Here is a 141,378-nt window from a genome sequence, read left to right on the forward strand (position 1 = left end):
TCATATGTGAATCTCCAGTAACAAAGTATTTGTTGCTTCCCATATGTGTCGTTCTGTTTCACTGCTCTGTGGCTTTGCTCCTGCACTTTCCATCCCTTATGCCCTCCCTTTCTGGCTGACTCTACTCCCTGGGTAGGGCTCAGCTTGGACATCTTCTTCCAGAGGAGGATTTTTCTGACTTCTTCTCCCTCCCTCTTTATTTCAGGATGGGTTAAGTGCCTTGTGCTTCCTCATATGAGTGTCCTAAGAATATCTCCATCATAGCATTTGTTTCATATTATTAAAACCATCAGCTTACACTTGACATTTCTTTCCCAAACTTGAAGCTTTCCCATCTTGAATATTTTATTCATATATGTATAAACACACAATGTATCATCAATTACATAACTAAACTACATCTGATATATCTGTAGTGCTGAATTAATGTTTATTAAATTGAACTTAGCCATTTTTATTATGGATAGCCTTATATTATATATATTTGTATTGGAGACTTATCTTTCTTGCTGAATCTTATCTTGCTTAAACATAGATGTTAAAAAATGTTGAAGCGTAGAAGCGCCTTAGAAATTATCTTATTAATATATTTCTCTTGTAATTATACACAAGAGGAAAATGAGGTTAGGAGAGGAGAGAAGCCTATGTGGTTAAGCTTAATTTCTGGAATCATACTGTCAGGGTTCAAATCCTGGTTCACCACTTCCTAGCTATGGGAACTTAACTGTAAATTCTGAGCTTCACTTTTTTTGATGCGAGGATGAGGCCAATAATATTAAGTCCTTAAGAGGGATAATATGTTGTTTCAATGAGAAAACCCCTTTTTTTACGCTTGGTAAAATTCTTATCATGTTTCAAGCACTAACTACATGTTACTTGTTGTAGTTTGCCCCTAAAATACATAGTAGTTAGTGAAAGAACCAGAAGAAGAACCCAAGTTTTCTGACTTTCATTCCAGTTACGTTAACAGTTTAATTAATCCTCTACTATGGCAGACTACATGTTTACCAGTTTTGGCACTGGCCTTGCCCCCCAAACACCTAATACTTAGCAAGAGGGCTAAGCAATGAGGGCTTTTTGCTGGAGCCTTTAAAAGTGCGTGCAAGGTAAAGGGAAAGCATTCTTAAGCAAAAACAAAACAAAATGAGAACAATGACAGAAATTTGGACTAGATGAATAGACAAATTCTTTTTCTCACATGTAATACATTCTGCAAAACATTTAGATAAGCCACTGAATACATTTCAAGTCAAGTTTGCTTCGGTGGTTTAAAAATAATCATCCAAGGTGAGTTGGAGGGAAACATGTCTGGCTGTGTCCTCTCAATGACAACGTGCTTGTAAAATGGCGAGCATTTGGGAGTCCTTGATAAAATCATGACAATCATTTGAGCCATAATCATAGTGAATAGTGTCAATAAATTATTCTTTTAAACATTGTCTGTAGCATTACATAATGTTCAAGTTCTTGTTTTTAAATCAATTCTACAGGATTCTCACTAATCTAAAGAAACCAAAAATATTTTACCATTGCAGTGGGACAACCAATTGCTCATCAGTTCAGCTTTGTATAGAATGTTCTATTCAATGTAATGTCTGGCATCCATTTTCTTGCCTTGCCTACAATATCCTCTATCAAGGCTTCAAGACATTATTTAATGTTAGCCATGCTCACTGGAAACTGATTAGTTTGATCATATATATAATCAAATAATCAGCTTTTAACAGATGGTTTTAATGGATATGTTTTTAATATATATTATTGTAAAATTAATCTGTTTTAATATATAGCATCAAAAGGTTTTTGATAATCCCAATATTGAAGTTGACAGAAATCATTGTGTTTTTATTGAAAACAATAATGCTTAACTATAGATTTAGATCAGTATATCGTAGGAACCTAAATCCTTTAAAAAAAGGGATATATGTTACCTGTGCAGAGTTGAGGCTGGCATGGTACGTTGGTTCTTTATGACAATGTGATCTACCAAACCAATGCTGAGACTGCCCACCTCCAATTCTTTTGTTAATGAGTAAGAACTGTGTCATATTCCTACCACAGGACAAAGGGGAGTGACTTAGGCCAATGATAATTTAGTCCACAGGGCTGGACACATTGCAACCAACAAATCAGAAGGAAGGGGATAATGAGCAATGGGGCAGTAACCAAAGGTGTGTGCTGCATCACCTCTAGAAATCAATTCGAAGAATAGATCCTAGTGCTAGGATGATGAGTGTTTCCTCACACCACGATGGCATTCCTAATGATCAGGCATTCATGTTCGTGAACAGCTTGGAGGATAAAGGTGTGCAGAAGTAATAACTAGCATGAATTTAGCTGTGGTAATAAGATACATACCATTTAAAAACTGCTCTAGTATCTATGCAAATACGATACGTATTTAGGGAAACTTTTATTATTTCAGGCCACCAACTGGTGCTAGTTAATAAGAGGTTTTAGTTAATAAATAGGATTAGTGTTACACCAAGAGTCTCAGGAAATAACAGTTGTTCCCAAACCTGGCTATGAAGCTGAATCACATGGACTTGAGAAATTCCAAGGACTTGTGGGATAGATGAAGAGGTGTTAGTATGAAAGGTGGAATGGTCCAACGTATTTTTAATTTGAGCAATAAAAAAGCTTTGAGATATTTTGTGACCTATAGAGTTTAGAGTAACACCGTATGAAATAAACACGCCTGCCCTGAGCACACTGGTATTCTTAAAAGGTGAATAAAACGTACTCAGGTGTGAATAGAAACCCTCATTTAAAAAAATGGAACAAACTCGCTTGTGTTTGCCTCTATCCAGTGGTTCTTAACTTTCTTGGTTCAAGGGCCTCATTGAGAATCTGATCAAGGTTATGGAACACTTCCCAGAGAGATGCACATTTACATATTCACACAGTGCTTTGAATATTAATACTCCCTTCTCTAATGTTCTTGGTCTTATTAGAAAAACCGAAACAGCATAACTAATAACTAACAACAGATACGATTGATCAAGTCCTTACCAGTTTTCCAAGTTCTACCTAGATCTACTGAATTAGAAGCTTCAGGGCCTCAAAAATACGTAATTTCATAAAGTCCTTTTGTTGTTTCTGATGAAATTAATTGGATCCCTCTTGATTAGTCAGAGAAACAAGGGCTTTAGAGTCAGACAAACTTGAGTTAAAAAAATCAAAACTTTACATTCAATGAGCAAGGAAGTCACTTAAACACTGTGTCTTAGTCCCTCTCACCTATAGAATGTGAAAGGCAGCTGTCTTCACAAGAGTGTGATAAAAATAATATGATATAATGTATGACAGGCTCAGAGCACGCCCCTAGCATATAGTAAGCACTATATGCATCTTTTCTTTATCGTAGATACTCATAAGGGGCCTGATTTGTTTGCAGTGAGGATATTGTCCTAATATTAAATAATTCCTTGAGATAAAAAATTCAGAAAGCAGAAATCGTGATACTAAAACCAAGATAAAATAGGAAAGGCAAGAGCTGCAGATGGCTTTTATTTGAGTCACATAATGTATAAACATATTATCACGGCAGAGCTTCAGAAAACAAAGCTCATTGCTCCCCAGATGCACAGGTCTCATCTTTAACCTTAATTTTGCAAGGCTTCTGGAAGGTTTCCAATTCTTAAAGCTTTTAAATTTTCATGTCAATATAGTGAATTCTTGGTTGTGTGAAAGGAGACACAAGTGTTCAGAATGGTTCTGAATTGGGAAAAGGATAATATAAATCATGTTTTATGTCTAGCAACAAACCTTTGAGCATGATGCAATAAACACTGTGGAGAAGAGTTAAGATTTAGAGATGTACCCCGATTGTTTGGTCAACCAAAAAAGAATATTCTTATTGGAAACGTTAGCTTTAAAAAGGATAAAAATGGGGGGTCTGGGTTAGACAAAAAAAAAAAGAACAGTAGCGGCATTGGGTGAAATAACTGAGAAAATGGAAAAGGAGGAAACAGCCAAAAACAGGGAAGCAGTGATGACTGCTGGCATTTTGGGAGAGATTTTAAAGTAATTTTGCATAGCTCAGTAACTTACTTGGGAGGTTTTCTCTCGCTTCTTAGGTTAATGTATCTTTGATACATCCAAGAATCTAAGAGATGGGTCAGGAGAGTTAAGGTCAATGATGGAGTGTCCCGAAATAGAATCAGAGCTTAGTGACATTTAGTGACCCATGAGGCCACTATTGTCTCACAGAGAATCAACATATGAGATAAATATTTGCCCTGAGCTGGTGAGTGTCCTCTCAAAATGTTGAGTGCGGAACCATGGCTGTGAATCAGTACTTTCACAGAGAACAGAACCAACACGTGTTTGTTTTTTTTCCGTGGTCTTTACGTTTTCCACCCATGGACTTCACTGAAAATCTGACAAAAGATTTTATATACCCTTCCTAGAGAAATTGTTTACATTTACATATAAGCATAGTTTTTTGTTGTTTGATCGCCACTTCTCTCATGTTCTTGGTCGTCTAGGGAAATATAAACAATGTAACAAGTAATAATACCTTCAATTATTAATTAAGCTAATAATAACTAATAGTTACCATTAATTAAGTCCTTACTGTGGTAAGGACATTGTGCTAAGCCCTTTATATGCATTACCTCATTATATCCTCACATTTACCCTATGAATTAAGTAATATTATGGACCCCATTTTATAGATGAGAAAACTGAGGCTTAGAGAACTTAAATAGCTTGCTTAAAGCTCTACGGCTAGCAAGTGGCAGAGCCTGGAATCAAACTGAGGTCCGTGTGGTGCCAGTGCATATAATCTTAAACACTCCTTCATAATACCTCTAATTTTTTTATAGAATTTTTTTATAGGCACTTAAGATTCCATATTCCAACCTGGGCTCTAAAAGATTAGTGAACCTTCTGAATTTATACATTGTGCAATGTTTGTTTTTCTGGAGATCGATAGCTTTAAGCGGATTCCCTTAGGATACCTCATCTAAAACAGTAAAGAGTCAGTCATCTAGCTCTGTCAGATTTTAGCTGTGGAGTAAGTTAGGCCATCATAGAGCCACATATTTGGGCCACATTGACCGTCTTCTCTCCACTTCTGTCATCTCACAGAATTGCTGTTATTGAGTTGTTTTTGGAATAATGCCCTAGTCTTGAATTGAAGAATACTGCCAGAAATAGATGTATAAAATCTACGACTGCATTTGCTTTAGGAATATTTTTGAGTATATTTTAAATATACTCAAATATTTTAAATATTTAAAATGTTTAAAAATACCTCCAGTGTCTTCTAAACGAAACCTCAACCAACAAATTACTTTTAGAAGAGAGAATATACCTTCCTTATGCATAATAAAGAAAGTACTGATGTATCCCTTTACGCAAAAGCCAAAATTTCAGACTCGAATCTGCAATCCAACTTTAGTACTTTTGGAGGGGTCTTTGGCTTGCATACTTGAATTTTATCTCACCCTCAGTTATAGTCATCTACTCTGATTTGTATTTTCCCTTGTTTTGTGTGTGTGTGTAAATAGATATATATATTTCATTCCATGAATTTTTGTTTTTGGCGGGAGAAGGATTTATTACTTGCAGCAAGTAGGGAGAACACAAGGGATCTTTCCTAAAGCAGTGTCTCCATTCCATGAATTCTTGTAAAGCGTCTGAAATTCTTTATGGAACACTGAGGAATATAAATTAAAAATTTAAGTTTTCCTCCTTCTTCCTTTTCTATCACTTCATGCCTAAAAAGAGGCAGAGCTTTAAGACCTTGCAAATGTTTGTTCTTTAATGCCTTAACCGACAAAGATCATTTTCAAGGAAATGCTCCCCAGTTAGGGCAAAATAGCAGATTAAAATAGTACAAATGCCTTCAATGACAAACACTTTTCTTACTGATTAACTTAGCAGAGGACCATATCTTGCTTCCCTCCTCCCCTACAAATATTTTCTCAGGCAAAAATGGATTTCTTTCATTCACGACTGGATTTTCTGAGAAGTAGCTGTATTGTAGCTATTTTGTGTTGTGAATCTAATAAAGCCACATGGTTTAAACCCAGATTTGAAGGGGCAAAGTTCTCTTCCGGTTGTGTATACTTAAGTACCTGAATGTGAAGTCTAGCCCAGTGAAAAGATCAACACACCAGCTCAGGCGTTAGCTAATATTGCTGGTATTTATGCATAGAGTTAACATTTGGCTCAAGAAAGAACTTTGAATTTTCTTAGTCAATTAAAACAAGTAATTGGTTAAGAGTCTAAACCTTGGTGCCATAGAGCATGATTCTTGAAAACATTTTAGGTCAGGTTGAACCAATTATGAACTCTGCTGGGAAACTGTAAAAAATCAGGAAAAACTTTAAGACAGCTACAGTGGGTGTCTGTTCTGAAAAAAGTGTATACAGAAAATCTTTTCCACTGCCTTGCATACCAAGAGAACTCTCAAATTTTTGCTTCTCACCAAGATCAGTCTTATAAACCCTACACTTACATATCTCACTACTGGTTCCTCAGCTCTAACGCATGTCTCATCATTTCGAACTCAGTATCTGAAGTGGAATTCATACACATCCAACCTGACTCTTTTTTTTAAGTATAGTTGATTTACAATGTTGTGTTAGTTTTAGATGTACAACAGAGTGATTCAGTTATGCATATATATATATATATATATATATATATATATATATATATATAAAATATACTTTTTCAGATTCTTTTCCCTTATAGGTTATTACAAAATATTGAGTATAGTCCCTGTGCTATACAGCAGGTTCTTGTTGGTTATCTATTTAATATATAGTAGTGTATATATGTAAATCCAACCTGACTCTTCTCAGTGTTCCCTCTCTGAGTGAATGGCCCACCCAGGGCAGGCATCAGAACGCTGAGGGATACCTTGAATCATTCCTCTCCTTTCCTGTCTCCCCCTCCTCTTTCAACAAACTGCTCTTTTTTCTATTTCCTTTGTCAAAATTTGTTCCTGCCAAGAGTCTTTTTTCAGCCAGATGACTGAGCAATCCTCCTGGCTAGTGACCTAGATTTCACTCTTGCCTAGGCACAGCCCATTCTCTGCATTAGAAGCTGGAGTGGTATTTTAACATTTCAATCTGATCATGCCATTCCCTTTATTGAAAACTTCCAGTGACTCCCCATTACTTTAAAAATTAGGATCCAAATCCTTAATGTTGCCTAAAAGGTGCCCATCTTCAGACTCATCTCTAGCATTCGGATTTCTCTAAAACCAAGTGCCTACTTGCCTTGAGTCTTTCATACACACACACACACACACACACACACACACACACACACACACGCAAGCACTCAACCCCTAACTAATTTCTATTCTACTTTCAAACTCTGCTCAACACACATCCTAACAGAAACTTTCCTTGCTACTTCTGGCAGATTCAACCCACTGTAATTTTTAGAGTACCCTATATTTGCCCTTTCTAATACTTATCACAATTTAATTAATTCTGTAACTAGTTTTTAATATCTTTTTCTTTTGTTTGACATAAATTTCAAAAAAGTAGATGACATTTTTTTTTTACACTATATACCCAGTGTCTGAAATTAGTGCCTTGCACAAAGCAGGTATTGGGTGAATTAAGTGACAATTGGTGAACCACCTTGTGAGTTAGGTACAAAATGCCACTCTAAATAGTTATATGATTTTTACCTTGTGGAAATTATTAAACATTAATGCTACTAACTATTCCTATTTCCTTTGGGAAGAAGTCAATTTTAAACACAATTTTTAGTAAAAACTAGGAAAGAAGAGGATGGACATATACATTGACTGAGTGCTTACAGTGTAGAACGGCTTTAGATCATCAAGCGATACTAATTCTAGTGTAATTCTCACAATTGCTCAGTGAGAATTCATGAGAAAAGAACAGAGACCCAAAGGATAACTTGACCATAGTTACACAGTTATCAAATGACAGAGATGGCAATAATTCAAAGGTTTCAACAAAATAAGTCCACTTTTGGGAAATAACAGGACCAAATGTATCTTCTGGTGTATTAACACTCGTTAACAAAGGAGATGCTGGGATCTAGGTGTATTTGACTCAAGTGTCAAGAAACCATTTCCATCACATAACTGTCACTCCATCTATGGAATGAACGAAGAAAAGGCTCTTAGCAGTAGTGCTTTGATATACACGCTGAAGATGTATTAATTGCCCATAAAACTTAAAACTAAAGTGAAACTTTGGGGCTTTGTAGGAGCCATCTAAATTAAATCAAGATACAGCATAGCAAGTTTTCCATCTGCTTCTATGCCATGTGCTATCAGATACTTTGACCTTTGAGATTTATGAAAGAGTACGACAAAATCCTGTTCTCCAGTTTGTTTATCCTAAGGACATCATGGCTTCAAGGTCTTCCAGGACCTTGAAGAAACAGATGACAACCTGTTGTCCACTTCTCTGCCTCTCTGGTATAGTCTGAGCTTGATCTCTTAATAGATAGCTGCAGCAGGGTAATGGGACAGGCCACCCTCTTCAGCGAAATGAAATTCATATTTGGTGCTTTTGATTGCAGACTTGACTGTCAGTGATCCACAAAGAGATACGTACGGTGCTGCAGTGAATTGGGTCCTTGCTACTCTGTGTGTGTGCACATGTGTGTGCACCTGAATGTGCACATGTGTGTGCACATGAATGTGTATCTCTTTTGGTGCTTTTGGTGCTTTGGATTCTGATATGGTTCTCCTGTGAAGTGGTAAGGTCACACCTATGTGGGTGGAAGGAGAGTAAGTGGTCTCACTTTAAAGAGTTGGATATTACTGGAGTCAATGATGTGGTGAAGAGGAGGATTCTCAGAAAAGAATGAACATTTAGAAGGTGGGCTTTAGAAAGGCAAGAGGGAATGTCTGTTGCTCTCTGGGGTCAGCCTCCCCCTAAATAAGATGGCCTCTGCCGAACAGGCCACAGGGAAATGAGTCTGGAGCTGAGGGGGGAAACGCCTCTCTAGGAGACCACAGGAAAGAACATGAACAAATAATACTTTATGAACTACGTTGCCTGGTTGTATGTTCCTATCTGGTTTGGTTTCCCTTGTTATTATATCTGAGCTTCAAGTGGAGTTTGTTTCACTCCTCCAGCCTTGCATCAACTCCAGGACTAGGAATTTAGAGAGCAGTTGTGTTCCACATCAAGCTGTAGTATTACACGTGAATTTTTCTTCTATTTATGTCCCCATGTCCCCACTCTCTGGGCCCACGTGGTGGTGGCAGAGTTGATTACTGAGTTGTTTATCCGTCAACCTCTTGCCTACATGACAATATTCTCTCCATTGAAACCTCAGAATGTATTAGACTTGAGTTATTGAGCAAGGTTCTGGACTCTTTAGAGGAATATCTTTAGATTCTTCTTTCTCGTAAGTTTCTCCATAGCCCTCAGATTTCCCACTAATAATTGCTGTTTTCTGAAAGTCATGTAAGAAAAAATTTTTCTTCAAAAAAAAAAAAAACACTTAAAGGCACAATATACAAATACACAGCTATATACTAGCCTGAAAGAATTTTGTTCATTCTGAAATATAATTTATCAACCAATAACCATACAATTTCAGAACGTTTCTTGTTTGAATGGGAGGAATGGGTGGGAGATTAGGAGCCCTTTGTGTAGGACAGAGGGGGCAAAAGAGGAATAAGAGAGGCTAGAAATAGCAAAGACCAGCTGGGCTTACTTTGCCTCTTTTCTTGGAGTGAGGCTAATTTACTTTCAACTGGTGGAGTCCTTTTGCCCAGAGTGGGAAGAGATAAGCTGTGAGCCAACTTGTTTTTCAGTGATGGACCAAGTATTGGATGACTTTTTCCCTCAACCACAGCAGTTTCTTAAGAATCTGGTTTCCAGAGAATTCATAAATAGAAGTATCAGTGTATTTTACATCTCTATACAATAGATAAGGAGAAGGGGCACACCAAGAAAATAATGTACCTCATCTTCCAAAATGTCATGGTTTGCTGTATGTTTGGTAATCCTAATGTAGGAGTCACCTTAAAGGAAATGAGTGGGTTGATAATGACTTATTATGAACCTCTAAGAGCAGGACACATGTGGGTCCTATCACAAGATAAGCACCCTACTTGGCAGCAGGTTAGTAAAAGCTACTGGGTCACATAGACAATCCAACAGGAAGTAATTGAGTTTGGATTATTTTTGAGATCTCCCAGCATCCTTCGCATCACTCTCAAGTTTACTCCTCTGGAGCTTTGGGCAGTAATGCTTTCTATCATTGTTCTTTTTGGTTTCTTGTCCTGTTAGGTTATAGAAAAATCCCTGACGTCTCAGTTTAGGAACAAGAGTCTCACTCTTAGGGGATAGAAAGTGAGTACTTCTGATAACTATTTTTGGGCTTTTGTCATTGGCAATCTTTTTTACTTTGTGCATTTTATGTTTTACAGCCAAAAGTAAATAAATAAATAAATAAATATTTTTAAAAACCTGATGCTCTGTTCCCAAGCCTTCCTTGAAGCTACAGTTAGGGTGAAGAAAGGCACAGCTAGTGTTCAGATGCAGCAGCAGGAGAGATCCTAGCGGAATCATCCACTGTCCGGCCTCAGAGTGTTGATGGCATCAGATGCACTGTCTGTGCCCATTGGGGGACAGGGCAGAGCACTTCAAAGGCCAGTCCCCCTGGGTGCTTATTATGTGCCAAGTTAATTTCAGTTGCCAATGTCAGAACTGCCAGTGTTAGAACTAGCAATACGTCTTAGGTAGCATTCTGTTACATGAACACATTTGTGCTATAAAAAGATCCTTCTGGCTGAAGAGTCCATGAGAATAGATTGGAGAGGAGTGAATCTCAAGGAAGGGGGACCAGTTAGGAGGCATGTTTGACATTTCAAGTAAAAGAAGATGATGACTTGCGGTAGGATGGTCGCAGTGAGATGGAAAGAAGTGAAAAAATTTGAGAGATTTTTAATAAAAGTTAGAATCCATAGAAACTGCTGATTAACTGGATGTAAAAGATGAAACAGAGGGAAGTGATAAGGGGGAAAGAAACAGGGTATTTGTCTGGGGTTAAAAATAACTGTCCTTTTTGAGTGATTTACTCAGGAAGAGATGCATTTGTACTGAGTCATCTAACTCTCTTACCTCCCTGTAACCTCACTCTGGTAGAGTATAATTACAGGCCCATTTTAAGGAAATGATCCAAGTGGTGGAGGCTTGCTTACTTGGAACTGAATCTCTGACCTGCCTTTTATAGATAGAGCCTGTATTGAATGCACCTAATCAGCTTAGCACACTGACATTAGCCAGTGGAAGAGAAAACAGACAAAGTTTGAGTTTGTTGAAAGACCATATTAATAGTATTAAAAGCATACAAAAATCAGTGAAGGGGGTGCAGTCATTTTGGAAGGTGGTGAAAACACCTAGTGTGAATACTTTACAAAGATATTAAGCTTTTAGCAGTGGCAGTCGAGCTAAGAAACTGTTTGATATCCCCCCATTATCCATGTCCACAGAGCGGGGTCATTATTTTTCTTTTTTATGAGACCTGAGCTGTCTCATGAGGTATAGACACTTTGAAGGTATATATTGTAGAATCTCAACAAAGTTCCTAAAACACATGACTATTTTCATGGGATGGAATTAACAACAGACAAGAGAAGAAGAAGAACCGAAGTGAAACTAAAATTTCCCAGTGTAAAACTTTCTGGGATTAAGAGATGAGATGAGTGAAGATGAGTGTGTCATGCACTTCTTTAGAGAGAATGTGAGTTTAGGGAAGGAAAAACGCAGTAAAATGAGAAAAGATTAGACCTTGACAGTATATAGCAAATTATCATAGTATGCCTCCTCACCATATGCTTGTTCCATGACAAGTTCATGTTCCAAGATGAAATGAGAAATTAAGATGCATGGCATTCATGATTCTGGAAAGGATAATAATAAAAGAAACCTGTACAATAAAAAAAATCCTAAACAACCACACCCAACCAATAGTCATTTTCAAAGTTCAGTTATTACACATTTACTTGCCTTATTCATTTGGAATGTTATTCTGCAAATGCATCAAATCTTTACAATTTATACCTGTTTCCCTGGTTATGTAAGATTTACTCACCCGAAGTCTGTTTTGCTGATGGGTTATGAACTCCTCAATTATTTGTTGTTTTTGTTTTCCGTTGATGATGAGAATCCAGGAGTCATGACGTAATGTTGCTATGGTAATGAATATGTACAAATAGATGATTAAGGGTGGGGGGAACCTTAAATCTTTAGAAACATATTTGCATGTAAATTTCTTTCCAGTGAAATTTTTTAAAATTTCACATGTAAATTTTTTTGTTATGTACAAAAGTATGAAAGATGTACTATATTATATCGTATCTTGAACAATGCATTTGTGCTGCTTGTATTAAGTAACAGGAGTCACTCACTATGCTCCAAGGAGTGTTTTCTTAATAATAGTTCATTTTTAAAGATATTGGATTAAAACTGGATTAATTTCCATAGGTGCGTTTATGTGTGTGTGTACAAATAAAGTATACTCTTTTAAGTAAAAATTGGGACACATTATAAGGGTGAAGCTCTTTTCTTCAAGCCTATCAGAAATATTTATAGTTGCCTAAGAATATACTTTGCCAGCCATTGGAACTCAATACATGCTGAGTGGTTAACTTGTTACTTCAAAGCTGCCATAGAACTGATGTTGGAAGAAGACATGAACTTAGGACAGAGGGAAATGGTATTTGGAGATGTAGTTTAATATAATCCTACAAGTTAAGTATTTAGATTTTGACTTATTAACCTTTTTTTGTTGTATCACAGAACTTTGCACCAAGATGTCAAGAGTTGCTGCTTCCTTCATTGGCTGGCCACATGTTGTCTGGCAAGGTACTTAACAACACTTGGCTTTTTTATACTGTGCTTAAGACAAAGGTAATGATCTTTTGCCATTTGAGGAGGATTCATTAGACCAGCATTGTCCAATAGAGATAGAATGCGAGCCACACATATAATTTAAAATTTTCTAATAGCTATACTAAAAAGTAAAAAGGAAGAGGTGAAATTAATTTTAGTAACATTTTATTTGACCCAATGTATCCAAAATATTATCATTTCAACATGTAAGCAATATAAAATTATTAATGATATATTTTACATTCTTATTTTGTAATAAGTCTTTGAAATCCAGCATGCATTTTTTTTTTTTTTTTTTTTTGCATTGCACGGGCCTCTCACTGTTGTGGCCTCTCCCGTTGCGGAGCACAGGCTCCGGACGCGCAGGCTCAGTGGCCATGGCTCACGGGCCCAGCCGCTCCGCGGCATGTGGGATCTTCCCAGACCGGGGTACGAACCCGTGTCCCCTGCATCAGCAGGTGGACTCTCAACCACTGCGCCACCAGGGAAGCCCCAGCATGCATTTTATACTTACAGCACATGTCAATTTGGACTAGACACAGTTCAAGTGCTCACTACTCACATGTGGCTGGTGGATAACATAGCAGACAATGCACCATTAGACTAAGAGGAAAGTGTTGAATTTATTTAGAATATTGAAGTTATTCAGTATCAGACTTCTTGGGATAATAACCTTGCTTTCTTAGAAGATGAGAGCTTTCCAACTTGCAGGGAAATTGCTTACTGTATTCAAGAGACAAAATAAATATGTGGAGGGTAAATACCTGACATTAGCATAATGCCTTGGTTTGACAGTATGTTCACTTTCACTACCCTTTTTAATCCTGTCGTGGTTCTGAGAAATAGGGAGGAACGAAGTTCCACTTACTTTTGAGGAAGCAGGCCCTGATCTTTAGGCTCCAAGTCTCATGATCGAATGGTAGATCACCATCTAGGGTATAGTTACCAAATAATGAGCAAGCCAAGTCAGCCAAAATATAATGTGTTCTAGCATTTTCTTTTCTTTTTTTAAAAAAAGCATCTGTTTTGTGGGTGTCTGGAAGGGCTCAGGCTTGTCCCAGATCTCCATTTTTTTTTTTTTTTGATTTATTTGTTTGCTTGGATCCAGAATGAAATGAGAACAAAGTCTTTTTATGCTTAGGAATGTTTTGATTCATACAAGGTGGTGGTGGTGGGGGTGAGATCCTCAAGACTGTCACTATCATGCATCAAAGTCCGACAAATATCCCACCCCCAATACTGTGACTCTTTGATTAAGTCAACTGCATACAGCATTTCACCATAGGTCTTCCATAGATGTGCTATTTAGAGCTAAAGTAGGTGAAGAAGCAAGTAATATCTCTTACTCGAAAGCAATTCATTTATATGACAATCACTTTTCAAAGAGGCCCCTAACAGCAGCAATAACACCAGCACTGGATTCTTGGCTTTTTGTGTTGTTCAGTTTAAAATAATCCCATTCAGACTGACATATACACACTACCATATATAAAATAGATAACTAATAAGGAGCTACTATATAGCACAGGAAACTCTACTGAATACTCTGTAATGGCTTATATGGGAAAAGAATCTAAAACAGAGTGGATATATGTATATGTATAACTGATTCACTTTGCTGTACACCTGAAACTAACACAACATTGTAAATCAACTATACTCCAATAAAACTTTTAAAAAATAATTCCACTCACTTTAATGTACAAGCTACATACCTGGATTAAATTTAGGCTACTTTCTATTAATTGGTAATGCTGCCCTTATATTTTCAAACGCAATCCACATGGGAAGCACACTCATTTGATAAGCCCCAGGGATTTAAACAATACTCAAAGTGTCTAGTGCAGTACTTTCAATCATTCTTCACCTCCCCTTAAAGCTTGTGTATGATTCCAACCCGCCCCTCAGTTTTTCAACTGCTGAAATTGTACTTGCTAAGTATTTTGCATAGGACGGGTCCTCTACTTCCTTCTAAACCTGGATTACACATTGCAGACGACCACATCACCTGGTGCAGGTAGTCCAGCTTCGGTCGCCATTCATGGGGGGGCGGGTCACTTGAAGGCATCAGATTAGAGATGAAGTTTGTTAAGCCAAAACTATAGGTAGCCTAGGAAGTGAGGCACCTGGTTATTTCCAGGGCTGGACAGAGAGGGCGCCCTTCCACAGACGCGCGCACAGCCAGGACGTGGCGGAGTGAGGAGCCAGGAGGAACACCCAGGATGTTTCAGGGCTCAGTCTAGTTAGAAAACCTTTAGGGCACTGGACAACAAATGAGTGTCGAGACCTGGACGCGTGGATCTTCTGTAGGAGACTATAGAGCGGAGCAACAGGAAGCAACTGCTGCAGGGTTTAAGTCTTCCTGAAGTCGCAGTAGGGCTTTCCCTCCTGTCCCGACGCCCTTCTCAGCGTATCCAGTCTTGGGGACTCCGCGCCACCCCACCTGCTTTCTTTGCCTCCCCCTGCGCCCCCCCCGCCCCCACCTTTCTGCGATCTCACTGCTTCTCCTGCGGGCCGCCCTTGCCCGCCAGCCGGGCTGCGGCAGGCCCCGTGCGGCTGCCGGAGAGCCCAGGGGGCGGAGGCGCGGCAGGGGCGGGCTCTGTCGCCCCCCCGCCCCCCGCCAGCCGGGCTGCCGGGGCCAGTGGCTGGAGCGCCGCGCACCGCCAGCCGCGGGGGCGGGGGATGGGGGAGGCAGGGGAGGGGGGCGCCCGCGCTGATTAGAGCCAACCGCACACTTCAAAAGGGTGTCGGGCAGTGCTTCCCTCCTGCGCCCCGGGAACTTCAAAGCGGCCCGCGCTGCCCCGGCCGTCGCGCTCGGCTCCGGGGCCTCGCAGCCCGGGCGCGGCGCCTGGTGGCCATGACCCGAGCGTTCCGCGCCGCGCTTCGCCAGGCTCTCCTGCTGCTCGTCGCGGCCGCCGCGCTCTCGGCAGGTACTACAAGCGACCCTTTCTCCGCGCCCGTGAGGGTGGGCGTCGGGGGCGGTCTGCGGGTGGGCAAGGGGTGGGGAAAGAAAGTGCTCCGAGCGAACTGACCTTCCTCGGGGCGGAGTGCAAAGCGCCAGTTAGATTGAAGGGGCGCGGGATAGGGCGCAGCGTGGGCACCTGAAGTCGGCCAGCAGGGTAGACAGGTGTGTTGGGGATGAAGCCACCAGGAGGGGGGAAGAGCTCCAGGGACGTTGGGGTATGGGATTAGGGGTGAGGTGGGTGACACATTTGGGGGCAGATTGTAGCGGAGGGAGTAGGAGAGTGTTTGTGGGTGTGTGCAGGGCTGGGAGTTGGGTGGCACCGTGAGTTCACTCTGCAGGGGCTTGGGGGACGCTCCGTGCTGAGCTCCGGAGAGCTAAGCAAGGATGACGACACGGTGGTGGTGGGAGAGTGGGGAGTGGTGGTGGCGATTCAGTCAGAGTTTTAGGAGATGAGGGATACCTCAAAAGCCGCTGGTGCCAAGCTCTGTAGGCGGGAGTGGGAGCTTAAATCTGCGTGGTTTGCAAGGCACAATGCTTTCGAGGTATGATCTTTACTAAGAGCTGCAGGGAAAAAAATTTCTGGCAAGAGTCCCAGCGTTTATGACAGGTCTGTGCTTTGATAGGCTAAATAGAGCCCTCGGCCCAAGCTAGAAATTAAACATTTCTTCATAATGTTTACTAGAAACTGGGGCAAATGCATATAGTGTGCTATGATGAAGAGCCCTTTAACTCTAAAATTCTTTTCATTATCACATTATTCTGGGTTATGGAGAGAGACCAGGAGCAGATTCCTTGCTAACTCATTCTTTAAACATGTCAATCAGACATTTAAGACATTTGCACATAAAAACCTGGTGTTTTTCCGTAGGGCTGTACTTTGTCTGAAGCTGATTTTGATGCATTTTTGTTTTCTCCGATGACAGTCTGTTTGACATTAATAGCTATACTCCAGGGTAGGTAGTTTTCCTCTTAGTGACATGTGCACGAGAATGTTTTGAATAGTATGATTGCTGTCACGTGCAGATTCAGTGTTTTAGATGGTCTGAGAGACTCACCAAATACAATATTCAAATGAAAATTTGATTGTTGGAAGTGATCAGTTGATACAATATTAGAATGAAAACATTTCAGTTATCTTTGAAAAGGCACAGCCTTTTAGGAAGCAGTTACCCAGAGACTTGTCAGGAAGATGATGGGATAAAGGGAAGTATTTGCATTCAGAGTTAGTAAATTCATCACTGGGAAGAAAAATGACTATGGGAAGGTCTTTATGAGAAATGGGCAGAAACTCCACTAACTTGGAATACTCAAAGTGCTCTTGATGACTTAGTAGAATTTACACACACAAAGTCTTCTGGAGATCACAGTTTTAACTGGACACCTGTGAAGTTGCCTCTGAAGGCTATCTGTACAAACCCTTTTTTATTTCAGGGAGCTAATAGCTTTGTTGCAGACATTTAAAAAAATAGACTCAATTATTTTTTATCTAGCTTGAAAGGTATATTTTGTTGTATGACAGAATCATTAGAAGATTTCAGAGACTCTGGGCATAGCAACATGGGAAACACATGCCCTGCCTGCTATGTTCTTAAAAAGGCATGGAAACTTTTGACATTGAAATGTGCAAAAAAAAAATTTGATTGTTTCCTTAAAATTTGAAGGCTAAGAAAAATGCCTGATATGGAAATAATGTGGCAATACAGTAGAGAAGGACTTATCAAAATTGAACTTTAACGATGAACTTTTCTATGTAGAATGCAATCATTCTGAAACCTGTTTAAGAAATTTTACTCCTCTTTGTGTCCCACAGGAAAAAAAAAGTATATTGCAATCTACATTTTTGATTCTTATTTTTTTATACAAATCTTTGATTATTTGATAGAGGGAGTCAAGGTTATTTATTTATTTAATCTTTTAAATTGTTTTCTCATGTGGCTACCTTCATTATCTTTGACCTGGTCACTTTTTTTTTTTTTTTTTTTTGCGTTACGTGGGCCTCTCACTGTTGTGGCCTCTCCCATTGCGGAGCACAGGCTCAGCGGCCATGGCTCACGGGCCCAGCCACTCCGTGGCATGTGGGACCTTCCTGGACTGGGGCACGAACCCGTGTCCCCTGCATCGGCAGGCGGACTCTCAACCACTGCGCCGCCAGGGAAGCCCTTGACCTGGTCACTTTTACAAATTGCATTGTTAATCATATTTACCATGTTTTGGAGATGTACATGCCATTGTTGACATGTTATATGAGAAGTTGCTATTGACAGTGACATAGCAAAACCACATGACAGAAAACACTACTTTCCAACTTGGCTCTGTTGAGCACCAAGCCTAGGATCTTAAATATCTGAAGATATTGATGAACGAATAAACCCTTTTTGCTTTGGCTGTTCTTCCCCAGCATCTCTAGCACCTTAGGTATGTCAAGCCTTGACAGCAGAGTAGAAATCATTGCTCCTTGGTGAAAATCTCAGAGGGTAACCGCTGGTCTGGTGGAAACTTAGAGAAACTATTTATTGGTCTGGACTGGCTAAAAAAATTAGGCTGCTCTGTGTTGCTCTAATTATCTAGTTTCTGGGTTCCTTGATGTTGATAAGAAAGACCTGACATGACCTCACAACATTTATCATGTGTATTAAACAAAGAATTGCCAGAAAATGCCCTGGAGTTCTCAAATTTGAAGCTGGACTTGGGCATTATACAGATTTACACATTGTATATTTTCTACTAATTTCATGAAACTCCTTTGTCTTCTGGCTAGAAAGGATTATTAAGAGTCCAGAAAGCTAGATGCTGTTACTCTAAAGGTGAAAAGATAACTGTTTCATTTAATAACCACAGTGGGGTAGGGGTTTCAGGTAGTGAGGGTTTTTTTTCCCCCACTTAACAGCAGTTAGCAGTTCCTACTATACATTTTAAACTGTGCTGGAAGTAAAAGTGAAAGCCTTGGACTGAGTTTATAATGCAAAAGATGGCACCTTTGCCCTTCTTTAAGCATGGTCATTTATTGGTTGATTGACACAAGTGTAGCAAGAGGCTCCCTGGTTCCAAAAAAGAGACTTCTTTGGACTAGGAGAAACTCTGTGCAGAAGTCCTTGGGAGCGTATTTCTTCATTGATTGTACTGCCTGAACCTGTTTTCTAGCCTCAAACTTACAGAAGTATAAAATAGAGAGTTCCTCCGATTTTCTACAATGACGCAAAAATACAGGATTTGAGGTGTGGGAGTAAGAGAGGAGCAAAGGATGACACAAAATTTTGACCCAAGCAATAGAAGAATAGACCATTAAGTAAGGTGAGGCTGACTGCAGGTGGAGCAGGCCTGGGGAGAGGTGGGGCATGGTGGAGGAGAGCTGGAGCTCAGTTTTGGGTATGTTGAGTGTTAAATGTCTCATAGGTACTGGGGTGGAGATGTCATGTGAGCAATTGGTTTTATGAGTCTGGAGTTCAGTCTGACCTGAAGATTAAAAATCTAAAGCCAATGGCATTTACAGATAATTTTATTTATTTATTTATCTTTAAATATAATTTATTTATTTGACTGCATTGGGTCTTCATTGCTGGGTGTGGGCTTTCTCTAGTTGTGGCGAGCGGGGGCTACTCTTCGTTGTGGTGCACGGGCTTCTCATTGTGGTGGCTTCTCTTGTTGCAGACACGGGCTCTGGGCGTGTGGGCTTCAGTAGTTGTGGTTCACGGGCTCAGTGGTTGTAGCTCACAGGCTCAGTAGTTGTGGCGCACAGGCTTAGTTGCTCTGCGGCATGTGGGATCTTCCTGGACCAGGGATCAAACCCATGTCCCCTGCATTGGCAGGTGGATTTTTAACCACTGCACCACTGGGGAACAAATAATTTTTTAGTATAAGTAGGTTACAAATATGACATGGGGCATATATATATTAAAAATTAATTGCTGTTTAATTCTAGTTTAACTGGGTATTCTGTACTTTTATCTGGCAGCCCAACATTAAATAAATATTGTGGTGAGATGAACTGCTTCAGATATATGTATTCCCGGCTCTTGCATTAGAGAATACACTTATTTTCTAGTTCTCATCTCTTAAAACTTCTGTTCTAGCTTTGCTGCCATCCCCATGTGTATCTCTGAATAGATCACTTCCAAGTCTTGGCACTGAATGTCCTTCTGAGTCAACAGAGGGGGATACCCAGCCTTTCCTAATCTTACATGAGTACCTTAACATAAAAGGATGTGTGAAAGAGAAACAATACTCTCTAGACTCTCTGCAAATATTTATTGTTACGTGAAAGCAGTTGGTTTTGCCCAAAGTTATGGTCTTTTGAATGTGATTGTTGCTTTCAAATGCATTTTTAGAGTACAGGGGGACTGGTTCCAGGACCCCCGGGATACTGAAATTTGAAACTTGAGGATGCTCACGTCCCTTATGTAAAACGGTGTAGTATTTACATATGATCTATGTACATCCTCCCATGTATTGTACTTTAAATCATCTAGATTACTTATAATACTCAATACCGTGTAAACACTATGTAAATAGTTGTAAATATAATGTAAAACCTATGTAAAGAGTTACCAGTGCATGGCAAATTCAACTTTTGCTTTTTTGGAACTCTCTGGAGTTGGTTGGTTATATCTGCAGATGCGGAACCTGTGGCTACAGAGGGCCAACTGTGTTTTCCTTTTGAATAAACATTCATGTGTTTCTCTTTAAAAAACTTCTAGGCAGCAGCTGAGATCCAGGTTGTTGTATTTTTCTTGGCAGAACTTGCATCTCTTATTGTAAATAAGGAAAGGTTCAAGAGAGGAGAACAACTAGGGTCACACAGGACCTGATAATCTGACAGTTTATGGTTCCAGAGCATCTTCCTAAAAGAATGATCTTGAGTCCTTCAGGAGAGGGACAGGGATACATAAATATCAGCCAGAGGATGTTTAGTTCCTGCTCTAGCTAAGTCTCGACCTGCTACCAAATAATTAGCATTGGCTTCATTTTGAGGTTTGCACGGGAAAAGTGTCCTATAAGTGAACTGTAGGCATGGATCATTAAAAACTCAAACAGATATGTTCACATGAATAGAAAGAGTTTGTTTTAATAAATAAACAATAGGATTAATTTTCAAATATAAATGGAAAACAGAACTAAACAGGAAAAAAAGGAAAAGTTCTAAGCACAGAGTGTGTATTTATCATTCCTTATCTTTTATATCTTTTTCTGGATTTTTTATCGATTGGGATTTCATGTTTAAAAATTTTCACAGCAAATACTAAAAATCTCAAGGTTTATCTTTACATTGTTTAAGAAATTGGGATAGGACTTCCCTGGTGGCACAGTGGTTAAGAATCCGCCTGCCAGTGCAGGGATCACGGATTCGAGCCCTGGTCTGGGAAGATCCCACATGCCACGGAGCAACTAAGCCCGGGCGCCATAACTACTGAGCCTGTGCTCTAGAGCCCGTGAGCCACAGCTACTGAGCCCACGTACCACAACTACTGAAGCCTGTGCGCCTAGAGCCTGTGCTCTGCAATGAGAAGCCCACACACCACAATGAAAATTAGCCCCTGCTCGCCGCAGCTAGAGAAAGCCCGCGTGCAGCAACAAAGACCCAACGCAGCCAAAAATAAATAAATAAATTTATTTTAAAAAATTGGGATAATATTGGGATATGTTCATAAATGATATAGAAATTCAAGATAGATGCACAACTATATGAATGTACTAAAGCCATCAAATTACATACTTTGACAAATTGTATGGTATATTATTTTATCTCAATAAAGCTGTTAAAAAGTAAATATAATAATAATAAAAAAAAGAAATTACTCTTTTGTTAAGGGACCTAGGAATACCTAAATACTGTCTTGGTTCAGCTGTGCCTCTCCTCCAGTCTAAGATGGCTTACTAAGGGGGGCATCTAGAAAAGGGAGGGAAAATAAGGCAAAGTAACTTTTTGTTGTTGTTGCCTGGTACTTTGGCCGCAAATTCCATGGCAGAACTCTAATATTCTCCCTTTTTCTAAACTTTGAACAACTAAATAGCCTAGGATAAAGAAAGGGAGGTTATGATAAGTCAGAATCCTGGATCCTGACACTACGCTACCAACAAAAGGTCTTGCAATGCATGGATGAAGCCAGAGTGACAAAGCAGGGGACCTCTATCTCCAGTAGCTCATGGTAGTTCAACCTTCATGGCAGCTCTGACAGGAGTTCTAGGCCATAATCTCAGGGGTGACTGCTAAGTGGGGAAAGATGGAGTGTCTGTGGAGTTAGGTGGCTGGTTCTCTTCTATGAGGAAGCAGGTCCTGCCCTTCCCACGCTTGCTATGAAAAGAAGTAGGAGACAGGGACATGACCATGAGCCCTGTGCCTTTCATGTTCTTTGAAAGCTGGATCCCTGAAGCGCGTGGGTCTCTCGGTTCCCTGGAACCTGAACAATACAGATCACTACTCCTCTCACTTAGGGATCCAGCAAAAAGTAAAAGAGAGGGAGGAGGTGAGTAGGAGTGTGAAAGAGACAAGGAAGACTTTATTTTCATAGAAGCCAATACTCCATTATTTTTCACTCTTTTGCCTTATCATGTGGCTCTTGAATTCATCTGCTCTGATTGGCCAACCAGGCTAACAAGGTTCTATTCTGTCCTGATGCTTCCCTTTTTCTCCTCTAGAATAATTTCCCTTTTCTGTTGTTCTCTTCTGGTTTTTTTAGAGTAGGTATGTGAAGATGCTGTTTCTTCGGAACTGTTTTAAATTAATCCCCTCAAGAATTCATGGGTGAATCATTCCGTATGACTCAAGAGCTTGGCTTATTAGTTTTTTTAAAACAATTTAAATTTGCCAGTGACTTAAGCATCCCAAATTAGATCAGTCTACTTTTTCATTAAACTTTTCACGTCAAGAAAATGATTAGGTTCTCTAATTTTGAAAGTGAAACACATATATTTTCTTCTAATCTGTTTTATCATTCTTGTCTCATGCTAAAGTAAAATGACAGAGATAGATGCTACATCTCTGTATGCTGATTAAGTTCCTTATACATTTTTCATTCAGTGCCATGATTGAATTAATACTTTGGTCAAAAACCAGATTAGAAAAAAATCTAATCCATCAGGATCTGGACAATTATCATTTTAACGCAAAATGTTTAGTTTCATAAGTGCATGCTTATCTTAGAGATGTTAACTCAGAGGGTGGTAATCCAGATTAACACAGCTTTCAGGAGCCAGATTGTTTTCAAACAGAGCCAAAATATATTAAAGAATATTAACTCATCACATCTCATAACTTTATCTGATGACATTTTCCTGGCCTGATCCCCTAGAAATGTGTTTTTTCCTTCTTTCCATTCCCATTATTTCTCTTCAAGAGTGAAGATCTACACTGTGAACCTTTGCCTCTCTAAAATCATAGTGAGACTGCATTCTCACTCAAATTCCACTTGGAATCAAGAGTGTGTATTTCCAGGAAATAGACAATACACTCTAAATTTGAAACACTGAAAAAAGAATAATTATATGATTAGCAGAAGATTCCTTACAGAATAATAAATGCATAGTTGAATGAACCTCTCTCCCTTTTATAGCTGTTCTCTAGATACAGCTGTTCTCTAGATATATTAGCTATATTATATTAAAAGGCATTGCTTTTTTGCACATAGAAGAAAGTTGACTTTGTTAAAACAGCTGGACCTCTTTAAAAGGATTGAGAGTTACTGTGACAAATCAAGATGAGATGCTCCTTTAGAGATAGTTTTCCTGAACTCTCCTTTGGATATTGTCTTTATCATAGTTTTTCATAATATTTCCTTATTACCTTTTTAATACCTATAGTATTTGTAGTGCTGTCCCTTCTTATATTCTTGACATTGAGAATTTGAATATTCTTTCTTTTTCCCTTGATCAGTCTAGCTGGAGGTTTATCGATTTTATTGATTTCTTTCAAATAAAAAACTTTTGGTTTTATTGATTTTCTTTGTTGTTTTTTTCCTTCAATTGTTTTCTGCTCTTATCAGCACTGTTTCTTTTCTCTACTTACTTTGAATTTATTCTTTTTTATTCTATCTTCTTAAGTTGGTACCTTAGATCAAGAGTTGACAAACTTTTTCTTATAGGGGCAGATAGTACATATTTTACTCTTATGGACCCTACAGTCTCTGCTGCAGCTACTTAATTCTACCATTGTAGTATAAAAGCAGGCATAGACAATACATAAATAGGTGTTGCTGTGTTTCAATAAAATTTTATTTACAAGTGGGACAGCCAGTGGGCCATAGTTTGCTGACTCTTTCTTAAGTCATTCACTTAAGACCTTCCTTCTTTTCTGCTATAAGCATTTAAAGCTCTAAATTTCCTTCTCAGCAGCTGCTTCAGCTCATCCATAAATTGTGCTGTACTGTGTTTTTGTTACCATTGAGTTCAAAATATTTTCTAGTTTTTGTGATTTTTCTGGGACCTGTGGGTTATTTAGATATCTGTTGGTTAATTTCCAAATATTTTGGGAATTTCCAGATCATATTATTATTGACTTCTAATTTAAATCCATTGGGGATGAAAATACATCAGCTGTATGATTTCAGTTTTTTAAATTTCATTTTTATTTGTTTCAGAACCTAGCATGTGTCTGACCTGGTGAATGTACCACATGCACTTGAAAATAATATGTATTCTGTTGTTGTAGGGTGGAGTGTTCTATAAATGTTATTCAGGTCAAGTTGCTTCACATGTTATTCAAGTCATCTATATCTTTACTGATATTCTGTCTTCTTATTTTATCAATCACTGAGAGAGGATTGTTGACATCTTCAACTTACATTTGAATTCAGCTATTCTTCTTTTTAGTTTTTCCAATTTTTGCTTTATGTATTTGAAAAGTTTGTTAATGGGTACATACACATTAAGATTATTATGTCCTCTTGATGTATATTCAGCATTAGGAAACCACTTGCTTTATCCCTGATAATATTTATTATCATGACATGTCTTTCTTTATCACTGGCAGTATTCTTTGCTTTAAAGTCTACTCTGTCAAAATTAATATAGACATCCCAGCTATGCTTAATATTTGTATATCTATCCTTTTTTTACTATTAATATAGCTATTCCAGCTATCTTGTGCTGAATGTCTGCATGTTATAGATTTCCCATCCTCATATTTTTAACTTTATGTGTACATACATACATTTATACATGTACATATACGTAATATATACATATGTATATATGTATGTGTGTGTTTATGTATGTGTATAGATGGTTACTTGAAGAGAGCAAATGGTTAGGTATTGTTTTTCATCCAGTCTTCCATACTTGTCTTTTAAATGCAGTGTTTAGACCATATACATTTAATGCATTTATCAATGTGGTTATGTTTAAATCTGTCATCTTATTATGTTTATATCTCTCCTTCTCTTTCTTCCTTTTTTTGCCTTCATTTAATTGACTAAATGTTAGTATTCTATATTATTTCTTTTTTAAAAATTAATTAATTAATTAATGGCTGTGTTGGGTCTTCGTTTCTGTGCGAGGGCTTTCTCTAGTTGTGGCAAGCGGGGGCCACTCTTCATCGCGGTGCGTGGGCCTCTCACTATCACAGCCTCTCTTGTTGCGGAGCACAGGCTCCAGGCGCGCAGGCACAGTAATTGTGTCTCACAGGCCCAGTTGCTCTGCGGCATGTGGGATCTTCCCAGACCAGGGCTCAAACCCGCGTCCCCTGCATTAGCAGGCAGACTCTCAACCACTGCACCACCAGGGAAGCCCTTATATTATTTCTAATACTAGTTTATAAGCTACATCTCTTTGTTTTTAGTGATTACTGCAAGATTTATAACATCCATCTTTAAATTATCAGAGTTTAATCTAAGAACATTATTATCATATTCTTCCATTTCTGTCTTCTTGTCCTTTGTGCTATTAATCTCATATATTTTACTTCTAAATATTTTATAAACCATGGGACAAGTTATTATTCTGGCTTTAAATATTTAATTTTATTTATTTTATTTGTTTTTAGTTTTATTAACTTTTCCATTGAAGTATAGTTGATGTAATTACCTTTAAGTGAATTAAAAAATGAATGTGGGGGCTTCCCTCGTGGTGCAGTGGTTAAGAATCTGCCTGCCAATGCAGGGGACACAGGTTCGATCCCTGGTCCAGGAAGATCCCACATGCCACGGGGCAACTAAGCCCGTGCATCAAAACTACTGAGCCTGAGCTCTAGAGCCTGTGAACCATAACTACTGAGCCCTCACGCCACAACTACTATAGCTCGGGTGCCTTAGAGCCCGCAGGCCGCAACTACTGAGCCCACGTGCTACAACTACTGAAGCCCGTGCACCTAGAGCCTGTGCTCCGCAACAAGAGAAGCAATGAGAAGCCTGCACACCACAATGAAGAGTAGCCCCTGCTTGCCACAACTAGAGAAAGCCCACACGCAGCAACAAAGACCCAACGCAGCCCAAAAAAAAAGAAGAAAAAAATGAATGTGGTATTTTGCGTTTACCCACCTATTTATCATTTCCATTTATTGCTCTTCATTATTTTGTGTGGATCTGAATTTACAACTGGTGTCACTTTCTTTCAGCCTGAAGAACTTCTTTTAACATTGCTTGTAGCTCAGTTCTGATGACAATACATTTATTTTATTTTATTTTATTGGAGTAGATAATAATGTGTTAGTTTCTGCTCTACAGCAAATTGAATCAGTTATACATGTGTATATATTCACCCTTTTTAGATTCTTTTCCCATATAGGTCATGGCAGAGTATTGAGTAGAGTTCCCTGTGCTATACAGTAGGTCCTTATTAGTTATCTATTTTATATATAGTAGTGTGTATATGGCAATCCCAATCTCTCAGTTTGTCCCTCCCTCCCCTTTCCCCTCTGGTAACTATATGTTAGTTTTCTACATCTTTGACTCAACTTCTGTTTTGTAAATAAGTTCATTTGTACCATTTTTTTTTAGATTACACATATAAGTGATATCATGTGATATTTGTCTTTCTCTGTCTGACTTACTTCACTTCGTATGGCAATCTCTAGATCCATGCATGTTGCTGCAAAATTATTTTGTTCCTTTTTATGGCTGAGTAATATTCCATTGTATATGTATACCACATCTTCTTTATCCATTTCTAATCTGTTTTTGTTTTCTGGAAATGCTTTTATTTTCATTTTTCTCAAAATTTTATTATTAAGCTTTTCATACACTGGAATTGAAAGAATTTTATAGTTACTACTGATACATTCACCAACTAGATTATATTTGCTTTGTCCATATACATCCATTTATCTCTCTATTCATTAATACATATTATTTTTGATGCATTTTTAAATAAATTACAAATAGCAGTACACTATTCTCTAAGTACCTCAGCATGCATGTCATTACACAAATTCAATATTTGCAAACACTTGCAAACACAACACTATCCTCTTTTGATGAAACATTTACATATAATGACATTCACAAGTCTTATGTGTGCATTCTTGGTGTTGAGAAATGCAGTCACTTAATCTTCTTCAAGATGTTAATGTTAAACGTCACCACAATGAGTTTACTCATGTCCTTACCCAGTCATTTCTCAATGCCATACTCCCAAAAGCATTTGCTGTTCTTATTTTTTTCACTGTAGATTAGTTTTGGCTGCTGAGTGTGTTGCTTTGTAAATGCCAATTAGGTAAAGTTTGTTGATAGTGTTGTTCACATCATCACATTTTTACTGAGAGGGGAGTGTTAAAAATCTCCTACTGTACTTGTGGATTTGTCTCTCTCTCCCTTTATTTCTGTCGGTTTTTATTTCATGTGTTTTGAAACTCTCTTATTAGACACATACACATTTAGAGTTGTCTGTCTACCTGATGCAATGACTATTTAATTACTATAAAGTCTCTCTCTTCATCTCAGTAATACTTCTTGTCTTGAGTCTATTCTCTCTGATATTATTATAACCATGCTTCATATTTGCATGTATATTTTCCCCATCCTTTTACTTACAACCCATCTGTATCTTTATATTTGAAGTGCACCCTTTGTATATAATGTTCAGTTGGTTCTTGATTTTTATCCTTTAACGATATGACAATATCTGCATTTAATTTGGTGCAGATATTGCATCAAATTAAATGGCTAGTCCATTAACATTTAATGTAATATTTGATATGGATTTAAGCCTACCATCTTGCTATTTGTCTCTCTTTCTATTGTTCCTCTGTTTCTTCTCTTTTGCCTTCTTTATGTTTGATCATTTTTGGGGCATATTCCATTCATTTCCTTTATGGATTTATTTACACTCTGTTTTAATTATTGTTATTTTTAGTGTATCTAGAGTAACCTAAAATTAATAATAATAAATTAGGTTACTCTAGACCTAACTGTATTCTTTCTTAACTTAATGTTTACTTTGAGTCAATATTGTACTATTTCATACTTCACTCTTTATACCTGACACTTCATTCTTTCTACTTTACTCCCCTCTTTATCCCATGACATCTCCTACTTTAATGTAAAGACCATATAATAATATGATTACATTTACCAATAGTATGATTATACTTGACACCAACCAAAAATTATTAGAAACACAAATAATCAAGGAAAAAACCTTACTGTCCGGAGACAGGGCACTCAATAGAACCTAGTTTAGATGTGATGCAGATATTGGAACTATCATACAGGGAATTAAAAATAACTGTGATTAAAAGCTGTGTGGAAAAGGTGAAAAATATGCATGAACATCATTTGCACTCTGAGTGCCATCCCAAGTGAAAGAAAATTGACAGAGTGAGGCACCTTTATTGATAAAGGCTTGTTTTTTCAAAGGATTAAAGCTTAAATGACAGAGCTTGGTTTATGAGTCCTAAATGGAAAAGGCTTCCCAAACAGGTGTTGAATTCCTCCCTATTCACAACTTGCTCAGCTTAATACATGCTTCTTGTGCTCCCTGAAGTGCCTGAAAGTTTTTATTTTTAATTTAGTCTTTTTGCTTTGAAACAGGTTTCATTTACTGTGTGCTTTTGGCATTATTTATTCTTTTCAATTTTATTTTCTAAAATACTGTTGTCCTAGATTCTACTCTACCCTGGAGCCCATTTTTATGTTTTAAAACTGATTAGGTGGTTTATTTCATTTGTTTGCTTCTGTTTCCTGATTTTATGTTTAGTAGAAATAAAGCACCATTTTACGGTATGCCTGATGAGAAAAAAATATGCATGAACAGACGTGGCATTTTAGCAGAAAGATAGAGTGTAAGAAAATGTCAAATGGAAATGCTAGATGTGAAACATGAGAGGAAGAATGTTCTTGATGTGCTTATCAGTAGACTTAACACAGCCGAAGAAAGAATCATGAACTTGAAGACGGAACAATAGAAATTACCTTATAATTATGTAATTTTACTATTATAAAGTCATTACACAAAAGTGGAAGGTGTCAGGAGGTAAAGACGGAAGAATGAAAAGAACAAAAACAGGGCATCCAAGAGGTGTAATACAATATCAAGTGGCATAACATATGTGTAAATGGAATCAGGTGGAAAAGAGAATGGGATAGAAGAAATATTTGAAGAGATTGATGAATAATTTTCCAAATATAATGAAAGATATCAAATCATCAATCACAGAGACTCAAAGAAGCCCAAGCAGGATAAATATCTCTCCTTCCAACCCCCACACTATTAGACATATCATATACAAATTGATCAGATTCAAAGATGGAGAGTAAATCTTGAAGGAAGCCCAAATAAAATAGACCTATAACATACAAAGGAACAAAGTTAAGAATTAAAGCAGATGTCTCATCAGAAGCTATGCAAATCAGAAAACAATAAAGTGACAACTTTAAAGTACAGTATAAAACTGTCAACTCAGTATTCCATAAAGTTATCCTTTAAAATGGAGGAGAAACAGACATTTTCAGGCAAATAAAAACTGAGAATTTATTACCACAAGACCTGCACTACAAGAAATGTTAAAGTAACTTTTTCAGACGGAATGAGTACAACATCAGAGACTTGTATCCACAGAATGAAGTAAAGATCTCTGGAAATGGCTAAAATGAAGATAAATATAAAATAAATTTTTCCTTAACTTTAATCACTCTAAAAGATGATTGACTCTCTGAAACAAAAATAAACTCTGTGAGTTTATAGCATATGTATGGATAAAATGTATGACAGCTTCAGCACAAAGGATGGGAAGGAGGAAATGGGAATATACAATTGTTAAGTTTCTCATATGTGAAGGGTTATATAGTATTATTTGAAGTTATACTATAATTAATTAAAGATGTATATTTTACAATCAAGGGCAATGCCTAAAATAGTAAAGTGTAAATTAAAATATTAAGGTATAAATAAGAAACAAGTACTGTACATAAAATAAAATGAAAAATTTTAAATCCCAAAACATGATGACAAAATGGCAAAGGCACCAAACATAGATGGAACAAATAGAAAGAAACTAGCAAGTTGGTAGATTTTAATTCAACCAAATCCATAATCACATTAAATGCAAGTGGTTTAAATACAGTAATTAAAAAGATGAGACTATCAAATTGAAAAAACAAACAAGAACTAACTATATGCTGGCTATAAAAAACTCACTTTCAATATGAGAAATGCACTTTAACTATAAAGACACAAATAGGTTAAATGTAAAAGAATGAGAAAAGTGGTACCATGCAAACAATAATCATAAGAAAACTGGAGTGACTATCTTAATTACAAAATTGACTTCAGAAAATGGAATGTTGAAAGGGATGTTCCATAATGATAAAGGAGATAACTAACCAAGAAGATATGATAATCTTAAATGCGTATGCACCTAAATACAGAGCTTCAACATTCGTGTAACAACAATTGATAGAACTGAAAGGAGAAAAGACAAATCCGTAATTAAATTTTGAGTCTTCAACACTCCCCTCTCATAATTGATAAAATAAGCAGACCAAAAATTAGTAAGAATATATAAGGTCTGAAAAATACTTTTAACCAACTTGACTTAATTGACATTTGTGTAACATTCCTATCAACAACAGAATATACATCATTTTAAAGTGCACATAGAATGTTAATCCACATAGATCGATTGTGGGTCATAGAACAAACCTAATAAATTTAAAAGAACTTAAAATATACAGGGTATTTTCTTTGAACATAATGGAAGTAAACTAGAAATCAACAACAGGAGCCTACCTGGAAAATCCCCAAATATTTGGAAATTAAGCAATAAACTTCTGAATACTCATGGATCAAAGTAAAAGTCAAAAGAAAAATTAGATATTTTTAATGGAAGGAAATGAAAACACAACATATCAAAAACTGTGGGCTATACCCAAAGCAGTGATTAGAGTGAAATTTATAGGAACAGCAAATAAAGCAAACAGAAGGAAGGAAATAAAGGTAAGAAGAGAAGCCAAGGAAGTTAGAAATAGAAAAAACATTAAAGAAAATCAAGGAAACCAAAAACTTTGTTTTTAAAGATCAATATAATTGGTTTACCTCTATCTAGATTTACCAAGGAAAAGGGCAATACACAAATTACCAATGTCAGAAGTGAAAGACGACATCACTATAGACCCTACATACATAAAAATAAGGGAATATTTCAAACATTTTTATGCTCACAATTAGTATATTTAGATAAATGAACACATTTCTCTTTTTTGATTTTTTTTATTGGAGTATAGTTGATTTATAATGTTGTGTTAGTTTCTGCTGTACAGCAAAGTGAATTAGTTATACATATGTATATATCCATTCTTTTTTAGAGTCTTTTCCCATATAGGTCATTACAGAGTATTGAGTAGAGCTCCCTGTGCTGTACACTAGGTTTTTATTAGTTATCTATTTTATATGTACTAGTCTGTATATGCCAGTTCCAATCTCCCAATTTATCCCTTCCCACTTTTCCCCCTTGGTAACCATAAGTTTGTTTTCTACATCCATGACTCAGTTCCTGCTTTGGAAATAGGTTCATTTGTACCATTTTTTGGTTCCACATATAAGTGATATCATATGATATTTGTCTTTCTCTGTCTGACTGACTTCACTTCACTGACAGACTCTAGGTCCATCAACCTCACTACAAATGGCATTATTTCATTCTTTTTTATGGCTGAGTAATATTCCATTGCATATATATGTACCACATCTTCTTTATCTATTCCTCCATCAATGGACATTTAGGTTGCTTCCATGTCCTGGCTATTGTAAATAGTGCTGCAATGAACACTGGGGTGCATGTATCCTTTTGAATTATGGTTTTCTCTGGTTATATGCCCAGGAGTGAGATTTCTGGATCGTATAGATTCAGCTGGATCATATGATAATATCTCTATTTTTATCAATAGTGTTTTTAAGGAATCTCCATACTGTTCTCCATAGTGGCTGTACCAACTTGCATTCCCACCAACAGTGTAGGAGGGTTATGAACACATTTCTTAAAAAGTACAAACTACCAAGTTTACTCAAGAAGTAACTGAATAGTCAGAGGGATTTATTTCATAGCTCAAAGCTTGAAAACTTTTATCAAAGAAGTATCCAGTCCCAGATGGCTTAACTGGCGAATTCTATAAAACATTTTAAGAAGAATAATGTCTATTTCCACAAATTCTTTCAGAATATGGAAGTAGAGTGAACACTTTTCAGTTCGTTTTATAAGACCAGCATTACACTGAGACCAAAACTAGGTAAAGACATCTCAATGAAAAAAACCTACAGACCAGTATCTCTCATAGAGATGCAAAAACTTCAACAAAATATCAAATTGAATCCAACAATATAATAACAGGGTAATACATCATGATCAAGTGGGGTTTTACCTGGGTATACAAGACTTTCGACATTCAGAAATCTGTTATTACAATTCACCATTTCAGTAGCCCAAAGAAAATAAAAATATGACAATATCAATAGATGCACAAAACCCAGATGACAGCACTCACATCTATAATAAAAACTCTCGGGCTTCCCTGGTGGCGCAGTGGTTGAGAGTCCGCCTGCCGATGCAGGGGACGCGGGTTCGTGCCCCGGTCCGGGAAGATCCCACATGCCGCAGAGCGTCTGGGCCCATGAGCCATGGCCGCTGACCCTACGCGTCCGGAGCCTGTGTTCCACAACGAGAGAGGCCACAGCAGTGAGAGGCCCGCGTACCGCAAAAAAAAAAAAAAAAAAAAAGTGTAATTAAAAACTCTCACCAAACTAATAGAAGGTGAACTTTCTTAACATGAGAAAGAGCTTTTTCAGAAAACTTACGGCTAACATTGTACTTAGCTGTGAAAGACTGAATGCGTCTCACTAAGTGTGGGAACAAGGCAAGGATGTCTGTTCTTACTACTTCTAATAAATACCAAATGTAAAGTCCTAGCCAATGCATTAAGGTAAGAAAACTGTATAAAAGTCATATGGATTAGACAGGAATAAACAAAAATTCTTTATTCACAGATGATTTGATTTTATATATTAAAATACTAAAGAATCTCCAAAAAATTATTAGAACCAATAAGTTCTTGTTTAAGTTCAAGGTTGCATGATACACAGTATAAAAAAATCAATTGTCTTTTTATGTAGTAGCAATGAAAAATTAGAAATTGGAAAAAAGGAACCATTTACAGTAGCATTTAAAAATCCATGTACTATTTAGGTATCAATCTAACAAAATATGTGGAGAATCTGTATTTTGGAAACTGTAAAACACAGTTGAAAGATTCAAAGACCTAAATAAATGGAATGATATACTATATTTACAGAATTGAAGGCTCAATGTTGTTAATAAGTCAGCTATCTACAAATAAGTCTATAGATTCAGTGTAATCACAGTCAACATCCCAATCAAAATTCCAGCAAGGAGTTTTGCAGAATTCACCAAACTTTAAAAAAAAATTACTATATATGGAAAGGCAAATGAGCTAAAAGAACCAATCAGTTTTGAAAAAGAAGAACAAAGTTGGAACCTCACAATGCCTGATTCAAGGCTTATAAATCTACAATAATTAAGACAGTGCATTACTGGCAAAAGGAGAGAGGAATATTGGTTAATGGAATAGAATAAAGAAATGAGAAATAGATCCACACATTATGATCAATTGATTTTTTACAAAAGTATAAAGGCAACTCAGTAGAGAAAGGACAATCTTTTCAACAAATGATGCTAGAAAAATAGGCAAAAAAAAAGAATAAAGAACCTCAAAACATGACTGACATGGTTATAATTGTTAAGTCAGAATGGGTAATACATGTAAAAATAACATCTAAAACTATAAAAACTTCTAATAGAAAACATAGAAGAAAATCTTGTGATCTTGGGTTAGGCAACATTTTTTAGATGAGAGCACCAAAACCATGATCCATAAAAGAAAATATTGATAAATTGGACTTTATCAAAATTTAAAACTTTTATTCCTTGAAAGGTGCTGCTAAGAGAATGAAAAGACAAGCTGAAAGCTGGGAGATAATATTTGCAAGACACATGTTTGATAAAGCACTTGAATCAGAATATATGAAGAATTCTCAGGACTCAATAACAGGGAAACAAAGAACCCAGTAAGAAGTGGGCAAAAGACCTGAACAGGTATAAGGAAGATATCTGAATGGAAATAAGCACACCAAAAAATGAGGAAACGCTTATTAAAACCACGACATGCTGCCACACACCTGTTCCAGTGGTGAAAAAACCAAAATAAAACAAAACAACAAACAAAAAACAAGATAAAAATACCAAGTGCTGTCAGGAAGGCTAAATACCTAGAACTCTCATACATTACCAGTGGGAATATAAATGGTACAGCCACTTTGAAAAACACTGGTAACTTTCTATAAAGTTAAACATACACTTTCTGTAAAATGTACTAATCCCACTCCTAGATATTTAGAGAAGAGAAATGAAACATTTCATATAAAAATCTGTATATTAATGTTTATTACAGACTTGTTCCAAATCAGCAAAAACTTGGGAAATACGTCCTTTAACTAGTGAATGGATCAACAAACTCTTGAGCATTCATTCAATGAACTTTAAACATTTTTAAAAAAATTTTTATTGGAGTATAGTTGATTTGCAATGTTGTGTTAGTTTCTGCTGTACAGCAAAGTGAATCAGTTATACATACAGTTTTAGATCCTTTTCCCACATAGGTCATTATAGAGTATTGAGTAGTGTTCCCTGTGTCCTTATTAGTTATCTATTTTATACATAATAGTGTGTATATGTCAATCCCAATCTCCTAATTTATCCCTCCCACCCTCTTTCCCCCCGGTAACCATAAGTTTCTTTTCTACATCTGTGACTCAATTTCTGTTTTGTAAATAACTTCATTTGTATCATATTTTTTTGATTCTGCCTATAAGTGATATCATATGATATTTGTCTTTCTCTCTCTGACTTACTTCACTTAGTATGATAATCTCTAGATCCATCCTCATTCAATGAACTTTGGTTGTATGCAACAACATGAATGAATCTCAAATGCCTTCAGGCAAATGGCAGAAGCCAGACTCAAAAGGCAACATTCATTTGACATTCTAGAGAAGGCAAATGTATAACAGAAAACAACATTGTTTGCTATGGGCTGGGGTAGCAGGAGGAGTTGTCTAACAAGCTGTATAGGGAATTTGGGGGGAAATTTGAACTGCAGTTGTCAAAACTCATAAAACTGTATACTAAAAAGGATGAATGTTACCATATGTAAATTACACCTCAATAAACTGGACCCTGCTTCCCAAATTGGAATGCATGTGTATGAACTAGGGAGTCTTAATATAAATCAGGAAGTCAGCAGATAGTTGTTCAAATTGGTTAATCAAGAACAGCACTCTATTTTTAGAGTTAATGCCCTAAGACAGTATCCTAAAAACAAGAACAAAAATAGTTAAAAATGGGTGCCTCTGGGAAGTGAGACTGGACAGATTCTTTTCATTTTAATTCTTCCTATACTACTTTTTTTTTTTATCATGTGCATTTGTAACATTGATTAAACAAACAAAAAATTAAAAATTACAAGTAATTGATTTACTTTTGTTATATAACTTCCATGTAAGTAAGGGATGTCTGTACATATTAAAATGTTTTTTTGTGTGTATCATCTTCAGTCTGTAAAATAGCATAAGGTAGACAGAAATGAAATCAAATTAGGGTACATAAGGCTGTGTTTCATTCATTAGCGGGGAGTAGTGATTTCTTCTCTTAGCAAAGGAAATTGCAACTGAGGGTTGTTATCCATACACAGATAAAGCCCGTTGTAAATGTGGCATTGCTCACCTGCTTTTTTAGGTGAAAGCATTTGGTTCAACTTGAAAGGTCATTTATCACCTACAAGAGAGCACTTATGGGCTGCTTTGGCTCTTTTTGTTGGTTTACTATAGCATTAAGCTTGCTTATGGAGAATTTTGCTTACATCTGCAGTCTATACACAGACCCATTAATGCATTAACAAACCTTATTTTGCTGAGTCAGGTTAGAGGTACCCCTTGTTTAATACAGTGTCATGCACATAGTGGGCAGTCAGCATTTTCTTGATTGTCTTCTACACAGTCAGAGAAAGTCACCTTGCTGGTTTTGACACTCTTCTAAGACAAATTAAAAGATGAGAGGAAATGTTGTAGAAAGATCATCAGGCTACACTAGTGTGTTGGTTTATGTCCTCGAGATCAGGTAAGATTCCAGTGTAGAGTGGGAGTCATTATGTGACATTCATATATCTGAATTTTCAGGGATAGCCCTGCTTTCAAATATGCTAGCCTATTTTCAGAGCACAAATTACAATTTTTGGACTTGAAAATAGAGTTGCTGTAAGCAATGGGGTAACATGGCAGCACACATGTGGGTGAATGCCAGACTCTGCCATCAGTGTTATTTTAAAGGCATAGGCAGAAGAGCTGGCTGAAGATATCCCTATGATATCCTCAGGCACTCCCTATGAACTAAATATTTTAACAGAGCAAAAAGTGATTTTAACAAAACTTTTTTGTTAGTTTCTGATCATAGCATTAATATGTGTTCATTATAGGAAATTAGGGAAAAGTGTTCAAAAATGTAAAAATCATCTTTAGTTTGATACCTCAGAGATAACCACTATTACTATTTTGTTTTCTTTCCTCCTAATCTTTATTTCTATGTAAATTAAGATCATATCCTAGATGTTTTATGACTCTACTTTTCATTTAATATCTATAGTGAGCTACTCTAATTAAATATTATTAAAAACAGAGTATTATGCTGTCATATGTATTATCAAAATTTATTTAAACATTTTGATTTGGGGATATTTAGGTTATTTCCATTTTTCACTTTTGTGAATAATAATTCCGCAATGGAAATTTTAAATAAAATTTTTTTTTGATTATTTCATATAGAGGAAGTGGAAATGCAACCGCAAAGATGATAAACATTTTTAGGACTCTTGAGACAGATATGTCAGATTGTACTCCCAAGTTTGTACCAAATGATACTCCATCAACTGTGTGTAAAGGTGAAATTAATTGATCCCCTCTTGTCATTTCTGGTTGTTATAATTTACAAAATAATTTTAAATAAAAATTATGTCTTTGTATTAATTTCCTGTTTTGATTATTAATGAGATTAAAGCTTTTCATGTTTATTGAAAGTTTTTCTCTGTTCATCTTCTTTGTTCATTTTTCTATTGACATATTTGTCATTTTCAAATTTATTTGTCAAACTCAAGAAATCATTGATTGATATGTGGGAAAAAAATAAGTGTAGCAACCAATATGAGAGTTAACATTCTAGATACTTCTACTCTTTGATCATGCTCAGATGTCAAAGCTTTGGGGTTTTCTTAAGACAAAAAAAGTCTATTTCGAGTTACAGCTGCTGATTTTATCACCTTAGTGGAGCAGTTTCACTACCAAAGAAAAAATTAATCAAAGCCAGAAAGAGTTGTCAGAAACACTCACAGTTATATTCAGGGAGTATGGTTTGGGCTTTGAATGTTGAGCTCTGAACAGCTTATAACTTATAACAGCAGGAACTTAATTTTTAGGTTTTTTGTTTTAACCTCTGTGTGTCAAATGTTTTATATAAAATATCTCTTTTAATCACAAAAACCTTGTGAGATTGGAATTATTATCCCTGCTTCCCCAGTGCATAGTCACATTTAGAGAGGTGAAGAAACTTCCCGGGCTGTGCAGCTGGTCTAGCAGTGGCTCAGGATTTCAGCTACAGATGTGGAGTCTTCTGAAGCACAGGATGCTTTCCCTACACCTTACTGAATTCCCACAATGTTAAACTTAAACGAACAGAGCTAGAAAGATAAGGGTTGTTTTTATTATTTTGCTACAGTTTTTGTTTTGTACTGTTTTATACTGGCTTATCACGACTGTAGCAGCAAAACTCAGGACTACCTGCCTTAGACTTTCCTTTTCTTTTGGCTTAATATGAATTCTTTGAGGTTTCTGAGGTCCTCTAATTTCTTATATTTCTTCACTTTTATGTCTTGAAATATATTTGCATAGCTGAAAAAGCAAGCAGTTATTTTGTTTAATAATGCTTTGATAAACAAAAGGAAGACATAATTCCAGGGAAAGCCATGTAACCTACCTTCTGTAGCAGCTATGATAATCCCTAGAGGTCTGAGAATTACATATGTTTTAAAAATTATGAATTTAAAAATGTCATCTCCCACTCATCCGCTTCCACTCCTACCCATCTTCTTTGAATAGAGGAAGGTAATGCTGCCCATTTCATGCTTGTACAATGTAAGTTCTTCACAGTATCCAAGCTAAACCTTTGAGTTTTGGGGTCAGTGTTGGAAAGAGGCCCAGTGGAATCAGCCTTAGAGAAAACTTTCCTTTTAAATCACTTGCCCTCCTCTTCCCCTTTCAACTCTTCACTTGCCACTCTATTTTTAGTTAGAGTAGGTTCTTACTTTGTATAGTTTCCTTTTATTTCTAGATTGAGAATTATCTATTCCTTACCATATCTGATCATAGAAATGAAGAACTGTGGATTGTGATAAAAATTTCTGACAAGTGAGCCCTTAAGAACGCTGAAGACTTTAATTTTTCAATTTTATTTGCCACTTTCATTCTAAACTTGCTACCATTTTGTCTCTTTTTCTATCTGTGTATTCTTTTAGTCCTGTTGTTTGACTATTAATTATTAGTTACATTTTTCTTTATTGATTATTTTACTTGCCTCCTTTAAATAAGTCAGAACCTCCTTAGCTTTTAAAAGTTTATCTTTGTATCAACTTTCTGTATTTTTTTTTTTTTTTTTTTTTTGCTGTACTTGGGCCTCTCACTGTTGTGGCGTCGCCCGTTGCGGAGCACAAGCTCCGGACGCGCAGGCTCAGCGGCCATGGCTCACGGGCCCAGCCGCTCCGCGGCATGTGGGATCTTCCCAGACCGGGGCACGAACCCATGTCCCCTACATCGACAGGTGGACGCTCAACCACTGCACCACCAGGGAAGCCCCAACTTTCTGTATTTTGTTCCATTTTTTATAAATAGATGAAATATTTCACACGTTCGTATTCTCCTTTCATCACCAAATTCTCTGTGTTCCTCTCCCACTTGGTTTCTATCTTCTCTACTTCATAGAGATTGAAAAGACAACACTAGCTTTCTATGACTCAGTGGACTTCCAAAGTATGAACTCTGATTATACACTTCAATCTTCAGCAGAACGATGCAATAGTCTCCTGAACAGGTTTCTTCGAGAACTAAGATTCTAGGACAATGACTTCTTTGTTCTCTGGGTATGCAATCACTCACATTGCTCTATCTCATACTGCATGGTGACCATCTATGCATTCACCTCTTGGAGTCATAGATCTTTAGAACTGGGAAGGACATTAGAGGTCATCTAATTGAATTCTTTCTTGGATGGATCAGTTGAGGTCGCAGAAGTCTCAAAGGCCATGTTACTAGAACTAGGATTAACACCCTGCCTCCAAAATACACTGAACTGAATCAGAATTCCTGGGCCGTTCTTTTCTTTACCTAGGTTCATTTCTCCATGCAACAGAGTAGCAACCTGTGCTCATCACTACAAGATATTGCTGGAAATCATATCCTTCAGGAGGTGGTTATAATTGGTAATAATTTCTCATGGAAACAATGTTAAAATTGTACAGTGTGTTCCTGATAAGAGCTCATCATCAAGTAAATCACAGATTTGAGAAGCAGTATATTGAACACAGGTCTGTAATAATTTTAAAAATACCTTCCTCCAAGTTCAATAAAATAGACCTAAAAGTACAGGTTGATTAAATACAGTGTTAATATCTGTGCCCCAATACTGGTGGAAGCATTTACAAAGTGAATCTTTGGCAGGTGAGAATTTGCCTAGACTGAGCTCATTGAGTTGAGTCCAGAAGGCCCAGCAGTCTGTTTTCTGAACAAAGAAGTCCCTTGTTAGTCAAACACTGTGCTGTCTCCCACTATTAGCTTTCTTTGTAGCTTGGCGTGCGTGGCTTTTATTATTCAGCTTTATTCAGTTTTTTGGAACGTTCCATATTGAATAAAAATAGCACTGTGGATGGTTGCCTCTTGCATTTAAGAGAACATTTCTATGTGGATTGTGGCCATTGATCATGAACAAAACAAAGTACAGGAACAGGTTGAACACTCAAGTTCCGCTTTCTGATGCACAGTTCATCCCCAGATGAACAATCTGTATCAGAAAAAGACAAAAGAAATGTAACATGATAAAATACAATTATGTTTTACAACATCTGAAAATTTTAAAAGATATCCTTGATCTTATTAAGGTCTGTCCTTAAACCTGGGATTTATGTCCTTCCTTACTTCATTGGTATTGTAATTCCCTTTCTTTTTTGAAATGATGCTAATAGAGTGTGCTTTTTTTTTCTTTTTTTAATGTTCTTCCTTGGGAAAGCAAAAATTTAGTTCAACCCTTGACTGAGTCTCAAAATTATTTTCGAAATTTTACGGGTGGGCGATATCCCCAAATCTGGTAACCATTACTATCAAGTGTGATTTTATGTGAACATCAACATAGCAGCTCTATGGGCAATGGGATCTAAATGAATATGCAAATAATAAGTATTAAAGACTTAATTATCTATTTTTCTTTTATTCATTTTATTTCCAATGTCAAATAATAGAAAACTAAGGGTGTCAGATTTTTATGTTTAGTTAAAAGAAATATGGGTTTTAAAAATGCTTGAGAGGGACTTGCCTGGTGGCACAGTGGTTGAGAATCCGCCTGCCAGTGCAGGGGACACGGGTTCAAGCCGTGGTCCAGGAAGATCCCACATGCCATGGAGCAACTAAGCCCATGCGCCACAACTACTGAGCCTGCACTCTAGAGACCGTATGCCACAACTACTGAAGCCCGCGCACCTAGAGCCTGTGCTCTGTAGCAAGAGAAGCCACCACAATGAGAAACCTGCGTACCGCAACAAAGAGTAGCCCCTGCTCGCCACAACTAGAGAAAGCCCGTGCGCAGCAACAAAGACCCAACGCAGCCAAAAATAAATAAATAAATTTATTAAAAAAAAAAAGGCTTGAGAAACGCTACTCGGGAGTGGAGGTTATTCTGTAAAAAGTAGCCCGCGTCCTCTCTATGCTGCCACTAGATGGTACCCAGGATCACTGGGAAGGCATCTCTGGAGTGAGACTCTCTCTGGGCAGGCAGGGGGTGAAGCCAGCCGGAGCTGACTGGGTCCGGAATTCACTCATGCCAAAGCCCGGCTGACATCCTGGGGATCTGGGCAACCCGAGGGAGGACCTGCAAACCGTTCAGGTGAAGAGGAGGTAGAAGTCCCCAGGCCCTGTACAGGGGGAGGGCTCTGAGCCCCAACCTGCAACTCCAGGGAAGGTGACTGAACCTTCCCAGTCAGTGCCAGAAGAGTCGAGGGGCCCTTGGGAGGGTGGTGCCCAGGACACTGAGATGCTTGGACTGAGAATGTAGTTCCATCTGGGGAATGGGTGTGACAAGAATATATTGGCAAAGTGGGGACAAGTTAGTGCCCATATATTTCAGCCCCATAACAGGAGCTATTTCCTCACTGTCCAGTGGGTGAGGACTGCCATGCTTTCCCCAGGCTGGTGGGGCTGGCTGGAGGGTCTTTGGGGACTGCTGAGAGTGTGGGGTGGGACTGGTACTCTGAATGGGGGAGGAGAGGAGACTGGGGATGGTGAAGAACAATTGTGCTTCTCAAGACTCACCTCAAAGGAACCTTCCCTATCCACCCCTGCCCCCTCCCCAGCTGAATTAAGCAGCACTCAGCCTCTGTGTCCTAACACACTGTGTACACATCTCTGGCTCCGTTTTCCACATTATAGTACTGTCCTTTAACACTGCAATTTCTTTAGGAAATGACCTTTTTGCTTTCCTCCCTACCTCCTTTCCTTAGCTCTTACCATGGTGTTTGACACATAATAAATACTTGTGATGGTTAATTTTATGAGTCAACTAGACAAGACCATGGTACCCAGTTTTTGATCACCAGTGTGGATTTTGTTGTGAAGTTATTCTTAAGATGAGATTAACATTTAAATCAATAGTCTTAGAGTAAAGCAGATTACCCTCCATAATTGGGTGGGCCTCATCATATCAGTTAAAGAGCTTTTGAGGAAAATTAAGGTCCCAGAAGAAGAAATTCTCCCTCCAAACCATTTTTAGACTTGATTTGCAACATCAACTCTTCCCTAGGTCTCCATTCTCCTGGCCTATTCTGCAGATTTGGAATTGTTAACCTCTACAATCCAGTGACCAATTCCTTAGAATAAATTTCTCTTTCTCTCTGTAGGTACAGATGTATAGATATATATATATACACACATACGCGCATGTGTGTGTACACATCCTACTGGTTCTGTATCTTTGGAAAACCCTAACTCGTACAATATCCTTTTTGTTAAAGTCTAGTTTATATTTATCACCATATACTATCACAAGATTTTAATTTTCAGATTCTACATATAAGTGAAATCATATGATGTTTGTCTTTCTCTGTCTGACTTATTTCACTTGTCATGATGCCCTCAAGGTCCAGACATATTGTCACAAATGGCAAGACTTCATCCCTTTTTATGGCTGAATAATATTCCAGTGTGTGTGTGTTTTGTGTGTGTGTGTGTGTGTGTGTGTGTGTGTATGTGTGTGTGTGTATACCATATTTTCTTTATCTATTCATCTGTTGATGGACACTTAGGTTCCATATCTTGGCAATTGTAAATAATGTTGCAGTGAACATTATTTACATATATAATGTTCATATACCTTTTCAAGTTTGTGTTTTTGTTTTCTGTGAATAAATATTCAGGAGTGGAATTGCTGATTATATGATAGTTCTATTTAAAATTTTTTTAGGGACCTCCTTTTCCAGAGTGGCTGCACCAATTTATATCCCCATGAACAGTGTACAAGGTTTCCCTTTTCTGCACATCCTCACCACCTCACTTGTTTGTTCTTTCCTTCTTTCTTTTTCTTTCTTTTTTTTTTTTTTTTGCGGTACGCGGGCCTCTCACTGTTGTGGCCTCTCCCGTTGTGGAGCACAGGCTCCGGACACGCAGGCTCAGCGGCCATGGCTCACGGGCCCAGCCGCTCCGCGGCACGTGGGATTTTCCCGGACTGGGGCACGAACCCGTGTCCCCTGCATCGGCAGGTGGACTCTCAACCGCTGGGCCACCTGGGAAGCCCCCTTTTTCTTTTTTTTTTTTTGATAATAGCCATTCTAACGGTATAAGATGATATCTTCTTGTGGTTTTGATTACACTTCCCTGATACAAATTCTTAAAAATTGCAATATTCTTTTAATAATGTTTTAAAAAACATTTTTAACATCTGGGAACTTGGCATAAAATAATTCACTTATCACCTTCCCTGGTGGCGCAGTGGTTAAGAATCTGCCTGCCAATGCAGGGGACATGGGTTCGAGCCCTGGTCCAGGAAGATCCCACATGCCGCGCTGCAACTAAGCCCATGCGCCACAACTACCAAGCCTGTGCTCTAGAGCCCGTGAGCCATGACTACTGAGCCCACGTGCCATAACTACTGAAGCCCACATGCTTAGAGCCCATGCTCCGCAACAAGAGAAGCCACTGCAATGAGAAGCCTGTGCACTGCAACGAAGAGTAGCTCCCGCTCTCCACAACTAGAGAAAGCCTGTATGCAGCAACGAAGACCCAACGCAGCCAAAAATGAATAAATAAATAAGTTTAAAAAATAAACAAAAAAGATTTATGTATTTTTTCATACCACAATCAAATTCCACATGAATTTAATGGTTAGTGTATAAAAAATCATTAGGTGGAATAAAATATTGAACATTTAGAAAACATCTGGATGGGAGATTTTTCAAGCTTGAAGGCAAAGGAGGAAAGTGCCAAGTAAAAGACTGGTAATCCAGAGGAAATATATATATTTTTCAAAACAATGAAGATGGTGCATTAGGAAAAAAGCAAATAAAATGAAAGTGGGAAAGGTTATATGTGACACATATGACAAAGGATTTCTATCTTTATAGACAGCTCTTTTAAACTGAGAAGTTTCAAGATTTATCCAAGAGATAAACGGCATGGACAAAAAATCACCTAAGAGAAAATCCAGAGGAAATATTAAAAAAAATTTCAACCCCATTAGGAGGGAAAAGCAGATTAAAATGAGATGCAACTTCCACCTGTCATATTATTAAGTTTTTAGTGAGAATATCTAATGCTGAAAAATGTATTGTGAAATAGGTACTTTCATAAGGGCCAATGGAAATCTTAATTAGTACAACTTTTCTGGAAAGCTGTTTGACAATTCTATCAAGAATGTCAGATGTTGTAATTCTGGGGGCTCTAGATTAGGAAATTAAATTTGGTTAAAAATTAATCCCCAAAGATGTTCAACAGTGTTATTTAATTGCAAAAATTAGAAACAACTGAAACGCCTAAAAGTAAGGAAATGCTATATGCCATCCATTTACATTAATAATAGGTCTATCAATACCATCGAATTACCATAAAGAAGATATTATAAAGCTCATGATATAATGCTGACAGACTTAAAAAGCAGCACTTAAAATTGTGTTTATAGGTAGAATTCAACTGTGAAAAACTCTTACGGAAAAAACTAGAAGAAAATATACCACAATGAGAATATTATAGGGTTTTGAGTTGTGTTATGAATTTAGCTATCTTATATTCTTCTGTACTTTGCAGTTTTCTACAATTTTTAATTTAATACTTGTTAATTGGGTTTTTATCATATGCCATACCGTCTTCTAGTTGTTGGAGAATATGATGGTAGATAAGGCAGGAAAAGATCCCTGTCTTCATGAAGTTTTCATTCTAGTGAGGCTGATATAATAAATAAGCTAATTACAGATTGCAGTTAAGTACCAGAAAGGATGGAGAGCAGATGGTCTGGCAAGAGGAGTCTGTGAAGATTTCTCTGAGGTGGTGATGTTTGAGCTGAGATCTGAAGAATTAGAAGGAAAGGAGGAGCATGACAGGCAAAGGGACCAGTCTGAGCAAAGACAATGATGTGGGAAAGAACTTGTTATTTAGAACTATAACAAGGAGACCGGTGTGTCCAGGAGGCTTAGTTATAAGAAATGAGGTTCAAGGATTGAGAAGAATCCAGACTTACTAGGCTCTTAGGTCATAATAATGATTGTGGATTTTGTTTTATCCTAAATGTAATTGGAATCCATTGAGATTCACTCTTCTCCTAGGCAGAAGACAATACAAAATCTCAGGACTTGAAGGAACAGTTTGATAAGGAACCACTTAGGCTGCCAACGTAAGAAAACTTCTCAAATTCAATAAGAAGTATATGGGAGGGTAGCAGAAGACATGTGTCCTGTGATTAGGAACAGCCTTTTCTTTGACATGATGCTTTGAGATGGGAGACCCCAAACAGCGTCAGTCCTTTTCTTCCTTACATGACTACAGTCAAGGTCTAAAGTTGTAATCATGTATATACGGTGATTTAGGGATTAGTCAAGAGTCTGGATGTCAAGATCAATTCAGAGAGGCTTTGAACTTTCCTCTACTTCCCCAAAATGTCATGCTGCATCGAAAAGAACATTAGATTCTCCTATGATAAATATAGAGCAAGATAAATCATCTTTAATATTGACTGGAGAAGTTTTGTTGGATTACAAACCTGTAGGATCCACTCACCCACTGAAATATGTGTGTGGATTTGGAGGTACAAACCTGTCCTTCACTGGGTGCTCATATTTCTAACCCAAGCTCTCTATCTATGATAGATCGGGTAACCCCAAAATTACTTATATTGAGATTGTGACCTGAGCTTAGAGCAGAAGAGGGCTATAAAATTGGAGGGGTCTTTAGAAATCGAATCTACTTCCTGACCTTATGATATATCGGATGAGGAGTCTAAGATGCGGAGAGGTTGAGAAATTTGTCTGAAGTCTTAAGTGGTTTATGGTAAAGGTGGGCTGAAACCTCAGGTTTCATTTAGTGCTGCTTTATTTTTTAATATTTATTTATTTTATACTATGTTACTTACTGATTGATTTTGGCTGCGTCGGGTCTTACTTGCAGCATGCAGGGTCTTCGCTGAAGCATGCAGGATCTTTCACTGCCGTGTGGGCTGTTCGTTGTGGCATGCGGGCTTCTCTCTAGTTGTGGCTCAGGCTTCAGGGCGCGTGGTCTCTGTAGTCTGCGGCATGCGGCTCTCTCATTGAGGCGCGTGAGCTCGGTAGTTGTGGCACGTGGGCTTAGTTGCCCCTTGGCATGTGGGATCTTAGTTCCCCAACCAGGGATTAAACCCGTGTCCCTTGCACTGGAAGGTGGATTCTTTACCACTGGACCACCAGGGAAGTCAATTTAGTGCTGCTTTTGGATTGAGGACGTTCAGAATGGCTAATATTAGAATTCAAGATGTGCTGGACTTTTCCTAAATTGAGCTCTACAACTGGAAGTGAAAGTGGTTCACCTAGATAGCATTCCTCCTGTTAGGGTGGTTCTGCTCCTTCTCAGCCATGAGGATGAGGCCTCCTGGAACAGGGAATACAATTGCCACTTGTACAAAGGAATGGTTTTCCGTTGTGCTGGGTATACATTCCTATATTTTAGGAGTTATGAATTTCTTTGGATACAGCCAGGCAAATATAATTTCTAGAAGTTGAATTTCTGCTTAAAGCTCATTTAGCCAAAAAGTTTGCTTTTATATTGCCCATATTTTATTTCTTTATTTAGCATCTTTATTGTAGTATAATTGCTTTACAAGGTTGTTGTTAGTTTCTGCTGTATAACAAAGTGAATCAGCTATATGTATTCATATATCCCCGTAACCCCTCCCTCTTGCATCTCCCTCCCACCCTCCATATCCCACCCCTCTAGGTGGTCACAAAGCAGTGAGCTGATCTCCCTGTGCTATGCAGCTGCTTCTCACTAGCTATCTATTTTACATTTGGTAGTGTATATATGTCAATGCCACTCTCTCACTTCATCCCAGCTTACCCTTCCCCCTCCCTGTGTCCTCAAGTCCATTCTCTACATCTGCATCTTTATTCCTGTCCTGCCTCTAGGTTCATCAGAACCTTTTTTTTTTTTTTTTTAGATTCTCTATATATGTGTTAGCATACAGTATTTGTTTTTCTCTTTCTGACTTACTTCACTCTGTAAGACAGACTCTAGGTCCATCCACCTCAATACAAATAACTTAGTTTCATTTCTTTTTATGGCTGAGTAATATTCCATTGTATATATGTGCCATATCTTCTTTATCCATTCATTTGTCAATGGACACTTAGGTTGCTTCCATGTCCTGGCTACTGTAAATAGTGCTGCAATGAACATTGTGGTACATGACTCTTTGAATTATGGTTTTCTCAGGGTATATGCCCAGGAGTGGGATTGCTGGGTCGTATGGTAGTTCTATTTTTAGTTTTTAAAGGAACCTCCATACTGTTCTCCATAGTGGCTGTATCAATTTACATTCCTACCAACAGTGCAGTAGGGTGCCCTTTTCTCCAAACGCTCTCCAGCATTTATTGTTTGTAGATTTTTTGATGATGGCCATTCTGACCGGTGTGAGGTGGTACCTAATTGTAGTTTTGATTTGCATTTTTCTAATGATTAGTGATGTTGAGCATTCTTTCATGTGTTTGTTGGAAATCTGTATATCTTCTTTGGAGAAATGTCTACTTAGGTCCTCTGACCATTTTTGGATTGGGTTGTTTGTTTTTTTGATATTGAGCTGCATGAGCTGCTTGTATATTTTGGAGATTAATCCTTTGTCAGTTGCTTCATTTGAAAATATTTTCTCCCATTCTGAGGGTTGTCTTTTCATCTTGTTTATGGTTTCCTTTGCTATGCAAAAGCTTTTAAGTTTCATTAGGTCCCATTTGTTTATTTTTGTTTTTATTTCTATTCCTCTAGGAGGTGGGTCAAAAAGGATCTTGCTGTGGTTTATGTCATAGAGTGTTCTGCCTATGTTTTCTTCTAAGAGTTTTTATAGTGCCTGGCCTAACATTTAGGTCTTTAATCCATTTTGAGTTTATTTTTGTATAGGGTGTTAGGGAGTGTTCTAATTTCATTCTCTTACATGTAGCTGTCCAGTTTTCCCAGCACCACTTATTGAAAAGGCTGTCTTTTCTCCACGGTATATTCCTGCCTCCTTTATCAAAGATAAGGTAAACATGTGTGTGTGGATTTATCTCTGAGCTTTCTACCCTGTTCCACTGATCTATATTTCTGCTTTTGTGCCAATACCATATTGTCTTGATTACTGTAGCTTTGTAGTATAGTCTGAAGTCCAGGAATCTGATTCCTCCAGCTCCATTTTTCTTTCTCAAGATTGCTTTGGCTATTCAGGGTCTTCTGTGTTTCCATACAAATTGTGAATTTTTTTGTTCTAGTTCTCAGAAAAATGCCTTGGTAGTTTGATAGGGATTGCATTGAATCTGTAGATTGCTTTGGGTAGTATAGTAATTTTCACAATGTTGAATCCTCCAATCCAAGAACATGGTATACCTCTCCATCTGTTTGTATCATCTTCAATTTCTTTCATCAGTGTCTTATAGTTTTCTGCATACAGGTCTTTTGTCTCCTTAGGTAGGTTTATTCCTAGGTATTTTATTCTTTTTGTTGCAATGGTAAATGGGAGTGTTTCCTTAATTTCTCTTTCAGATTTTTCATCATTAGTGTATAGGAATGCAAGAGATTTCTGTGCATTAATTTTGTATCCTGCTACTTTTACCAATTTCATTGTTTAGCTCTAATGGTTTTCTGGTAGCATCTTTATGATTCTCTTTGTATAGTATCATGTCATCTGCAAACAGTGACAGTTTTACTTCTTCACTTCTGATTTGGATTCCTTTTATTTCTTTTTCTTCTCTGATTACTGTGGCTAAAACTTCCAAAACTATTTTAAATAATAGTGGTGAGAGTGGGCATCCTTGTCTTGTTCCTGATGATAGTGGAAATGGTTTCAGTTTTTCACCATTGAGAATGATGTTGGCTGTGGATTTGTCAACATGATCTTTATTACATTGAGGTAAACCCCCTTTCCAGAGGGTTTTTGTCATAAATGCGTGTTGAATTTTGTCAAAATCTTTTTCTGCATCTATTGAGATGATCATGTGGTGTTTCTCCTTCAATTTGTTAATAAGGTGTATCACATTGACTGATTTGCATATATTGAAAAATCCTTGCATTCTTGGGATAAACCCCACTTGATCATGGTGTATGATCCTTTTAATGTGCTGTTGGATTCTGTTTGCTAGCATTTTGTTAAGGATTTTTGCATCTATGTTCATCAGTGATATTGGCCTGTTGTTTTCTTTTTTTGTGGCATCTTTGTCCGGTTTTGGTATCAGGGTGATGGTGGCCTTGTAGAATGAGTTTGGGAGTATTCCTCCCTCTGCTATATTTTAGAAGAGTTTGAGAAGGATAGGTGTTAGCTCTTCTCTAACCGTTCGATAGAATTTGCCTGTGAACCCATCTGGTCCTGGGCTTTTGTTTGTTGGAAGATTTTTAATCAGAGTCTCAATTTCAGTGCTTGTGTTTGGTCTGTTTATATTTTCCATTTCTTCCTGGTTCAGCCTTGGAAGGTTGTGCTTTCTAAGAATTTGTCCATTTCTTCCAGGTTGTCCATTTTATTGGCATAGAGTTGCTTGTAGTAATCTCTCATTATCCTTTGTATTTCTGCAATGTCAGTTGTTACTTCCCTTTTTTCATTTCTAGTTCTATTGATTTGAGTCTTCTCCCTTTTTTTCTTGATGAATCTGGCTAATGGTTTATCAATTTTGTTTATCTTCTCAGAGAACGAGCTTTTAGTTTTATTGATCTTTCCTATTGTTTCCTTCATTTCGTTTTCATTTATTTCTGATCTGATCTTTATGATTTCTTTCCTTCTGCTGACTTTGGGGTATTTTTGTTCTTCTTTCTCTAATTGCTTTAGGTGTGAGGTTAGGTTGTTTATTTGAGATGTTTCTTGTTTCTTGAGGTAAGATTGTATTGCTATAAACTTCCCTCTTAGAACTGTTTTTGCTGCATCCCATAGGTTTTGGGTTGTCGTGTTTTCATTGTCATTTGTTTCTAGGTATTTTTTGATTTCCTCTTCTATTTCTTCAGTGATCTCTTGGTTATAAGTAGTGTATTGTTTAGCCTCCATGTGTTTGTAGTTTTTGCAGGTTTTTTTCCTATAATTGCTATCTAGTCTCATAGCGTTGTGGTCAGAGAAGATACTTGATATGATTTCAATTTTCTTAAATTAACCAAGGCTTGATTTGTGACCCAAGATATGGTCTCTCCTGGAGAATGTTCCATAAGCACTTGAGAAGAAAGTGTATTCTGGTTTTTTTTGGATGGACTGTCCTATAAATATGAATTAAGTCCATCTTGTTTAATGTGTCATTTAAAGCTTGTGTTTCCTTATTTATTTTCAATTTGGACGATCTGTCCATTGGTGAAAGTGGGTTGTTAAAGTCCCCTACTATGATTGTGTTGCTGTCAATTTCCCCTTTTACGGCTGTTAGCATTTGCCGTATGTATTGAGGTGCTCCTATGTTGGGTGCATAAATATTTACAATTGTTATATGTTCTTCTTTGATTGATCCCTTGATCATTATGCAGTGTCCTTCTTTGTTTCTTGTAATAGTCTTTATTTTAAAGTCTATTTTGTCTGATATGATAATTGCTACTCCAGCTTTCTTTTGATTTCCATTTGCATGGAATACCTTTTTCCATCCCCTCACTTTCAGTCTGTATGTGTCCCTAGGTCTGATGTGGGTCACTTGTAGACAGCATATATATGTGTCTTGTTTTGTATCCATTCAGCCAGTTTATGTCTTTTGGTTGGAGCATTTAATCTACTTACATTTAAGGTAATTATCAATATGTATGTTCCCATTACCATTTTCTTAATTGGTTTGGGTTTGTTTTTGTAAGTCTCTGTTTCCTGCCTAGAGAAGTTCCTTTAGCGTTTTTGTCAAAGCTGGTTTGTTGGTGCTGAATTCTCTTAGCTTTTGCTTGTCTGTAAAGGTTTTAATTTCTCTGTTGAATCTGAATGAGATCCTTACTGGGTAGAGTATTCTTGGTTGTAGGTTTTTCCCCTTCATCACTTTAAATATGTCCTGCCTGTCCCTTCTGGCTTGCAGAGTTTCTGCTGAAAGATCAGCTGTTAATCTTATGGAGAGCCCCTTGTATGTTATTTGTTCCTTTTCTATTGCTGCTTTTAATATGTTTTCTTTGTATCTACTTTTTGATAGTTTTTTTGTTTGTTTTTGTTTTGCGGTACACAGGCCTCTCACTGTTGTGGCCTTTCCCGTTGTGGAGCACAGGCTCTGGACGCGCAGGCTCAGCGGCCATGGCTCACAGGCCCAGCCGCTCCACGGCATGTGGGATCTTCCTCGACCGGGGCATGAACCTGCGTCCCCTGCATCAGCAGGCGGACTCTCAACCACTGCGCCACCAGGGAAGCCCGATAGTTTGATTAATATGTGTCTTGGCGTGTTTCTCCTTGTATTTATCCTGTATGGGACTCTCTGCACTTCCTAGACTTGATTGACCATTTCCTTTCCCATATTAGGGAAGTTTTCAAGTATAATCTCCTCAATTATTTTCTCAGACTCTTTCTTTTTCTATTCCCCTTTGGGACCCCTATAATTCAAATATTGGTGAGTTTAATGTCCCAGAGGTCTCTGAGACTGTCCTCAATTCTTTTCATTCTTTTTTCTTTATTCTTCTCTTTGGTAGTTATTTCCACTATTTTATCTTCTAGGTCACTTATCCCTTCTTCTGCCTCCGTTTTTCTGCTCTTGATTTTTTCTAGAGAATTTTTAATTTCATTTCTTGTGTTGTTCATAATTGTTTGTTTGCTCTTTCGTTCTTCTAGGTCCTTGTTAAACGTTTCTTGTATTTATTCTATTTCCAAGATTTTGGACCATCTTTACTATCCATACTCTGAATTCTTTTTCACGTAGACAGCCTATTTCTCTTCATTTGTTTGGTCTGGTGAGTTTACCCCTTGCTCCTTCATGTACTGTGTATTTCTCTGTCTTCTCATTTTGCTTAACTTACTGTGTTTGGGGTCTCCTTTTCACAGGCTGCAGGTTCACAGTTCCCATTGTTTTTGGTGTCTTCCCCCAGTGGCTAGGTTTGGTTAAGTGGTTTGTGTAGGCTTCCTGGTGGAGGGTACTGGTGCCTGTGTTCTGGTGGATGAGGCTGGATCTTGTGTTTCTGGTGGCCAGGACTGCACCTGGTGGTGTGTTTTGGAATGTTTGTGAACTTACTATGATTTTAGGCAGCCTCTCTGCTAATGGGTGGGGTTGTGTTCCTGTCTTGCTAGTTGTTTGTCATGGCATGTCCAGCACTGTAGCTTGCTTGTCATTGAATGGAGCTGGGTCTTAGCATTGAGACGGGGATCTCTGGGAGAGCTCTTGCCAATTGGTATAACATGGGTTCCGGAGGTCTCTGGTGGACCAATGTCCTGAACTAGGCTCTCTCACCTCAGGGGCTCAGGCATGACACCCGGCCGGAGCATGAAGACCCTGTCAGCCACACGGCTCAGAATAAAAGGTAGAAAAGAAAGAAAGAAAGAAAAATAAATAAATAAAGTTATTAAAATAAAAAAAAACTAAAAATAAAAGAAGAGAGCAACCAAACCGATAAACAAATCCACCAATGATAACAAGTGCTAAAAACTATACTAAAAAGAAAAACAGACTGACAGAACCCTAGGACAAATGGTAAAAGCAACCCTATACAGACAAAATCACACAAAGAAGCATACACATACACAGTCACAAAAAGAGAAAAAGAAAAGAAAAAATATATATGTAAAAAGAAAGAGAGCAACCAAATCAATAAAAGAATCTATCAATGATAATAAGCTCTAAATACTTAACTAAGATAAACATAAAACCAGAAACAAATTAGATGCAGAAAGCAAACCCGAAGTCTACAGTTGATCCCAAAGTCCACCGCCTCAATTTTGGGATGATTCATTGTCTATTCAGATATTCCACAGATGCAGGGTACAACAAGTCGATTGTGGAGATTTAATCTGCTGCTCCTGAGGCTGCAGGGAGAGATTTCCCTTTCTCTTCTTTCTTTGCACAGCTCCCGGGGTTCAGCTTTGGATTTGGCCCCGCCTCTGCATGTAGGTCGCCTGATGGCATCTGTTCTTCGCCCAGACAGGAGGGGGTTAAAGGAGTGTCTGAATCAGGGGCTCTGGCTCACTCAGGCCGTGGGAAGGGAGAGGTACTGAATGTGGGGCGAGCCTGCAGCAGCAGAGGCCAGCGTGACCTTGCAACAGCCGGAGGCGCGCCGTGTGTTCTCCTGGGGAAGTTCTCCCTGGATTACGGTACCCTGGCCGTGGCGGGCTGCACAGGCTCCTGGGAGGGGAGGTGTGGATAGTGACCTGTGTTTGCACACAGGATTCTTGGTGGCTGCAGCAGCAGCCTTAGTGTTTTATGCCCATCTCTGGTGTCCGCACTGATAGCCGTGGCTCATGCCCATCTCTGGAGCTCTTTTAGGTGGTGCTCTGAATCCCCTCTCCTCACGCACTCTGAAACAATGTTCTCTTGACTCTTAGGCAGTTCCAGACTTTTTCCCTGACTCCCTCCCAGCTAGCTGTGGTGCACTAGCCCCCTTCAGGTTGTGTTCATGCAGCTAACCCCAGAGATCCCAACCTCTCCCTGAGATCTGACCTCCAAAGCCCGAACCTCAGCTCCCAGCCCCCACTCTCCCCAGTGGGTGAGCAGACAAGCGTCTCAGGCTGATGAGTGCTGGTTGGCAGCGATCCTCTGTGAGGGGATCTCTCTGCTTTGCTCTCTGCACCCCTGCTGCTGCACTCTCCTCCATGGCTCTGAAGGTTCCTCCCACCCCGCCCCAGCCCGTCTCCACCAGTGAAGGGGCTTCCTAGTGTGTGGAAACTTTTCGTCCTTCACAGCTCCCTCCCAGAGGTGCAGGTCCCATCCCTATTCTTTTGTCTCTGTTTTTACTTTTTTTCTTTTGCCCTACCCAGATACGTGGGGAGTTTCTTGCCTTTGGAGAGGTCTGAGGTCTTCTGCCAGCATTCAGTAGGTTTTCTGTAAGAGTTGTTCCACATGTAGATTTTTTTTTTTTTTTTTTTTTTGCAGTACACGGGCCTCTCACTGTTGTGGCCTCTCCCGTTGCGGAGCACAGGCTCTGGACATGCAGGCTCAGTGGCCATGGCTCACGGGCCTAGCCGCTCCACGGCATGTGGGATCTTCCCAGACCGGGGCACAAACCCGTGTTCCCTGCATCGGCAGGTGGACTCTCAACCACTGCGCCACCAGGGCAGCCCTAGATGTATTTTTGATGTATTTGTGGGGAGGCAGGTGATCTCCACATCTTACTCCTCTGCCATCTTAAGGTCCTCTGCCCATATTTTATTAAAGCTACTTTCTTTTTCTATTCTATTTTTCCTTACCATTAAAAAGGGAAAATGTTTTGAAATGACCATATGACAAGAAAATAAAATTTTGAAAAGGAATACAAAGGATCAAAGAATTTCCATTGCCCTGTCTAGCTTTACTTCACAGACAGTAGTGCCAGTTGTCCCGGCTCCTTTCCTGTTGCTGTCCTTTTCATATTCAAAACACTGATGAGCTTGAGTTGTTCTTTTTTTAACTCAGAAGTCTGCAAATGATGAAAGGCAGCAGGTCAAACCTGAGAGTTTTCTGAATTAAAAAGATATTTTGCATTTTATGTCCTGCTCCCAAATTAGGGAAATTGAATCACCTAATTTTTGGAAAAGAGGAAAAGGTATGTGTCAGAAATTTATGTAAGGCACTGGCTAATAAATGTTTTAGCATATAACCCCCAAATGTAGGAAACCAGTTTATTGAAAATAGTATCTAATTCAAAACACTAATATTTCCCAACCAAATATTAGTAAGAATAGCACACAAACACAAGTGATACATTGGGTTCTTTTTTGTAGTCTTATGGTCTTTACATTTCTAGACACCAGGGTGTGCTTGCCACCACGTGTAAATATGGATGAACATTTATTTTCTGGTTGATTAGAAATATGCACATCCTTTGGTTTCATGTGGGTAACAGATGTCTTGTGGGTAACAGATGTCTTGGCTTTTATAGACTAATTGGCAAAAAGGGGGAAGAAGAGGATAATTAAAAGGGTAGGAGGAGACACAAGAAAAATGCAATCTTCCTTGTGGGGAAAATCTAATAGACCTCCTTATTACGGGTAATTACCTCCTTCTTCTACTTCATTTGCTATCCCTTTCCATATGACTCAAGTACAGTAATGGGAAAGTATAAAATAAAGAAATGTAAGTCTGACCTGTTGTCTGCTAACAATCAGTTTTATCCTGTCATAGAATATTCTAGTGTAATTGACTCAATAACATAATTTTTTTTAAAAAACAAAATATGAATGCATGTCTCGTCTCTAATGGCAACCTATGTTTTAATTGGTAACACTAGGGATCTATGTTCAGTCTTGCATTTTTCATTTCCCACCAATCCACTATGTGCAAGACTGAATACGTTTGTAGGTTGTGTCTTAGATATACATCTTAGGTTCGTTTTAGTTTACTGTTTGTTCTCTGTCAGTGCTACAGTACAGCCAATTGACCTGGAATAAATGAGGACATTTAGCAATTGTTTGAAGCCATTATCATCAACAAATCCTCAGTTTTTTCAGTGTTTTCCAGCATGCAAGATTTAAAGTAAATGTGTCACTTAACTATGTCTTAACTGTATCACTTTGGTCTGTATTATTCTTCTGATTGGTACCTTTTACTTTAAATTGAAGGAGTTTTTTTTTTTTTTTGCAGTACACAGGCCTCTAACTGTTGTGGCCTCTCCTGTTGCGGAGCACAGGCTCTGGACTCACAGGCTCAGTGGCCATGGCTCACGGGGCAACCGCTCCGCGGCATGTGGGATCTTCCCAGACCGGGGCACGAACCCGTGTCCCCTGCATTGGCAGGTGGACTCTCAACCACTGCGCCACCAGGGAAGCCCTGTAATCATTTTTATAAGGAGCTAGTAATGCTTCCAAGAGAAAGTATCAGATTATGTACTTAGAAACTTACACTTAATACAAAACTTAAACAAACTGAAAGGTAAGATTATTTATACTAGATATTAGGCACAGGATATTGACTTTTATTTGACCACTTGTCTCAGAAAATATGTAGGCAGAATTTGTTTAAAAAGATAATTAGGACAATAAAGATCAAAATATCAATTGTCCATTGTTAAGTAATTATTAATTTCTTTTTGCTGTATTAGAATTAAATTTTATTCTAAAAATAAAATATTTTCTTGTATATAAAATATAAATTTTATAATAAGTTATATTTTATTCACCATTGCTAGAAACTGGTGAGGTGTGAGGATGGTTTCTGTACCCATCTTTTTTTTTTTTTAATATCAGCTTTGGTAGGATAGAGACAACATTGTTTGAGTAGTCTGATGACTGCCACATAAATTCAGTCACTTGATCTTTTTGAGCCTCATTTCATTATCTGTAAAATGGAGAGAGTGGCAACTAATTCCCACGGTTGCACTGGGAATTATACGCAACAATAAGCACACATGAAACTAACATATGTTTAGTTATTGAGTACTTTATGGTTGTCTCCACTCATTGGACCCATATCCCTTAGTTACTTGCCTTGATTTCCAGGCTAGGCTTCTCATGGAAATAGAAAATTCAAGGAGACTCTGATGAAGAGTCTAGTAACAAATGGTTTGAGACTATGTGTCAGGAGAGTTATTCTTCCCAACTTCAGCCCCTTAAAATATGAGATTGAAGAATAACCACAGTGGGGTAGGTTTTTTAATTGTAAAAGAATTTTCCATATTTTTAAATTTCCGTAAGTTGTAAATTCATAAAATTGTAAAATGTTGGCACTCTATGAGACTTCAGGATTTCTAGACCCACTACCCTTCCCCTGGTTAATTTCCCATTTTTCAGAGGAAGGCACTGAAGCCCTATAAGGTTAAATATCTTCTCCAAAGCCAATCAACAAGTGAGTGACAGAGCCAGGACTGGAAACTTGGTGTTTTCCTGAAATCTTTATCTGTACTATCACAAGACCACCCTTCTTTGTGACCACTGGGGATCTAGCCTGGACCATTAAAAGAATAAGAGCTTTCAACTCACTCAGCCATGCAGAAAGAGATGCATTTCTTTGTTATGCTTTTTTATTTTTATTCTTTATTGGAGTATAATTGCTTTACAATGTTGTGTCAGTTTCTGCTGTACAATGAAGTGAATCAGCTATATGTATACATATATCCTCTCCCTCTTGGATCTCCCTCCCACCACCTCCCCCATCCCATCCATCTAGGTCATCACAGAGCACCAAGATGAGCTTCCTGTTCTTTATAGCATGTTCCTGTTAGCTATCTGTTTTATGTAAGGTAGTGTATATATGTCAATCCTAATCTCTCAATTCGTCCCACCCTCCCCTTCCCCCACTGTGTCCACTTGTCCATTCTCTACATCTACGTCTCTATTCCTGCCCTGCAAATAGGTTCATCTGTACCATTTTTCTAGATTCCACATATATGCATTAATATCTGGTATTTGTTTTTCTCTTTCTGGCTTACTTCACTGTATGACAGACTCTAGGTCCATCCACATCTCTCCAAAGACCCAATTTCGTTCCTTCAAATGGCTGAGTAATATTCCATTGTATATATGTACCACATCTTCTTTATCCATTCATCTATCATTGGACATTTAGGTTGTTTCCATGTCCTGGCTATTGTAAATAGTGCTGCAATGAACATTGGGTACATGTGTCATTTTTAATTATGGTTTTCTCAGGGTATATGCCCAGTAGTGGGATTGCTGGGTCATATGGTAGTTCTATTTTTAGTTTTTTAAGGAACCTCCATACTCTTCTCCATAGTGGCTGTATCAATTTACATTCCCACCAACAGTGCAAAAGGGTTCCCTTTTCTCCACACCCTCTCCAGCATTTATTGTTTGTAGATTTTTTGATGACGGCCATTCTGACCCATGTGAGGTGATACCTTATTGTAGTTTTGATTTGCATTTCTGTAACAATTAGTGATATTGAGCATCTTTTCATGTGCCTCTTGGCCAACTGTGTGTCTTCTTTGGTGAAATGTCTATTTAGGTCTTCTGGCCATTTTTTAATTGGGTTGTTTGTTTTTTGATATTGAGCTCCATGAGCTGTTTGTATATTTTGGAGATTAATCCTTTGTCCATTGCTTCATTTGCAAATATTTTCTCCCATTCTGAGGGTTGTCTTTTCATCTTGTTTATGGTTTCCTTTGCTGTGCAAAAGCTTTTAAGTTTCATTAGGTCCCATTTGTTTATTTTTGTTTCTATTTTCATTACTCTAGGAGGCGGGTCAAAAAAGATCTTGCTGTGGTTTATGTCAAAGAGTGTTTTTCCTATGTTTTCCTCTAAGAGTTTTAAACCCAGAGTTAAACCCACACACATATGGTCACCTAATTTATGACAAAGGAAGCAAGAATATACAATGGAGAAAGGACAGCCTCTTCAATAAGTGGCTCTGGGAAAACTGGACAGCTGCATGTAAAAAATGAAATTATAACACTAGCTAACACCATACACAAAAATAAGCTCAAAATGGATTAAAGACCTAAGTTTAAGACTAGACACTGTAAAACTCTTAGAGGAAAACATAGGAAAAACACTCTTTGTTATGCTTTTTAAATGGTCTGTGCACATTAGTTCATTCAGTCTTTCTTTATGGATTACAAATGTATTTTGATTGTTTCATAGGACCACCAGCTTTAACTCCTCCAGTAAAAGAAGACAGAGTCACTAATATTTACATAGTAATTCCTATGAGCCAGGCATTATTCTTAGGACTTTATGTAGATTAACTATTTTATTCTCCATAATGACACCGTGAGGAGGTATATCTCACCTTTCATATAAGGGTGTGGAAGCACAGAGGAGCCAAGTAATAGCCAAGATTATTACCAGGATTTGAAGGCTTTTGTCAGATTTGAATCAGAAGATGCTAGAGAGAGGGAGATTCCACTGTCAGAAGATGCCTGGGTAGATGGATCTTTATTATATGAGCTCTCTTTTATGCAAGGAGAGTGACTTAAAACATTTCCAAATTACCTAGATTTTATATATCTAGCTCTCCTGAGTCCCAATCAGTCTACATTATTAGGTTCTACCATAGCACATTAATATCAACAAAAGATTATATTTATTTATATTGATAACCACTAGAATAAATAGAAGAGTAAGCTATTATACTTGATCCAATGTTGATAAAAAAAAGTATTTTATTTCATGATTGTAAGTCCCTTAGCATGTAGTAATAAAAATGTTTGTAGGGATGGTATTTTGCTGTTCAAGAACAATTATCAAAAGAAGAGGTAATTTCTATTGATCACTATGTGGTTTGTTCTTTCTTACACATGCAGTTATATAGGAATATTATCTATATTGCTTACATTGGTATTTGAAGTTGAGTATAAAAATGGCCATTTCTGTATCAAATATTTTACAGGTATAAAATCAGCTCCAATTTGAGTAATTAGCAATTTAAAGACTTTAATTTGAGAAAAAAGTGATTGTATGGAAAAACGTTGGACATTCAGAAATTGCAGGGTGCTGTTACGATTTAACAAAACCTTCATTAAAGTAATGATACAAAAGGCTTATTCAGCATTGTTCTATTTAAAAATAATTTAAATAAAATTTGAATAAATTACTCACAACCACTGGATTATTCCAGTGGTTGACGTGATGACAGATATTTAACGTCAGAACAGAAGTGCTCTACCACTTTGAACATGTGAGTTAACGTGGGGTGTGTGTGTATATGTGTGTGTGTGTTTATTAAGTAGGGAATGTTGAGAAAACTTGAGAAGAAAACAGATTAATTTAGCAAAGTCTAATTTTTGAAAGTTTTATTGATGCGAATATATTAAATTCTATGATTGATTTGTTTTGCTCTACTGAATAGATGTGTTCATTAAAGAAAATTGCCTGAGGGTCATGGTCTATGTTCAAATGACTCTCGTTCTGAGATGTATTCTTTAGTGAAGAGGGGGAAGTATAATGGCTCATCAATGCCTTAAAGGTAACTGTGACAATACAATAATGTTAAAGAATCACAGAATATAAATGTGAAGAGTCACACTATTTTTTAAAGCTGTAAATATCTATGGTTAGGTTTGTGTTTAGCACATTCACTTAACAATTTAAAGGAGAAATTGTAAATGAACAGAATACACTGGACTGTTCAGTTACTCAGCTCCTGTAACAATACTTATGTTCTACAAGTGATGCTGGACAGCGCCCCTAGGTTGCTGTGTTACTGTATCCTAGCATTTCATAGGAGCTATTGATTTAGGAAAGAGCTGGTTGAGCTTAAAAAGGAGGGATTTACACCATGGATTAGAAAATTGTTTCAAAATATAGTAGCAACTGAATAAATTGCTTGTAAAAATATAAGCAATAGTAAATGATGATTGGGCAACCCTTTTGATAAAACACATTGCCGAGAGGGAGTAACAGCTTTAGCATGTGTGTCTATCTAGTACTATTTAAACCCTCTCTCAATCTTCATAAAGATTGAATTTCGCTATTCAAGTATTATGAAATAAATTTGCATTATAGCTTCCTAAAGCTTTTTGCCTTACCTTTTCCAGGTTTGAAGTGTGTTTGTCTTTTGTGTGACTCTTCAAACTTTACCTGCCAAACAGAAGGAGCATGTTGGGCTTCCGTTATGTTAACCAATGGAAAGGAACAGGTGATCAAGTCCTGTGTCTCTCTCCCAGAATTAAATGCGCAAGTCTTCTGTCATAGTTCCAACAATGTTACCAAAACGGAATGCTGCTTCACAGATTTTTGCAACAACATAACTCTGCACCTTCCGACAGGTAAAGGGTTTATCTTTGTTCATGCCAAATTTAATTGTACTCTTGGAAAGCTATATACACATGATAGAAATCAAACTGTTTTATGTTTCTTTAAATAAGAAAATCTGTTTTACAGTTCTCTCTCTCCCTTTTTTTGTTTTTGGTAAAATTCTCTAGAGCCTAGTTGAGACTGATTTTTTAAAAATTGCGCAAGACTGTCAAAACATTGACAACAGCATAACAATTTTGAAGAAATCTGTACACGAGTTGTATTTTTTGAAGTGATTAATGAACCTAAAGTAAAATATAAATTTTTATGGATTCTCTTAAAGGAAAGAAATTAAAATGTATACCAAGAAAAAGAAGAGAAAAAAGAGCAAAACAAAAATAGTAGGTTGCCAACTTTTATGGAGACAGAATCTTTTTTTCATAGGTAACTTCTGCATATCTTCTTTGCCCACACTCAAGTGAGAGCACTCATTAACAGAAGACAGATAGAATGGAATTTGACGCTTCATTATTGTGCAAATATATTCTTGCCTTTCCCCCAATTTCATGGAGTTTTATCCTAATTTACAAGGTACAAAAATCTTAATCTGGCCTTTTATCAATAATCTGGAGTCTGAAATTTTGGGGGCTAGTAAGGGGCAAGTAATTCAAATTAAAAACTAATTTATGACATGAAAATGTCCTGCTTGTAGATTTTCTTTAGTACGTTAATATCTATACACAAATACATATTCTTCCTCACAAATGAACATTTACATGTACTGTTATCCAATCTCAGATGTTCATATATCACCATATTCTAATATAGTATTTTTAACCTATTATTATTATTATTTTTAATAAATTAACTGCTCTCCCCCTTTTTTACTGGAGAACATTTACTTTATGCAAAAACTTGACATTACTTCTACAAATGAAAAACCAATTTACTTGCCATAAATAAAAGGTAACTACGTAAATAAACAAATGTACTGACTGCATTACAGTTAGGTATTTTGTATTTTCTTTTTGTTTAAAAGAGAAGACAGTGGTGTTAAAGACATACTAACATGAAATGAGTGCTTTTGATACATAATCAGAAAAACTAAGAGAACTAGAGGAGAAATTCTTGTGTGATTCAATGTTATTTAGTATCATGTTGGTTTACCACTCCAATTAATCTCAAGAACCCTTAAAAATCATTTCATGAACCACCCCTAATACTTGTCCCATTCTTTGAGAAACACTACTCTGAAGCATTATCCTATATGTTACGACCTCAGAAGTCAAGGTTGGCATATTTCATCCCCCAAAGCTACTAGGAGTCTTTGATTTTAGACCACAGTTATTTTTTCTCAGATTCCATAGATTTCCTTGGTTTGATAGTGATCTGGTATCTATTCTGATACCAGAATTTTTCTTTCCTTATATATTCTCCCCTGATTTTGGTGGACCAGAGAACCCTAAAATGAAGGTCCCCTATATTTGATGCTGGTCTTCCCATGACAAGATCCAAAAGATTAAGGAGGGGAAGGAAAGTCTCCATATTAGGCTGTGGCAATGACCTCTTTAATGTGTCTTCTTAATAAAGAATTATCCATAAGACCATGTTCTGCCAGTCAGTATGGGTACAAGACAGTACTTTGACTGCAACAAAAGGTCTTGGAGGACAAAATGGTTCACACGCAGTTGGGCAAATTAAAGGTGCTTAGCGCAGCTAGGATGTGGGTCCTTCCCAGCCCAACTCTAAACTGTCTAACTACTGAGATGCCTATGATCTACCTTTAAGTCCACTTGGGAACCAGACTTTCTTTTTAAAAAATCAGTTTTATTGAGGTATAATTTGGATATAATAAAATGCACACATCTTAAGTGCACAGTTTGATGTGTCTTGACACATACATTTGTGTAACTGCCACAACATTTCCGTTACCTCAAAATGTTCTCAGTCAATCGCCACTTTCACCAGGGCCGGGAAACTCATCTATTTTCTAATAGCTGTAGATTAATTTTTACTGGAGTTTTACATAAAAGGAGTCCTATGGAAGATATAATTTTGCACTTGGCTTCTTTCACTCAGCATGTTTTTGAGATTTATTCATGAAGTTGGGTATATCAGCAGCTTGTTTCCTTTTTACTGCTGGGTAATATCCCACTGTATGTTTTGTTATTTTTACGTTTTCATCCACAATGGGTATTCAGGTTGTTTTCATTTTGGGGCTGTTATTAACAAAGCTGCAATGAACAATTGAGTACAAGTCTTTGGAGATATGTTACCTTTCTCTTGAGAAAATACCTAAGAGTGGAATTGAATGGTCAAATAATAACTATATGTTTAATTTATAAATCTAATCTCCCAAATAGTTTTCACACTGCTTATACCATTTTATGTTCCCAATAGAAATGTATGATAGTTCCATTTGATCCATATTTTTGTCAGCACTTGGTATAATCAGTCTTTTTAATTTTGGCCATTCAAGTGATTGTATAGTGGTATTTCATTGTGGTTTTAATTTGCATTTCCCTAATGATGATCAATTATTTTTTTCTTGTGCACATTGGACATTTGTGTTTCTTTCTTTATAAAGTGTCAAATATTTTACATATTAAAAAAACTGGGTTATCTTCTTATGGTTGAATTTAAGAGTTCTTTATATATTCTGAATACAAGTCCTTTATCAGATATGTATATTATGCCTATTTTCTCTCATTCTGTGGATTGACATTTTGCTTCCTTGAAGGTGTCTTTTGCAGAGTAGAAGATCAAAATTTGATGAAGTATATTTTATCTTATTAAAAATTATTAATGGTTCACATATTTCATGTCCTGAGAAGTCTTTATCTATCCAAAGGTCATAAATATTTTCTTTTATGTTTTCTTGTAGAAATTTTAACATTTCAGCTTTTACATTTAGGTCTATGTTCAATTTAAATTTAATTTTTGTTATTATGTGAGGTTAGGTGGAGTTTTATTTTTTCCACATGTATATGAAGTTGTTCCTAGCATCTTGTGGAAAAATCTATCCTTTCAATTACTTTGACCCTTTGAATTAAAATAAAGTGACCATGTATATGTGGGTATATTTCTGGCCTCTATATATCTATACTTATGTCACTATCAAACTTTCTTGATTATTGTAGCCTTATAGTAAGTATTAAAATCAGGTCGTATGACCCCTCCAACTTTGTTCTTTTTCAAAATTGATTTGGCTATTCTAAGTCCTTTGAATTTCCATTTAAATTTTGGAATTGGTTTGACAATTTTCACAAAAATATGATGATGAAATTTTTATTAGATTGAGTTGAGTATGGATTATTTGGAGAAAATAGTCATGTTAATAATATTAACTCTTTTGATCCATGAACATAGTATGTTTTTCCATTTATTTAGTTTTTCTTCAGTTACTCTTAGTGTATTGTAGCTATCAGAAAACAGGTCTTATACATATTTCCTTGAATTTATCCCTAAGTATTGCATGTTTTTAGATGCTACTATAAATGGTATTTTTAATATATCAATTTCTAAATGTTAACTGCCAGTATATGAAAATAAAATTAATTTTGTATATTGACCTTATATCCTGTAAGCTTGTGAAAATAGCATATTAGTTCTAATAGCTTTTTAAAAAATTCTTTGGCATTTTCTACATACAGAATAATCTGTGAGTACAGACAGTTTTACATCTTCCATTCTGATCTCTATACATTTTATTTCTTTTTCTTGTTTTTTTGCACTGGCTAGGATCACTAATATGATGATAAGTAGGCGTGGTTAAAGATCCTTGCCTTTTTCCTGGTTCTAGGAGGAGTGCACTCACTCTTTTACCATTAAATATGAAGTTTTTTTTGTAGATCCCTGTTATCAACTGAGGAGATTTGCTTTTATTGCTAGTTTTGGGAAAGTCTTTTTTAAAATCATGAATGGATATTAACATTTTTCAAGTATTTTCATGGATTTATTGAGATTATAGCATGACTTTTCTTCTTTAGTCTACTGATATGATGGATTATCTTAATTGGCTTTCAAAGATTACTTATAACAGGGAAGGTATGTATTATCTAGCCAGTTAATTAATATGTCTACAAAAAATGTTATGTGACATTTAATTGATATCAAATTTCTTTACATAAACTAAAAATTTGTTTCTTTTAGTGACATGGGTATGGTAAATTGACATTGAATTGAGTAGGATTGCATATGCAGTCATCTTGTGTTAGGTTGTTCTCTCTGTGAGGCAGCACTGAATGGTTATTAGCTGTGTTTGGAACAGCAGCTGTTGGAGAGGAGTTGGGAACCTCTAGGCTGAGCTGTGATATAGCCAGTGCCAAGAACTCTGCTGTTTTTGTGTCATCAGGTGAGTGTGATTGATATCCCCTGCTCTGCCTAGTAAGAATTTATCAATTTCAAATGTGATCACATGTATATGAAATATATAAAAGCACGCTGAAAAGTAGACAGTGTGATATTTCCACAGTACTTAATCCTCTGCATCACATTCATGGGTAAAATGATAGAAGAAAAGGTTGAGAGGTGACCAGAACAGGTTGGAGAAACTCTGGGACTTCCCTTTTCAGTTTCAGCTGAAAGCTAAGTGGATCCTTCCCTTTTGGCTCTTTCATTCATCACCCCAGATTGTGGTGTCATTTCTGGCTAACTGACTTCATGTAGGTACAGTTACCCACTCTTGTCATGTTTCAGCTGGCCCTTTTCCGTCCGTAAGTCCTGTTTGTGATGACTGGGCTCTTGCTTTGTTTCTTTGTGACAAACTTCCTACCTTGAATACATCTCGTGACTTTTTTCTCCCCCCTTCCTCTCCCTGATGGTGTCCTAGTAACTCAGCAACTGGAGATCTGTAGGCACAAACTCTTGCCCTCCTAAAAATCCTCTTAAGTGTTTGATTCTAATTCTTAAAACTTCAGACCAGTGGCTTTCATACAGCTTTCCATTGTGGCACACAGAAAGAAATACATTTTATATAATTTCCCCCAACCCACATGCACACACATCTGAAACAAGAATTTCACAAAATATTCTTACCCATAAAATGTACAAGGTACTCTGTGCTCTTTCATTAAGTAAAAATGCTGATCAGACCCCATAAGTTGTTTACATATTTACAGTTGAAGAGAGACTGCTTTAGTTGATATTTAAAATGTGGTAATTTTAAATGCAGCAAGGACATTTATTATTTTAATTAACTAGCTCAACAAACTATTAAGAATCTGGTTACTATTTTAATTTACAATGTTTTTCTTTTAAGTGGCCTTTTAAAACCTTCTTACCCATTCATTTATAATACTAAATTGGATTAAAGTTGAATTAATTCAGATCATTGTAAGCAGGATTTGATTTAGATCACATTAAATTTGATCACTTGCCCTTAAAAAAAAGTACTTCCTTGCTTCACATTGCATGTGGGTTTAATTTTCAGGAGTTAATTTTTTTGATAGAAGTAATTTTATAGTTTAGTAGAAATATAACATTAGAAAAATTGCTCGTTTCCCTGAAGCTTATTGTAGTAGATATCTTTGATGTCACTGGAGTGACCTTCCAAGTTCAACTATTATCACAAATATTTAGAGGGCTTTTTTCTAAGTAAACTTGAAAGGTGAAAACCATTTCCAAAAACAGGCATGTATTTGACTAGTGCTTGGAGCTCATGTCTCTACTAATAGTAAATATGTTATTTTCATTATACGAACATACTGAATATTTAAATAATACAATTAATATAGGCTATGCAAATCAGTTAAGCAAGAGAAACATATGTATTTTATGTAGTGTAACCTAATTTCTTATTACTGTTTATTTCTAGACCAGATAAAAATAGCTCTTTTAAACTCCAAAAATATCTGCCCACCTTTCTGGATTCTACTTGTCTTTCCCTGACTCCAGTGACTTTAGATCTAGTACTCTCAGGCTTCAGTACATTTCCTGCACAGTAACTCATGCAGATTGACCACTCACAGCTTCCTCTGAAATTAGGAGAGAAGCCACTTTGGTGGGAAAAATTCACCTCAAAAATAAATGATGTTTTCTTAGCTCTTCAAGAGCATTTCCATTTCAATAAAAAAAGGACTTATTTACCCAAATTAGTGCGTACTTTTGGGGTGGAGGATGGGGAGGGGGATTGTTTTCAGGGTAAACAAACAAATAATAAGTGAAAAAGTTCCATTCTTTTGGAAAATGTTCCAAAAGATGTTTGGGGTGTGTGTCCCTGTAATGGGTTCTGTCTGTGAGCCCTCTAATAAGTTCTCACAGTTTCTTTACTGGTTTTGTGTAAGTTGGGCCTTCTGTATCTATTCTTCAAGCTTCTTAAACTGTTTTCCCTATATTTTCTAATATTTGAGTCTCTGATAATTAATTAATAATATCTACAGCTTCTATGAGTTTGAATCTGCTGACTCATATTCTGGGTGGCTACTTTCCTTGCGTGTTTTTTAATTTTTGATTGTGAGTTCATGTTTTGAGAATCATATCTGGAGGAAACTTTTGATGCCTGTATTTAAAATATGTTCCTCCAGAGGAGATTTATATTAGCTACTGCCAGGTATCTGGAAGTGCTACCAACTCCAACCCATTCAGTGTTTTGATTACGTTTTTTTGGCCAACATATAGCATGAATTCTGGCTCTAAGCCTGCCTATATAGATGCACACTTATGGTGAGGACCTCTCAGGGAGGTTTTTTTTTGCTCTACCCAAAGTCAAGGTTGAGACAGACAAATAGATGAATATACACCCTGTCTCTCTCTGCAGAAATTTTCTATTTTGTTTTATTTTCAATGTAATGCCATTCATATTTGACTGATTTATACCAGGATCTCTGATCTGACCTTTCACAATTTCAGGAACCATGTTTTATTTCCTGATCTTGTTATACAATCTGATAAACTAAGCACTGAACTACCAAGAACTGGCAGATGCCTCCAGGGTAAATGGCAGTCCCAGTGCTCAGATACCTCCTGGGATTTGCATTTTATTTTTGGCTGCTGAGCAATTCATTTATTTTCCTCCCAGGTTAATCATATAATAGAAAAAAGAGTTTTTCATTTATATTTTATTCAGCATTTTTGTGTGTGCTGTACTAAGAAGGGCTCTGTGGACATCTAAAGTGTAACTTGGCAGAAGTGGAAACTCCAGGATGGTTTATTTTTGAAATGATGCTGGCATAATTATCTATCCATCTGGAAGAAAACAGGGCTGTACCACAGTGTCATACCATATACAAAAATAAATTACAGCTTGATTAAATATCTAATTGTGAAACATAAAACAATTTAAATGTCAGAGGAAAATTTAGGAAAAAAAGGGTTTTTATGACTTTACAGTATGGAAGCTGTTTTTAAGTAAGACAGGAAATCCAATTGCTGTAAAAGGAAAAGACAGATATAATTGACTACATGCAAACTAAAATAAAAATGAATAATAAAAGATAACATAAATAAAACCAAGATAATGAAATATGGGATAGAAATATTTGTAGCATATATGACTGGAAAAAAATAACTATTTAAAAGATAAAGAGCCTCTGTGTATGTGTGTGTGTGCATGTGCACATGCCTGTGTACATGGCAAGGGAGAGAGTGGAAAGAGAGAGAAGGAGAGGGGGTGCTAAATGAAAAAATGGGCAAAAAACACACATGGAAATTTTGCAGAAGAGAATCTTCAAAGTGGTAAAGTATTGAAAAGATGTTCAACAAAACTAATAGCTGGGGAGATGCAAATTAAAACAACATACTATTATTTTCCACCCACTGGATTGGTAAAAGGTAAAGGAGGATGTTTTCAACTAAAAGTATCAGAAACTTAGATAATATCTTAACTAGTGAGGGAGTTCACAGCCTCAGCATGACAAGAAATCTGGAAGTAGGTTCTTTCTATGATTTGTTAACAAAGAGACTCAACAGTGTCAACAGCCTACTTCCAGTTTTCTTTTTATGTGAATTGGCGAACACCATTATTGTTTAAGACATTATTATCTAACTTTCTGATGCTCATATCTGGTACATTTTTTTCCTCATGTGTATCTGCTTTTTCTAACAAGGGAAATGTTGGGTTTTGCTATTAACAATTTGAAGATTCAGGGAAGACAAAAGTAAAACATCATGATTTGCTCAGATTGGGTTGTCTAATAGAAACTGCCATGTTTAGCAGAATTATCAAAGGTCTCTTTCCTTATTGCAAGTTTAAACCAGACGTAAATACATCTCCTTCTAACCTCAGGGAGGAGGCTTGGGTTTATTACTAAGCAGAACAGGGGAAAAAAAGAAATAATGACAAGCAACAACTTTAAAACAAACCAAAAACCTTATTCTTGAGAAGCTGTGGACATAGCATAGCCATCACATGGATTTTAAACCTGAGTTTCCATTGTCTGAGTGGTACTCTCCAGAAGAAAAACTTTTTTAAAGTATACCCAGACTAATAGTGTCCCCAGTTGCCTGCCAGAAGAAAGTTCAAACTCTCTGGAGAAAGGCACTTTAATATTAGGTCTCAAAGAGACACAACAAACACTTTTTCAAGGACATGAGAAGTACATAATGAAGAACAAGGACTCCAAGCTTACAGGGGTTCAGAACAGCATGAGCATGAGCCAATAGAAGAGAGCACAAAGTTTCATATATTGGAATTATCAGACAATAATTATAGAGTAGCTATTCTATGTTTAAAGAAACAAAAGGCAAATTTGAAAACATTTGTTAGAGAATAGGAAATTATAAAACAATGACCTAGCAGATTTGAACAATATTGAAAAAAACTTTTTAAAATTAAAGATACAATAACAAAAATTAGAAACTTAATGTATAGGTTTAACAACAATTTGTATAACAACAACTGAAGAGAGAATTAGGGATCTGAAATATGGGTCCGAAGAAACTATTTTGTATTCAGTAATAAAGAAAATACATAATGGAAAATATGGAAGAGAGGGTGACAAATAGAGGAAAGTATAAGAAGGTTTGATATGTGCTTTTACATATACCATGCATAGATTACATTAATAAAAATGTTGACATATTACTAGCAGGCAAAATTAACTTCAATGAAAAAAATTACTAGAGTTAAAAAGTTCACTTTTTAATGATTAAAGTTTCAATTTACCAGGGATTCTTTTTTTTTTTTAATTATTTTAAATTTATTTTTGGCTGCATCAGCTCTAGTTGCGGTACTCAGGATCTTCGTTGAGGCACACAGGATCTTTCGTTGTGGTGCGTGGGCTCCTCACTGTGGCACACAGGCTTCTCTCCAGTTATGGCATGCAGGTTTTCTCTTCTCTAGTTGTGGCGCATGGGCTCTGTGGCGCGAGGATTCCAGAGTGTGTGGGCTCTGTAGTTTGCGGCACGCAGGCTCTCTAGTTGAGGTGCGTGAGCTCAGTAGTTGTGGCACGCGGACTTAGTTGTCCCGCAGCACGTGGGATCTTAGTTCCCTCACCAGGGATCAAACCTGTGTCCCCTGCATTGCAAGGCAGATTCTTTACCACTGGACAACCAGGGGAAGTCCCTACCAGGGATTCTTAATAAATTTAAATTTCTGTGTACTTAAGAATATGGTCTCAGACTTTCCTGGTGGCACGGTGGTTAAAAATACACCTGCCAATGCAGGGGACACAGGTTTGATCCCTGGTCCAGGAAGACCGCACATGACGTGGAGCAACTAAGCCTGTGCACCACAGCTACTGAACCTGTGCTCTAGAGCCTGTGAGCCACAACTACTGAGCCCATGTGCCAAACTACTGAAGCCCGCATGATCTAGGGCCCGCGTGCCACAACTACTAGGCCTGCGTGCTGCAACTACTGAAGCCCACGTGCCTAGAGCCCATGCTTTGCAACAAGAGAAGCCACCACGATGAGAAGCCTGCACACCACAAGGAATAGTAGTCCCCACTCGCCGCAACTAGAGAAAGCCCGTGTGGGGCAACGAAGACCCAATGCAGCCAAAAAAAAAAAAAAAAGAAAAGAAAAAAGAATATGGCCTCAAAAATAAAGAAAATATTTACAGATCTATAAGGAGAAATAAAGAAGTCCATGATCTCAGAAGGAGATTCACCACTGTCTTGGTAATTGATAGAATAAGTAGATTTTTTTAAAAAACCAGTGAGACTACATAAGGTTGAAACAACATGATTTATGAGCAACCTAATTTTTAGAAAATTATAATGTAAATTGTAATAGTCTTATGATGTATCTGTAAGGAAAATTTCAAAGCCAAGACGTTCTACCACAAAATTCTGCTAAATTTCCAGGAACAGATAACTGTGTAACTGTTACACAAACTCTTCCAAAACATGGACAAAGAAGAAACACTCCTTAACCTATTTTATGCATAACCTTGATATCAAAACCCAACAAAGACAGTATGTAAAAAAGAAATTACAAGCCATTCTCATTTATGAGCATATATGTAAGTATCCCAACTTTAACCTGTAACCATACAGGAAAAGGGATTCTGGGAAGCACAGTACAAGGAGAAATGATTATTTGCCAAATCAGGATAATGATTACCCTGGAGGTTGGGAAAGGATATGATCATGTTGGGTATCTCCGAGTGGGGGAACAGGTAGTGGGTAAGGGGGCTGGTGATCCATGGGGGTTTATAATTATTTTTATGCTCAGTGTATATGTTGTATGCACTTTTCTGTATATTTATTATATTTCACAACAAAAGGAAAACAAAACATCAAGTTTCAAAGTAACTTTTTTTGGCCACACCGCGCAGCACGAGGGATCTTAGCTTCCCGACCAAAGATCAAACCCGCACCCCCTGCATTAGAAACACAGAGTCTTAACAGCTGCACCACCAGGGAACTCCCAAAGTAACTTTTGAGTATGGGTAAATTTATGAAAATTACACATTCTCTTAACATCCGGAGTTGATATCGGAGAGCTAACCGGCTGAGGACATTATTTAATTCTTTCTTTATAAATTTTTATACTGTTTGTTTTGTTGCAAATGTGTTCTTTTTCTAATGAAAAAATCTAATGGCTCAAAGTTTGCTAAGACTATAAATGTTTCAAAGACATCTAGTTTCCTCCAATACCCATTTAGTAGCAGAACCTAGACTTAGCTAGGTGTATGGCTCTCCTACCAACTGACAGTATTTTCAGCTACTCTTACTGGTAAGTGTGGCGTAAGTTGTGGCTAATGAGTTGACTGGCAGTGTTTTGGAGAACTTCTGAGAAGACTCATTTAAAACAGAACTGGCACCTTATATGCCATCCTCCATCATGCTGCCTGGATGTAAAGGATGGAGTTTAGCAGCTGCCTTGGACTACATGATAGGGATGGAAACAAGGGAGATGAAAGGACCCTGACCAAAAACTACATGGAACCAACCTGCTGACATTGTACTATCCATCTTCAAATTTCTTTTACGTGAAAGAGAAAATGAAACTTCTATATAGTTTCCTCTGTCATTAGTAGCTAAATCTAATTCTAATGAACATAGAAACAGCAAAACAAGTCATTGAGAGTTCTACCTGCTTACTGGTTGTACCTGACCCACAGACAGGTTTCATTTGATCTACATAGTTTCTGGGAGAAAAGAGTGAGTTTCTTTATAATGTTAAACATTGAGTCAGTATAAAACTCCAGACATCTGGCTTATCTTGAAAAAATCAGAAGATTTGGCATTCTTGAAGTTGGCTGTAGCAGAAGTGACTGATTTCCTTCCTTGGTTCATTCATTCACTCATTCAATACCTATTGAACTTATAGCCACTGGCCTAGAGTTCCTACTATCAGTAGTTTAGTCTATTTTCTATTTTAATATAATTGAGTTATTCTGTTTAATATAATTTTATGTCTGACTTTCCTTTCTTATTATTAAAACATGTCTTTCCTATGTGAAGGAATCACATTTTGTTGCTTGTTTCTTTCATAGTGGGTTGCATTGTGATTTTTAACAAATGATTTCTGGGGACTCTAGGTGACATCGGAGACATGCTCCGAGAAATAGTGGTGATGTCAAATAGCATCAAGAACATTCTAAAATTGTCTATGAAAGTTCATCGAGGATAAGGTCAGGAAACCTGGGCTAGAGAAGCCTCTTATTTATAGGGTTAATTTTTATAGGAACTGCTATTTGGTTTATGCGTGCACTAATTACCACCCTTCATATGGAAATAGAGTATTCAATAAAAACATTCAAGTTCTGGGTATCTTTGTTCCCATTTTGCTACCAAAACATACAGTGACTGAAAGAGTAAGTGTAATAATAATTTCTGATTTTTCCTTTTGGAGTTCAATACACTATTTTAATACTATTATATTTTTGACTAATTCAAATAATTAGTTTCAATAAAGAAAATACATGCACAACATTAAAATGTGGGTACTTTCCTAATTAACCTCAGTACAATTTTCACCTTCCTGTTCTCAATTGTGTAAAGAAAAAAAGAACAATTTATTATTTATATCAGCTAGGGTAGATGAACAATGCATATTGTTAGGCACATGTCTAAATTAGACTTTAAGGCAAACTGAAGGATTACATTTGAAGGAAGATAAAATGTGAAAACATTAGAATTGAATTTATCAAAATTAATCATTTTAAAGCGTGCTATAATTATAAAAATTTGCAGGCTCAGATAGTGAATATTATTCTTTGGGGAGCTGAAAAGTCTTGCTATCTTAATCCCTTTAAAAAATCCATTGTTGTCTCAATTTTTATGGTTTTCTATTTTAAATGTAAATTTATTGCTCTAGGCAGTGTAAGGTGATATCAACATGCTGAGAAATACTCATGGGACCCCTTGTGGAATTGTTCTGCCACCACATGAACAAATCCATTTGTAGCTCATTCTCTGAGGATTCCCCACACACCTGACAGGTGTGCCAGACAGGGATTTTTTTTCCCCCATAAGCTGAAAGATGCTATGATTTTTACATTTTGAAAAGTCTATGAAATATAAGCATACAAAAAATCAAACTTGTACTTCAAATGTTTAATATAGGAAGCATTTCTTGTCTGAAGGAACAAGTACACTGACTTTAATTATGAAATTTTGTTCATAGGAATTAATAGGAAATTGAAAGTAAAATTTATAACCAATTCTAAATTGAGGATTTTACACTATGTAAGCCCTACTCTTCTCAGTTACATAAATACTATTACCTGTTTACTCAAATATTTTTCATGTGATTATCATATACAGGATGTTGAACTGGGTCAAAATATCATTATCTCATGTCATTCTTTTCCAAATGGACAAGCTGCTTTGTGTGAATGTGTTAGCTGAGGGAGAAATTCTATTAGCATGAACTTTAGGACAGAGAAGTGTAACTTTTCCTTGTCACCAATATTTTTAAGTGCCTTCTTTGAACAACGCCCTCAGCTATGAGGGTGCTTCTTCCAAGGAACTTGCATTTTTCTTAAGTAAAAGTTTGGCTTAAAAAAAAATTAAAATATTCTTTGAGTAATTACTATCTAATTTCTTTATAGATATGTATCATTCAAGAATACACACTACTATATATAAAATAGATAATCAACAAAGACCTACCGTATAGCACACAGAACTCTACTCAATACTCTGTAATAACCTGTATGGGAAAAGAATCTGAAAAAGTATAGATATATGAGTATATATAACTAAATCACTTTGCTGTATACCTGAAACTAACACAACATGGTAAATCAACTCTACTCCAATATAAAATAAAAAATTAAATAAATTAAAAAATGGATATGTGTTTTGATGACAGATTAAGAAACTGATCTCTGGTGCGTGCCCTAAAATTAAGAAAAACTGCGAAGCCGATTTGAACTCTTCCTACATTGTATTAATCTCACCTCTGCTTGAGTCAGAGTTCTTCCTACCCCTCATGCCAAAGATTATACTCTTCAATCTAACATTCTTATTTCCTTAATATATAAAATCATTGTTATTTTTAAATTCAGGTGCTGGTGGACAGAAGAAGATTTGAGGCTTCTCAGTGTTCCTCCCAGAAAACTGGCAGCACAAGGGGAACTAGCTAGGAAATATTTTGATGTGGGGTGCTGTCTGCCTGTTACACATGCATGAACTCAGGCCAGATGTAGACCTTGTATACTAGTAGCCATTTATAGATTGATCACTGAATGACGGAATGGCCCATCAATACCTCATCTGATATGGTTAAAAGGCAGAAGTAATTCTCATGTTATTTCTGTCACTGTCATGGCTCAGTTGAATCTCTAGATTAGAAAATATTCTGCCATTGTTCAGTACTTGAGGTTCATGTTGATCAGAAACAACCTGTTTGACATGATTATTCTCACTCTGTGAAGAAGGGGGACCATTTGCTTCCCCCTATAGTGAAGCATGTTGGAGGGATCTAATCAACTTAACTTCTAACTGCATTTTTCTTGGTGACATTTATAAATATAAGGGTCACTGTGAAGAAGTAGGAGGCTAGGACAAGCTCTTGTGGGTGGTGGTGGAGGGCTCCCTGTAATCAGGAGTAAAGAATTACATGGAAATGTTAGACAAATAAAACTGCATTTGTGACTTAACTCCTTGGACCCGTTCTACATCCCATGTGTGTGCTTCACACATGTAAAGTTTTAGTTACATATTCTTTATACTAGACTGATTCATCATGAATGGAACTCTTCATCATGATCTTTTTCTTATCTGCCACATCTCTCGCTCCTACATAAAGTTTTCTCCGTATTTTTACCAGCCAAATTGCTTTGGAATTGTACCCTAGATAGTAGATTTTCAATTCCACAAAGATGTGGACTCTGCTCCACTCTCTGCTCCCCATCCCAGAGAGTTGTTCTCAGTGCAGTAGTATACACACCAATCCATTTGGTTCCAGGTTTTGAACCAATTTAGTAAAGCAACCAATTAGAAATGTATTTTCATTACCATCAGGCAAATGTTTGAGATAATGGTACCCATATTTCTGGGTGCTTTGAAATGGCAGGTAAAGGAGAAGATTTGGGAGATTTCTTGTTGCTTAACATGTCACTCTGTTTTTGACAAAAGAAATCATTCCTGTTGAGCTAATTAGCAAGGTAGCTTTGAATATCTTAGAGGTAATGTATTTCTTTTTTCTGTTTCAGCTGCACTTATTATTTCCACACTTTCCCCCCAGAAACCTCTGAACTAAACAAAAGGCTCTTTAACTGAAGTCAGAGGTCATAGAAGTTTATAGGGTAGGTAGATGGACTGTACATCACCATGTCATTCTGTTGTTCCTAGTGGCATTTCTTCTGGTGCCAGGACAGAAACAGACCTATCAGAAAGCATCTCGAGCTACACTGTCTTTTTGGTTGCTTTATTCTGAGAACATTTCAAAGCCACAAGCTGGAGAAACAAATGCTTCCCTTTTCCTGGGGTGGGTGGGGGGCGGGCGGGTGGTAGGGAGGCAGTTGAAGACTTGATATTTATACGTTCATGGATTCAACCTTGCAATAATAGCATCTTTTCGCTTGGGGAAAACTTTTGATAAAAGGAATAGGAGTGGTTCAATGCTGAATTAGTTTGTGGTTTCTTTAGGGGTGCTTTGGACCCTCTTAAATTTAGGTAGCTACTTGCTATAGCAACTTTTGGGAAGGAAGCACTAACCTTGAAATGATTCATAAAAATTCACTTTGTCTGGATGAAGACCTCTGTTTTCTTTGCTCAGATTTGTTTTTAAACAGCTGTCCAGCCAGTATATATCTTTTCAGTCACTATATCCTCATTTTCTGTACATCGCTCCATTGTAATATATCAGTTTCTAGTCAGTTGAATGCCATTCAAATACAGTGAAGAAATATACCTTTAAGTTGAACACAAATATACTACAGAATTTTTGTGTTATTTGAAGGCACTGATCAAGTCCACATCTCTCCTCAGTTCTAAGGCATCTCCTCCTATTAGCATATACTAAAGAAATACAAATTAATTAATATGAAGGTCATATAAATCTCATAAACATCAATAATTTTTCATACTTTTAATAAAGAAAGAGAAAAGGTCAGCAGGGGAAGAAACATGGAGATCATGCCCACATTTTCTCATCTTTTTCTTTTCATCTTGAGAAGTTTGCCTCCCTAAAGCCAGAAATAGGAGTGGCGAGGAGGTAACAGGAACTGTCCTGGGAGAAGCTGAGGCATCTAAACTGGTTCTGAACTTTATTTGGGCAGGAGTAACCACCACTGCTTTCACAATCACCAGTTCCACTCCTGTCTCTAGGGAAAGCTGCAAAGTCACAAAAATAGTTTTAAAAAATTTCTCCTTTCTTTCCTTTTTTCTTCCTTCCTTCCTCCCTCCTTCCTTCCTCTCCCTTTTTTTGTTCTTACCTTCTTACAATCTTTTGCCTTTTGTATGATTCCCTCCAGCTGCCCAGAATCTTCCACCTCATACATTCCCTTCTTCCTGGCTTGTTAATACCTCCTTCCCCTGCGCCATCTTGGTTTAATGGACTGCAGAACTTATATAGGGGAGACTCTCATCCATGTGGGCTAGTGTTTGTCTCTTTTTTCCCAACCTCTTCTATTTCATTTACTAGAGAGTGAAATAACTAGAGTTAGCAATGCAGCACTCCCAGACCTCACTTTTGGGATTAACGTATGCCACCATGGAGCTGCTTATTCCATGGAGATATCACCTCAGTTGACATGGTCTCAAAATTTGGAAATTATCAAATAATAAAAGTTCTCCTGGGACTTCCCTGGCAGTGCAGTGGTTAAGAATCCGCCTGCCAATGTAGGGGACATGGGTTTGATCCCTGGTCCAGGAAGATCCCACATGCCACAGAGCAACTAAGCCCGTGCACCACAACTACTAAGCCTGTGCTCTAGAGCCTGCGAGCCACAACTACTGAGCACACATGCTGCAACTACTGAAACCCGCATGCCTAGAGCCCTGCTCTGCAACAAGAGTAGCTACTGCAATGAGAAGCCCATGCACCACAATTAAGAGTAGCCCCTGCTTGCTGCAACTAGAGAAAACCTGTGCATAGCAATGAAGACCCAATGCAGACAAAAAAATAAAAATAAATAAAATTATAGAAATGGAAAAAATATTTAAAAAAGCAAAAAACAAAGAAAAGAGTTTTCCTATGATCAAGAATGTAAAATCTGGGGCTTCCCTGGTGGCGCAGTGGTTGAGAGTCCGCCTGCCGATGCAGGGGACACGAGTTCGTGCCCCGGTCCGGGAAGATTCCACATGCTGCGGAGCGGCTAGGCCCGTGAGCCATGGCTGCTGAGCCTGCGCATCCGGAGCCTGTGCTCCACAATGGGAGAGGCCACAACGGTGAGAGGCCCGTATACCGCAAAAACAAAAATAAACAAAACAAAAAAGAATGTAAAATCTGTTGGGAAAATTAATATTTTCATCCGAGATAACTTATTAAAATGTATTCTTAACTGCACTACTGTCTTTTTCTACCATGACTTATTGGGTGTAGACCACAGTTTTCTTCATTTGTCTCCTGTAGAGATTACAATCAACATTTGGTTTAGAAGATAGTTTTACAAATGTTTGCCTTAAAAATTGCTCAGTGCTTAAGGAGCTCTTTCTGGATGGTGTTGCTAGCCTTTTTCTAGCCGAGTCATCTTTTTTTTCTTACTAACTCGTTTCAGTAAATTGTTCACAAAAGTAGAAACATTGCCCATCTGTAATAAACATCCCTGAGAGCAGTAGCCATCACCAGAGCTGTGCACTTTTATAGATATTATTCTATTTTCAGTCTTGCTGACCTTTCGCCTCTTTATTGGTTGCCATAGTGATGATCTGAGCTCTGCTTAATAGAGCTTTACTAAAATGAAGACAATCAATAAACTTTTTAACAGTAATGTTTATACTGATAGTTCCTAATAACATGTATCAAAATAAAATTTAGCCATATAAATATATCCAATAGTGGAGTTTTATTTTTAAAAACATGTTTAGGTACATGTTTATGTAAGTTGCAAATGGTTAAGTACATTCTGTGGCTTTCTTAGAATTCCTGGAATACCTTTGTGAGGACATAAAAATATGGATGCAACTTGAAATGTAGATTTGAAAGATTATTATGAAGTGGATTATAAAACTTTTTTATAACAGCAAACTTCAGAAGTGCAACTTCCATGGTTAATGATTTCTCATTCAAAGTCAAGTCTGAGATCTCTTGTAGCACCTTGTCCTAAGAACACTCAAGGCCAAGCTGTCCTCATATGCACCTGTACAACTTCTAATGATTTCAGAGGAATCCTGCAACACTCAGGAGAAGGAAAGTTGGTGATCTGCCAAAATTCACCTGGCAAAGTAGAAGAGCATGAAATATGTTTGTTTCCAAAGTTCACTTAACAGTTTTAAATATTTTACTCATTGGTAGTAGATAGACTACTATTTTTAGGCTTACAGTGAAACTTTTATGAACACATCTTTGAGGAATTTGATTCTTTTTCCTTTAGAATTAAATAATATTTGTTTTCAAATTATGTTCACATATTCTGGTTAACATGTTGTAAGTAAAATTCAAGTACATTTAGTATAATAAGCTCTCCTGGGTTGTCATTACCAAGAAGGAAGTCTGACTTAATTCCTCCTCTCATTAAGAACTAGCATATGTTTTTTGGAAGAAATTAGATAATAAATAAGTGAATCTATGATGTACCAGGTGGTGATAAGATCCAGGAAGTTAAATAAAACAGGACAAGGGTATAGAGAGTAAACGGGGAGTGAGAAGGAAGTACTATTTTAGATAGAGTTGTCAGCCAAAACCATCATCTCTGCCTGCATTATTGCATCAGGCTTCTAATTGGGTTGTAGGTATTTTCCAGGTAAACATCCTCGCCACAAACATTTTTGCAGCAAACAGTTTTTGCCATATAACTAATTGGCCGTAAGGTAATTTTGCCATGAAAGATGAAATAACTGGTTGACAGTTTGGTTTCATTTCTCCATTGATGGAGTACTCCTATTTTTATATTAGAGAAATCTTAGCCCTCATAATGGTCTCTACAGTGATGAGTAGATGTGGTGATCTTAAAATACTGGATGATAACAATTATATCAACTTGATAGAAAAGACAGTAATAAATTACTGGAAGTGTGAAATAAGAGAATGTAAAGCCAGATTGCATACGATACTAGAAAATGATAACATATTGGTTTGCAAATCCTCCGGTGATTTGAAGGTGCAGAGTTGAACCCACATTTCCCATGCAACTTTGGAATGTCTATCAGTAGACGTGTGACAGTTTGCCAAGAACAAACAACAGCATAGAGGTTTTCGTGAAGCAATACAAAGCTCAGTTACAAGTATGCATCCGGGCATTTGGAAACTGATACCTCTCTTAATTAAGGAAGAAATTTTAGCGAAAAGGTGTGATGCTGAATGAGGAGACGAATCAACAAGCAAAAACAAAAGGTAAAATACTATGAACGAAAGACTTGGAAGACAAGTACTTAGGTACAACTCATTAACTAAAATTAGTTATTTATGCAGTATCACCATGAATCTCTTACACATTTTACATGTATTCAAATATTTTGTATTTCACTATAAAGTCTTTTAAATTTTGTTATTCATTTTTCATTGTTTCCTTTTTTTTTTTTTTTTTTTTTTTTTTGCGGTACGCGGACCTCTCACTGTTGTGGCCTCTCCCGTTGTGGAGCAACAGGCTCCGGACGCGCAGCCTCAGCGGCCATGGCTCACGGGCCCAGCCGCTCTGAGGCATATGGGATCTTCCCGGACCGGGGCACGAACCCGTGTCCCCTGCATCGGCAGGCAGACTCTCAACCATTGCGCCACCAGGGAAGCCCCATTGTTTCCTTTTTAATGTCACTTTTATTTTTTGTTATTTTATCTTTTACAGCAGAATTGCCTTATGGCCAAGTAGTTATTCAGCAAAAATGTTTGCGGCAAAAATGCTTACCATGAAAATACCAGATACATTGTAATTGGTTTCTTAGCTTTTACTTTGTGCCCCTAGTGTCTGTTCACACAGTGGTCACTCAAGATATGTTAGATCCTATCTTCTGTCTGTTCAGAACCCTGTGCCAGCTTCCACTTGGAATACAATTCACAGTCCTTTTAGCCTTCAAGACCCCACATGATCTTTTTCTTTTTGACCTCCCTGACCCCATTTCCTTCTACCTTTCTCCTCATTTACTGCACTTGAGGCAAAGATTGTTCCTGAACACTCCAAGTAGGTCTCCACCTCAGGGCACCTTGCACTTGCTTTCCTTCTGCTGGCAACATGCTTCCCTGAGATACTTCTCTTGTAGCTCCCTGCCCCCTCCTCAGAGTGGCCTTCTGTGACCAGTCTCTCTAAAGTAGTGTCCCACCATCACTTTGTCTCTTTGTTCTGTTTTCTTTTTCTTCATAGCACTTATGATTTCTTGCTTTTGTATTACATACCCATCTGTGGTTGTATGAGAACATAAGCACCACAGAGCAAGGATTTGGGCTCTCTCACTCACTGCTATATTTCCATCACCTGGAATAGTGGCAGCATATTGCAAGAGCTCAGTAATTATTTGTGGCTAAAAGAACGAATGTGCCTTAAGGATGGATTGCTGAAAAATGGGGAGAAAATAGTAATAAAATGTCAAATGGTTTGGAGGTTTTAAAAAGGATCGCAGGTGCTAGTGCTTTCCATGATCCTAATTCTATCTTCCATTGTCACCTAGCAGAACGGAACTGCAACTGCATCCTCACCTCAACTTCCTTTCCCCACCTTTGCTTTTATCATAGAGTCTTCACCAACTAACATGAGTGCATACTGTGTAGCTGCACATTATAGATGTAAAATTTTGGTGATCGCATTTCCAATTTCTAAAATACTTAACGTGGGTTAACATATGGTCATGTTCTTTCTTTTTTTGATTACAGCATCACCAAATGCCCCAAAACTCGGACCCATGGAGCTGACCATTATTATTACTGTGCCAGTTTGCCTCCTGTCCATAGCTTCACTGCTGACAGTATGGGCATGCCAAGGTCGACTGTGCACCTACAGAAAGAAAAAGAGACCAAACGTGGAGGAGCCCCTTTCTGAGTGCAATCTGGTCAATGCTGGGAAAACTCTAAAAGATCTGATTTACGATGTGACTGCCTCTGGCTCTGGCTCTGGTATGTGCCTATTGCCTATTGTTCATTTTTCAATAAGAAAAACTCTACTTAAAACTAACACCCATTTTAACAAGAAAGGGCCCAAATATTCTTAATTCCATTGTTTAAAATGCTTGATATGGTACATTCTGGCATGGAAACTCCTTTCAGGATTTGATGAAGAATAAAAACTGTCCTGGCCTAAAGAATGAAGTCTTATCAATTGCTTTTTGTGCCTTTAGGTGTTCAGATTCTCATTTCCACATGCCTTCAGAATTTATTTCTGAAGCCAGAAAGAGTTTTTTTTCTCTGCCCTCTGCCACATTATGGTTAGTAATAATCATGGTTGCCGTCTTGGTCATGTTTCATGGGCACAAAATAGTTACGGGGCTTAAGCAGTTGAGTTCTGGGGAAAACATATTAGTTATGCAAAGTAGCGTTCTTTGCTTGTGATTATAAAGGTCTTTGGAATCGGTCCCCTGGGATCAAGAATGTGGTCTTAAAGCATAGAAACGGAAGATGAAAGGGAGCAGCACAGCATTCCTGGGCTGGCTTGTGCTCCTAAGGTTATATGACAACTCTTTCCCTCTTTAATGGAATTTCAGAACCCCTGATGAAGCAGTTCAAAATACCAGGCTGTATTATGGCTTAAATGAGCCTTTCTCATAGCACAAAGTATCTGAGGGCTTTTTGTGTTTCCGGTGACAGAAGAGCGTTGACCCCCCGACCCACATCCCGTAATAACAAACTCCCTAAAATGGCAGGGGACTCCCAACTTTCATGTATAATTCCAGAAATCCTGTCAGCATGTGGTGTTGCAGAAACATGAACGAGGGTAAGCCTAATTGAGTCATTTCAGGCACCCCTGCATCCCATCTTGCTTTGGAAAGATCATTAAGGATGATTACCCCAAACAGATTTTGAGGAACTCCCTTGCCCATGGCCTTTGGGAGTGTCCAGGCAGGCATAATTAGCAAGGGCAGGTGACAGAGGGTTGGTAGCATCTATGTGGGCATCCATATTTAGCAAGAAGCAGCTTTGGACTCAGAAGTATTTATCAGAAAAGAGAGGCCTAGGGCTTCCCTGGTGGCGCAGTGGTTGAGAGTCCACCTGCCGATGCAGGGGACATGGGTTCGTGCCCCGGTCCAGGAAGATTCCACGTGCCGCGGAGCGGCTGGGCCCATGAACCATGGCCGCTGAGCCTGCGCATCCGGAGCCTGTGCTCCGCAACGGGAGAGGCCACAACAGGGAGAGGCCACAACAGTGAGAGACCCGCGTACCACAAAATAAAAAGAAAAAAAGAAAAGAAAAGAGAGGCCTAATTATGTCATCCAGAAAGCCCAGATAGTTGGCTGCTTCTGGGGGCAAGATCGCTTGCTCACTGACCAAAGCCTCAATGTTTACAACATCACTGCACAAATCAGGCGGCATGTTTTCAAAGGAGGAATACTGGAAAGAGTATCTCCAAACTGCGAAGTTTATAAAACTGAAATCCAGATTAAATTGTTGGATAGAAAGTTGACATTTTTTCTTTAAAAGTAAAACTTACTAGGATTTAATACTCTTTCCTTCCTTGAGTGTTACCTTTTGGGGGCCACTGCTCCCTAACTTCCTGAGCCCTGGCAACGTTCTAGGCTCAGAATATAGGCACAGAAAGCTCTGATTTGTGCCAAATTCCTTGAAACCTTATACAATTTATTAAAAGGTTCAAGTGATTAAATAACCATCTATTTAATCCCCACCAAACCTTTCAGTTCGTATGAAGAGGTAAGGCAGAAATATGTGTTTTGGAGCTACTTCTTGACTATACTTAAGATTGACCAAGGATTTCCCTTTCAAATAAAAGTAATGAAGATTTTATAACTGGAGACTGGATATTTAGTTTAAGAAAGCGGTTGTGAGCCAGGGCATAAAATCAAAAATTAACGTTAAGTTTTTTGGTATTTTTGTGCATCTTGAAACCTAAATCTGGACTTATTGACTGCTGGACCCTTTCCTCTTTAGATTATTCTAAGTTCTCTCTTAAAAGAGAGCCGTGAATATACCCAAGCATGGATGATTTCTTTAATGATCAACTTAAAATAGTTCTAGGCACTTTTCTCCAAAGCCAGCTGCATATGTTTGCCAGTGACCACTGGCTAACAGTAATGGATGGCCATACTGCCTTTGATCATCAGGGAGAACGGGTCCATGTGTAGCAAGGCTTCTGTCACAAAAGCTCACCCATAGGAAGGAAATCAGTTCTGCTTCTCCTCTGCTTCTCTTCCCTGGACAGCGACCTTAAGCAAGAAGCAGCTTTGTCAGATGTTGAGAGACAAAAATTATGAAGCATATCCCGACCTGGTCAGGGACAGATTTCGAAGAGATATAATGTTCGCAAGAGAGGAAAATGGACTGGTGTTTGACGGGATGGTCTTTGAGAGATCATGGTGTCTCAGGTGGCTTCTAAGAGGCTTGGTAGGTTTCTGCTTTCCTGTCGTGATATAACACTACTGAAGGATGGTGACATTTCCATAAGTCAGGCATCAGCTTCTACAGCCCCTGGTAAAAAAGAGTAACATAGCAGGGAGAGCCAAAGTCCATGTGTCTTCAAAGGAAATCTCTAAGTGTGTAACACAAAAATTACTCAGATTATTTTTGGTGGTTGCTTTGAAAGATGCTGAAGCAATTTTCATTGTTTTACCTCCTCAACTTAATTGCTGTGCTGAGTACCATAGATGAAATCCTTCTTTGTCCCTGGTCTGAGGCATTGATTATGTGCCTGATCCATTTGCAGTTTGAAAACATTGGCTTATCTAGTTCTCTAGCCAATTGTTGTTGTTGTATTGTTGGTATTGTTGTCATTGTCATTGTTGTTGTGACTGGTCGTGGTGATGCTTTTGTGAGTTTGTGTGTGTGCAAGACGAGGGGAGGGAAGAGAGAGAGATTGAAATTGTACTTTGGCTTAATAATTGTTAGTACAACTTTCATTGTGTGGCAAGTAGTGAAACTGACTACGGCTTACAAAAATATCCTGGATAGTTTGCTGCTAGAAATCTTTCCAGCTGGGGAGGACTGTAGTCATATCCACTGAATGGTGAGAGCATAAGAATTTGGATTGAAAAACAGTGTTTTAGTTGTAGGTCTGACTTCCACTTATTCCTGGGCAAGTTTTTGACTACCACACAGCCCCAATTTTCTCATCTCTAAATGATAAAGTTGAACCAGATGATCTCAGAAGAACTTTCTGGCTGTGAGGCTTTGTGACTAATTGTTGAGATCCATAATAGCAAATTTATAGTCTGTGCTTATTTAGTCATGGTGGGTGGTTCTCATGCACATGAGAACATCTGAATAAACTGGCTCATTTCAGGAGTAGAGGTCGAAGCCTACAGGAGCTTACAGGGTTGTTGCTATAAGGGTTTCCCAGCCATCTGAGTACAATGACAACTAAACATGACTTTCCCAAATAAATTATACTGTGACCTCTTTAGCTATTTTCCTTCTAATTATAAGAGTAATAAATATTTATGGACTATTGTGGACATTAAGCAAATGTAAAGAATTAGAAAGGAGAATATCACAATTTGCTTCACCCTGATTCCACTAAATAGAAATACCCATCATAGCATTTAGCATATATTCTTTTCAGTCTTTTTCCCGTGAATATTTTCAATAGCTAGATACACTTATCTAGATGGATAGAATTTGCTATGCTATTTGTCTTTAACAAAAGTATTTTTTCACTTAACAAGGTATGGTTTTTATTATAGCAGAAGTACTTTCCTATGTCATTAAGAAATAACTCTTCATAAACAGCATCATTATTTTTGGCTCTAAGTAATCCATCCTTAGACATAATGTTAAGGGCAAGCCATTATTGAGCATGTAATAGGCCAGATACTGTGCTAGGTGCTTAACATGCTTATTAATTCTCAAAGTATCCCTATGATATAGGTAATATTATTGCCCACAGGTTTTCAGGCAAGGAAGCTGAAGCTCAGAGAAGTTCAATAATTTGCCCATGATTACCATGTGGCACAGATGAAATCTGAACCCAAGCCTTTCTTATCTGTGGTCTCAACCTCTGCACTGTACTTAACAATTTTTCCATTATCAGACACTTTTCCTTACTTTTTCTATAAGTAATAATATATTAAATATCTTGACATAAATTTTTCTGCATTTTTCATTAAATCTTTAGAATAGAATTCTAGAGGTAAAGCTATTGGTTCAAAAGAACCTAAACATTTTACATACATTCAGAATATATTTTCTTTGACTTTCTTTTATTCCACAGAAAATATCCATTTGATATTTTCTATGACTGTACCTTGCTTTCAGTGTAACATGATTGCCTCACTTCATCATTGAATTCAATTCTTCACTTTCCAATTTTAACTTGGGTTTTAAAAAAATTCATAAAGCATTCTCTGTTGTACTAGGAATCATATTTTATTTTAGAGGCTAAAAACTTATGCTTTTTAACCTTTGTGTATTTAGCAAACTGACTGGCTTCAATGTGCAAATCAGAGAGATTTGCAACAATTTTGGAAAATTAGATATCTGCAGTGGCAGGCTATATTCAAGAAATTTTTATTTGTTAATATGAGGAGAGAAATCATAGTAAGAATTTGGAGTGCTTTTTGAGCATGCTTTGACTAAATTAAAGTTTGGTATAATGGTGCTTATTTCTTCGAAATCAGTAAAATTACTAAAGTGGTTAAATGTTTGCTTTTTTATGTGAAAATAATGGTCATCACGACAGTTATTTTCTGGCAATTACTTGTTTTTAATCATCGATTTCATCTTTTCTTTGGTTAGGTCTGCCTCTGTTGGTTCAAAGAACAATTGCAAGGACGATTGTACTTCAGGAAATAGTAGGAAAAGGTAGATTTGGTGAGGTCTGGCACGGAAGATGGTGCGGGGAAGATGTGGCTGTGAAAATATTCTCCTCTAGAGATGAAAGATCTTGGTTTCGAGAGGCAGAAATTTATCAGACCGTTATGCTGAGACATGAAAACATCCTTGGTTTCATTGCTGCTGACAACAAAGGTATTTTCAATCTAATTGGGTCCAGCAAATAAGATATTATGTCTACTATCAGAGGAGAATAAATAATCTCTTTGTTTTAATAAAATCTACATAAAATCTGATTTCTTTTTTGAGGAAAGAAAATGCTTTCCTCTTCTCCACAGATAAATGTGCAATAAATGTAAAATAAAGCAGGGCAGACGAGTGATATGAAGTCATGATGACGCTATAGCCAGCTTGATACTTAAAATATTTGATGACTGGTCTGGCACAGGAGCTAACCAACCGGAACAGAAGCTTCAACTGGAACAGAGCTTTGGGAGAACCCTGCCATGCTAGGTTTTATCCCTTTAGTTGCTGGGTCATAAAAAGATCTGGAGGCATCTTGAGGGTTCAGGATTGCTTTGGGTGTCTAGGGCAAAGGAATACCATTGGAAGTTTTGAATAGCAGCTGTTAATTAAACAGGACAGAAATATTTCAATATTTTGATAACTGGTACAAAGATACCAATGAATGATAGTTGAATATTCATCTTTGTTAGGACTATACTTTCATCTGTACAGCAGACCTCAACTCCAGGACTCTAGTTTTCTATGAACATTATTAGAATGGTGGCAAGCAAGACACTTTTAGTGAAATTAATGTACTTTGAGTATGGTTTATATCGTGAGGTTTAACATTAACAACCCCAAATAACACTGCTTTATGAGATTTGTGGAATAAGACAGACCATCAACTTTTTGGTATTTAAATCAATAGTCACAAAATTTTGTGTATATGCCCAGTAATCAGGGACTAGATATAGAGTTTGTGGATTACCTATGCTCTCTTTCTTCTTTTTGCATAGCTTTTACTCACTTAGCTATGCAACAATTCCCTTAAAGGGAAACAGGGAACAAAGGTGAGCAAAACTTGATCCAGTCAATTATTTTTTTATTTGTATCAGTTATACTCATGAAGAACTTTGGAGAGGTGGAGATTATAACATCAATCTAGCCACAAATTATCTGTGGCTATCAGAAACCTACCATTACCTAGGAAAATTTTAAATCTATGGTTATTTCTATTTAATATAAGCTTGATCATGAAAGTATTTATGATTCATTAGATGGCCAAAGGGAAGTTTAGTGTTATTATACATTTTGGCCATAGTTATGTTTGCTGATGATTTGTCTTTTCTGATTTGCCAGGGAGAAACTGAATAAAGCCAAGTCAAGCCAGGGAGAAACTGAGCTTAAAAAAGGAAAAGGTTCTTTCCAAATTCTTAACTATACTATTGAAAGTGAAACATTTCTTATTAAGCTGTTAAGAACTTTTACTTTTTCTTCGTAACATTGAGCTAAACTATCTACTGGTTAGCTTCATTCGCAATGTTATGAAAGCAGTAATGACTACCGTTATATGGATCATCCTGATAGAGCTAATTTAATCATGACATTTATTGGATTATAAAACAATATGCACAACAAAGATCACCCTTGATTGTCTCTTCTTCAGTTTAACTGGTCTACCTGTGTCAATGGCTTACTTGTCAGTGGCTTTGATTCCAAGTGGTCTCTAACATCACTTTCATTTTCATGCATTTCTATATCTTTTGCGACATTTACAGTTTCACTCTTTAGTTTAGTCAACTGTCTGACAAAGACATTGATACGAGAGGGCAAAGATAGCCGCTGGTGTTAAGCAGGGAGAGAGGTGTAAGTGTTAGTTTTATATGTGGTCAGTTTATTAGTGAACTTTATCATGTTATGTTGATTTTTGCATCCCTAGGAAATGTTATCACTACCTGGATTTGGAAATTAAATACTTGGATAACCAGGAGCTCTTGTACATAAAGCACTAAGTACAAAAATTCCTTAGCAAATGTTCTTTAATTATAGTTCCCTTTCACTGAGGATCAAAACTGGTCAGGACTTCCCAGGGCTATTGTAGACATCTGATTCTGAAAGCTAAAGCTAAGTCTAGGGACTCTAATACCTAGAGAAATTTTAGGCTAATTTCTCGTCTGCTAAAAATCTTTTATAAACTGGATTAGCTTTGGTTAAATAAGGTAAATTATTTGAAAAGGTCTAGTAATTGTGTTTGGCACTTATATTAAGCTTTGAGGGAAATCATAAATTTCATATTGTGAAAGATGAATAATATGACCATCCTTGGAATGTTAGAGTTTTATGATAGTAATAATACTTTGTGTAAATTTGTTATATTTCTGTTTTTATTGGTACAATCTTTCTTAAAAGCTCAAGAATAATTTATAACACAACGCTGAGCCTAAATGCATCTCTCAGTAGTTTCTGCCATAATGTGGTTGCTATTACCAGCAGGTATTGATGTAGAGGGAATAAGAAAGGAGTAGTTCAGTTGGTAGAATCACTGCCTCACAGCTTCCTATAGCAATGGTGGGTACATGTAACAGGTTCTAATATGTCAATAGGAATTCGTTGAGAATTTTCACCCTACTAACTTGGACTATAAGTATTATCACGGAAGGAGTTAACTTTGCTTCGTTAACAACACAGATTTGCTTTAAACACTGACATTTGTTAAAAGCTTTTGGCTTCTTTCTCAACATAAACTTACAGCAACAAAATAACTTTTTCCTGTTAGATAATGGAACTTGGACTCAACTTTGGCTTGTCTCTGAATATCATGAACAGGGCTCCTTATATGACTATTTGAATAGAAACATAGTGACAGTGGCTGGAATGATCAAACTGGCACTTTCAATAGCTAGTGGTCTGGCCCACCTTCATATGGAGATTGTTGGTACACAAGGTATGTATTTTCTTTCTAATTTTTTTTCTCCTTGAATATGAAGATAGAAACACTAAGTTGTATTTTAGTGTTCAGCTGTGTTTTAGTTTATTACAATTATCAAGTGTAAAGAAACACTAAAGGTATTTTATAAAGCTGAAGGTTTTGTCATGATATAGCCAACTCTCATCTACATACTTGTCATTTTGTATACTATCCATAATAATATTTTGATTCCTAGTGGCTCTATCTTTGCTATTTACAATATGTACCTGAGAGATCTTGCTTTGGTGGCAAATGCTCTATTTTCAGAGAATACAAATGATTTAACTGTTTACCTTTGATAATTAAAATAATTAGAAAGAGTTATTCTGACCTTAAAAAAATACTTATATATCATGCACTTGAACTCCAAATAATACACACTGTCTCGTCTGTTTATTGAGTTAATAGAGAATTGGCTCTAGAAAGTCAGTCTAGTCACCGTAGTGCTTCTCAGATTTGGATTCATGATCCCTTTAAACTCTTAAAGATTATTGAGGACCCCAAAAGTTTGTATATTTGGGTTATATCTATTAATATTTACTATATTAGAAACGAAAATTGAGAAATTTTAAAGTATTTATTAATTTACTTTAAGTATAATAATTAACCAATTAAATATTAAAATAAATAACATGATTTTTAAAAGTTACATAATTTTTGTAGTACAAAAGCCAATCTAGCTAAAATAATGCCATTTGACACTTTTGCAAATCTCCTTAATGTCTGGATTTTCATACCTGTTCTTCATTCAGTCTGTCCCAGTATGTTGTTTTTGGTTGAAGTATGTGAAGAAAATGTGACATCACACAGATATGTAGTTGGAAAAGAGCCTTAAGGACCCCCAGGGATCTTTGGGCCGCATTTGAGAACTGCTGGTGTAGGGTGGTAGAAGTTTGAAACTTGTTTTGTAAGAGAATATTTGCTATGTTCTTATGTGGACATAGCAATGCTAATACTTTCCCTACTTATTCAGCAAATATTTACCAGTGGTTACTAAATGTCACCTAGTGTTCTAAGCATTGGAGGCACGGTGATGAGTAAGACATAGCCACTGCCCTTAGGTAGCCTACAGTCTAGTTGGGAGGGACAGATAATGCATATGAATGAGTAAGATAATTTAGATAGTGATAAGGGCTATGAAGAAGGCAAAATGGGATAGTCTGATGGAGAATGACTTGGAATGTAGAATGGGGGTCAGGGAAGACCTTTCTTAGAAGATAACATTTGAGCCAAGTCTTCAAGATGACGCCTTTCAGAGAGGTTCAATCTCCAGTAATGAAAAAAGTGAATATGTTTACCTTATGCTTCATAGGTAAACCTGCTATTGCTCATCGAGATATAAAATCAAAGAATATCTTAGTGAAAAAATGTGAAACTTGTGCCATAGCAGACTTAGGGTTGGCTGTGAAGCATGATTCAATACTGAACACTATTGACATACCTCAGAATCCTAAAGTAGGAACCAAAAGGTAAGATAACTTACTTTGGTAGCATACTGAGACTTATGACTGCCCATAAACATGAATGCCTGGGATATGTGTATAGGGAGGTGGGTGGAAATCCAAAGTTGGAAACCATTAGGCCCAAGAAAGCAAGAAGTCTTCTCTGGGTCACCGAGAAATCAGTGGCACAATGGTTATAAAGCAAGAAGAGTTGGCATTTGGTCATATAGAAAGTAGCTATTTGTGTGGGGAGTCCAGTGGAAAGGAATGGTGGAAGTGATGGTGATATATTATTTTTAGCGTGCCACATCTGAGAATAGTTTTCCTACAGAGAGGAGGAAAAAAATGTTAGCAGTGTATAGCTCCTCCAAAGCCTTTATATCAATTCTTCAATACCTCGTAAATGAACTGAAACTCAGGGCTAGTTCTATACATTCAGGTCCTAACAACAGATATAGAATCAATACACTTAACTAGATAGGTGATATAATATATATATATCTATATAATATAGGTTATATAGATATATATCTATATAATATTCTCTCAATATTTAAAAATATTATGTAACATATTTACCTATAGTTGTACTTATCCATAAGTCTCCCCAGTTGATGTGTATTAAGGTAATATGAGTTGGACACAATTCCCACTTTCAAGGAACAGAATCTCTGAAAGTTAAGAACAAGCATGATTTATATAGAGCATACCACACGTATGTCAGGACAGACCCATTAGTAATGGGATTCCTGGTGTTTTCTTATTATAGCCAGACTGTGGCCATATGGCCAGCATACTTCTGTTTCCTTTCATTTGAATTTCAGGATCTGTGCTACTTTGGCATAATTCCAGGTTTCTTGACCTTGAAATCAGAAATAACCAAAACACTTTCCTGGAGTTGTTAAAGGCCCTTGAGAGTAGAGAATTTCTAAGCTGGTATAGTTAGCCTACAAGCCATATTTGAGATTCCAGGCCAGTCCCTCTGAGTCCTTCACTTTGTTCCCTGGGAGACTTTAATGGGGCCCCAGAAACACTTTAGGACAATTTATTCAGACTGGGCAGCCCTAAGGGACCTCTTCTTTTTTCCCTTTAAAAAGCAAGTTTTAACTTGTCTGTCAGGGAAGTCTGGGATGCTGGATTCCTTCAGAGAATCTAAAGCTTTTAAAATATTGGGGAGAGTGTTGCATCCTCACCTCAATATTCTGAGAAATCCTCGATATATCCCTAAGACAGCTAGGCTCTGTCAGGTCCCAGGGACTGTAGAAGTTTTGATTTAGTCCTATTCAAGCAAGGCTGTAATTTTATTGGAGCCAATATATAATATGAATATATGTCTTGGAGCCAATGTATAATAACATTGTTCATTCAGAGCAGGTATTTGTGGAATGATACTGAGCACTGTGTTGGAGTACTGGGCCCACCATGATGAATAGAACATACTCCTTGCCCTCAAGGAGCTTTCTTGGCTACAAACTACTGGAAATTGAGTTCCATCTTTCCTATTGAGTGCTTTCCAAGTACTTGGCTCCTGGCCCACAGGCTTTAACACTAGGATGATCTCTAGTTCTATTTAAAATGTTTTAAAAATTATCGTTCAATAATTAAATAAATTTATAAATAAATAAAACACACAATTATATCAATAGATGCAGTAAAAACATTTCACTAAATTTAATCTCCATTATTGATAAACACTCCCAACAAACTCGAAATGAAAGGAAACTTTCTTAATCTTATAAAGGACTCCTACAAAAAACTTACAGTTAGCATCACACTTAGTGAACCCTGGCCCCCTGCATTGGGAACGCGGAGTCTAAACCACTGCGCCACCAGGGAAGTCCAGTTAGCATCATACTTAATTTTATTCTATTATAGTGGCTCAGATCAACCTGTAAATTTGATGTAAACTGCCTTAACATATTGTATATCAGGATTTATTAACATTGTGTTTTACTGGACTGCTATAAGCTCATACACAGAATCTGAAGTGTGCATGTTTTTGAAGGTACATGGCTCCTGAAATGCTTGATGATACAATAAATGTGAATATCTTCGAGTCCTTCAAACGAGCTGACATCTATTCTGTTGGTCTGGTTTACTGGGAAATAGCCCGGAGGTGTTCAGTTGGAGGTAAGATTTTGGAAATATTCTTTGTGTCTGCCTTTCCTTGATGCTCTAATTCAATGCACTATGTTGAATCGTTTCTAAATATTTAAGAGATTACCTTTTGGCGATATCTTTCCAGTGGCAAAAGTGGAGCATTTTGAACAGAACGGAGATTTTAGGTTGTGATTACCACTTAGTTCTCCTGATAATTCTGATTTCCATAATAATACTTTGCAAAGCACTTGAAAATTTTCTTCTTTGAGCTGTATTCCTATTTTATATCAGAAATTAAACCCAAGGAAGCTAAATGACTTGCCAAGGCCGCAGGACTTAAATTGAAGTCTTCTGGTTCTCGGGCTTTTCTTGTTCATTTCTTTCCGGTGATGATGTATGTGTGGGGATTAAAGTGGAGGACAGAGGTAAGCAAAGACTAACTTCCTGACTCTACTGCTCCCAGCAGTTTAGAGATTAATAATGAGAGGAAGAATTTGGGAAGATGAAACCCTGTAAATGCAGTCTGATGAAGTTGTTTCATCAGTGGAGAAAAGTTAAATCCTGGTAGAAAATGATTTAGATTTTTCAGTTTCAAGTGAGACAGACTTAGTCCTAAACCTTGGTTTAGCAACTTCCTGAATGTCTGACTTTAGGTGAGTTATATGGTCTCACTTTCCTCATCTGTAAAACGAAGATAATAAAACTGACCTCTTGGGCTTTAAGGATTTAATGGACTAATTCAATTAATTCATGTGAAGCTTTTTGTATAGAGCCTGCTCATAGTAAACATTCAATGAAAGAACTGTCATTATTAAACCACTGTCAGTTTTTGCATTTTGTATTGATGTCATTTTGCCTTACATAAATCTCATATTTAAAAAAATGAAAAGCTTAAAATTTAAAATTATATTTGAATGAGAAAACATGCTTTCCCCCTTTTATTCCTAGGTTAGATAATAAAATATTCAGGAAGATGAAACTATTCACAGAAGCAATAGACTAGAGTGGTGCAGAAACAGTACATGGACACTGGAATCCCCAAGCCTGGGATCAAGTTCCAGATCTGCCACTTACTAGCTATGTGACCTTGAGAAAATTCATGACACTCTTTGTGCCTCAGTTTCCTGATTCTGTAAAAATGGGATACTATGTACTTTCTTTAGTCAGTGCTTTTGAGGAATAATTAGTTAAAACATGTAAAGGGCTTAGGAAGGTGCTTGGTAAATAGCAAGATTCAAACATGTTATTATTTTTTTTAATTTCATACTGATATTTGTCTAGATTTGCTTTTAGATTTTTGTCCTTAAATTTTCTTCAACAGTTGAAATGGTAATTTAGTTAGCATGATTTGAATTTCATTTTCTAAATTATGCCAATCTTAAATATTTAAATTAAAAGAACTATAGTTTAATTCAATTGATTCTGTAAGGAAATTCTTGAACTCAGGTAACATTCTGATAATTAAAGTCAAATCTTTGTCTATTATTTGAGACTCTTTAAATATTAACCTTCACGTTGAACTGTTCATCTTCAAATACCTTTGGCCATTTCTCTGGAACATTCTCAGATCTAGTAGCTGTAAAATCCAAATGTAAAAAACTCAGCTCTTAAAAGATTGCCTAACAATGTTCAAAAAGAGAAAGCTATTGTGTTTTGAAAAGGAGAAATATACTTCATTCACGGAGAAATATACGTCATTCACAGATCAGTGAGGCTTGCTGTAAATTTTGTAATTAGATATTACTTCTGAATTGCACAATGGCATTTTATGAAAATCAAAATTTACATAATTTTCATAATATGAAATTATATTTTTATAATTATTAAGTTATGTAAATGTAACATATTTTATATAAAATTATATATGTATAATTATATAAAATTATATATTTTATACAGTAATTACATATACTTTTGTCTCATATAACTTGTTTAATTATCAAACTTATATAAATTTTCATAGTATAAAATTTCATAAACTTATATAACTATTCAACTTAGTGCTTTAAACTTATATCTTTGGTTTTACAATGATACATAATTTTAATAAGCCTGATTTTCCGGTTTTCCAGGGTACCACTTGTGCCTAGAAAACTTAATTGGTATTATTTTGAAGTAAACATCTTTGTTTATTATTCACACTGGGAAATTTATTACGCAACTTTTTTATAGGAATTGTTGAGGAGTACCAGTTGCCTTATTATGACATGGTGCCTTCAGATCCCTCAATAGAGGAAATGAGGAAGGTTGTCTGTGACCAGAAGTTCCGACCAAGTATTCCGAACCAGTGGCAAAGCTGTGAAGTAAGGCTATGTTCTTATGTGTATTTTTCCCATTATAATTTTGAGGTAAGTATCAGGGTGGATTTTCAGAGGCCATAGTCCTGTTTATCTAGGCATCCAATTCATTTCATGTATGTAGGTATATGTCTTCATATAAGCTTCAGAAGGATTTTATTCCCTTTAGCTGTCAGTATCATAAGGCTAAGTTATGTGGCAGGAACAACCTTGACATCCCAGTGACTTCACACAAGACTTTATTTCTTGCTACGCCAAGTCCCCTGTAGGTTAGGCAGCTTTCATTGGAATCTGTGCTCCCTGTGGTGATTCAGTAATCCAGGTGACTTTGATCTTGTGATGCTGCTATCTAAACACATAGTTTCCAGAGGTCTAGGTCAGGAGAAGAGAGGAGCTGGAGGGTCACACACTGGCTCTCTAATACTTTGGCTCAAGTGACACATTTCATTTCCACTCATGGTTCATAGACCAGAACGAGTCACACAGTCCCATCCAGCTGGAAGGGAGCTGGGAATGTCGGGAACACAGGCATATTCGGTGGGTAGTCAATGTCTGTGCTACACAGAGTATTACAATTTCAGTCATCCTTAGAGTCAATAAATTATTCCTAATCCCTAACTTGCTGAAGTTTGAGTTTATTCTCTTCCATCAGAAAAGCTTCCCCATGGCAGGGACCATTGTTGTTTAGCTCCTCATCTTGTACCACACATGTAGTAACCATCATAGAGCAGACATATTGCAATGCTTGTTCTGCCTGTGTGAAGAGAGAGACTTCTCTAGCTCCCACAGGAAGTAAAAGGGAAGGTGGAGGAAAGACTATAAATCATCTAACTAGTTCCACAACTATTTTAATGCTTTAATCTCCCCCATCCCAATTATGACTGTTTGTCTTCTGCCATATTTAAATGTAATGCTTGAGGCGATTTTTTTGGTGACATCTTTTAGTTTTGGCTCTGTCATATCTTATACGGTTACGTTTTTCCTCATTTTTCCTCTCCTTCATGTTTCGCTCAACTCATTTCCTATTTAAGGCAAGATTTATGTCCTGATATTTCTATTTTGTGTAGATAGCTTACCTATATACTCATTTGAGAAGCAGAATTTGAGGCATTTATAAGCAAATTGAAATTAAATTAAAATTTTTTCTGATATTAACCATTTCATGCATATGAGAGGATATTAACATATATGTAAAGTTATATGTAAAGATAATAGAATTCATGACCAAGTTTAAAGAATAGGACACTTCCAATACCTTTGAAGATTCCTCACCCCTCTGAGAGGCTACTATTATAACTAATCATTTTATTATTGCCTTGCTTTGCTTTAAAATTTAGCCATACATATATATATATATATATATATATATATGTACGTGTATATGGCTAACTTTTGTTTATTTGTGAAATATATTGACACTTACTATAGATATTCTTCTTAATTTTTTTTACTTTACCTTATATATGTATAGCTATAATCTGTTTATTTTCATATCTGTGTAGTATTCCATTGTATGTATCTAATTTCTTTTTTTCACTCTACTGTTGATTGTCACATGTGTGATTTTTAGTTTCTTTTAAAACAATACTGCTGTGTGTGTGTGTAAAAATTATTTCTTTAGGGTATAAAACTATAGATTCTTTTGGGGTGCCTACATAGATGATCATATCCCCAAATAATGAGAGTCCGGGGACTCATACCTTTCTTATTGCAGTTTCTAGGATTTCCAGTATAATGTTGTGTGAAAGTTATGATAGTTTTGCCCCTTAAAACTTTTCATGTCTTACCTTTGACACCTTTTTTTATATTAGTTTTGTTTTTTATTGTTTGTTTTGGGGTTTTTGTTTTCTTTTTAAAATTTTCTTTGTTTTTTGTTCTGATTCTGTAAAAAATGCCATTTATTTGTTTTGTTTTGTTTTAAATATACTTTTGCTTTTTACTTATGTTTAGACTTTTCTCTTTGCTTTTTAAAATGTACTTTATTTTTTAAATATTTTATATCATTTAATTCTAGCATCTAATGTTTTGATAGGTTTGATTTTCCTGTTTGTTGTTTTGACTAACTCTTGCTTGTGATACTTTATTTCCTCATCTTCTTGTGAATTTTCACTATGAGCTCAGGCTTACTGCAACATTTTAAGGCTAAGGTTTGATTTTTTCTTTACCAAGATCAAAGATTTAGACAATTTTCTTCACAAAGTTCCTTCTAAGACCAATTCATGCTTACAGTCTGGACTTTGTAAATGTCTTGATCTGACACCTTCTGTGTGCTTTGGGCTGTATTTCCTGTCTTTCACATATGGTCCATCAATTCTGAAATTCTAGACTGTGAGATCAGCAAATGCCATCAGAGCAACGCCTTGCTTCAGTGATTTCTTATACCTCTCTGGATTCATGCATTCTCATTGTTTTCCCCTCTGAGTATTTATCTTATTTATTTACCAGTTCACTTATACTGATTTTTTTAATTCAAAAATTTTTTTTTTTTTTTTAATAAATTTATTTATTTGTTTGTTTTTATTTTTGGCTGTGTTGGGTTTTCTTTGCTGCGCGTGGGCTTTCTCTAGTTGCAGAGAGCGGGGGCTACTCTTCGTTGCGGTGTGCGGCCTTCTCATTGCGGTAGCTTCTCTTGTTGTGGAGCACGGGCTCTAGGTGCGCGGGCTTCAGTTGTTGTGGCGCACGGGCTTAGTTGCTCCGCGGCATGTGGGATCTTCCCGGACCAGGGCTCAAACCCATGTCCCCTGCATTGGCAGGCAGATTCTTAACCACTGCGCCACCAGGGAAGCCCCCTCAAAATTTTTGATATTAGTATTTAGATCATTATTTTATTGTGGCATAATTTACATATGATAAAATGAATAAATCTTAGTATGTAGTTTGATGACTTAAAGAAAAATGTATATGTGTGTACTTACCATCCAGAGCAACACAGGGAATTTCCAACCCATCCCTTATCCATTTTTGTCTTTCATGTCCTTTCTTAGAATATTTTAAAAGATAGTCATTCTACCATATTCCCAGAATTTTCAATTAAAAGAGGATTAATAGCCTCCCTCTATAGGATTAATATCTGTGTTTTGACAGGATTTTTAGAAATATTTTAATTCCACTACAAAGATTTTAAAGAAAGTTTACATATTCTGAAAGCCCAAGGGCAGAAATTGTTAGCTTTTTTATACATAACATATATAATTTCTTAATTGAAAGCATTTTATTTTCATGCAGCTTGAAAGAAGAGGAAAATTTTCATAAAATGCATACATAAAATGCATAAAAAGATTAATCGTTTCAAAGATTATTGATCATCTCAAGAAGATAAAGCTATTCAATTGATTTCACTTACTCTAAAAGGATGTTGTGTAAGGTGGCCATATTCTCTTTCCTAAAATTACATTCAACAGAGTAGGTGGAAGACAAATAAACAACTAATCACTAAACAGAAAAGACTAAAACAAATGAAACTGGTCCATCATTTCACATTATGCTAATCAAACATGACCTTAAAAATGATAGTGTAATTCCATAAACCAAAATGCCACTGAGCAAAGGCTCCCTATCATCTCCTATAGCTACCTTCAAGGTCCACAAATGATGGCTTCAAATCATCTAGCAGATCAGTGGGCCCTGTGCCTCTGCCTGAAGCCAGAGGAGATCGCCTGGCCGCTTTCTGAGAGGAGACACCTGGCCTGTCTGAGAGAAGACACCCTGGTCTCCCTAGGAGAGGAGGTGCCCTGATCTCTGTTTGAGGGGAGACAGCCTGGGCTCTGTCTGAGGGGAGAGCCCTGGTCTTTCTATGCTAGAAGTTGACCTGGTCTCTGTCTGAGGGGAGAAACTTTTTTCTCTGTTTGAGGGGAGAGCCTGGTCTTTTTCTGAGAGAAGTCACCTTTGTCTCTGTCCATGGGGAGACATTCTGGTCCCTCTCAGGGGAGATGCCTTAGTCCTTATCTGAGGGGAGACAGTCTGGTCCCTTTCTGAGAGGAAATGTCCTAGTCCTGGTCTGAGGGTAGATGTTCTGGTCTCTAAGAAGAGACACTCTAGTCTTTTTCTGAGAGAAGTCACCTTGGTCTCTTTCTGTGGGGAGATGCTCTGGTCCCTCTGAGGGGAGATGACCTGGTCTCTGTCAGTGGGGAAATACCCTGGTCCCTTTCTGAGAGAAGTCACCCTGGTCTCTGAGAGGAGACGCTCTGGTCTTTTTCTGAACGAAGTCACCCTTGTCTCTGTCTGGGAGGAGAAGCCACGGTCCTTGCCTGAGGGTTGATGCCCTGGTCCGCGTCTGAGGGGAGATGCTCTGGTCCTTGTCTGAGTGGAGACGCCCTGGTCTGTGTCTGGGGGGAGATGCCCTGTTCCTTGTCTTAGGGGAGACACCCTTGACAGGATTTTTGAAGTGATTTGGCCCTGATCTCCTTCTCATATTGATTTAAGTTTACTATTTCTGTATCAGAGCTTAGCATCGATTCCTGTGTTTGTGGCTTTTCTTCTCTCGTACTGTGTTTTGTGCTAAAGACTTTGATATTTTCTCTCTTAAAGGCACTCCGAGTCATGGGGAGAATAATGCGCGAGTGTTGGTATGCCAATGGGGCAGCCCGCCTAACCGCCCTCCGGATTAAGAAGACTATTTCTCAACTTTGTGTCAAAGAAGACTGCAAAGCCTGATGATGAGAATTGTGTTAAAAAGAAACCTCTCACATCTTTCTTTCTCATTTTTCCTTTTTATGTGAATTTTTTGGCCTTTGTTTTGTCATCGTTGCTGTTGTTCTACCTCAAAGATAATGCAGTGCAGTATTTAAGTGCCCAAAGGCACCATGAAAAAATAACTAAAGTCAAGTATGGGCTGGAGTTGACTTCATCCACTCCCCATGTTGTCTTTAATTTTATTTTGAAAAGCAACACATCAACTCATCTTTTTATTTAAGAAACATATTACAAAAGTGTAAAATAAGCTATATGAAATAATGAAAGTTATTAAGGTTTTATTTTACTTGAATCAGGAGCACATGAATGAATAGAAAAGAAAATATAAAAGCCCATTGTTTTTTCCTGAGATGAAAATACGTTTATTAAAAATGTGGCCTGGAGGATGTTATATCTAAACAAAACTTTAGATCATAGAATCTGTGGTTTTCTCTTTAAACAGGATCTTTTAAAAATTAAATATTGCTCTGAACTTTAGTATACAAAACATGTAAAAGTAGTGCTGCTCAGGTGGAAGATGGAAGGGAGATCAGATCACTTCCCTGGTTTCTCCTTCCCTGTTCTCCTCTTCATAATCCACCACCACAGCAGCCCCTGAGGCAAACAGTTGGGAAGTCACAAGGTTGTTACTTTCTCTTATTTTCAAATGAGACACCTGACACCTTGAGACATTGACAGATGTCCCAAAGTCACATAGCTAGTGATAGAGCTGGCACTAGGTCCAAATCTTATGATAATCCACATGATAGTTAGCTAGCTTCCTACTTTCCCTTTAATTCCTATAGTATTTTTTTCTCCCTATGTAGAAACAACATCTTTCATGACGGAATTTGTGGTTTAGTCAAACGGAAGACAAATTAAGTTATTTTGCAGAATCATAATGGATCTGTATGAACTCTCAGGACAATATCCACTGACATTTTCCTCATAGAAATTCCATAGTCACCCTATTTGTTAGATGAGTTTTAATGTTCTCTGAATACTTCCAGACATTAATCAGTCATAAGGTCATAAATTGTCAGAGATGTCTTTAAGATGTATTGCAGAGGTCCCTACCACTTTTGTACATATACATTTAGAAAGAGAAGAACAGAAAAGGAAGAGGCTACTAGGGGATATTTTGAGGAAAAATTAAGAAAACTCTTAAATGAAATATGATAACCAAACCCAAGCAAGGGTTATCAGTAAAGAGATATTCCCTTACCCTTTCAAAATGAGCAATGGGTACAGAAGGCTCATGATAACTTTGCTTTTATTCTATTTCCTGTGGAGACAAAAGTGATGCATTCTGAATAATACATGGAACATTAAATTTTTCCTTCAAATCTATAATTCTGCTTTGGTGAAGCAAGATTTAACATGGTATTGTTTATTGTTCTAAAACATTGTTTCCTAAACTCTGTTCCTTAGAATGCTCTTCTGAGATGATCAAAGACCAAAAGTGTTCTTTGATAGATTTTTAGAAAGTGATACCGCATATTAGTATATTATGTGCTTTGAGGAGTCTAGCAGTAAAAAAATGTTACTTGAATTTCTTTAACTGGATTTTCCAAATTATTTGACCAATGGAACTCTTTTATAAAAAACGGGAAACCTTTCACTAGCCCACATTTTAGTTTCTACAAAGCATGACTTGGGTAACAATGTTCTATAGGATATACCTGTGTATTATCACATAGAGTACAATCTAGTGATTACACTTCATTCCACTATGGAAATGTGTTACTAAACCCATCTTCATTTGACTAGGATGAGATATCAAAGGCAAAAATCTGACAGCTGTGGTTTACATATACCTTCATTCTCATTCATGCAATTATCCATTCATTACAAAATGTGGGGCACTGCATATCTTCCTTGCCACAATTTTGGGTTCAACAGGGAAATTAAAAGGTGGATAGGTTCTGCCCTCAGGGATTTTAAAGTCTAATTTGGGAATGGGAACAGGGATGTGGGTGTGTAGGGGAAGTAAATTGACAAATGTGAGGATGTCTTGAATTCTATATGACCGTGGGTTTCAAAAATTGCTCTCAATTTGCAGCACATGTAGGAAGTATCTTTACTGGTTATTCGAGACAATCTAAATTATGTAATCAATTTTTTAAAGTGCATATGGGAAGGAATTCTAAAAAGAGCTTCTGTAAAGGAGTAATCTTGCTTGTGCTTGTTACCTTGGTTTCTCATAGATTGTTTCTGCATATATGAGAATGAAATTATTTATTTACTATGATTGTACTATAGTTTCATAAAAACAAGAGTAATATTTCCTCTTTTATTCACATATGATGGGTGAATATACTTATTTAATTTTTGAGAGAAGGTGTTTTATAATCTCCCATTTTCCTTGACATTATGTTTTATAATCTATTTGAAGGTGTCCAAATATAATTCCATATTTTTATTGAGTCAACTTCCACTGTAGAGAAATCTGTACATTTTGAGATATTTTTCTTGTTTTTGTGTTTGTTAACTATAACTCCTAAATGAATAGTCTTATATTTCAATTTCCAAATGCATTTTTAAAGAAAGAGGGTAGGTTAACATAAACTATAAGAAAAAGTTAAAAGTTTTAATTTTTCCTTAACTTTCAGAATGATTATAAATAGAAAATGCTCATTTACAGAAATATGATCCAGTTTAGAGCATTAGGCAAATTTACTGTATATAACCTATGCTGTTAAACTTTACATTATTTCTTTTTAATGGAGTCATTGTGTAATATTTATTTCTTTTGAATTGTGTTACAAGCAAAAAATATTCTTCTTAGGCTCAAAGTGTCAGTGTTCTTTGCTCCTTTCAAATATTTTGGCTTTGGGTATAACGTGAAGCTTGGGAAAATGCTATTTATGAAATTTCAGTACTGTATAAAGTGGTGATGGGATTTATATGCAGCATCACTTCCTTAAACTAAGGGAAGCATCATTTGTTGTCAATATTTCAGCATGAACTTGTTGCCTTATAAGCTAAGCATTTAAGTGTGTAATTGGTACAGATTCTGTTGTGTGCTTTCTTCTGTCTAAAATATTTGGCATGTCACATCTAGAATTCTTAATTTATGTTCTGACTTGAAAGTTAAGTGAAACATGACTGTGTCGTGCACTATTTTAGGTATAGCACTTGCTTCTCATCTTTATACTTTCAATTAACTTTGCATTTTAAATTTCCATGATTATATGAAAATAGTAACCTGATTGCAGTGTCTGAAGACTTCAAAATCAGCTTTTATTTTAAAATGAAAATCTACAATAGATTCACTAGGTTAGACGTTCCATAAAAGTTTATTATTTGTAATATTTCTACCTTAGTAGAATTATTAAATAAAACAAAAGAAAACTACTTCTACTATGCTGGATTTTTGCCACCATGTGACTTATTGGGGCAGAGAAAACTCAGGGCTATCTTAGAATTTACGCAAAAGTACCAGGGAAACTACTTAGCAAATCATCTGAAGACAGGGAGCTCGCATTTGCCATTATATAAAGTTCAACTTAAAATTACTTAGCAGGGAATAGTTTCTGATTAATTATTTAAAATAAATACGGAAATGTAATTCATTTACAAAAATTTATTTAAAGTCTGGACATTTTATTTCCCACCAGGAAATTAAGAAAGTTAAAATAGCGAATGAGTGAAGGTGATGGTAGTTGATGTCTTCAATAATTGTTCCTTTAAATAAATTTACAAGTACAACATTTTAAGTTATTTGGAAATGTTTAAGAATTAGTATCTTAAAGTGGTGTCATTGTGGTTTCTGAAGAGATTCTAAATATTTTTTCTTTTGTGAAACATATTCTTCTGTGTTTGATAATGTTTTGTATTAGCTCCCTCCACAAGCTAATACCTACATGGACTTGATGCATTATTTAGTGAAGACAGTAATCCCTTTGCTCCTGAGGGCTTCTTCTAAACAGAAAAAATGTCAGTTGGAATACAAAAATTTCATTAAAATGTTAATATTAAATAGAATTTCTATAGTATAGACAATTTTTCAAAGTCTTTTAATACAAATTTTCAGATATTTGGCTTTCTTTTCTCCCTCTAGCTTTTCTTTTATGCTTCATTATTTTTCTCACCTCCTTTTAAAATATTCCCTCACTGTCTCCCAAAATTATCTTTAGTCTCTAATTAAAAAAAAAAACAAAAACTAGCTACTATTTACCTTAATCATTTTACTATTTAGCCTTCTAATAAAGGGAGAATCCCTTGGTGGTCTAAATTAGTTTAGTGGTGTCACAGACAAAAACCAAACCCAGTATTTGGGAACTGTAAAGGATGTAAGAAATTTTATAATTCAATTCCCATATTTTGTTAGATGAAGAAACTGAAGATCAGAGATTAAATGACCGCCAGTTATTAGCAGAACTAATGTGAGAAACCAGTGGTGACACCTACCACACTGCCCTGCCACATCCAACATTTAATAATTAAAAAATAATTAGCATCCATGTACACCTACGTTGAACGTAAACTAACATGCCATTTAATGGTGATGATCAAATCCCCCTTCTCTTTTTATTTCTGCTAAAATATTCTGCTCACTCATGGTGAGATCAGTGAGTAAAACTAAAATAATCTAAGGAAGAGTTGTAAAATAGTTGTCCAGCTAGGTAGGTGACCACTGGAGTGCTGAATAAAATTTAGAAATTGTGAGAATATAGAATTTCTTAGTGCAAGTAGTGATAAGAGATGCTTCATGACTTCTTTCTATAAGGATTGTTCTTTATATGCACTGGAGTGGGAGTGAAAGATGATTTGGTAGTTGAACGTGGGACCATGTGTAAGTAGCACATTACCTTACTTCTTCCTTAGTTTCTCATTAGTTCATCCTCGGCATTCACATTCTTTCAGTGCATTAAAAAATATCTTTGCTAGATTTCATCAATTCCAATCACTGTTCTTTTAGTATTCTAGCTCCTGTTCAGATTACTGCACACTGAACCTCTTAACAAGATTTTAATCTCCCGTATCCACATATGAGAGCTTTCATCTCATGCCTTCTGGTACTTTTTCATTAGCATTATGAAGAGTGTATTTGTTAACGGCAGAGAAGACTTTCTTTTAAATTTTAAAAAGACTAAGCAGTCTAGGTATATTCTAGCTTTTAGCTAACATACAAGGGATGTCTACTTTTGCCTTAATGATAAATTCCACCTAAGACGTAGATTGGACAGAGAATGTGAAATATATGTCCCATAATGTGATTGCTAAATTTCTTTCTGCTATATTTCATACTATTGCTTTGTTTTGCTTTGACTATCTTAAAATTAAGCCATTATGCTATATGGTTTGGAATATATTATATTGATGTTAGGTAATAATCCCCATTTAAAAAGTCCCTCTATTAATATAACTTCCAGGATACTTCTTTTTTTTTTTGCGGTACGCGGGCCTCTCACTGCTGTGGCCTCTCCCGTTGTGGAGCACAGGCTCTGGACGCGCAGGCTCAGCGGCCATGGCTCACGGGCCCAGCTGCTCCGCGGCATGTGGGATCTTCCCGGACCGGGGCACGAACCCGTGTCCGCTGCATCGGCAGGTGGACTCTCAACCACTGCGCCACCAGGGAAGCCCTAGGATACTTCTTAATTAAGTTGTAGATTAATACAACATTTGGGAGAATATGAGCTCTATCTAATCCTAGATTTTAATATTTTCAGATATGACTAATTTTTTTTTTTAATCATTGGTCAATGTTATCCTACAAGAAGTTTTTCTCTCCATAACTAACAGTTTTAACTGCTAGATTTTTACTCTGGGCTACATGAACATGAATACTAGCATAGCCACTAAGAATCCAACTGTATTAGGGAAATTAACCTTATGCTGAGTGTCACCAGATCCAGCTGGGCGTGTGCTTTGCTAGAATCCTCTCAGGTGAGGGGTAGGTAGGGGCTGAACTCCAACCTGCAATTGCAGAAATATTTTTATAGTTTGCAGAAAAGCACCGTATTAGCTTATATAGCTTTAGAAACGGGCCTGCTTACACATCTTCAGAAAATGAGAACTAAAACTTCAAAATGGTTCCTGATATCTGCAAGTTGAGAACTTGGAAAAAAAAATACTTTAGATTTTCATCCTACATTCCCAAGAGAGCAAAAGAGATTGCATGTTTATCTTGTTGATTTAATTTTTCAACCCAGACAATAGGTAGCAAGACACATGGACCCTAATTTTTATATCTCCATAGAGTTTTTAATTCCACACCCAAACCTATTTGCTGACTTTGCCTTTAAAAAGGCAATTATGTGCCTAAATTCTAACTAATGCAGGATTAGAGTGATATTTACCAATATCTCCATTTCCTCCAGTAGGCTAAATACAAGTAGTTAAATATTTTTGAAAATCCAACTCTTTTTTCTCTTTATATAAAGGAAGGTTATTTTAGCCAACATACTAAATTCTAGTTCATTTCCACAATGACTAGTGTTCAGCTTTTGTACTCTTCTGATCCTAGACTGGAGAAAATTATTCAAACTTAATCTGTGTTTCAGATTTTAAAATATCCTAAAAACAGAAAATTAGATTCAGATCTCGAAAAAAGTAATTTTGGATTGACTTTCAAAGTACTAATACTAATTATACTTTTCTTTTGGTAGTGTGACTTTTCTTATACCTAAGAACATATTACAAATGTCAAAACCATTGCATTTTGACATTGCAAAGCATGCCTTGAACTCTTGAACTACTGTGAAAAGAATCACTGTTGTAAAGACATTGTAAGCTAGCTGAAATTCTTAAGAATGTAAAAAGATATTACCTTTCAACAGACAGGCACAAATGAATGTATATAAGAAATATGAAGAAATAAATTAGGTTTTAAAATGAGAAATAGGCAATAAATTGTATAAAATATATGTAGTTGGAAATTTTAGTAGTTGCAATTTAATCATTGATGCTGAAGAGAATTCCAAATTCCAAAGAGAAATGAATGACATTCAGAGGTTTCATTAATTTCTAGCCGGTGGAAATATGCATTTTATAGTAATATATGTATACTTATTTTGTTTAAAAATAACAGTATTTTAGAATTTAGTATGAACTCAGTGATAGCCTTCATACCAAATGTTTAACTTTACCAAAAGCAAGTCATAAAAGTATTTATTTTAAAGCTTTTAAAAATATTATTGCATAACTTTCAGTTGCCTCCAGATGTAAATAGGTATCTGCCTGAATGTTATATTTTTATGTATGCATTTTCCAAAAAAGTATTGTTTTGTAAAGTGGCAAAAATAATAAATTAAGCACTCCTTGAACTTGTTTCTGTGAAGCATATAGAGCTCTATTTTAAATAAAAAGAAAAAGTGTCATATTCCAGTTTCTATACAATTATGTTCTATTATTTTAAAGTCGTATTTATATTTGCATGCAGTATATGGAGGGGGTTTTGGGAATTTAAATGCTGCCTCCATGGGCACTGGAATTTTCCTTCCTTCCTGGAAGTGACACTTGCTTCTTCAACAGCTGTTTCTCTACATGAGACTTAGGACAATAGCCTTTGTTTTACTTTTCCTGTAGAGTAACAGGAAAAATATTTGAGCTGGGTTGTCCTGCTTTCAAGCCTAAAATAGCTTCCTTCACACTTAAAATAAAAGCCTAACACTCACGAGGTCTACAAGCACCTTGGGGATATGGACTCTGACAACCTCTCTGCCTTTATTTCCGGTATCCTCTTATCTCCAGCCCCAGCTGTTCTGGAGATGCCTGATCTGGCTGTTCCTTGAACTTGCCCTACACATACCTGTCCAAGGGATTTGCTCTATTTCCTCTGCCTGTTCCTTCTCTAGACATTTGTATGGCTTAAGTTTCTGTGCGAAAACCATCACACCAAACAGACCTTTCTTGCCACCCTTTATAGAGCAGCACCCTTTGTCATTCTATCCACTCGGTCTGTCTTATTTTTCTTTATGGCATTCTGCATTAGCTGGCATTATATTATATCATGTGTCTTGTAGTATATAGAACCATGGTGACTAAATCCTTGAGCACTAGAATTAGGGGTAATTTCAGCTAAGTTTGAAGATGTAGGTTTTTAAAATTTATTTTGTATTTTAAAAATTTTTTATACAGCAGGTTCTTATTAGTTATCCATTTTATACATATTAGTGTATATATGTCAATCACAACCTCCCAATTCATCACATACTTTAGATGGACATTTAATTCCTGAGTGGTTACCTTAAGCTATCATTTTTCTCTCTCAAATTGTTTGATAGAGAACACTTGGTAGCACGTGTGACTCTTGGAAATAAGAACCTTAAAACATGAAATTTTGTATTACAGGTTTTTTTTTTTAACATCTTTATTGGAGTATAATTGCTTTACAATGGTGTGTTACTTTCTGCTTTATAACAAAGTGAATCAGTTATACGTATACATATGTTCCCATATCTCTTCCCTCTTGCATCTCCCTCCCTCCCACCCTCCCTATCCCACCCCTCCAGGCGGTCACATAGCACCGAGCTCACCTCCCTGTGCTATGTTGCTGCTTCCCACTAGCTGTATACCTTACATTTGGTAGTATATATATATCCATGCCTCTCTCTCGCTTTGTCACAGCTACCGTTCCCCCTCCCCATATCCTCAGGTCCATTCTCTAGTATGTCTGTGTCTTTATTCCTGTCTTACCCCTAGGTTCTTCATAACATTTTTTTTTCTTAAACTCCATATATATGTGTTAGCATACGGTATTTGTCTTTCCCTTTCTGACTTGCTTCACTCTGTATGACAGACTCTAGGTCTATCCACCTCATTACAAATAGCTCAATTTCGTTTCTTTTTATGGCTGAGTAATAATATTCCATTGTACATATGTGCCACATCTTCTTTATCCATTCATCCGATGATGGACACTTAGGTTGTTTTCATCTCTGGGCTATTGTAAACAGAGCTGCAATGAACATTTTGGTACATGACTCTTTTGGAATTATGGTTTTCTCAGGGTATATGCCCAGTAGTGGGATTGTTGGGTCATATGGTAGTTCTATTTGTAGTTTTTTAAGGAACCTCTATACTGTTCTCCATATGGCTGTACCAATTCACATTCCCACCAGCAGTGCAAGACTGTTCCCTTTTCTCCACACCCTCTCCAGCATTTATTGTTTCTAGATTTTTTGATGATGGCCATTCTGACTCGTGTGAGATGATATCTCATTGTAGTTTTGATTTGCATTTCTCTAATGATTAATGATGTTGAGCATTCTTTCATGTGTTTGTTAGCAGTCTGTATATCTTCTTTGGAGAAATGTCTATTTAGGTCTTCTGCCCATTTATGGATTGGGTTGTTTGTTTTTTTGTTATTAAGCTGCATGGGCTGCTTATAAATTTTGGAGATGAATCCTTTGTCAGTTGCTTCATTTGCAAATATTGTCTCGCATTCTGAGGGTTGTCTTTTCGTCTTGTTTATGGTTTCCTTTGCTGTGCAAAAGCTTTGAAGTTTCATTATGTCCCATTTGTTTATTTTTGTTTTTATTTCCATTTCTCTAGGAGGTGGGTCAAAAAGGATCTTGCTGTGATTTATGTCATAGAGTGTTCTGCCTATGTTTTCCTTTAAGAGTTTGATAGTTTCTGGCCTTACATTTAGGTCTTTAATCCATTTTGAACTTATTTTTGTGTATGGTGCTAAGGAGTGATCTAATCTCATACTTTTACATGTACCTGTCCAGTTTTCCCAGCACCAATTATTGAAGAGGCTGTCCTTTCTCCACTCTACATTCCTGCCTCCTTTATCAAAGATAAGGTGACCATATGTGCATGGGTTTATCTCTGGGCTTTCTATCCTGTTCCATTGATCTATTTTTCTGTTTTTGTGCCAGTACCATACTGTCTTGATTAATGTAGATTTGTGGTATAGTCTGAAGTTAGGGAGCCTGATTCCTTCAGCTCCATTTTTCATTCTCAAGATTGCTTTGGCTATTCGGGGTCTTTTGTGTTTCCATAAAAATTGTGAAATTTTTTGTTCTAGTTCTGTGAAAAAAGCCAGTGGTCATTTGATAGTGATTGCATTGAATCTGTAGATTGCTTTGGGTAGTAGAGTCATTTTCACAATGTTGATTCTTCCAATCCAAGAACATGGTATATCTCTCCATCTATTTGTATCATCTTTAATTTCTTTCATCAGTGTCTTATAATTTTCTGCATACACGTCTTTTGTCTCCTTAGGTAGGTTTATTCCTAGATATTTTATTCTTTTTGTTGCAGTGGTAAATGGGAGTGTTTACTTGATTTCACTTTCAGATTTTTCATCATTAGTGTATAGGAATGCCAGAGATCTCTGTGCATTAATTTTGAATCCTGCTACTTTACCAAATTCATTGATTAGCTCTAGCAGTTTTCTGGTAGCATCTTTAGGATTCTCTATGTATAGTATCATGTCATCTTCAAACAGTGACAGCTTTACTTCTTTTCCGATTTGGATTCCTTTTATTTCCTTTTCTTCTCTGATTGCTGTGGCTAAAACTTCCAAAACTATGTTGAATAAGAGTGGTGAGACTGGGCAAGTTTGTCTTGTTCCTGATCTTAGTGGAAATGCTTTCAGTTTTTCACCATTGAGGACAATGTTGGCTGTGGGTTTGTCATATATGGCCTTTATTATGTTGAGGAAAGTTCCCTCTATGCCTACTTTCTGCAGGGCTTTTATCAAGAATGGGTGTTGAATTTTGTCGAAAGCTTTCTCTGCATCTATTGAGATGATCCTATGGTTTTTCTCCTTCAATATGTTAATATGGTGTATCACATTGATTATTTTGCATATATTGAAGAATCCTTGCATTCCTGGAACAAACCCCACTTGATCATGGTGTATGATCCTTTTAATGTGCTGCTGGATTCTGTTTGCTAGTATTTTGTTTAGGATTTTTGCATCTATGTTCATCAGTGATATTGGCCTGTAGTTTTCTTTCTTGGTGACATCCTTGTCTGGTCTTGGTATCAAGTTGATGGTGGCCTTGTAGAATGAGTTTGGGAGTGTTCCTCCCTCTGCTATATTTTGGAAGAGTTTGAGAAGGATAGGTGTTAGCTCTTCTGTAAATGTTTGATAGAATTTACCTGTGAACCCAACTGGTCCTGGGCTTTTGTTTGTTGGAAGATTATTAACCACAGTTTCAATTTCAGAGCTTGTGATTGGTCTGTTCATATTTTCTATTTCTTCCTGATTCAGTCTCAGAAGGTTGTGCTTTTCTAAGAATTTGTCCATTTCTTCCAGGTTGTCCATTTTATTGGCATAGAGTTGCTTGTAGTAATCTCTCATGATCTTTCTTATTTCTGCAGTGTCAGTTGTTACTTCTCCTTTTTCATTTCTAGTTCTATTGATTTGAGTCTTCTCCCTTTTTTTCTTGATGAGTCTGGCTAATGGTTGATCAATTTTGTTTATCTTCTCAACCAGCTTTTAGTTTTATTGATCTTTGCTATTGTTTCCTTCATTTCTTTTTCATTTATTTCTGATCTGATTTTTATGACTTCTTTCCTTCTGCTAACTTCGGGGTTTTTTTGTTCATATTTCTCTAATTGCTTTAGGTGCAAGGTTAGGTTGTTTATTCGAGATGTTTCCTGTTTCTTAAGGTAGAATTGTATTGCTATAAACTTCCCTCTTAGAACTGTTTTTGCTGCATCCCATATGTTTTGGGTCGTCATGTCTCCATTGTCATTTGCTTCTAGGTATTTTTTAATTTCCTCTTTGATTTCTTCAGTGATCACTTCGTTATTAAGTAGTGTATTGTTTAGCCTCCATGTGTTTGTATTTTTTACAGATCTTTTCCTGTAATTGATACCTACTCTCATAGCGTTGTGGTCGGAAAACATACTTGATACAATTTCAATTTTCTTAAATTTACCAACGCTTGTTTTGTGACCCAAGATATGATTTATCCTGGAGAATGTTCCATTAGCACTTGAGAAAAATGTGTATTCTGTTGTTTTTGGATGGAATGTCCTACAAGTATCAATTAAGTCCATCTTGTTTAATGTATCATTTAAAGCTTGTGTTTCCTTATTTATTTTCATTTTGGATGATCTGTCCATTGGTGAAAGTGGGGTGTTAAAGTCCCCTACTATGAATGTGTTACTGTTGATTTCCGCTTTTACGGCTGTTAGTATTTGCCTTATGTATTGAGGTGCTCCTATGTTGGGTGCATAAATATTTACAATTGTTTTATCTTCCTCTTGGACTGACCCCTTGATCATTATGTAGTGTCCTTCTTTGTCTCTTCTAATAGTCTTTATTTTAAAGTCTATTTTGTCTGATATAAGAATTGCTACTCCAGCTTTCTTTTGGTTTCCATTTGCATGGAATATCTTTTTCCATCCCCTTACTTTCATTCTGTATGTGTCTCTAGGTCTGAAGTGGGTCTCTTGTAGACAGCATATATATGGGTCTTGTTTTTGTATCCATTCAGCCAATCTGTGTCTTTTGGTGGGAGCATTTAGTCCATTTACATTTAAGGTAATTATCGATATGTATGTTCCTATTCCCATTTTCTTAATTGTTTTGGGTTCGTTATTGTAGGTCTTTTCCTTCTCTTGTGTTTCTTGACTAGAGAAGTTCCTTTAGCAGTTGTTGTAAAGCTGGTTTGGTGGTGCTGAACTCTCTCAGCTTTTGCTTGTCTGTAAAGGTTTTAATTTCTCCATCAAATCTGAATGAGATCCTTGCTGTGTAGAGTAATCTTGGTTGCAGGTTTTTCTCCTTCATCACTTTAAATATGTCCTGCCAGTCCTTTCTGGCTTGCAGAGTTTCTGCTGAAAGATCAGCTGTTAACCTTATGGGGATTCCCTTGTGTGTTATTTGTCGTTTTTCCCGTGCTGCTTTTAATATGTTTTCTTTGTATTTAATTTTTGACAGTTTGATTAATATGTGTCTTGGCGTATTTATTCTTGGATTTATCCTGTATGGGACTCTCTGTGCTTCCTGGACTTGATTAACTATTTCCTTTCCCATATTAGGGAAGTTTTCAACTATAATCTCTTCACATATTTTCTCAGTCCCTTTCTTTTTCTCTTCTTCTTCTGGAACCCCTATAATTCGAATGTTGGTGCTTTAATGTTGTCCCAGAGGTCTCTGAGACTGTCCTCAGTTCTTTTCATTCTTTTTTCTTTATTCTGCTCTGCAGTAGTTATTTCCACTATTTTATCTTCCAGGTCACTTATCCGTTCTTCTGCCTCACTTATTCTGCTATTGATCCCATCTAGAGTATTTTTAATTTCATTTATTGTGTTGTTCATCATTGTTTGTTTCATCTTTAGTTCTTCTAGGTCCTTGTTAATGTTTCTTGCATTTTGTCTATTCTATTCCCAAGATTTTGGATCATCTTTACTATCATTATTCTGAATTCTTTTTCAGGTAGACTGCCTATTTCCTCTTCATTTGTTAGGTCTGGTGGGTTTTTATCTTGCTCCTTCATCTGCTGTGTGCTTTTCTGTCTTCTCATTTTGCTTATCTTACTGTGTTTGGGGTCTCCTTTTTGCAGGCTGCAGGTTCATAGTTCCCATTGTTTTTGGTGTCTATCCTCAGTGGCTAAGTTTGGTTCAGTGGGTTGTGTAGGCTTCCTGGTGGAGGGGACTAATGCCTGTGTTCTGGTGGATGAGGCTGGATCTTGTCTTTCTGGTGGGCAGGTCCATGTCTGCTGCTGTGTTTTGGGGTGTCTGTGGCCTTATTATGATTTTAGGCAGCCTCTCTGCTAATGGGTGTTGTTGTGTTCCTGTCTTGCTAGTTGTTTGGCATAGGGTGTCCAGCACTGTAGCTTGCTGGTCGTTGAGAGAAGCTGAGTGCTGGTGTTGAGATGGAGATCTCTGGGAGATTTTCGCCGTTTGATATTATGTGGAGCTGGGAGGTCTCTTGTGGACCAGTGTCCTGAAGTTGGCTCTCCCACCTCAGAGGCAGAGCCCTGACTCCTGGCTTTAGCACCAAGAGCCTTTCATCCACACAGCTCAGAATAAAAGGGAGAAAAAGTAGAAAGAATTAGTATAAGAAGAAAGAAAGAAAGGAAGAAAGAAAGAAAGAAAGAAGGAAGGAAGGAAAGGAAGAAGGGAGGGAGGGAGGAAGGAAGGAAGGAAAAAAAGAAAGAAGATAAAGTAAAATAAAATAAGATAAAATATATTAAAGTTATTAAAATAAAAAGTAATTATTAAGGAAAAAACAAAACAAAACAACCCGGATGGATAGAACCCTAGGACAAATGGTGGAAGCAAAGCTATACAGACAAAACCTCACACAGAAGCATACACATACACACTCACAGAAAGAGGAAAAGGGGAAAAAATCATAAATCTTGCTCTCAAAGTCCACCTCCTTAATTTGGGATGATGGTTGTCTATTCATGTATTCCACAGATGCAGGGTACATTAAGTTGATTGTGGAGCTTTAATCTGCTGCTTCTGTGGCTGCTGGGAGAGATTTCCCTTTCTCTTCTTCGTTCGCACAGCTCCCAGGGGCTCAGCTTTGGATTTGGCCCCGCCTCTGCGTGTAGGTCGCCGGAGGGCGTCTGTTTTTCGCTCAGACAGGACGGGGTTAAAGGAGCCGCTGATTCGGGGGCTGTGGCTCACTCAGGCCTGGGGGAGGGAGGGGCACGGCGTGCGGGGCGGGCCTGCGGCGGCAGAGGCTGGCGTGACGTTGCAGCAGCCTGAGGCGCGCCGTGCGTTCTCCCGGAGGAGTTGTCCCTGGATCCCGGGACCCTGGCAGTGGCGGGCTGCACAGGCTCCCCGGAAGGGGTGTGTGGAGAGTGACCTGTGCCCGCACACAGGCTTCTTGGGGGCGGCAGCAGCAGCCTTAGCGTCTCATGCCCGTCTCTGGGGTCCGCGCTTTTAGCCGCGGCTCGCGCCCGTCTCTGGAGCTCCTTTAAGCAGCACTCTTAATCCCCTCTCCTCGCGCACCAGGAAACAAAGAGGTAAGAAAAAGTCTCTTGCCTCTTCGGCAGGTCCAGACTTTTCCTGGACTCCCTCCCGGCTAGCCGTGGCGCACTAACCCCCTGCAGGCTGTGTTCACGCCGCCAACCCCAGTCCTCTCCCTGCGCTCCGACGGAAGCCCGAGCCTCAACTCCCAGCCCCGCCCGCCCCGCCGGGTGAGCAGACAAGCCTCTCGGGCTGCTGAGTGCCGGTCGGCCCTGACCCTCTGTGCAGGAATCTCTCTGCTTTGTCCTCCGCACCCCTGTTGCTGCGCTCTCCTCCGCGGCTCCGAAGCTTTCCCCTCCGCCACCCGCAGCCTCCGCCCGCGAAGGGGCTTCCTAGTGTATGGAAACTTTTCCTCCTTCACAGCTCCCTCCCACTGGTGCAGGTCCCGTTCCTATTCTTTTGTCTCCGTTTATTCTTTTTCTTTTGCCCTACCCAGGTACGTGGGGGTTTCTTGCCTTTTGGGAGGTCTGAGGTCTTCTGCCAGCGTTCAGTAGGTGTTCTGTAGAAGTTGTTCCACGTGTAGATGTATTTCTGGTGTATCTGTGGGGAGGAAGGTGATCTCCGCATCTTACTCTTCCGCCATCGGGTGTTTTTTGAAGATGTAGTTTTAAAACATTAAGACTAATATATTGTTTTGCACAGTGAGTAATACTTTATGGAATGCATTAACTCCCCCCTCCCCCAGAAATGTCTGTAGTAAAACCCAATCAAGAATAGTTTAGCCAAATTCATAGTGGCTGTTCCAGACTGACATTATGAGAAAATTAGGTTGTTTGGTTTATATTTCCAGCCCTACAAAGATTTTTCTAGGACTTAGCATAAGAGAAGCAGAACCCTGCGTGGGTTTTATTTTTGGTGTGGGTTCTGAAGTTTTTTGCTTCTTCATTTTTTTTCCATTTGGGGGGCAGTTTTGTTGATGTGTCCTCGTCTTGCATTAAGTGGGTACTAGCCAGATTTACAAGCCAAATATTCTTGCTCAACAATCATTAAATCAGGTTCTCATCTGGCTTCATCATTAGCTTCTTCTTGGAGTTGAGGAGAAAGGCAGAATATATTTATTTTACATCAACCTAGGTTGTGAAACCTATGCAATAAATAAAACAAGTGGTTTAGTTTCAGCAGCACTAGTGTTAGTATTTTATCCTCAGCTCTAATTTTGTAATAACTTTTTAGCATTTGATTTTTTAGCACTAATGTGTGCAAAAGTTGAACATTCATGCTGATGAAATGATTTACCTAATGAGTGAACTTAACAAATGAAGAGTTACCTTCCTTCCCTTAGGATGGATTCCTGGAGATCAGGGAATTACTAAATCAAGGCTGTTTTATGGGATGTTTTGGAAGAGATTGATGACTTTTATGACTTTTAGAGGAAATAAATGTATGTTCAGTTAAGGAGGGTTATGAAAACTTTAATTTGAATAGTTTCTTTAAAATTATTTAATGAGAAACATTTTTCTATAGTTTTTTTAATGCTATATCTAACAGTGTTGTAATTACAAGTTCTATAATTAAAAGTTAAAATTATTTTCCTCTCATATATTAGTCAACAAATCTTTATCAAATGTTGCTGCTGCATAGTATCATAAGAGTCATTGTAGGTGGTGCTAAGAAACCAGTAAGCTCCTGCGCTTAAGAAGATAATCTATTAAGGAAGACAAAGCATGTACATGAATTGCTATCTAGCCTTAGAAGCTAGTAATACAGAGATGTCATAAGGAAGAAAATTATTAAGGCTGAGTGTGGGTACAGGTAAAAAATGATAACAAAGACAAAGAAATGAAGTATGAGTTAAGCTGTAAGAGGCAAGAAAATTACTGAGTTGATACTGTAAGATGGGAAGGATCTGTATAAGTGGAATAAACAGAGAAGTCCTTGGTAGGAAAAAATATCTGAAAGTCAGGAATGCTCATGGCAGTGAGTAACCACGGAACTAGAATGGAGGGTCTGATGAGGTTCAACATTTAAACTTGATTCTGCCTTTGAGGAAGACTGAAGGGTTTAAAGCAGCAAAGATAATGGGACGTTGGTATTTAATAAAGGCAGTAAAAGAGTTATCTTCTTAGGAGATTTATCACAGTAACCTGAAAATCCTGCCATTACCTTTCTTCCCTAATTGGTCAATATTTAGAGAGAGCAGACAGGTGAAGAATTTCAAGATAAGCTGTACGGTTGGTGTCATGTAGGTGTCTTTATATGGTACTTTTTTCTTACTTTTTACTGTGCCTTAAAAGAAAAGCAAATTTTATTCACAAGGAAGAGAAAAATTAAATGAAAAATTATTAAAGATAATTAAAGATTTCAACTTTAGTAATTTAGTTTTATCACAAATATGACCCAGGGTATTTTAAAACACAAATATGACCCAGGGTATTTTAAAACACACACACACACACACACACACACACACACACACAAACAATCATCTTAAATAGTCTTTCTTGTAATTTTATCTATGCATGAAGAAATTTCCAGGTGCCACTGAACTGTGTGCAGTAAATTTCAAATATAATCAAATTCGGTTTAGAAATACTAATGGTGATTTCATAGAAGAACACTTGCTTCAACAACTTAGGAAATTACACTTGATTTTCTTTTGAGTGTTACTCAGTTGTGCTTGAAATTGTTCATTTGAACTCTTCTAAACAAGAAGCAGGTGGTTAAATGTGGGCGCTGTTTAACATTTACACAAAACATTCCAAGCACAATGCACTTTTGCCATTTGAATCTCAACCAGCTCTCGCTTCTCTCTCACAACCTGTCCTTCCTAGGCCATTTGATTTGACCTCATTACATCCCTGAAAGGAGAGTTTGTTCAAAAGTAGTTACCTGCTAGGAAGCATTAGACTATTTTTACAATCTTCCAGCTAAAGCTTTTAATGTGGCAACTGCTGGTTACTGAAGCAGTTTAGGAAAAAAGGAACTGCTGAGTTTGCCTTTTATTTTCAAATGGAGAAACACAAGGTGACACAATCACGAGATACAAGTGAACCAGAAACAAGGAAATACAGCCTAGTTTTCTTCACAGGCAAAAACAAGACTTTCAATTCTATACCGCAATCTGGATCTTTGCTTTTATATAATATGTGAACTAGTTTATAAAATGTGTTTTTTCTCTAAGTCAGCTTTTCCTTTATCAGAAAATGCATGGGTGATATCATGAACCTCTTACTGAGAAGCCATTTGCTGAAGAGTACTTATTAAATAGCCCAAATTTATAATCAGGTAGGAAGATTACATTCACAGAAATTCATAGAAATACATAGACGTAGCTATTTCTTTATGTCTTCTTTCCTTTCTGAAACAAACTTCTGTAGGATATATTCTCTGTCCCCATCTCCCCTCTCATCCATTCCTCAGTCCACTGTAATAGACCTTTTTTCTCATTGCTCCTCTAAAATATCCTTCTCTATGCTCAGGAATGACCGTATATAGCCTAGTGCAGAAAACACTTTACCCTTTTCTTTCTTAGTCCTTCTAGGATCTTTGACACAGAATGTCCTCTCCCAGAATTATTTTTCCTTATTTTCTGAAATATCATTTTCTTCTGGTTCTCCTCCTACTACCTCTTTCTCTCTTTTTCAGTGTTCTCCACAAAGTTTTTTTTCTCTGTGTATCCCTAAAATGCTAATATTTACCCAGGATTCTGGCTTTGGTTCTTCTCAGCCTAAAAATTCCCTTTTGGTGATCTCATCTGCTCTTTTTCTTTAACAAACCTACATGTTTGTTCCAGACTTCTCTTCTAAGATCCAGTCCTAATTTTTAGTTGCTTCCTGATGTAGCCACTCTGATGTGCTACAGTTACTTGACTCAAATGTCCTTTTTGTATCTGACTTCCTCTGCTTAGCATAATGTATTTGAGAATTGTTCATGTCGTTAGATGTATCTGCAGCTTGTTCTTTTGTATTGCTGGATACAATTCTGTTGTATTAACATATCACAATTTGTTTATCCAGTTACCTTTGGGCATTTGGGTTTTCCAGTTTGGAGCTATTATGAATAAGTCTGCTATGAACATTCATGCAAAAGTTTTATTGTGGATATGTATTTTCATTTCTCTTGGGTAAATACCTAGGAGTGTAATTTCTGGATCAAATGATAAGTGAAAACCATTGTCCAAAGTATTTGTACCATTTTATACTCTCACTGTCAATGTATGAGGTAATAGTTGCTCCCAACTTTTTCATTTTAGCCTTTCTAGTGACAATGCAGTAGTATCTCCTTGTTATTTTTTAAAATTTAATTATTTTATTTTTGGCTGCATTGGGTCTTCATTGCTGGGCACGGGCTTTCTCTAGTTGCGGTGAGCGGGGGCTACTCTTCGTTGTGGTGCGCGGGCTTCTCATTGCAGTGGCTTCTCTTGTTGCGGAGCACGGGCTCTAGGCACACGGGCTTCAGTAGTTGTGGCACACGGGCTTAGTTGTTCTGCAGCATGTGGGATCTTCCCCGGCCAGGGTTTGAACCCGTAACCCTTGCATTGGCAGGCGGATTCTTAACCACTGCACCACCAGGGAAGCCCTCTTTGTTATTTTAAATTGCAATTTTGTGATGGCTAATGATATTTAGCTTCATTTCCTGTGAGTATTGACTCCTATATTGGGAGGTATGTTAAAATAGTTTGCCCATTTTAAAATCGGTTGTTTGTTTTCTTATTGTTGAGTTGTGAATGTTCTTTATATAGACTAGATACAAATATTTTGTCAAAATGAACTCATTTTCTTCATGACAAACCTGTGCTCTTGACTATGATTCTCTTGTTCCACCCAGTAACCAAGTCCTATTGTTTCTAGTTCCTTAGTGTGACTATTCCTCCTCTTCATCTTTATGCCACTACTGTTTTAGCTCATTTCTACTCTTTATGTTTCCCCCTTTACAGATAACATTAGCAATAGTTCTAAAACATAAGTATGATGGCTCTAAGTCATAAAAAATAGGGGGCAAAATCTCATTCTCCTTCTTTCTACTTATCAAATAGGAATAAGCAAGTTCTATATACTTTGACCAACAGATTCTTGGAAAAAAGAACATCTTTCCAGAAGTTGGCAGTATTCCCCCTTTGCAGATGACATGTTGTCCTTGCTAGTGGAATCAGTCTTCTGAGCCCAAATCTAGTTTACTGATAGTTTTGTCCTGAGTTGTCCATACTCCAAATGGTTTCTATCCTTTTTAACTTATTATTCAGTGTATTGTTTTATGGTCTGGAATATGGTTTATCTTGGTGAGTACTCTGTGTGCACTTGAAAACAATATGAATTCTGTAGTTTTGTGTATAGCGTTCTATAATAGTAAATAAAGACACATTACTTGATAGAGTTTTCAAGTCTTTTTAAACTATCTGATTTCTATTTTCTGTCAGTTACTGAAAGAAAGATGTTGAAAACTCCAAATATAATTGTGGATTTGTTGGTTTCTGCTTTCACTCAGTCAGTTTTTGTTTATGTATCTTGAAGCTGGTTTTAGGTGCATTCATATTTAGTTTTATGTCTTCTTGTTAATGAATCCCTTTATTATTATGAGATATCTCTTTTGAAATCTCATAATATTCTTATTCTGAAATATGCTTTATATGATATTAATATAGCCAATGCAGCTTTCCTGTAGATTGTATTTAAAGTGGATTTCTTGTAGACAGCATATAGTTGGGTCTTACATTTTTAGCCAGTCTGATAACCTCTGACTTTACAAAATTGGAGTGTGTAGACCATTTATATTTAATATAATTATCAATATATTTAATTTTAATTTATTACCTTGCTATTTTTTTGTAGTTTTCTCATCTGTATTTTTTATTTTACTTTTATTCTTCTTATTTTATTTTGAACTAGTTCACTACTTTTACTGTTCTAATTTATTTCCTCTATAACTTAGTGACATCTCTTTTTTTTTAAGGGATCACTGTAGGTTTTACAATATGCAACTTTAATTAATTTATCCTAATCTTCCTTCAAATACTGTCATATCAGTTTATGTATAATGTAAGAATTTTACAAAATATATTTCCATTTTCTTCCTCCTTTGTGTTTTTACTGTTGTACAATTTACTTCTCTGTATGTTATAATTTCACAATTTATTGACTTAATTTTCACTTTAAATGGTCAGTTTTGTTTTAAATAAATGAAAAATCCTTAAATGAGCACTATTTTTTCATCATATTTACTATATCTGATGCTCTTGATTTCTTTGTGTAGATTTGAGTTTTAATCTGAGGTTATTTTCTTCAGTCAGAAGATTTTCCTTTAACATTTCTTATATAGCACCAAGTTCTCTCAGCTTTTGTTAATCTGAAAATACCTTTCATTTTTGAAGAATGTTTTCACTGGACATAGAAATCTAAATTGCTTTGTTTTGTTTGTCAGCACTTTAAAGATGTTGTGTTATCTTGTAGTTTGCATTATTTCTGATACAAAGGTCAGTGGTAATTCTTGTCTTCTTCTGTATTATGATCTTTTTTTGCTTTTTTCTTCAAATAGGAGGCTTCAAGTATGTTTATATTAGACAACCTCATGTTGTTCCATTGGTAGCTGAGGTTCTAATCATCTTTTTTCTGCTGCTGCTTTTCTGTGCTTCAGTTTGATTCATTTCTATTGCTTATGATTTAAAGTTTATTGTCTCTTTCTTTTGCATTTTCCAATCTGCTTATATACCTTTCTAGTGAAATTTTCATTTCTGATATTATGCTTGTTTCAGCTCTAGAAGTATTGTTTGGATTTTTTATACACCTTTTCTTTTCTCACTATTTTCATATGTACTTTTATGTGTCCTTGAGCATATTTATAGTAGCTGTTTTAAAATCTTTGTCTTCCTTTGGGTCTATTTCTTTTAACTGCTTTTTCTCTTGTTTGTAGATTATATTTTTCTTCCTCTTTGCATGTCTAATAATTTTTTATTAGAAGCTGAACATTGTAAAGGCTACATTTAGTGAGTGTCTGGATTTTACTGTCATCCTTTTAGGAGAGTTGAAGTTTGATTTAGAAGACATTTTAGGGGCTTGGAGAATAGTTTTATCCTTTCAAATCTTGTTTTCAAGATTGTTTTGTTAATCTAGCTACTTTTGTTAAAGTAGCCTAACTCTAGGGCTAGTTTAACACTATTACAAAGGTGTGACCCTCCTGGGGTTTCAACTGAACGCCCCAGGTTTCAGTAAGCTCTCTATACACTGCCTGGTCAGTACTCAGACATTTCCCAGTCCTGTGTGAGCTCTGGGAATTGTTCAGTTTACAACTTCTTGATAATTGTTCTTTGCCTTTTCTCATTAAGATTCATCTAAGCATGCACTGTACTCTATTTGGCAAAAGACTCAAGGGTACCTTACTGCAGACATTTGAAGCTATTTCTCTGTGAAGCTCCCTCCTGTTCTGCCAGTATGAGTTATCTTAGCCTTCTCAAACTCCAAACTCCATCTCCTCAATTTAATGAGCTTGGTTCCTCCTCTCTCCTCACAATCCTCCGGGAAGTGCCTCTAGGAATATATCCTGGGCAATGGTGGGGCTGCCTGTTTCATGTGTTTCCCTCATTTTAGCAATTATAATCCTGTGCTTCCTATTGTTGGATGTCTGAAATATATATATGTAAATATATTATATATAATATAAAATATATAATACTGCATGTATAGTTGACCCTTGAGCAATGTTGGGGTTAGGGGTGCCAACTTTTCATGCAGTTGAAAATCCACATATAACTTATAATCAGTCCTTCATATATGCAGTTCCTCCCTATCTGCTGTTTTCCTCCCTATCTGCTGTTTGGCATTCAGGGATTCCAACAACCACAGATGGTGTAGTCCTGTAATATTTACTAGTGAAAAAAATCCTCATCTAATGAAGCCACACAGTTCAAACCAGTGTTGTTCAAGGGTCAACTGTATATTACACAAGTATATTTGCATATCTATTTCACATATATATTGTGCATATATTTCATTCATTTCAGATTTTTAACTCTTTATGGCAGGGAGGCAATTATAGCACCAGATGGTCTGTCATGGATGGAAGCAGAAGTATCTACTTTTATTTTTTAAGCTTTTGATGTATTAAATGTGTTTTTCAAATTACTTATCAATAAGCTTGTCTATCCTGTGGACTAGGTCTTTTGAAACTGAATCAAGTAGAGGAACTACAATAAAATTTTGGACAGGTACAATTCATTAAGCCGTGTTTATACTAAAGGGGACAGGAACAGGGAATGAGAGAGACAGAGAAAGATCACAAAGGCTTCACAATCATTTGTTCATATTGAGGAGTTAGTATAGACAGATGGTGGGAGGTGGTGAATAATAACTTTGAGGTACAGACTACTTGTAAGCAGGCAAGCATTTCCAAAATTGTCTCTGCAATGTTCAATTTCGTTGTAGAAATAGCTTGAAAATAATATTTTCTAGCATGCCTATGTTACTTGGATCTTTAGTTTTAGATCGCTATGAAATTTGCAGTTTTTACAGAATGCTAGAACAAAACTATTGATTATTATTCTAAATGAATGTAGGTAATTATATATACTTTTGACACTTCCATCTTATTTCTGACAGTTACAAGTTTTTCTTCTCTGGAATTGGGGGTTGGAGTGGCAAGTGCCTGACGTCCTTCCTAATATAACACTTATATTCCTCTTTCTTACTACCACTTTTTCTCCTTTTCCTTTCTGATTATGTGTATTTTTCCATTTCCCGCTCTAGTTACTCAAGAAGCAGTAGATAATAGGAATTATAGTGGTGAGGACTGGTTTAGAAGGGGAAAAGAATTTTGCTTAATTACTTCCTCCTTCACATGGCTTGGTCACCTTTGAATCATGACCCATGTGAATCTAACTTAATGTCTTTTGAGGCTAGATTCATGAAACCAGAGCTTGTTATCGAAATTTGAGAACACACAACTCTAGGGGCAGGTTGACACAGTCCCCAGTGACTTTCAGTACTATCATGATGTATGTTCTTTGATGCCCGCTCTAAAGAAATAGTAATGCTGAATTACTGCAAATTGATTCTGGTTTCAGTTGAGAGAGCTTATTTAACACATAAAGAGATAATATGTGTTTGCTTAAGACTATATAATACATATCATTTAGATTAAAAAAATGATAGGAAATTTAACTTTTTTGTACCAATGCTCCTTTTTCCTTCTGTTAATTTCTCTGAATGAAACACCTGTAAAACTGACTTCAGCATTACAGGAAATAGGTCCCTTTTCCAAAAATGCAATTTAAAAATATTGTACTCTATAATACAGATCATAGCAATAGTTCTTAATTGTATTTGTTTCTGGTCAATGATATTTTAAGAATGTGATGTGTTCTCCCCATATAAAAATTTTTACACACACAAACACTCACAAGATTGTGCATTCAATCCAAGGTGTCTTTAAAGACCATGAATATATCCCATGTTAAGGCAGTATTCTGCATGAAGGTAGAAGAGAAATGTAGGTTTTGCTTGAGACAGAGAATTGATATGTGTTGAACATTTACTTTTTTAATGTAAATTATTTCATTTATCTCCTTTGAGGCAGACGGTATTTTCCGAAAATGGCAATAATATTTTTTTTGGTCTCACGTACCCTTCCAGAACATTGCTACTGTCCCTTCTATGGAAGCTATTTCTCTTCCACTTGAAGAGTGGGGCCTGTGTGACTGTCTCAATGAAAAGAATGTAGCAGAAGTGACATCCATGACATCCATCTGTGTCATACAAGGTAATACATCTTCTTATTGGCTTACTATTTCTCTAAAAATGTTCACTCTTGCAATCCAACCACCTTGTTGTAATGAAGCTCAGGACACATGGAAAGATTACATGTAGGTGTTCTGGCTAACAGCCCCAGTAAAGATTTAAGCCAACAGTCAATATCAACCAGCAGGCATGTGAGTTAACAAGCCTTAAGGTTATTCCAGGCCCCAGCCTACAAATCATTTGCAAGATTTTAGTCTACCAGCTGACGTCCCAAACGTCATGGAGCAGAGATAAAATGTGAATTCAGTCATCAGCCTTTAAGCTGCCCCTGCTAAGGCTGAGTTGAGCAGAGATGAGCAATCCCCACAGAGTTTTTCTCTAATTGCAGATTCCTGAGCAAAATAAATGTCATTCTTTTAGGTCATTGAGTTTTAGGGTGGTTTTATAGGCAGGAGTAAACAGTTGGAACACATTTGAGTTTCAGGAAGTAACATACAGCCAAAACTAAAGCAAATATGTGTGGAAATAGATTTAAGACTAGGACTCAGGCAGAAATGAGAAGCATCCTTATGACAGTGTTAGTGCAATCTTAAAGGGGTCAAGGAAATGAGTAAAGGAAGCCTCATGGATCTTAAAAAGGCTTTCAGTGAAGACTTAAAGGAAGAGGAAAATGCTGGAAGCTGGAGGAAAAGATACTCTTGTTATGTAGTGAAAGAAAGTTTAGCAACAATGTCTCCTGCAATAAGGTGGAAAATAAGAAGTATACCTATTTTCTAGCTAAGAAGAATTGCTGAAAGAGGGTTGAATGTACTTTGCCTCTTGTCTGCTTCTAGCTGCCTGCAGTAAAATGCAAGGAAGAAAGATGAGCTAAAGAAAGAACTGTTATATATAAAGTCTCTAGGACTTGCTGGGTTGGAAAAGAAAACTGTTTCTCATTCCCAGCCTCTCCAGATGGCAAATGATGCTAAAATTAAGATGTGGCTTCTGAGCAGAGATCAAATCCAGGGTGCTGTCAGGAAAATGTGGTCTAAATATAAAACCTTTTGTTAAAGCCTCATAAAGGTTTTAGATAGTGCCTTACAGACCATTTCAAACAGACAAAAGGCCCTCTAGGGATCTTGGTAGGTGCTTCACAGATTCATTCTATAAAAACAATAAGCTTTTTAAGAATCTTAAAGGAGGTGGCCTTAAAGAGAGCTCAAGTCAGAAAAAGGCTTATCCCAGTGAGATTTGGACATATTTCTATTCTCTAATGGGGTGGATTATAAATTGATTCATAAGAAACCCACAGAGTGTTTAAAGGAATTTTATCTCCTTGTACTGAAAATGATAGAGATAGTACAACATGAAAAGATATATTTGGACCCCTCAAAATCTATGGACAGGAAGCAGATTAAAAAACCACTCAACTGTAAAGGTAACCTATATTTTAGGGAATAGAAAGATGAGTCAGTGTTTGGAAAGAGCCCAAAAAGCAGAGCAAAGAGTCATGGAGAATTCCTGGTAGTAGGACTGAGCACTAATTAGGGAACTGGTAACATGTACCTGGCTGTATTTCAGAATTGTTATGAACCAGTGACTACTGTGTTTCATCTATTTTACCTTTTTTGACTATGAGTACATTTAATGGTTTTCCTCTGTCTAACACATCATTGTGTCTCAGGTGTACGTGGAGTTGATGAATCATGTGTTTAGTTCACAGATCTGCAGATCAAGAGGAATGGCACTCAAGGTGCTTAACCCAAGGAACCACACCCAAAACACTTGATCAAATTTAGATGACAAGATCCTAAACCTCAAGTCTAAGCTTGATGAGCTTGGGAGAGAGGTCTTGGGGAAGAAAGTGAGTGTATTTTGCTTGTGGAAGAGATGTGAATTGGTATGGCCTGAAAGTTAATCATGGCATATTTTAGTTTTCAAGAGTAGCCTCTACTCTATTTTTGGCCCCAAGTGATCTTCCAGAACATTGCCACTCCCCCATTAATGGACTGTATATCCCATTCCCTAAAACCTGGCAGACCTTAGTGGCTACCTCAAAGAATAGATTGCTATAAAAAGTATTGCTGTGTGGCTTCTGAGGCTAGCGCACAAAAAGAAATAGAGCTTCCACCTAACAGCTCTTTCTCTTGGAATGCTTATCTTTGGAACCCCACGTTGTGAGGAAGCCCAAGCTACCGGGAGATGTAGATGTTCTGACTGACTGCGCCAGCTAAGGGATCAGACCACAGCCAGAATCAATTTCCAGACTTGTGAGTAACGAAGCCTTTTCATGATTCTAGCCCTAGCCTTCAAGCTGCCCCAGCTGATGCTAAGTAGAGCAGAGATGAGCTATCCCTACCAGACTCTGATCATATCACAGAATTATTAACAGAATAAATATCATTTTTAAGCCACTAAATTGTGAGGTGGTTTGTTATGCAGCAATAGGTAACTCAAATAACCACCAAGAATACTGTAAACTAGGTATGATCATCAATTTTTACAGACAAGGAAATACGCTGACAGCCACATAGCACATAAATGGAAGAGCTGAGTTGTGGATCCCAGGGTGCCTAAATCCACAGTTTGAGTTCCTTCCACTCTTTGAAACCCTTCTGTAAAAGGGCATAGGTTGACCAGAAAGACATTGAGTTGAACTTGATTGAGCTCTAGACTGAGAAGATTGAGCCCAGCGGAAGGAAGATGAGATTTGTAGCCTGCTAAATGTAGAGGCCTTCCTTGAAGACAGGATACATTTTGCTGTCAAAAAATTTAGAGTCAAATTCTGTTCTTGCATTTATGAGTTTTTGTGTGACCGCAAACATGCTATATAACTTCCCTGTGTGCAAGTTTCCTCAATCAGGAAAAGGTGATATAATATCTGTCTTGTAAAATTGTTCTAAGAATTATTATTTTTATATGAAAATAAGAGAAACTATTATTATTAGTCTGACTATCTTACTGTAGTCATCTGAAAGTCCTGTGGGAATATGAGTGTCATACATCCACTGCTCATTGACCTTTGATCAAAATGTCAGCACTGAACCTGGCCATTGTCCCTTTCTCTTTGGAAACACTGCCATCTCTTTCCCTAGTTTCAGATACTCACTGCCCTCTGGGGCTCTAGCTATCAGAAGTCTGCCACTTCCCCTAATCCTCAGAAAGTTTCTTCATATCTCCTTCCCCTACCACAAACTTTTCTGCCTTGAATTTTAGCTAAAATAGATTATTTATTTAATGACATTCAGGTGCAAGTGAGGCTTAACCCTATAAGACCTTTGCACTTTAAAAGAACAGCTCATTAACTACTATGAGTCTCTACTTGGTAGAATTAGTGGGAGAAACAACTTTTGTTCCCAGAGCTCTTGGCCTACTCTCTCTTTCCTCCCACAATAAGCAAAAAATATTCCTGAAAGTTACTTTGTAACCTCTCTGCACTCCTTTTGTAAAACACTTTATATCCCAACAGGGCCCAATAGAAATGAATTTGTTGCCAACAGGGCCCAAGAGAAATAAATCTGTTGCCTGAGGAGGGAATTGAGGTTGGCAGTAAGAACACAAATGAACTTTATTTTAAAATTACAGTTTCTTTACTACCTTTCACCCTCCTCACACAGTGGATGGAGTTGGTTGGGGGAGGAGGCTACCATTTATTGACCGCCTTGAAGTACTTGATGTCGCTCTCAGTTTATTCCATTGTTTGCTTGTGTATTTACTGTCTGGATTAGCCAAACCTTATTTTCTTAAAAATATGTTCATTATTAGTGATTATTTGAATCCTATGGGGGGGCAGGAGAAAGGGAGATTTATGTTGTTCCTACGACTCTGGAAAGGTGACTTCACTCCATTTTGTTTGACACTGAACACAAAGCACTACTGTATGCGATGCTGTAGAGGCTCATGGGGTAGACATTACAGAGAACAAAGTGTATAATTAGAAGTTCTTTGGAACAGGCATTTGGTTCATTCTTTAGGAAATATGCAAGAGAGGTTTTTACAGTTCAGGCCAATGAGGGAGATGAAGAAGGAGAATAAGAGTAGATAGAGCTTGTATTATACATATTTTTATCGATTCATACTCTCCCCAGTATACATAAAATGAAACTTGTAATTCATTATAATTTAATCAAGATATAAAAAAATTTGTCCTAAACAGTATTGAACAGTCCCCATCCAAATCTCTAGCTTCATTTCTAGTCAGTGTAAAGTTGTCCACTTCATTACATTCCCTTTGGATTTATTACTTTGAGGTTTCATTTTGTTCAAGTGCTCTGTCTTATAATAATTAAACCCACAATTTTATTATGGTAACCTTCCACTTTCTTTAGCATCACTCTTGTTCCCTTTGATCATGGATCCCTCTGTCCAGGGCTCTTGCTCCATTAATGCCACTATATGGTGCTGGTACCTCTTCTAGTCTCGAAGGCTGGCTGTGTATCAGACTTTCCTGAGGAGTTTTGAAAATTATAGATTTCTAAGGCCCATCCAGAGCTACTGCATCATAATGCTTTTCATATCTGTTCCTTCTTTTTCATTCTCATTACCACCCAAGTCCAAATCTTCATTTGCTGGGTTGTTGCAATTATTTATGAATTGTTGCCTCCAACTAGTCTCTTGTCTCCCCAAGAATGCCTTTGCCAGATTAATCTTCCTAAAATAGTGCATCACACATATTGTCCCAGTGTTCAGTAATTGTTAATGTATCCCTCAGGAATATAATCAATTATCTTTAGGGTGGCATTGAAAACTGATACAATTTAGCTTCTACATACCTTTTCAATGTACTTCAGTCCTTATCTGACTTGACTTCCCACCAGTACATGTCTGATGAATCTTTCTGTCTTAGTTTAGACTCCTATAACACAATACCATAGAGTGAGTAGCTTCTTAAAAAACAAATATGTATTTTTCACAGTTCTGGATGCTGGGGAGTCTAATATCAAGGTGCTGGCAGATTCAGTGTCTGGCGGGATCACTCTTCCTTGTTTGTAGGTGGCTGCCTTCTTGCTGTATCCTCACATGGCAGAGAAGGGAGCTCTGGTTTCCCTTCCTCTTCTTATAATTGTGCTGATCCCATCATTGGAACTCTACTCTCATGACCTTATCTAAACCTTCCCAAAGGCCCCACCTCCTAAGACCATCACATTGGGTGTTAGGGCTTCAACATATGAATTTTGGGAACATAAAAAGATTCAGTCCAGGAATTCCCCGGTGGTCCAGTGGTTAGGACTCAGTGCTTTCACTGTCATGGCCTTAGGTTTGATTCTTGGTCAGGGAACTAAGACCTTGCAAGTCATGTGGCATGGCCAAAAAACATTCAGTCCATAACACCTTCCTTCTTACTAAAAGACTTTCTTCCTATGATTTCTTTCATATCATAAATTCTTTCTTAAATTTTATGTTGAAATAATTTCAGACTTTCAGAAAAGTTGCTAGTATAAACACTTCCTTATTACCCTTCACTCAGATTCTCCGTGTTAACATTTTACTATATTTGCTATAACATTTTCTGTCTCTCTTTCATCCATATATATATAGCAGACATGATGCTACTTTACTTCTACCTGCTTCAGTATGTATCTCCTAAACACAAGGGCATTCTCTTAGATAACCACAGTAGTATAATGATCAAAATAGGAAATTAACATTGATACACTATTATTATCTGATCTACAGAAAATGTGGATTAAGCAAGGCACAAATGAAAGAACATTTTTCAAAATATACGTATATGAAAAAGTCTTACCTTGAGAATATAAAAAGAACTCTTATAATTCAATTATAAAAAGATAAATGCTCCCTTCCCCACTGGGACAAAGACTGGGACCTCCCAAAAGAAGACTGACAAATGGTCAAAAAGCACATGAGGAGGCGCTCAGTATTAGAATGCAAGTTAAAACCACAATGAGAGACTACCGCACACTGAGTAAAATGCCTAAAAACATAAAGACAATAGAAAGCCCCAAATGTTATGAAAACATGGAGCAACTGGAGCCATCATGCATTACTTTTGGATATAAAATTATTCAATCACTTTGAAAAACTGGCAATTTCTTATAAAGGTAAACAGGTTTTCCTTATGACTCATCACTTCCACTCCTCTTTAATTATCTAAGAAAAATGAAAACATATGCCCACAAAAATACTGTAGAGGAATACTCATAATATCTTTATGTATAAAAACCAATAATTAGAAACCACTTAAATGTCTATGACTAGAAGAAGAGATCATTAATAGTATATTTATGCAATGGAATAACATTCACAGTAAAAGGAGACATACCACAGATAAAACTATGTGATGAATCTCATAGATGTGATGTTGAGAGCAAAAAGCAAGAATAAAAATTAAAAATTTAATTTACGGAAGTTCAAAATATATGGTGACAGAAATCAGAACAGTGTCTGCTGTGGCAGAGAATGTACCGACTGGAAGGGGTCATGAGAAAACGTTCTGATGTGATGGAAATGTTGTATGTTTTAATTCGAATGTGGGATTTTTAGGAGTATACATTTGTCAAAGTTGATTGGCTCATGTACATTTCACTGTGTCTCACTTATATTTTAATAATAAATGTAAAACAACTTGTGAGTGGGGTGCAGTCGAACTACAGGGATATGCTGGAACACAGGTCTGCTAGCAGTGGAGCTACTAACATCTCTAGATGGAAGGCCTGGGTGAAAGCAGAGATTTCCAAAATTCAGAAGAAGAGTGAATTCCCTACAACAGGCCAGTGAACTGACTTCAGTTAGGGACATGGACAAACTTCGGTGAGTTGCAGGGATGGAACCAGTGAAATAAATAATCAGAACTCTATTATCCTCTATCCCTTCTATTTCTGCTAGGTCTTGCCATTGGTTGTACATCTGAAAGCAGAGGGCATGAGAACACTGTAGATATAGTACTTACAGGTCAGCTTCCCAGGGGATCGAGTGGGGAGGAGAAGGAAAGAGATTAAATCTTAAGGGAAAAACAAGATACCTGGCGTATGGCTTATTTTTACACAACTTCAAAGGGCATCATTTAATTATCGTAATGGTGGCTTGGCCAAGAGATTCTACAGACTGAGAGACATCTGAGTGAGTTGAGAGTATATGAAAGAAAGTAATTGCAACAATTGATTCTGGAATTTAATCTTTTTAGTAATAATGAAAGTGAGCATACGATGGGATGAGGGACAGTGCAACCATGGTAGAATCAATGGAATACGGGACCATGTAGGGTAAAAAAATTATTGGAGTTGTAGTACTACGAGGAGTTTTTGCTAATGAGACTATGGAGGGATTTCAGTTAATAGTGGTGAAAGGTCAGGTATATGTCTATGGAAATCTGTGGCTAAGGTAACAGAATACAAAATGATTGAAGGAGAGGAAATCAAGGAACTAAGCCACCAGGAAAATGGAAGGATTTTCTGCACATATATTGAAATAATCAAGAATTATCACAGGATGGAGAAAACGACAGAGAACTAGGAGCTAAAAGTTTAGAAAGAATGATGAGGACCAGAGATGATTGCAATAAGGAGAAGTGGGTGGTTTGGTCTGTTAGCCTGAGTCATCCTCAATGCTTTTCTCTCAGCCCCCAGAGTCAACCAGTCATTAAATCCTGTCAGTCTATTGCTTTTCTCAATATTAGCACCACTCCAGTCACCCACTGGGTTTTTTAAAAAATCATTTCTCCCTGTTTCAAAGCATTAGTTTTCTAAATGAGGTTCCACTAGCTACTTTGGCCAGTCTGTTTTCTTTGCTGCAATCAGTGAACTTTTCTTAGTAAATATTGTCATGTCATGCAATTCCCCCCTATCTTCCTCTAATCCAGCACGTATATTTTTTTCAGTGGGACTCCACTGCTTTTAAGATTAGGAGCAAATTCTTTCAGGTTTCTAATGAGCCCAGATGATCTGGCTCCAGGTCTATTTGTCTAGTCTTATCTAGCAACATATTCCCCCATCATCTCTCTGTGCACCAGTCACACTAGCCTTCCTGTTCTATCCCCCTGCAGGGTCTTTGCATATATATGCATCTTGCTTTGCCTGGGGTGTGTCCTCCTTCACCTCCCTGTGTTTCACCAGGTTAATTAGCAGTCTTCAGTTAAAGCTCTGTTCGAATATCACCTACCTAAGGAAACCATTTCAACATCTCCCAGACTGAGTCTGTAGCTACACCCTTTATATAAGGAACAGTATGAGTGCTTCTTAAGGGAGACGTTCAAAGGAGTACCTCATATGGGAGACATTTAAAATTTATGTTGGCTTCTCCTTTGTTAGGGTTGTACTCAGCTAGTTGCCGAGATAGAAGGAACCGATTGACGTGAAAAAGAGAATATCCTTAAAGAAGTCACAAATGAAGTCTAGTTTAATGACATGGTTTCAGCATATGAGTCTAGTGGAGAACTGGTTTGGACAAGTGTGTAACTTTTGCTGGAAACTCCCTCAAATGCAGCCTTTGTAGCTTAGGGATTTTGATTCCACTTTGAAGAAGGAAAACGGATTTTGAGCTGCAGTTTGTTCAATGTGAAACAGGTTCCATTGGATCTAAACCAGCAGGGACACTAGTGTAGGAAAAGCCTGTGCCTCCAAGTAACAGATGGGTCTTTAATAGCGACACTCTGTGGTAGCAAAAACACCAACAGTAGTGGGCCTGTTTAGTGGTCTTAAATTCTTGATTGTCATTAGAATCATTAGGAAGCTTTGAAAAGATACCAACAGTGGTGATGTTTGAACAAATCTATAAATTTACTTTAAAAATTATTTAATTGTGCACTTAGAGTATGTGGATTTATAGTGTAAATTATGCCTTGATAAAGTGGTAGAAAGTATTAAAAAATGATACTGTTGCTTGGCTGCACTCTTCAGTTATACAAGAACCTCTGGGGGTAGGGCTTGGACATTAATAGGTATTAAAACCCCCCAGGAAAATTTAGCAATCTTTAACAAAGGTACATATGCTTTTACTTTTTGACTCAGTTCTGTTTCTAGGAATTTATTTTGGAGACCTATCTCTAGCAATACAATGCACAATATTATTCATTTGAGCATTGTGTATAAAGGCAAAATATGGGAAACCATCTAAATGTACTATGATACATCCACACAATAGAGAGCATTATGCAGCTATAAAAAAAGAATGAGGAATACCACTTCGAACCAACACGTAGTGATATCCAGGATATGCTTTCATATGAAAAAAAGCAAAGTGCCAAAATATATCTAGAGTATGATACCGTTCAAGTAAACATGAAGGAGACGGAAGAAATTATACATATATCTGCTTATTTGTGCAAAAAGGAATACGGCAAGGATAAATTAAAAACTTTAGGGCTTCCCTGGTGGCGCAGTGGTTGAGAGTCCGCCTGCCGATGCAGGGGACGCAGGTTCGTGCCCCGGTCTGGGAGGATCCCACGTGCCGCGGAGCGCCTGGGCCCGTGAGCCATGGCCGCTGAGCCTGCGTGTCCGGAGCCTGTGCTCCGCAACGGGAGAGGCCACAAGAGTGAGAGGCCCGCGTACCGCAAAACAAAAACAACAACAACAAAAAAACTTTAATGTGATTGATTACCTACAGAGGTGACTGGGAATGGAGCAGGAAGAATGCGGGAGAGGGAATGGGTAGAAGGGATGAGCGGGGACACTTCTGTAAACACACCTTGTACAGTTCTGACTTTGAGAACCAAGTAGTGGTTCACATATTAACAAACAGATAATTAATATTAACCAGGATGTGTGAGAATCCAAACAGAATACAAATGATTACTAATGTACTAGAAATGAATACCACAACCATAACAAATGGGATAAAAAAGAAAATAACAAACCTAAGTAATATTGAAAAACAGTATTTTGAATATATTCTACAAGGCCAAAGTCAAAAGCGCTGCACACAAATACTGTACTCTTTTCAGTAAATTTGTTTTTCACAGAGGTATATATATTAGTAATTCTGAAACTATGTGTATTCTGAAAGTGAGTAAATAAGTAAATAAATTTTGTAGAATGAGAGCCGAATTATCACTGTCAGAGAAAGGGGTTACAACTGAGGAAAGGGAGAAGACTAGAGTGAACTTCAGGTATTAGCATCGTAGGTATCCGTTTCACTACTAGTTATATATATATACATAATATATTATGTAATATAGATATATTTATAATAATTTTCTATAATAATTATGTATATATAATATATATAGGGGGAGAGAGAGAGAAAAAGGCAGGTATAAAAATAGATACAGATGTACATGTAGTTGTGTGTGTATACATGTATGTACTTCCTTGCTCTGTTCACTTAGAAAACCTAGAAGCAATGACACCTCAGCAGTAATGAGTATACCTAGTACCCAGAACTTGGTTTTTAAGTGCCATTTTTCAATAAAATGACTGAATCCAGGGTTGGGTGCAGAAAGCATACGGTAATCCTTGATCATCTTGTGGTACCAGAAAGTAAGTGTTCAATAAATGATGGGAGCATATTGAAAAGCTTGGACACCAACCTGAAGTAGCTCAGTTGCCAAAGCTGGGATAATTTGGGTAACAAAATAAATAATGATAATATTGGATTATAACACACTGAATAAAATAAATATCTGTGCGTCTGTTGATTAGTACAGATGATTGACTACATAAATAAATACAGCAGAAAAGACTGCTCTTCATTACAGTAAAATTCCAATCAGTAAATGTAGAAGGAATGGTGGAAATGTAAAAATCACCATTTCGCAAATGCCCAGTAATAGTTGTCATAAGGAAGACTCAATGGATGCTAAAATCAGTAGGCAGAAACATAATTAGAAACAAGATATTTGCATAATCTCAGAATATCTCTCTACAAGATACTAATTACAAAGATAAAGTAGTATCTCTACAATGGAGAAACTTGGCAGACACCAATGTAAGTGACCAAAGTTAACATCACCAATAATGTGATATGCTGACATCATGGATGTCAGGTACTGATAGGAGGTACTGAAAAGTGCACAACATCATTTCTTGGTGTTCTTCCAAAACCACGTAACTTTCATGTAATTATGAGGAAACATCAGACAAACCCAAATTGAAGAACATTTTATGAACTGTTCTGTACTGACCAGTATTCTTCAAAAGTGTCAAGGTCATGAAAGACAAAGAAAATATAAGGCTGAGGAACAGTCCCAGATTGGAGGAGACTGGGTGGGATTAGAGCCTGTCTTGGGGGTGGGGAAGCTCTCTGGAGAGCCAGGTAGGATTTTATGCTATTAGAATATAGGTGATTTCTTGCATAATTAAAGAGATGGGGTCAAATGAATAATCCAGGAAGTGGTGCTGGTCATAGAGTTTAAGAATGCTCTTGTAGCACCCTGAACTTCTCCAATGCAGCATTTATCAAGTTACAATCCTGTCTGTCTCCCCTATTAGAATGTAAGCTCTATGCACACAGAGAGGTGCCACCTCTATCTCATTCACCGCTCTGTCCCACACATTGCCTTACACATAGTCAGTGTTCAATAAGTGTGCTGAAAAGTATAACCTTAATCTTCTTTTGCTGGTCAAGCCCATGCAAACACATTTTGTCTTTCACTTTGCTCCGAGTAGCTGCACTGGTTGGAATGCTCTATCCGCTGGTGGCTGAGGGCTTCATTCCTTTATTTAATGCTTCCTCTTCCTTCAGGCTCAATGCAAGCCCCATCTTTTAGTGGAGAGCATCTTGGGCTTTATAATTTATTTATTTATTTAAAATGTGGGATCTTAGTTCCCTGACCAGAGGTCAAACATACACCCCCCTGTACTGGAAACGTGGAGTTTTAACCACTGGACAGCCAGGGAAGTCCCCATCTTGGGCTTTAGAGACTAAATATAAGGATTCAGATCTTACTTCTCTCACCCTCCAGCCAGAAGCCCACCTCAGTCTTTCCCCCTCTCCAGGCTTGGTTACTTCAAGAGTAAAGAAAGGTCTTTGGATTTTTTTTTTTTTTTTTTCAGTACGCGGGCCTCTCACTGCTGTGGCCTCTCCCGTTGCGGAGCACAGGCTCCGGACGCGCAGGCTCAGCGGCCATGGCTCACGGGCCCAGCCGCTCCACGGCATGTGGGATCCTCCCAGACCGGGGCACGAACCTGCGTCCCCTGCATCGGCAAGCAAACTCTCAACCACTGCGCCACCAGGGAAGCTGGCCAGGTCTTTGGATTTTTAAGCAATGATTTTCAAACTTTTAAACATTTGTTTTGCTGTTGTTGTGATTATTGACGAAGGGATTGTTTATTTGCTTATTTTCTAAGGCCCCTTTTCTTTAAAAGAAATCTGTATGTAGTGTCCAGAGGTGTACATAAATAATACAAGGAAAAAAGGAATTGCTCCATCAGGGGACATGTGGAGGGAGGAGTGTGTGGTAGAGTGATGGAAAGCCTGCCCAAACAACATCCCTTCCCCAGCCACCACCCAACTCTGGAAACCTTTGAGGTACCAATGACAAACTTCCAGTCCATAGTTTGAAAACTCTAGCAGATTGTTGCAATTTTTCTACCACCTTCAGAAGCCCTGGTTTATCCCTACTGTGAGCTGTGGTTTTTATCCTTGCTCCCTTCCATTTTGCATTGACCATGCCACTACCTGCACGAGGAGGAACGGGCAATATATTTTTAGATTCAAGACCTGGTATAAAACCTTCACCTAGTATTTCATTTGGTGAAAATTTCTTGGTGATGATCGTTGGGGCTGGGATCTCCAGAAACTTCTTAGAGGAGGTGATCCCTGAGTTGGGCCTGGGGAGAGAGAGAGGATTTGAATTAGCAAGCAGGAGGTCATTAGCCCCTATCATTGGGGACTGTGCAGTAATGACAGGCAGAGGAGGGCAAGCAGTGGGAAGTCACGAGAAGTTTTGAAAGAGAGAGCTGGTAGGTGCAGGGTGGGCTGAGGTGGGTGACCTGAGACAGGACATGTGAGTGTAATAGCCCAGCTGTGACCTCAGACAGCCTAAAACCAGAAACAGAAATTATCATGCCACATTTTAAATTAATTCCCTAGTGTAGCCTCTTCAGAAAGATATTTCAGGAAGATAATTGGAATTGGCTGGTTTCCAGGTATCTTAATTTCAAGTCCCAAACAAAACATGGGCAACCTCCAAAGCAAAACTTTTCCTGACATTTCCGAGGCCACATCCCATAGCCGCTATTCGCAGCTCAAGCCTACACCCTTTTTCAGATCCAGGTGAGAAAATGATGATTGCTCTAAAGGTAGAACTCTCTCTACGAAGCAGTTGCTCTGGTTTGGCTGTTGGCACCAGCTAGCTGGCTGTTGGTGGGAGCATCCTGCCCTCTGCTGGATTTGGCAGGAAAAATGAATTTGCATTGCCTGCTAAAGAATTAATGAAGGTTGAAAGTTTGGGGTTTTATCTGAAAATAAATATTTGCTTGCATGTCGATGAGGTCTAATTAATCAAGGAGTGCATCCCCTGATGACATGTGGCTTTCTTAGAAGACTTCCAGGTATCCAGGAAAAAAAATAAATCTTTGTGTATCATATGTATACATCTTGCTCAGTAAATAGGAGTGCAATGTTGGCAGTTTTAAAGAAATGTAAAGAATCAAAGCTGCATCTCTAATAATTTTTAAAGTATTCACATCGTATATGACAGGAAGAACTTTGGGAGAACCGTCAGACTGCCCGGATTTATATATTAATTCTGCAAGTTACTAAATCTATCTGAGACTCAATTTCTTCTGTAAGGTACATATCCACCTTAAAACGTTGTTGTGAGGATCAGATGAGCTAACGAGGAATGAGAAAGCACTTTGCTGTGCCCACTGAAATTATGAGGTCTTAAATATACGTGCTTTGCACAGGTTCACACAAGAGTACACACACACACGCACACACACACACACACACACACACACACACACACAAAGTAGAGGCACACCGCAGTGATATTGCAGGTTTGGTTCCAGACCACTGCAATAAAGCAAATATCACAATCAGTTGAGTCACACAGACTTTTTGGTTTCCCAGTGCATATAAAAGTTATGTTTATACTGTAGTCTATTAACTATGCAATAGCATTATGTCCAAAAAAATGTACATACCTAAATTATAAACTATTGCTAAAAAATGCTAACCATTGTCTGAGCCTTCAGCGAGTCAATCTTTTTGCTGGTGGGGGGTCTTGTCTTGATGTTGACGGCTGCTGACTGATCAGGGTGGGTGGTGGCTGAAGGTTGTGGTGACTGTGTCAATTTCTTAAAATAGGGCAACAATGAGGTTTGCTTCCTCGGTTGATTCTTCCTTCCATGAACGATTTCTCTGTAGCCTGCAATGCTGTTTAATAACATTTTACCCACAGTAGAACTTATTTCAAAATTAGAGTCAATCCTCTCAAACCCTGCCAACCGCTTTATCAACTAAGTTTACGTAAAACAGAACACACAAGAGTTCACACAAACGTACAAACCAACATTGTTCAATTATTGACTTCCTGAAATGTATTTGGGTAAAACTAGAAAAGAGATCATCGATATTTCAAATCCAGAGAGTGAAAAGAAAGCAGGATGCCCTGCAAATAATTTTTATAAAAAGCTCTAGAGACAGAACTTTTTTACTAAGTAGTATTTATCTTCAACTGCCTATCACTATGTTCTGTACAACCTATAAGAACATCTGCTTTTCTCACTTTCATAAAGAGAAAAATGGCAAAAATGAATTTGAAGAATAATCTTTTACAGAAATATAATCCCTCCCTTTTCTCCTTTCCTCTTTTTTTCTTGGGCCCTTCCCTATCCTTCTCTTCCATTTGTTTGATTTGAAACCAGAAATAAGTAGCTTCAGCTAGTATTGTCACTGCTGTCAATGGTTAGCTATTTCTCATCCCCTGTAGAGATTCCTTCAGTATGTCGTTTTCTCTTCAGTGTTATGATTATAATTGGAGTAGAGTATGGTCCTGGCTCATTTAAAGGGTAAAAAGCTGAATGACAATGGTGTTGATGTTACTGTAGTAGTTTTTTTTTTTTTTTTTTTTTGCGGTATGCGGGCCTCTCACTGTTGTGGCCTCTCCCGTTGTGGAGCACAGGCTCCGGACGCGCAGGCTCAGCGGCCATGGCTCACGGGCCCAGCCGCTCCGCGGCATGTGGGATCTTCCCGGACAGGGGCACGAACCCCGGTCCCCTGCATCGGCAGGCGGACTCTCAACCACTGCACCACCAGGGAAGCCCTGTAGTAGCTTTTTAGTAAAAAAATAATTGTTTTTTATTTAATTGATGTTATTCTCTTTATTAGCAGCTCTGCATGATAAAGGGTTTTTAAACATCCCATTTGTGCTTTCACTTGAAGAGTAAACCCAAATTTAACTGATCACCTTGCCAGCCTCAGTAAGTGCTATTTTGATGTTCTGTAGGAAATTCTACTTCAACAACGATTTAGTACTATTTGCTGAACATATGCAGAAATATCTCTATATATGAGATATTCATGAGATATGCAGGCTTTAGTTACATACTTATATAACTAAATACGTGATAAGCTAGTGGTGTGGAAAATGGGGAAGAAATAACTAGAAGATATCACTGGATCTTAAAATTGAACAATTTTCCAGGTGGGCAGAGTGAATATATGCATGTGTTAGAGTGGGTGAAGCCTTCAAGAGAGAGAGTTCCAGGTAAGTAAGATATAGCGAAAATTATGAAAATCTGTGCAAATAATGGGGAGATGAGGCTGAGGCGTGACTGGTGGTTTGGGGCGCAATGCAGAGGCTATTAAACTAATAAGATATAGAGTTTGAATTTCACTGGGTATGTGTGTAAACTAATACACTTGAGTGACGAATTAATATTATACCCCTGTGATATTCTGTTTAGTCAGGGAAGTGTTTATGAGGGAGGGTTGGGTTTGAAGTTGGGTTTTAAGTAGTGTTATAATTCCCTCTGCCTTTCAAACTACCTGTAAGTTGCTGAATGAGGACTGCAACAACCTCTAAATTGGGTTAGTGAGTGAGTCTCAGAACAGATTATAATCCTTATATTGGATCTTTAAAACACAACAGCTTAAATCCCTTTTGAATCATCAGAAAGTCACACATTTTTAAAAAGCAGCCTCTGTGGTCCAGTTAGTCTTAGATAACCATATACCTTAAAATATCGAGTCCATTGCCTAAGGAGAAGTATTTACAAATGTCATAAGTCACTTTCTATGTCTGACCTGCTGTTTTGTCACATAAAATAAAAAAGAGATCAGAAAAAGTCCCATGGATAAGGGCTCTCCACTTCACCAAATATGCTCGCTCATCTGATTAATCATTTTTAAAAGTCAAATTATTTATATAAGCTGCTTGGAATGATATTACTGATATTAAACTTTCTTGTCTGCCTACAGTAATTCCACAAACATTGCAAGAGACACGTTGCTCACAATAAAGCTTTGTTTATGGCATCTTAAAGAAAGCACTTTGAACTGATATTCCCCGATCCCTATCATCATAATGAGATTTACATTT

At 37.2% G+C, this 141,378-nt stretch overlaps 1 protein-coding gene across 3 annotated transcripts; it reads left to right on the plus strand.

The window, feature by feature from the left end:
- Window positions 1–15,597: 15,597 nt before the first annotated feature.
- Window positions 15,598–104,415, plus strand: ACVR1C (activin A receptor type 1C). 3 transcript variants are annotated; one of them, XM_060016768.1, is made up of 10 exons: window positions 15,598–15,793; window positions 60,856–61,086; window positions 65,328–65,408; window positions 81,854–82,093; window positions 86,876–87,106; window positions 89,694–89,861; window positions 91,198–91,354; window positions 93,333–93,457; window positions 95,600–95,730; window positions 100,252–104,415. In XM_060016768.1, the coding sequence occupies exons 1-10, from the start codon at window positions 15,721–15,723 to the stop codon at window positions 100,375–100,377; spliced, it is 1,563 nt and encodes a 520-aa protein (XP_059872751.1). In that variant the 5' UTR covers window positions 15,598–15,720; the 3' UTR covers window positions 100,378–104,415. The 3 variants fall into 3 exon arrangements, with proteins under 3 accessions (XP_059872751.1, XP_059872752.1, XP_059872753.1); XM_060016769.1 differs by lacking the exon at window positions 65,328–65,408; XM_060016770.1 differs by lacking the exons at window positions 15,598–15,793; window positions 60,856–61,086; window positions 65,328–65,408 and adding an exon at window positions 79,474–80,386.
- The last annotated feature ends 36,963 nt before the right edge of the window (window positions 104,416–141,378 follow it).

This window comes from Delphinus delphis, chromosome 7 (genome assembly GCF_949987515.2).
Source record: "Delphinus delphis chromosome 7, mDelDel1.2, whole genome shotgun sequence".
Classification (NCBI taxonomy): domain Eukaryota; kingdom Metazoa; phylum Chordata; class Mammalia; order Artiodactyla; family Delphinidae; genus Delphinus; species Delphinus delphis.

Coding starts and splice junctions, on each gene's coding strand:
- ACVR1C (XM_060016768.1), top strand. CDS start 15,721: ATGACCCGAGCGTTCCGCGCCGCGCTTCGCCAGGCTCTCCTGCTGCTC. Junction 61,087..65,327: donor AACTCTGCACCTTCCGACAG/GTAAAGGGTTTA, acceptor TTGGAACAGCAG/CTGTTGGAGAGGAGTTGGGA. Junction 87,107..89,693: donor CATTGCTGCTGACAACAAAG/GTATTTTCAATC, acceptor TTTTCCTGTTAG/ATAATGGAACTTGGACTCAA.